The 144,179-nt window shown below is 42.4% G+C and overlaps 4 protein-coding genes across 10 annotated transcripts; 3 read left to right on the forward strand and 1 right to left on the reverse strand.

Annotated features, from left to right (window-relative positions):
* The first annotated feature begins 14,726 nt into the window (after positions 1-14,726).
* LOC109898089 (FERM domain-containing protein 4B) lies at positions 14,727-101,102 on the forward strand. Of its 5 annotated transcripts, none has more exons than XM_031793783.1 (24): positions 14,727-15,136; positions 61,053-61,118; positions 61,238-61,332; positions 61,804-61,896; positions 62,552-62,636; positions 69,976-70,032; positions 70,431-70,453; positions 82,525-82,608; positions 83,334-83,399; positions 83,904-83,961; positions 84,463-84,549; positions 88,907-88,983; positions 89,601-89,739; positions 93,349-93,490; positions 93,621-93,754; positions 93,837-93,953; positions 94,235-94,463; positions 94,694-94,750; positions 94,876-95,023; positions 95,658-95,795; positions 97,102-97,847; positions 98,084-98,225; positions 98,615-98,866; positions 99,896-100,009. In XM_031793783.1, the coding sequence occupies exons 2-23, from the start codon at positions 61,053-61,055 to the stop codon at positions 98,862-98,864; spliced, it is 3,033 nt and encodes a 1,010-aa protein (XP_031649643.1). In that variant the 5' UTR covers positions 14,727-15,136; the 3' UTR covers positions 98,865-98,866; positions 99,896-100,009. The 5 variants fall into 5 exon arrangements, with proteins under 5 accessions (XP_031649643.1, XP_031649528.1, XP_031649621.1 ...); XM_031793668.1 differs by lacking the exon at positions 14,727-15,136 and adding an exon at positions 56,030-56,387; XM_031793761.1 differs by lacking the exons at positions 14,727-15,136; positions 95,658-95,795 and adding an exon at positions 56,030-56,387.
* Positions 101,103-119,630: 18,528 nt separating this feature from the next.
* LOC109898082 (PRA1 family protein 3-like) lies at positions 119,631-123,505 on the reverse strand. Its single transcript, XM_020492866.2, has 3 exons — positions 123,009-123,505; positions 120,909-121,126; positions 119,631-120,718 (listed from the first exon to the last, which is right to left on the reverse strand). The coding sequence occupies exons 1-3, from the start codon at positions 123,329-123,331 to the stop codon at positions 120,540-120,542; spliced, it is 720 nt and encodes a 239-aa protein (XP_020348455.1). The 5' UTR covers positions 123,332-123,505; the 3' UTR covers positions 119,631-120,539.
* Positions 123,506-123,663: 158 nt separating this feature from the next.
* On the forward strand, positions 123,664-129,132 carry trnt1 (tRNA nucleotidyl transferase, CCA-adding, 1). Of its 3 annotated transcripts, none has more exons than XM_031793942.1 (8): positions 123,664-123,738; positions 124,174-124,316; positions 126,136-126,329; positions 126,565-126,703; positions 126,803-126,929; positions 127,074-127,267; positions 127,483-127,736; positions 127,889-128,758. In XM_031793942.1, the coding sequence occupies exons 2-8, from the start codon at positions 124,181-124,183 to the stop codon at positions 128,135-128,137; spliced, it is 1,293 nt and encodes a 430-aa protein (XP_031649802.1). In that variant the 5' UTR covers positions 123,664-123,738; positions 124,174-124,180; the 3' UTR covers positions 128,138-128,758. The 3 variants fall into 3 exon arrangements, with proteins under 3 accessions (XP_031649802.1, XP_020348433.1, XP_020348441.1); XM_020492844.2 differs by having other exon boundaries at positions 123,730-123,836; positions 127,889-129,132; XM_020492852.2 differs by lacking the exon at positions 123,664-123,738 and adding an exon at positions 123,756-123,836 and having other exon boundaries at positions 124,174-124,326.
* A 326-nt stretch (positions 129,133-129,458) lies between these two features.
* On the forward strand, positions 129,459-130,818 carry LOC109898062 (vasopressin V2 receptor-like). The gene is made up of 2 exons (XM_020492834.2): positions 129,459-130,323; positions 130,536-130,818. The coding sequence occupies exons 1-2, from the start codon at positions 129,459-129,461 to the stop codon at positions 130,739-130,741; spliced, it is 1,071 nt and encodes a 356-aa protein (XP_020348423.1). The 3' UTR covers positions 130,742-130,818.
* Positions 130,819-144,179: the final 13,361 nt, after the last annotated feature.

The raw sequence follows: 144,179 nt of genomic DNA on the forward strand, positions 1-144,179 counted from the left end.
ATGCATGCTCTTCAACCGATTGCTGCCCGCACCCGCCCGCCCGACCAACATCACTATTCTGGACGGTTCTGACTTGTGGACAACTACAAATACCTAGATGTCTGGTTAGACTGTAAGCTCTCCTTCCAAACTAACATTAAGCATCTTCAATCCAAAATTAAATCTAGAATCGGCTTCCTATTTCGGAACAAAGCCTCCTTCACGCATGCTAACAAACATACCCTCGTAAAACTGACTATTTCTACCGATCCTTGACTTTGGCAATATCATTTACAAAATAGCCTCCAACACTCTACTCAGCAAATTGGATGCAGTCTATCACAGTTCCATCCGTTTTGTCACCAAAGCCCCATATACTACCCACCACTGTGACCTGTACGCTCTCGTTGGCTGGTCCTTGCTACATATTTGTCTCCAAACCCACTGGCTTCAGTTCATCTATACGTCTTTGCTAGGTAAAGCTCTGCCTTATCTCAGCTCACTGGTCACCATAGCAACACCCACCTGTAGCACACGCTCCCGCAGGTATATTTCAATGGACATCCCCAAAGCCAACACCTTCTTTGGCTGCCTTTCCTTCCAGTTGTCTGCTGCCAATGACTGGAACAAATTGCAAAAATCATTGAAGCTGGAGAGTTATATCCCCCTCTCTATCTTTAAGCATCAGCTGTCAGAGCAATTTACCGATCACTGTGCATGTACACAGCCAATCAGTAAATAGCACACCCAACTACCTCATCCCCATATTGTTATTTATCTTCTTGCTCTTTTGCACCTGAGTATCTCTACTTGCACATCATCATCTGCACATCTATCACTCCAGTGTTAATAGCTAAATTGTAATTATTTTGCCTCTTTGGCCTATTTATTGCCTTAGCTCCCTAATATTCTCCATTTGCACACATTTCTCTATTGTGTTATTGACTAGACATTTGTTTATGTGTAATTCTGTGTTGTTGTTTTTGTCGCACGGCTTTGCTTTATCATGGCCAGGTCGCAGTTGTAAATGAGAACTTGTTCTCAACTGGCCTACCTGGTTAAATAAAGGTGAAATAAATATTTAAAAAAAAAAGTTAATGCGGGTTCTCAGTGAATTTATGTAAATCATGAAGCTCATCTGCATTTCTGCTCATCTTGCAGGACAATTCTTATCAACCAAAGAGTGATCAAATTAAGATCCTATACATGTAGTTCCTAGATGTAACTGCACCTGTTTGCTACCTTCATAATATGTACCTCTTTCACATATCCTCCTTCTCATGCTTCCAACACATACTCATATAATCTCAGAGACCTGGCAAGTGGCAACAGCAGACTGGCTTGGAACAAGACTCCACATCTAGTTTAATAAAACAATGCACTGTTACTCACGGGCATAAATACAAATGTTTTAACCAATCAGCATTTGAAGATTAGACTCACCCATTGCATAAATGAGCAATAAGTCATTCCTCTCCATCCATCACTATAATCTCCATCCATTCTCATCTCCCTTATGAAATACATGTACAATATGTTTCTCAAGACGGACTCTGCCCAGACCAAACCTAAATGGATGTGGCAGTGCATGCGCTGTCAGGACGAGGCATTCCCTAGGTAAGTGATCCTTTTGATAAAACCACTGCAAAGCCTCTCAGCCCGTGCATCTGTGTGATAATCGCACTAATTAGCAAGTCATGTCAAATCTAGCCACGGTCTGCAACTATCACTTAGCATTACCATGCACATACTACAGCACAGTGGAGGCTTCATCATCTTATAGCCCCAACATAAATGTCTAGACAACAGTTATAGATCACAATACTACTTTTGCATTATTATATAGATAATTTGATTTCAAGTATCGATTAAAAAAAAATATATATATATATATGCTAGGCAGTGTTAGCTAGTGCTAGTCAGCTGTTCCTGTGCCAAAACGCAGGTATTTTCCATCCTATAGCTTGTTCTCCATCTTCTTTTTAAATCGTGAGCCAACATGTTTTCAGCACTTTTATTTCCATGACTGATCAAAACAAATGTTCTCATGTGCTCTCTTGTCTCGCTGCAGCAGACATATAGTGAGTAATATGTTTGAAACATCAAATCGCAATAAAATCGTAGGATCGAAACGCAAGAATCGCGAGAATTGTAATACATATTGTGTCGGCACCTAAGTAATCGTGATAATATCGCATTGTGAGGTCCCTGGCAATTAATACATATCGTATCGGCACCTAAGTATCGCGATAATATCGCATCGTGAGGTCCCGGGCAATTCCCGCCCTACTATTCCCGCAGAATTCAAGAGTCCTCTGGCTCTCGTCTATGGACATACAGTTAAAGTAACTATACATACGTTGATAAAGGCCTTTCTAAAGACATGAAGTTTGTGTAGTTTGTGGCCACTTAAGGTACAGAGAGACATCAGGGAGAGGGTACAGAAATGTACCAAACCAAATATCAAATCATCATTGTGCCTTATGGGGACAACAGTATTCTGTATGGCCTGGTCCATTCCTTCCGAACAAAACATTTATCATACCAGCATATATAGGGTAATCTTCAGGCTGTGATTGACTGACCTCATCATTGACCATAGCCACAAACCATTAACCCCTAAGAGTCTAAGCCTCTAGATGGTGTTATCTACTAAGCTAAGATATGGAATTGTTATAAGATAGACCATTTAGCTATTTGATTTTGAGTTTTAGGAACTCTGTATGTATCCATTAATAAATAAAATACATGTTTTTGATGAAACATTGAATTTGGCTTTACTGCTATTATCCCATAGAAACGCACTGAATAACATTCATACATTGCAATTTTTTTTAAATCTCAAAACGTATCAAAAGGAAGTATGGTTTGAGGTGTCTGAGAAATATAGGAAAGCTAAAAAAAAAAAAAAGGTTACATATGTAACCCTGGTCCGCAAAAATCATATTCAGTCATTTCTTACCTCACAGTTACAGTGACTTTCTCACGAGTCCTGTGAAGCGCGTGGGCATCGTAGAGAGTGTTCTTAAAAGTCTCAGCTTTCCATAGAGCAAAAACCCAGTAGTCTTCTGAAACTGCTTAATAGTTTTTGTTGTTGTTGCTAAATTAGCAAGGCCACCATGTAGTATTAGCTTGTACTGATCAGTCAATTAATGACAGAATGATCCAGACTGCTGAGATAAATTAAGCACAATGCAAGGATGTCTCAATGTTTAATCTACTTCCTAATCTTAATACATTTAAATAGCACAACATGCTATTGAGATATTTGAAATGTATTGAGACACTGTGAAATGTATAGATATGCAACAATGCAGTTATTGTTCCATATATCACTAGAGTGGCTTTTGCCAATTCACTAACATATATTTTCTGGTCTGGTTAGCAGTTACAAAGTATCAAATTGCAGCCAGGGACAATCCTTCAAAAGGCTGGTTGAAGAGAACCAAATATGCTCGGGCAATATCATAGATTTACACCTGGAATATATATATCTATATATATATATAGATATATATATTTTTTTCAAAGAATCATAATATTGGTAAATATGCACCTAACATGCACCTAACTCACTGGGGATACCAATTCAGTATTCAAATATAAAATTGACGAAGTTGTTTCTTCCCATAAAATATCAAAGAAAAACAAGCATGCATGACAACTAGGGGAGGACTGACCTCAATGTCCCATGCCGCTAGATAAAACACAATGTTCTCCAGCCATTTTCTCCATAGTAAACAATAGTAAACCAGAGTAAACAATTACCCTGTGTGCGCGTGGCTTGGCCACAAATCATCAAGTGTTGCCAATTGGGTAGATATGGCAAGGGTGAAAGGTTTAGCACCAAGCATGCATGCATCAATAAGTGGTTCCAACCAATAAAACTAGATAACCCCAGAAGTTATGTTGAATCGAAACTGGAAGAAGTAAACTCTCAAAGCAATTACAAAGCAAGGTATAATAATGTGTCAGATATTCTAAATATAGTTAAGTATGAGCAGATTACACTCTGTAGATTAGGTATCATAATGTATTTCATGAAAGACAGTTGATAATGTCCTACCTTTTTATTATCATGATTGCAGGTGGCTCTTTTGAGACTAACATCAATATGTATGTGGTTTAAAACCTAGGGTCCTTTTAAAGGACAAGAGGATGGCAGTCCTTCCGGTTATGACACAATAATGTCTCACTTTCAGATCCCCACTCTGCTTTCTGAAGTATCGTTGAATGTCTAGAGGTAATACGCCTTACATGCAATTAGCTGTGATACTTTCATTGATAATGTTGATTATTTACACTAAACATGATAAATAAATCCAGATACACTCCCTCCAACCATATTTCACTTTGGGAAAAATTTGGGGAACACTATATTTATTGCAATAACATATATGTCTGTAAAAACATGTAAACGCAAACGGTTTGTATCCTGCAGCGCAAATGTGTTGACTTGCTTCTTTTGAAATATGACTGTTCACCATTCTGACCTAGTCAATGATCAGTTTGTCTCAGATACACACCACATGCACACAATAAAACACACAGCCGTACACAAAACACTCGTAAGAAAAATACATGTTGAGACACTAAACTCATAAAAATACATGTTGAGACACTAAACTCATAAAAATACATGTTGAGACACTAAACTCATAAAAATACATGTTGAGACACTAAACTCATAAAAATACATGTTGAGACACTAAACTCATAAAAATACATGTTGAGACACTAAACTCATAAAAATACATGTTGAGACACTAAACTCATAAAAATACATGTTGAGACACTAAACTCATAAAAATACATGTTGAGACACTAAACTCATAAAAATACATGTTGAGACACCCAAACTCATAAAAATACATGTTGAGACACCCAAACTCATAAAAATACATGTTGAGACACTAAACTCATAAAAATACATGTTGAGACACTAAACTCATAAAAATACATGTTGAGACACTAAACTCATAAAAATACATGTTGAGACACTAAACTCATAAAAATACATGTTGAGACACCCAAACTCATAAAAATACATGTTGAGACACTAAACTCATAAAAATACATGTTGAGACACTAAACTCATAAAAATACATGTTGAGACACTAAACTCATAAAAATACATGTTGAGACACTAAACTCATAAAAATACATGTTGAGACACCCAAACTCATAAAAATACATGTTGAGACACTAAACTCATAAAAATACATGTTGAGACACCCAAACTCATAAAAATACATGTTGAGACACTAAACTCATAAAAATACATGTTGAGACACTAAACTCATAAAAATACATGTTGAGACACTAAACTCATAAAAATACATGTTGAGACACTAAACTCATAAAAATACATGTTGAGACACCCAAACTCATAAAAATACATGTTGAGACACCCAAACTCATAAAAATACATGTTGAGACACCCAAACTCATAAAAATACATGTTGAGACACCCAAACTCATAAAAATACATGTTGAGACACTAAACTCATAAAAATACATGTTGAGACACCCAAACTCATAAAAATACATGTTGAGACACTAAACTCATAAAAATACATGTTGAGACACCCAAACTCATAAAAATACATGTTGAGACACCCAAACTCATAAAAATACATGTTGAGACACTAAACTCATAAAAATACATGTTGAGACACCCAAACTCATAAAAATACATGTTGAGACACCCAAACTCATAAAAATACATGTTGAGACACTAAACTCATAAAAATACATGTTGAGACACCCAAACTCATAAAAATACATGTTGAGACACTAAACTCATAAAAATACATGTTGAGACACCCAAACTCATAAAAATACATGTTGAGACACCCAAACTCATAAAAATACATGTTGAGACACTAAACTCATAAAAATACATGTTGAGACACCCAAACTCATAAAAATACATGTTGAGACACTAAACTCATAAAAATACATGTTGAGACACCCAAACTCATAAAAATACATGTTGAGACACCCAAACTCATAAAAATACATGTTGAGACACCCAAACTCATAAAAATACATGTTGAGACACTAAACTCATAAAAATACATGTTGAGACACTAAACTCATAAAAATACATGTTGAGACACCCAAACTCATAAAAATACATGTTGAGACACTAAACTCATAAAAATACATGTTGAGACACCCAAACTCATAAAAATACATGTTGAGACACCCAAACTCATAAAAATACATGTTGAGACACCCAAACTCATAAAAATACATGTTGAGACACTAAACTCATAAAAATACATGTTGAGACACCCAAACTCATAAAAATACATGTTGAGACACCCAAACTCATAAAAATACATGTTGAGACACCCAAACTCATAAAAATACATGTTGAGACACTAAACTCATAAAAATACATGTTGAGACACTAAACTCATAAAAATACATGTTGAGACACCCAAACTCATAAAAATACATGTTGAGACACTAAACTCATAAAAATACATGTTGAGACACCCAAACTCATAAAAATACATGTTGAGACACTAAACTCATAAAAATACATGTTGAGACACTAAACTCATAAAAATACATGTTGAGACACTAAACTCATAAATATACATGTTGAGACACTAAACTCATAAAAATACATGTTGAGACACCCAAACTCATAAAAATACATGTTGAGACACCCAAACTCATAAAAATACATGTTGAGACACTAAACTCATAAAAATACATGTTGAGACACTAAACTCATAAAAATACATGGTGTTTCTAAATAATTGCTGCAAAACAATCCTAAAGATATCTTTGGAAGACCTTGTGATTTTTACTAAAATATCTGAGTCTCCATCTCGAAGTACACATTTTCCAAGACATTTATTTCAGTATATTTAGTACAGCCTGTGGTCACAGAATAACAGGAAGGATGGGCTGTGATTCAACTGTTTCCATGTAGTAACGGTATAAAAATAAATTGTTCTCTGTTCCAGACTCTAGTAAAATGTTTCACCTTCCTAATGTTGCATGAGTGGAAATCCTCTACTATAGTAAAGTCCTCTACTATAGTTCAATAACTTTGAGATAAAAATGAATCACTCTGTAGGATCCTGTTCCACAATTTATTATTATCAGTGCATTGCCATCCATTCCATAATTCACATGCCATTTCACAATATCACAGATGACAACATGTTAACCTGCCAAATAAGTAAGCTTATGGCATGTAGGGTCTGACGTTATGGAGAGGTACACCGAAGTGCTATTGCATGTATCCAAATGCAGTGGGTGAATACTGAATAGGCCCGAGCCTATATAGTATCTCTCTTTCAATAACATTTGTTTCAAGGATATTATTCTAAAGGAAATCCCAGCAAAACAAGGTAATCATTAGCAGTTAAATAAAGTAAGGAGTGGAAGGTAATGCCATAACACAAAGCAAACCAAGATTGTTGCGCAACACACACACACGACGCTTCATAAGTAACACCAGTCTTCGCATTGGCATATCGACTTGGTTCATAGCAAATGCACAGTATCTCTGAAGGAAGTAACTAATTAGATATTTGACTGTACTAGAATATCTGTCCACTACTTTATGAGGCATGAAAATCCATGTCTGATTTCACATGTGGGAAATCACATGATTTCAGATGCAACATCATATGTGAAAACGTGTTTTTGGAACACTTCACATGTGATCACGTGTTATCACATGTATAGTTTCATGTTATCACATGTTATCAAATTAACGCCAGACAAGATCACGTGATTACATGAAAATGTGTTTTTGGAACACTTTAGTAATGGGAGTTAAAGCACCATCTTGTGTTCACTTCACAAGTACACAGATAATATACTGTAATACATCTACTTTAACGTATAAAATGCTGTTAATATTACAAAAACCCAGGAGAGTATCAGATAGCATACTGGTTCAGTACAGTTTACCTTAGAGGGGAATATGATTGAGTAGAAATTATAATCAACCAAATTGAATCCATACAAAATCATCAAGACATTCTGTGCTGTATACAGTACATGTACAGAAGATCTCACTCACATTTCTGCATTCATGCATAGCCTTAAATAGCAAACATGTACATTTTGAAAGTAGTTACGACTGATCTCATTGAACATGTTCAGTTTCATTGACTGCCTCAGGTGAGTATACAGACACTTCCCGTTCAGTGAATCCATGTCACATGTTTGTACAGCTCACAGACATGTCATCTCAATCCCTTGGGGCAAATTCCTGCTCTCTCAATCTGCATCTTTCCTATAAGGGACCACACCTTCATACACCACCCAGACAGGGAGGCCTGTCAGAGCAAGCTTGACAACACAAAGCATTATGTTAGCATCACTGTGGGATCAGTTGAATAACGATTACAATAAGGTGCCGGACGGGACAACCCATTCACAACAGGGATAATAACTGTCTCTGCAAAAAGGACATTCTATGCCAGGATAGTCTGAAAATATTTATGCATGTCAAACATCCTTCCTCCCAGAACAATCTGAGATACCACATGACAATACCAGTCTTTTCACATCTGTGGCCATGTGAGGTTTGGTTATGGGTGCCAATTTTACTTTCTGCACACTTCTGGTCAATCTTATTAAGACAAAGGTACAAACCTGATAAGCACACAACGGCCATATTCATTATTTTATCATGATAAAGATTCATGTATATTAATAAGGTTTCAGCAATTCTGCTGGACAGAATTATACACTTGCTACACTTCAGTGATGTACATTTACCACAGAGAAGGGAGAGGGAGAAAGAAATGTGAAACATGCTCAGCTCCAGTGCTTGAAGCATTGAATTGGATGAACACTGGAGAGCAGTGTTCAGACAAGGTCTTCATTCCAGGGGTAATTCAGTAAATGAGTCACATGTTGTCTCCACATTGGTGCTACCTACAGTCCAAACAGAGAATGGTCCATGATGTACATGTTACACCCACTGGGCAAAAACTGGTTCAATCAACTTTGTTTCCACGTCATTTCAACACAAAAATCTGATGACATTGAATAAACATGGAAAACTCATTGGTTTTTCCACAGACAACAATTATTAACCTAAATCCAATGACATAGTGACATTTTTTGTTGATTTCATGTTGAATTCACGTTAGTTGACAACTCAACCAAATGTACGTGAACTGGGCACAGACATGAACTGACGTCTGTGCCCAGTGGGACATAATAGACTTACTCTGATGATCCATCATAATTTTAGCTAATTAGACACATTTATATATTTGAAAATATCAACAAACCATGTGCACTTTAATGAGCTTATCTGTCAGATGTACTGCACTACACGGTGTTGACAAATTTAGCTTAATCTGCACTGAAAATCCAGAGTGGGAAATATGCATACAGGGATACATATCTGGTTTGCTTTAGTCTTAAACCTGGTGTCCCCAAAAGCAATGGATTATTGGGTTATGATGTTTTATTTAAGTAGCATGGTATCTGCACAAGATGTTGCTCAAATGTCAGGAAAGTTGCTTGTAAGGTTTAGAAATAAAATCTCACATTTCTGGTGAAACATTTTGGCTGAATGTGCAAATCTGTCTATCAGCAATTATAAAGAACATTCATAAATGAATCATCATCATACTCATCCAGCTCCAGGGCAGGCAGTAGGTTGTAAACATCTGGACTGACCTGTTTTTCAAGGGCTTGCTTTTCAACTCGTCTTAACGTTTTGGATTCCCCCCGAAAATCTTCGTCGACCTCAATATCTGGAACAATTCCTGAGTCTGACGGCATTCTTTCCCCGTGAAACTTTCGCACGTATCGACAATGGCTAAAATACAAATATCCTAAACAAATTTGATAAACTGTCATTTGAAAACACATGTTATTTTCCGCAGTCATTTACTCTGAACACTCTAGATGGCGCCAAATAAAATAAACAACTGATTGTTTCTGTGACGTTCCTCAGTGGTGATGATTAGGCATATACAGAGAAAACAAAAGCCAGCTAAAATAATGCAATTTATACATGTTACAAACTAAAAATATTCTACAATATTGTTATTTTTAATACCTAGAATACTATACCAAAATGTTTCTGGCATAAATTAAGATATTAGGCTACTGTGCCAATTAGTGTACATACAGACTGTGCATTAAATCCACTAGATGGTAGTGTAAATCAAGAGGAAGTCCAGGATTATCCACTCAAATCTGTTATCGCTGTACAAATATTGAACAAACGGATGTCATCAAAACCAGGATAAAAAACGTAGCTTGAAAATATTTATTTTTCAAGCTTTTTTAAAATTCTTCTATTAATGTTTTTGAATAGTCGTTAATGTCGTTAGTGTTTTCTAGAGTAAGAATGTTTGCACTTTTTTCAAATTAACACAAAAACGAACTCTTCCTATGTCACATGGTCTGGTCTAATATATACATTTTTTCTAATATTGCATTTTGTTACACTTTCGTTAAGATCAACATTATGAAATATATGCAGGAAATGAACAGTGCTGTTATTTTAGTATTTCATTTTTTTTAACCTTTATTTAACTAGGCAAGTCAGTTAATTAAGAATACATTTTACAATGATATCCTACTAATATGCTTTAGCTAAGAAAATGTGGAACAAGAGTTCCAAACAAAAATCCCTCAAGCTTCCTCCACAGTATCCCCCAGTCAGGGATAGGGGATGGGCGAACAAAACTGAAGGAGAGACTAATGGTGGATTATTTCACTGTGACCTGGAAAATACTAAAATTGTCCTTTCATTCCAAAGAAATTAACAAGCAGAATGAGGGCTGGTGGCTGTATTAATACAATACCATTATACAGTCGACCTGTTTCGGCTGCTCTGCTGTATGAGATGGGATGTCTATAGCCCATATAGACACTAGCCCATACGGTTCCACACCCGCAATTCTTCTTGTGTCCTTTGTTTTATATTAAGGATGTAAACAAGTTCAAAGCACAGAAAACAATGTGATTTGCAAAGTTAATGAGAGGTGATGTCTGAGCATCAAATATCATATTACCAGTTAACCAAGGTCAAGTCTAATGGCAGTGGCTGTCAGAGTTAATCTGGCCTGAGGCCTGTAATAGGAGACAGATACTTGGAGATGCATGGTGATGGGATGCACACTGACACACTGACAATGGCCCTACGAAGGAGATTGGCATAGTGTGAATCAGCTCCGGGTCTCTCCTGCCCCCATCACGTCCCAGGAGGTTATCCCTCCTCTCCATGTTAACATCTGCTCCATGAGGGTCACTGATGGAACATAATCCCCTCTATTTAATATTCATGGTGTTAATCTCCCCTAAAACAATAATCCTTCCACTTTAGTGGTCGATATCTCTGCTAGTTATTTTGAGAAGAATAACTATCAAAATATGACTTACTGTACAAGTTATTCATCTATATTCAGTTTTCTATTTGTTTTGTTTTTCATCTCAAGGGACCTGTACATTTTTAGCTTATAAATAAATACTTGTATGGTGAGGCTTATGGTTGTTCATACCTGCACAAATAGGTCTTATTCTTATTTATGTACAATATGAATTTAATAGAGAGTTTTACTCTGTAGCCAATACCTTCTTTCTCATCAATGACCAGACTGATTTTCTTTTTCTTTTGGAAAATTGGCTCCATCCTTATAAAAAGACAATTGTTTTGCAATCTATATTTATTTTTTGTGTATCATGAATAGGACAGATATAGGAAGTGTCAAAGTGACGAGGCCTTCTGTGGTAATCGCCATGGGACCTGAGGCCAGGCTGAGATTTGGGGGTAGAGATGCTTAGTGCACACATGGCACTGGGTTAAGCCTAATCACTCGCAAGCAGAAATCCCCCAAAATGGGGGATGGGGGTGAGGCAGTCCCCCGGGTGACTAATTTAGGTTTTGAACTAAGCATTTTGTCTCCGTACACACCAGTAGGTTGCCTAGACACAAATGATAATCTTTTGTTTTAAATGGGTATGCAAGGGTGAGATTGAGAACAGGGCACCACCCACCTTTAGTTTGTCTGTTAACGCTTTGACCTGGTTGAGCTACCTTACAATAAACCTAGTAATTTTTTCAATTCCTCCCATTTCCTAGTCCTGCAGTTTCTGGGGATTTCAGAGTTTTTCCATTGTTCAGTTTCCAGTGACTCCACAATGATCTGGCACTCCCTTCCTTTCCCGTACAACTTGTTCCACAATTCTGTCAGTTGAAAGATATGCATTTTGCACATTCACATAAATTCTACTGACCAAGTACTACTCAATCAATTTCTATTTTTAGTAATGGGCCTGTTCATCATTTTAACAATGTTATAATTTTCATGATAACTCTAGTAGCTTCGTTTTTTGACTAATAGATTAATCATCATAAAAATTGAACTTTCTGCAGACTTAGTCTAAAAAATGTTTTACCCCATTGGTTAGACTATCACTGTGCTCGAGAGAGAACAGCAGCATTGTCACGCCCTGACTTTAGTTATCTTTGTTTTCTTTATTATGTTGGTTAGGTCAGGGTGTGACAAGGGTGGTATGTGTGTTTTTGTCTTGTCTAGGGTTTTTTGTATTCTATGGGGTTTTGGTATGTCTAGGTATATGTAGGTCTATGGTGGCCTAAATTGGTTACCAATCAGAGACAGCTTTTTTTTCTTCTTTTTTTTCTACTGTGTTATTGACTTGTTAATTGTTTATTCCATGTGTAACTCTGTGTTGTCTGTTCACACTGCTATGCTTTATCTTGGCCAGGTCGCAGTTGTAAATGAGAACTTGCTCTCAACTAGCCTACCTGGTTAAATAAAGGTGAAATGAAAAAATTAATTGTTGTCTCTGATTGGGGATCCTATTTAGGTTGCCATTTTCCATTTTGATTTTGTCGGTTATTGTCTATGTGTAGTTGCATGGCAGCACTAGTTGTTTATAGCGTCACGTTTGTTTAAGTGTTCTTTGTTAAATAAAAGAAGAATGTATTCCAATCACGCTGCGCCTTGGTCTCCTCGTTACGACGAATGTGACAAGCATCCACAGAGCCATCCATGTTTGAAATCAGAGGTCTGGACAGGATTGATAGTAGTTATTACATTTCCCTGAAAGCAAAATACACATTTCTGTGATCAATGTAATTGAATGAAGTGCACCTGCAAATATATTGGCATACAAATATTAGTGTTGGATAGGTTTTGTCCTTCACAAGAAAATACACATTCAGCTCTTTAGCATCAATACCTTGAGAGGTTGGCTCCCCAAGGTTGTTTTCATCAAGTGGTCTTGCTATTTCTCCGACAACTGAAGGATGAATGCAATGTTTGTTCCAACGTTAACTAATTTGAATGTCCAGCATGAATACATTTTACAGTTTCGTAAATATTTAAACCCCTCTAGCTATCCTACATTCAATTAAAACATTATTCAATCTGGAAATGAATAATGTGGTAATTGAGCAAGTTGAGGGCGCCTAAACTACTTGGAGGGGGGCTCCCGAGTGACGTAGTGGTCTAAGGCACTGTGGCTCAGTGCTAGATGCATCACTACAGACCCTGGTTCAATTCCAGGCTGTATCACAACTGGCTGTGTTTGGGAGTCCCATAGGGCAGCGCACCAATTGGCCCAGTGTCATCCAGATTAGGGTTTGGCCTGGGTAGGCTGTCATCATAAATAAGAATTTGTTCTTAACTTTTTTTTTTTACCTTTATTTAACCAGGCAAGTCAGTTAAGAACACATTCTTATTTTCAATGACGGCCTGGGAACAGTGGGTTAACTGCCTGTTCAGGGGCAGAACGACAGATTTGTACCTTGTCAGCTCGGGGGTTTGAACTCACAACCTTCCGGTTACTAGTCCAATGCTCTAACCACTAGGCTACGCTGCCACCCCAACTGACACGCCTAGTTAAAGGTTAAATAAATACAATAAAAAAATATAAAACTTTTGTAAACTATTATGGTCAAAACAGATTAATACAACAGTAGCTAGGATGTGCAGAAGTCTGTCCATAATAAAGCGCTGCTCTTCGTTCTTAACAGCACTATCAAAAAGACAGGTCCTACACGCCCTAGTTTTGTCACACCTGGACTACTGTTCAGTCATGTGGTCAGGTGCCACAAAGAGGAACAGGAAAATTGCAATTGGCTCAGAACAGGGCAGCACGGCTGGCCCTTAGATTTACACAGAGAGCTAACATTAATCTCTCCTGGCTCAAAGCGGAGGAGAGATTGACTTCATCACTACTTCTATTTGTGAGAGGTCTTGACATGTTGAATGCACGAGCTGTCTGTTTGAACTGCTGGGACATAGCTTGGACACCCATGCATACCCCACAAGACATGCCACCAGAGGTCTCTTCACAGTCCCCAGAACAGACTATGGGTGGCGCACAGTACTACATAGAGCCATGACTATGGAACTCTATTCCACATCAAGTACCTCATGCCAGCAGTACAATTAGATATAAAAACATATATAAAAATAGACCTTATGGACCAGCGGGGACTGTGAAGCAACACAAACATAGGCACAGACACATGCATACAAACCCACAATAACATACTCACTATGCACACGTAGACATGTATTTTGTGTTGTAGATATGCGGTAGGATAGTAGTGGCATGAGGGTACACACTTAATATGTTGTGAAATCTGTTGTAAATGTATTGTAATGTTTAAAAAAACGTGATAACTGCCTTAATTTTGCTGGACCATAGGAAGAGTAGCTGCTGCCAATAATAAATATAAAATACAAATGTAGAACTACGTTTGCAGAGCAGAGACTGACAGAGCTTTGTTTATATGGACTATAGTTCAGCAGGTCCCGCATCGCTTGTACGTGGACCGTGCATTTGTTCAGGTCATGCCAGCACTGGCACAGAATAAATAGTGAGAAATTCGTCTTCTCTGAATTGGCTGAAGGATACAAGGGAGGCGGCAGAGAGTGAATGGATGGGACTGTGGACGATAAGGATATGTGGACCTAGTAGACAGCTTCGCTTTCTGGCCCCAATGGACCACTAGCGAAAGAGCAGCGGTTAATTTTACGTTCTTTATTCGGTTTGGTGGGCTACAACCGGAGAGAACGCCGGTGGAATAATTTGTTTTTATCGCTGCCGGTAAAAAAACCTTCTGTTCATACAAAAAGTTAAATTCGACCATAACGGCGACAATAAAAAAAAGGTAAGGAACTATCCAGTTTCTTTTCAAACGAATCAATCATGCTTTTGATGGTAACTGAAGCTATGTTTATCAAAAGCAATATTGATTGGGCTGGCAACCATCTGTAATTGTGCCATGCCCATATCATATGATGTATGGTATAAATTATATTTTCATCTGCATTGTAATCTACACTATTGTTTTCTTCAACAATAAGTAAACCTATGTAAAACAAGCTCGTAGTTGTTCTGATATCTCACTCTGTTCTCATCCTTTATCTTGTTGCATTGTGCATTATTTGGCACATGTTATGCACTTAAAACTATTTTAAACACTCTAGTAGCCAACAGCATGAATATGCCTACCTATTGTACCTAGACACTTATACAGTCATCAGTATTCCCTAGTTTATAAGTTGTATTTAGTTTTTGCCATTTCATCATTGGAAGTAATGTTAATTTATTTGTTTATCTCAAGAAAGAGATAAGATGCAATTCTTTCCATCACCTTCATTTACATACTCCCACAGCTGCTCTCAGGTGATGACCGACTGAGGTATCAAACCAAAACAAGTGTACGCTTGTTTTCTAATAGACATGCTGCTGCTAACATGCACACAGGGTGTTGATTATGTCAATACCTCGTCCAGAGGGACAATAAAGACATAACAAACACACACACACACACACACACACACACACACACACACACACACACACACACACACACACACACACACACACACACACACAAACAAACAGGTTTTAAAGTCACAGACTCACAACTTCTGCCTGAGTTTCCTGTTTCCTGGGAAAGACAAACAATGGGAGAAAGAATGTGATATCCTGTATGGGGTTTGTGTCACTCTGGACTCAAGTACCAAAATAGGCCCATAAGAGGAATTAGACTGTAATGAATTGTAGGCTAAAGACAGGCTACTCAAAGTATTAACTTTATAGGACAGAAAAGCCACAACTAACTGTGAACAAGATGGATTGGTAGCCTACACAGTTTGATTAATAGACCTCAGTTTACCTCAGCAGCTCAGTTCACTCAGTTACCTCAGGTAGTTTAAATAGCTGTACATGCTGAGGACAGGCAGTGCTAATGTGCCTGTCCTGTCCCTGTCACTACACTGCATGGGTCTGGTTTGTAAAGGGGACATTATTAAATTAGAGGCTCATAAAATAAGTGTCACACACAGATACACACAGACACACACACACGCACGCGCACACACACTACATTAGAGTACAAAAGCAGGACAGCATTTTGTTTACTTCAGTCTGGGATGTTCAGTTGGTTTTAATGGGGTCAGTGCTTCCAATTCAATAAAGCTATTAACTGTCACCTAAGATTCCATTGCTGGTGCTCCAACCTGGTCTCAGAGCATTTTGTATTATTCTGTACTTAAAATCTAAAACACTCCCTTTATTATTTTATGTTACATTTCGTATGTTATGTATTAATTTGTAGATGTCCATCGCCCAATTCGTATTATATGTTACACATTTGCAAAACGTACTATATGTTATGGATTTGCACAATGTACTATATGTTACGAATTTGCAAAACGTATGATATTTTACAAATTATAGCTAGGTGGCTAACGTTAGCTAGGCTAGGGGTTAGAGTTAGGGGTTAGGATTAAGGTTAAGTATAGGAGTTAGGTTAAAGGGTTAAAGTTAGGGGAAGGGTTAGCTAAAAGGGTTAAGGTTGGGGTTAGGTTAAAGGTTAGCTAACATGCTAAGTAGTTTGAAAGTAGCTTAAAAGTAGTAAGTAGTTGAACAGTTGCTAATTAGCAAAAATTGCAGTGATGAGGTTCGAACTCGCAACCTTTGGGTTGATAGAAATTTGCGTTATACACCCACCTATCCACCCCGTCCAACCACCTACTTTAGTTTTTCTTTAAGTAACCATCTGTCTTCTGTAACCATACCAAACATAACATATCGTACTAGTGGTTAGAGCGTTGGCCCAGTAACCCAAAGCTTGCTGGATCGAATCCCCGAGCTGACAAGGTAAAAATCTGTCATCTGCCATCAGCAAGGCAGTTAACCCACTGTTCTCCGGGCGCTGAAGATGTGGTTGTTGATTAAGGCAGGCCCTGCACCTCTCGGATTCAGAGGGGTTGGGTTAAATGCAGAAGACACATTTCAGTTGAATGCATTCAGTTGTACAACTGACAAGGTATCCCCCTTTCCCTAATTTGAGTGTCTGAATGTACGTTTACTATGTTACGTCTAGTCTATGAGACCAGGCTGGGTGCTTAGCCAGCACAGATAAGTTATTTGCTAATCAGAATACATTAATTCACGGAGCCATTCAAACAAACCAGCCTTTCAGAGAGTAAACAGTAGAAACCTTTTCTGTCTATACGTAACTTAGCCTACAAAGGCGACACATGCAGAAACCTGGGTCTGAGAATAGGGTTATTATAATTTCCCACCTTTAGACCCAGCCTTTCTTTTGTCTTGAGATTTGGTTATCAGCATTTTCTGTTTTTCACACACATATCATTTGAACGTATTTCATGCACATAAAGGAGGAGGATTGGTAGTTATTAGATTCTGTAGTCATGCAGGTGTCATCTGACAGAGTGAGCAGGTCCTGTTGAACAGGTTTTCCACCCAGGTCATTCCTCTAGTCTACAGGATATACTCTAAACCCCTTACCGCGTACAGATTTCCACAAAAAGACAAAATAGGAAAGAAAAGGAATGATGCAATAAATTGATGGCATCTCTCTCTTTGCAAAAATCTGTACTTTGGTAGAGTTTGAAATAGTTTGTCTGTGCTTCAGTATGCTTACTTTTATGAATAGGCCTAATAGTGTGGCTACTCAACTTGATTATGGTTGGTTCTAATGTAAGTTTATGCCCCAAAGCAGTGCTAATCAATTCCACGGTAACAAAGTAATGCGGAGACTCCGACTTTTCACTTTAAAATACATGCCAAACAGAAACCAATGATTGCAAAGTTTAAAAAACCATGCAACTCTATGCACAAGGATGCCTTTTAACAATTTCCACACGGTACTCTACCCTGAACCTTAGTCACTGTTGCCCTATGTACAGTACATAGTCATTGAACATTGGCCACTTTAATCATGTTTATATACTGTTTTACCCACTTCATATGTACAGTGTCTTCAGAAAGTACTCATACCTCTTGACTTATTCCACATTTTGTTGTGTTACTGCCTGAATTCAAAATGGATTGAATAAAAACATTATCACCCATCTACACACAATACTCCCTAATGACAATGTAAAAATTGTTTTTCGAAATTCTTGCAGATTTATTGAAAATGAAATACATAAATATCTAATTTACATACGTATTCACACCCCTGAGTCAATACTTTGTAGAAGCACCTTTGGCAGTGATTACAGCTATGAATGTTTCTGGGTAAGTCTATAAGAGCAAATGTTGCACCTGGGTTGTGCAACATTTGCCCATTATTCTTTTCAAAATTCTTCAACTGTCAAATGGAATGTTGTTCATTGCTAGACAACAATTTTCAGGTCGTGCCATATATTTTCAAGTTGATTTAAGTCAAAACTGTAACGCTCAGGAACGTTCACTGTCTTCTTGGTAAGCAGTGTAGATTTGTGCTTGTGTTTTATATTTTTGTCCTGTTGAAAGGTGAGTTCATCTCCCAGTGTCTGTTGGAAAACAGAATGAACCAAGTTTTTTGCTTGTACTTGGCTACATTCTGTTTCTTTTTTATCGTGAAAAATACCCCAGTCCTTAAAAATTACAAGCATACCCATAACATGCTTGAACATATGGTGAGTGGTACTCAGTAATGTGTTGTATTGGATTGGCCCCAAATGTACACTGTATTCAGGACAAAAAGTTAATTGTTTTGCCAAATGTTTTGCTGTGTTACTTGTATTATTTGTGTTGTTGCAAACAAGATGCATGTTTTGTAATATTTGTATTCTGGGCAGGTTTCCTTCTTTTCACTCTGGCAATTAGGTTAGTATTGTGGAGTAACTACAATGTTATTGATCCATCCTCAGTTCTCTCCTGTCACAGCCATTGAACTCTGTAACTTTTTTATAGTCACCATTGGCCTCATGGTGAAATCCCTGAGTGGTTTCCTTCTTCTCCAACAACTGAGTTAGGAGGGACGCCTGTATCTTTGTTGTGATTGGGTGTATTGATACAACATCCAAAGTGTAATTAATGACTTCACCATGCTTAAAGGGATATTCAATGTCTGACTTTTTCTAGCAGTAGGTGCCCTTCTTGGCGAGGCATACTAAAACCTACCAGATATACATCTGTTGGTCACAGATACCTTAAAATAAAAGTTATGGATGTGGATCAGAAAACCAGTCAGTATCTAGTGTGACCATCACTTACCTCATGCAGTGCGTCATCTCTCATTCACATAGAGTTGATCAGGCTGTTGATTGTGGCCTGTGGAATGTTGTCCCACTCCTTTTGGCAGGAACTGGAACACGCTGTCGTACACGCCAATCCAGAGCATCCCAAACATGCTCAATGGGTGACATGTCTGGTGTGTATGCAGGCCATGGAAGAACTGGGACATTTTCAGATTCCAGGAATTCTGTACAGATCCTTGCGACATGGGGCCGTGCATTATCATGCTGAAACATGAGGTGATGGCGGCGGATGAATGGCATGATAATGGGCCTTAGGATTTTGTCATGGTATCTCTGTGCATTCAAATGGCCATTGATAAAATGCAATTGTGTTCGTTTTCCGTAGTTAATCCTGCCGATGCCATAACCCCACCACCACCATGGGGCACTCTGTTCACAATGTTGACATCAGCAAATCCGCTTGCCCCCATTAAGCCATACACATTGTCTGCCATCTACCTGGTACAGATGAAACCGGGATTCATCTGTGAAGAGTATACTTCTCGAGCATGCCACTGGCCATCGAAGGTGAGCATTTGTCTACTGAAGTTGTTTATGATGCCGAACTGCAGGTCAAGACCCTGATGAGGACAACGAGCACTCAGATGAGCTTCCCTGAGATGGTTTGTGACAGCAGAAATTATTTGGTTGTGAAAATCATCAGCTGTCCGGGTGGCTGGTCTCAGACGATCCCGCAGGTGAAGAAACGGGCTAACATGGTTACACATAGTCTGCGGTTGTGAGGCCGGTTGGACGTACTGTCAAATTCTCTAAAATGACATTGGAGGCAGCTTATGGTAGAGACATGAACATTAAATTCTCTGGAAACAGCTCATGTGGACATTCCTGCACTCAGCATGCCAATTGCACGCTCCCTCAAAACTTGAGACATCTGTAGCATTATGTTGTGTGATAAAACGGCACATTTTAGATTGGCCTTTTAGTGTCCCCAGCACAAGGTGCACCTGTGTAATGATCATGCTATTTAATCAGCTTCTTGATATGCCATAATGATGGATTATCTTCGCAAAGGAGAAATGCTCACTAACAGTGAAAGAATTGAGAGAAATAAGCTTTTTGTGCGTATGGAACATTTCTGGGAGCTTTTATTTCAGCTCATGAAACATGGGACCAACACTTTACATGTTGCAGGGGGGTGCAACTCAATATTAGGAAGATGGTCTCTATTTTTTATACACTCAGTGTACATATAGTGGCAAGAAAAAGTATGTGAACCCTTTGGAATTACCTGGATTTCTGCATAAATTGGTCATCAAATTTGATCAGATTTTCATCTCAGTCACAACAATAGACAAACATAGTGTGCTTAAACTAATAACAAACATATTATAGTATTTTTCTTGTCTACATTGAATACATCATTGAAACATTCACAGTGTAGGTTGGACAAAGTATGTGAACCCCTAGGCTAATGACTTCTCCAAACGCTAATTGGAGTCAGGAGTCAGCTAACCTGGAGTCCAATCAATGAGACGAGATTGGAGATATTGGTTAGAGCTGCCTTGCCCTATAAAAAACACTAACAAAATTTGAGTTTGCTATTCACAAGAAGCATTGCCTGATGTGAACCATCCCTCGAACAAAAGAGATCTCAGAAGACCTATGTTGACTTGCAAAAAGCTGGAAAGGGTTACAAAAGTATCTCTAAAAGCCTTGATGTTCATCAAATTGTAAGACAAATTGTCTATAAATCGAGAAAGTTCAGCACTGTTGCAACTCTCCCTAGGAGTGGCCGTCCTGCAAAGATGACTGCAAGAGTACAGCACAGAATGCTCAATGAGGTATTGAAGAATCATAGAGTGTCAGCTAAAATCTTACAGAAATCATCTGGAACATGCTAACATCTCTGTTGACGAGTCTACGATACATAAGACACTAAACAAGAATGGTGTTCATTGGAGGACACCACGGGAGAAGCCACTGCTGTCCAAAAAAACCATTGCTGCTGGTCTGAAGTTTGCAAAAGTGCACCTGGATGTTCCACAGCGCTACAGGCAAAATATTCTGTGGACAAATGAAACTACAATTGAGTTGTTTGGAAGGAACACACAACACTGTGTGGAGAACAAAAGGCACAGCATACCAACATCAAAACATCATCCCAACTATAAAGTATGGTGGAGGGCGCATCATGGTTTGGGGCTGCTTTGCTGCCCCAGGGCCTAGACAGCTTGCAATCATCAATGGAAAAATTAATTCCCAAGTTTATCAAGACATTTTGTAGGAGAGTGTTAGGCTATCTGTCCACCAATTGAAGCTCATCAGAAGCTTGGTGACGCAACAGGGCAACAACTCAAAACACAGAAGGAAATCAACAGAATGGCTTCAACAGAAGAAAATACGCCTTCTGGAGTGGCCCAGTCAGAGTCCAGACCTCAACCCGATTGAGATGCTGTGGCATGACCTCAATAGAGCAGTTCACACCAGACATCCCAAGAATATTGCTGAACTGAAACAGTTTTGTAAAGAGGTATGGTCCAAAATTCCTCCTGACCATTGTGCAGGTCTGATCCACAACTAAAGAAAATGTTTGGTTGAGGTTATTGCTTCCAAAGGAGGGTCAACCAGTTATTAAATCCAAGGGTTCACATACTTTTTCCACCCTGCACTGAATGTTTATGTGGTGTGTTCAATAAAGACATGAAAATGTATAATTGTTTGTGTGTTATTAATTTAAGCTGACTGTGTTTGTCTATTGTTGTGACCAAGATGCAGATCAGATCAAATTATATGACCAATTTATGCAGAAATACAGGTATTTCCAAAGGGTTCGCATACTTTTTCTTGCCACTGTACAATGCAAACAGAAAACTCTCAAATTATTTGTACATATTGCCCTCTGTACTCCCAGTCTCACAGAGAAGGCTACTGTTGTGAACATGGTTCACAATGTCAGTTGTGTAAACATGAATATTTTCCTTGTTGGCGGTTTACAAGCAGTCCCCAGGCAGAGCATCTCTGGACCTTTACCTCGTTGGCGGTTTACAAGCAGTCCCCAGGCAGAGCATCTCTGGACCTTTTCCTTGTTGGCGGTTTACAAGCAGTCCCCAGGCAGAGCATCTCTGGACCTTTTCCTTGTTGGCGGTTTACAAGCAGTCCCCAGGCAGAGCATCTCTGGACCTTTTCCTTGTTGGCGGTTTACAAGCAGTCCCCAGGCAGTGCATCTCTGAACATTTTCCTTGTTGGCGGTTTACAAGCAGTCCCCAGGCAGTGCATCTCTGAACATTTTCCTTGTTGGCGGTTTACAAGCAGTCCCCAGGCAGAGCATCTCTGGACCTTTACCTTGTTGGCGGTTTACAAGCAGTCCCCAGGCAGAGCATCTCTGGACCTTTTCCTTGTTGGCTGTTTACAAGCAGTCCCCAGGCAGAGCATCTCTGGACCTTTACCATGTTGGCGGTTTACAAGCAGTCCCCAGGCAGAGCATCTCTGGACCTTTTCCTTGTTGGCGGTTTACAAGCAGTCCCCAGGCAGTGCATCTCTGGACCTTTATCTTGTTGGCGGTTTACAAGCAGTCCCCAGGCAGAGCATCTCTGGACCTTTTCCTTGTTGGCGGTTTACAAGCAGTCCCCAGGCAGTGCATCTCTGGACCTTTTCCTTGTTGGCTGTTTACAAGCAGTCCCCAGGCAGAGCATCTCTGGACCTTTACCTTGTTGGCGGTTTACAAGCAGTCCCCAGGCAGAGCATCTCTGGACCTTTACCTTGTTTTACGTCTGACATTTGTCCTTCCACAGGACATCCTGTGTAAATCAAATAGTCTGTAACTTATTTTCACTTACAAAACCATGGACAAACTGAACTGTCCCATTGTCCATTTAGGCACAGTCTTTTGAAATACATGAATAAACAGAATGTTTTTGTTTGATTTAGCAGACATTTAGGAATTAAATGTTTCTTTTTCCTGGTAGATTTTTTTTGTTGGTGTTATGGTTGAGTGACCATACTCATCCTGTTCAGTACGATGCAGAGAGCAGAAAGCAATGGGATTAGGCTGTGTCAGGACCCGGTAACGAACCCGGGTCTCCGGAGTGAGAAACAGTCACTTAACCAACTGAACCACGAGTAGTCGGCAGAACCCAGAAGATGAGGCAGACACAGCAGTACTTGATTGGAGTATTTAATAAAGTAAAAAAGGAAAGTCCTTCAGGCAAACATATAACTCCACAACGTCAAAAGTAATTCCACGAGAACAAAGGTAATCCTCCAAGACAAAAAGGTAAATCCACAGGGTGGTAGGTATAGAATGAAAAAACCTCAAAGGATACTCAAAAATGTATGAACAAGAACAAAAACAGAATTCCACAAGAGAGTCCAACGGGAGCCACAAAAGTTCACAGCATACTAGGGCTGGGTGCTAACATACAAACACAGAGCAAAGAACTGAGGAAAACTAAGGGTTAAATACAATCAGGGGAAACGAGGCACAGGTGCAAATAATAACAGGGAACAAGGGAGAACAAAAGGGTCAAAAAGCACAATGGGGGCATCTAGTGACCAAAGACTGGAACAACCCTGGCCAAATCCTGACAGAATCCCCCCCCTAGGAACGGCTCATGACGTTCCTACCAGCTTTCTCAGGGTGGAGGGCCCTGAACTGACGAATGAGGTCAGGGTCCAGTATGTCTTTAGCAGGAACCCAGGAGCGCTCCTCGGGACCGTAGCCTTCCCAGTCCACCAGATACTGGCAGGACCGCTGCACCTGGCGGGAATCCAGTATCCGATGGACGGTATAAGCCGGTTGGCCTCCGATGACACGGGGCGGAGGGGGAGGTCTGTCTGCCGGGACAAGGGGAGAAAAAACAACAGGTTTTAATAAGGAAATGTGAAACGTGGGATTAATCTTAAGAGATCTGGGTAAGTGTAGGCGATATGAAACTGGGTTAACTCTGCTGGCAACCTTAAAGGGACCGATGTATCTTTGGGACAGCTTGCGAGACTCCACCCGTAGTGGTAAGTCTCTTGTGGAGAGCCAGACTCTCTGGCCGGGGCGCAGGGTAGGCCCGGGCGGCGACGTCTGTTGGCTTGTTGTTGGTACCTCTGTGAGGAACGCAGAAGATTAAGACGGGTCTTCCTCCACATAAGCCGACAGCGTCTGACGAACTTCAAGGCTGAAAGCACACTGACTTCTGCCTCCTGGTCTGGGAACAATGGAGGAGCATAGCCAAACTGACACTCGTGCGGGGACATACCAGTGGAGGAGGAGCGCAAGGTGTTGTGCGCGTATTCGGCCCAAACAATGAAGGACGATCATGTGGATGGGTTGTTAAGAGCCATACATCGGAGGGTGGTTTCCAGCTCTTGATTCATCCTCTCTGTTTGGCCGTTGGACTCCGGGTGGTACCCTGAAGATAGACTGGCAGAGGCCCCCATGAGTTGGCAGAAGGCCTTCCAAAACCTTGAGGCGAACTGGGGACCTCTGTCGGAAACCATATCTTGAGGAATGCCGAAGACTCGGAACACATGGTTAATTACCAACTCAGCCGTTTCCTTGGCAGAAGGTAACTTAGTCAGGGGGACGAACCTGGCCGCCTTTGAAAACCTGTCGATGATGACTAGGATAGTAGTATTGCCATGGGACGGAGGAAGACCAGTAATAAAGTCCAACGAGATATGGGACCAGGGTCTGTGGGGAACAGGTAAAGGGTGAAGGAGTCCTTGAGGGTGGAGGTGAGAAGATTTGCCCTGGCAGCATACGGGGCAGGCCTTGACGAAAGTGGCAACGTCTTCTCTTATGGCGGGCCACCAGAACTTACGCTGGATGAACTCCAAGGTGCGACCTACGCCCGGGTGACAGGTGAGACGAGAGGAGTGCCCCCACAGAAGGACCTGAGTCCTCACTGCCTTGGGGACAAACAACCGATTGGCAGGACCTCCTTTCGGACCCGGTTCGATAGCTTGAGCTCGTCTCACGGTATCCTCAACTTGCCACGAGATCGGGGCCACGATCTTAGCAGCAGGAAGGACAGGCATGTCCGTGTCGTCTCGAATGGCAGGAGCGTAGACTGGGGACAGGGCATCCGGTTTGAGATTCTTCGACCCGGGCCGATATGTGAGGATAAACTGGAATCGATTGAAGAAAAGAGACCATCTAGCTTGTCTGGAGTTCAACCGCTTCGCCTGCTGGATATACTCCAGATTTGTGTGGTCCGTAAGCACCTGAAACGGGTGAGAAGCACCCTCGAGCCAGTGTCTCCATTCCTTCAATGCCATCTTAACCGCTAGGAGTTCACGGTCCCCCACATCGTAGTTCCTCTCAGCCGGGGTCAGCCGGTGTGAGAAGAAAGCGCACGGGTGAAGCTTCTTGTCTTCACCCCTCTGAGACAGGACAGCTCCAACACCAACCTCTGATGCATCTACCTCCACCACAAATGGTTCATCTGTAGTCGGTAGTATCAGGATGGGAGCAGAGAGGATGCGCTGCTTGAGTCCTTGGAAGGCCGTCTCAGCTTCTCTTCCCCACAAAAACCTTGCATTGCCACCCTTGGTTAAAGCTGAGAGAGGGGCTGCCACCAAGCTGAAGTTCTTGATGAACTTGCTGTAAAAGTTTGTGAAGCCCAGGAAACGCTGAACCTCCTTAACGGATTTGGGGGTGGGCCAATCCGCTACCGCCCCTACCTTCCTGGAGTCCATTTGGATTCGACCGGGTTCCACTACAAATCCCAGGAATTGTACTCGGGATGAATGGAATTCACATTTTTCCGGCTTAACGTACAGATGGCTGTCTAGGAGGCGTTTGAGTACTTGTCTGACATGCTTTGTGTGTTCTTGAAGGGAGCTCGAAAAGATGAGGATGTCATCCAAGTAAACAAACACAAATATGTTAAGCATATCCCTAAGCACATCGTTTATGAGCGCTTGGAACACAGCTGGGGCGTTGGTCAGGCCGAAGGGCATCACCAAGTATTCGTAGTGACCAGTAGGCGTGTTGAAAGCGGTCTTCCACTCGTCACCAGGTCTGATCCGCACAAGATGGTATGCGTTCCGCAGGTCAAGCTTAGTGAAAACAACTGCTTCCTGGAGCAGCTCGAAGGCTGTGGCCATAAGGGGTAGCGGGTAACGGTTACGGACGGTTATGGCATTGAGTCCCCGGTAGTCGATGCAAGGACGTAATCCACCGTCTTTTTTAGCCACAAAGAAAAACCCTGCTCCCGCCGGGGAGGTGGATGGACGCATGAGGCCTGCTTCCAGAGCTTCCTTGATGTAGGTATCCATAGCAGCTCGTTCGGGAGGAGATAGGGAAAAGATCCGACCCCTGGGGGGGCAAGTGCCCGGAAACAGGTCGATGGGGCAATCGTAAGGTCTATTCGGTGGTAGCATGGTGGCCCTCTGTTTGCTAAATACCAGTTTGAGGTCATGGTAACACTTGGGAACTCGGGACAGGTCGATGGATTCTAAAGACTCGGAAGTAGAATTCGGGGAACTCGGGAAAATACAAGTAGCTTGGCACGTAGGACCCCACTGCTTGATAGTGCCCACAGACCAGTCGATGTGAGGGTTATGGCTGTGAAGCCAGGGGTATCCAAGGACGAGAGGGAACTCGGAACAGGAGATCAGATGAAAGTTCATCAATTCCTGGTGTTGGGAAACTGAAAGTCGCAACGAGGTAGTGACATGAGTGACAAGTCCAGATCCCAAAGGGCTTCCATCCAATGTAGTAACCCTCATGGGGTCACTTAGAGGTTCAGAGGGAACGCCATTCTCCTTCGCCCAGACACCATCCATGAAGTTACCTGCGGCTCCAGAGTCTACCAAGGCTTGAAGGTGAAGCTTGTGGTTGTCCCAGGAAAGGGTGACTGGAATGAGCAGACGGGAGTTGGACGGATGGGAGGAGGTTATGTTTCCCGTTACAGTTCCCCCCGGTCTGCACGGGACAGAGCGTTTCCCTGGAGCCCGGGACACGTGGAACGGAAATGGCCCGGTTTGCCACAATATAGACAGCGTCACTCCCTCATCCGGCGGTCTCTCTCAGCCTGGGAGATGCGTCCAATCTGCATGGGTTCCGGTGGAGCCAGCGAGGATAAAGGTGGGGACTCGGAGCTGGGACTGATAGGAGGTAGAGGTCTACGGTTGAGTTCTCTCTCTCTCCGACGCTGGTCAATGCGTGAGGCCAACTTGATCAGGGACTCGAGATTGTCCGGTGGTTCCCGAGTGGCCAGTTCATCTTGGATAGTGTCGGAAAGGCCCTTCAGAAAGCACACCGTGAGCGCCTCGTTGTTCCAGCCACTCGCTGCTGCCACCGTGCGGAACTGGATGGCATAATCCGTCACGCTGCGCTGACCTTGGTGGAGAGTCAGGAGCTGTTTGGCTGAGTCAGGACCACTGCTAGGGCCTTGAAACACTTGTTTGAATTCCTCAGCAAAGGCAGAGTAGCTGGCACAGCAGGGACTATGGGCATCCCACACAGCAGTAGCCCAGGCCAGGGCTTTATCCGACAGCAGGGTGATGATGTATGCGATCTTGGACCGGTCGGTGGGAAACGACGAGGGTTGCAGCTCAAAGGAGAGAGAACATTGGGTGAAAAACCCTTTACAAGCACTCGGATCACCTGAGAACCGTTGGGGAGGTGGAAGACGAGGTTCAGCCAGGGGGTTAACTGCCACGGGTATGTGAATCTGAGGCACTGGGGCGGGAGCAGTTGCCGGGGTAAGTCGATCAGATATCTGCTATGGAAGTCAGCATCTCCGACAGAAGATCAGAATGTCTAGCCATTAAGGCCTCTTGCTGAACCAGAGCGGCTTCGTGGCGTTGGACAGTCTCCTCGTGGTGGGACAGCATGGCAACAAGGTCCTGGGAACTGGCTGCCTCTGGGTTCATTTCTGGCTCTGTGTTTCTGTCAGGACCCGGTAACGAACCCGGGTCTCCGGAGTGAGAAACAGTCACTTAACCAACTGGACCACGAGTAGTCGGCAGAACCCAGAAGATGAGGCAGACACAGCAGTACTTGATTGGAGTATTTAATAAAGTAAAAAAGGAAAGTCCTTCAGGCAAACATATAACTCCACAACGTCAAAAGTAATTCCACGAGAACAAAGGTAATCCTCCAAGACAAAAAGGTAAATCCACAGGGTGGTAGGTATAGAATGAAAAAACCTCAAAGGATACTCAAAAATGTATGAACAAGAACAAAAACAGAATTCCACAAGAGAGTCCAACGGGAGCCACAAAAGTTCACAGCATACTAGGGCTGGGTGCTAACATACAAACACAGAGCAAAGAACTGAGGAAAACTAAGGGTTAAATACAATCAGGGGAAACGAGGCACAGGTGCAAATAATAACAGGGAACAAGGGAGAACAAAATGTTCAAAAAGCACAATGGGGGCATCTAGTGACCAAAGACTGGAACAACCCTGGCCAAATCCTGACAGGCTGGACACAGGCTCCTCAGCTGGTAGGGAATTTCTCTGGGAGGCAGGGCCCATATAATTTAGATCAGTGTTTCCCAACCTTTGTCGGTTACTGTACTACCAACTGAATTCTGCTCTGCCCGGAATACCCCTGAAGTACCAGTAAGGTAAGTAGGTCTCATGAGTTTTCTTAAGTCCCCCCTGTGGATAGGCCAAGTACCCCTGGTTGTGAACCACTGATTTAGATGAAAGAGACTGTATTAGGACAACAAGCAATCTATTTAAGGAGGAGAGAGGATTTCCAGTTTGTTGACAAATTCCACCTAAAATTGCCAGAGCACATGCACCTCCTTATAAGTAATTTCAAAGATGGACATGCTGTAAGGATGGATTTATAGATTACCCATTTGTGTCAGTGGACATTGACAGAAGCACAATACATTAAGTGCTCCTGTCTAATCGGAATAACGAGTAATGTCACAATTCCAAGCATCCAGATTCCAGACACTCATTCTTTGGGCATTAGCCCCAATTATGAACAAAATGGAAACAAAAATAGCTTGCTTTGGATATATTTTTAATTGGTCTATTTCAAATCAAATCAAAGTTTATTTGTCACGTGCGCCGAATACAACAGTGAAATGCTTACTTACCGGCTCTAACCAATGGTGCGGGGAAAAAAAGGTGTGTGTGTGTGTGTAGGTAGGTAAGTAAAGAAATAAAACAACAGTAAAAAGACATTTGAAAAAGAGTAGCAAGACTATATACAGATACCTGTTAGTCAGGTTTATTGCGGTAGTATGTACATGTAGGTATCGTAAAAGTGACTATGCATATATGATGAACAGAGAGTAGCAGAAGAGTAAAAATAGGGGTTGGCGGGTGGTGGGACACAATGATGATAGCCCAGTTAGCCAATGTGTGGGAGCACTGGTTGGTCGGGCCAATTTAGGTAGTATGTACATGAATGTATTGTTAAAGTGACTATGCATATAAGATAAACAGAGAGTAGCAGCAGAGGGGTTGGGGGGGCACACAATGCAAATAGTACGTGTAACCATTTGGTTACCTGTTCAGGAGTCTTATGGCATGGGGGTAAAAACTGTTGAGAAGTCTTTTTGTCCTAGACTTGGCACTCTGGTACCGCTTGCCATGCGGTAGTAGAGAGAACAGTCTATGACTGGGGTGGCTGGGGTCTTTGACAATTTTTAGGGCCTTCCTCTGACACCGCCCGGTGTAGAGGTCCTGGATGGCAGGCAACTTTGCCCCAGTGATGTACTGGGCCGTACGCACTACCCTCTGAAGTGCCTTGCGGTCGGAGGCCGAGCAATTGCCGTACCAGGCAGTGATGCAACTGGTCAGGATGTTCACGATGTTGCAGCTGTTGAACCTTTTGAGGATCTCAGGACCCGTGCCAAATCCTTTTAGTTTTCGGAGGGGGAATAGGCTTTGTCGTGCCCTCTTCACGACTGTCTTGGTGTGTTTGGACTAGAGGTCGACCGATTAATCGGAATGGCCGATTAATTAGGGCCGATTTCAAGTTTTCATAACAATCGGAAATCGGTATTTTTGTGTGCCGATAATTTTTTTTTTTTTAACTATTAAATTGTTTTTTTTACAACTTAATTTAATCTTTATTTAACTAGGCAAGTCAGTTAAGAACACATTCTTATTTTCAATGACGGCCTAGGAACGGTGGGTTAACTGCCTCGTTCAGGGGCAGAAAGACAGATTTTCACCTTGTCAGCTCAGGGGATCCAATCTTGCAACCTTACAGTTAACTATTCCAACGCAATAACGACCTGCCTCTCTCTCGTTGCACTACACAAGGAGACTGCCTGTTACGCAAATGCAGTATGCCAAGGTAAGTTGCTAGCTAGCATTAAACTTATCTTATAAAAAACAATCATAATCACTAGTTAACTACACATGGTTGATGATATTACTAGATATTATCTAGCGTGTCCTGTGTTGCATATAATCTGACTGAGCATACAAGCATACAAGTATCTAAGTATCTGACTGAGCGGTGGTAGGCAGAAGCAGGCGCGTAAACATTCATTCAAACAGCACTTTCGTGCGTTTTGCCAGCAGCTCTACGTTGTGCGTCAAGCATTACGCTGTTTATGACTTCAAACCTATCAACTCCGGAGATGAGGCTGGTGTGACCGAAGTGAAATGGCTGGCTAGTTAGCACGTGCTAATAACGTTTCAAACTTCACCCTCTCTGAGCCTTGGGGTGGTTGTTTCCCTTGCTCTGCATGGGTAACGCTGTTTCAATGTGGTGGCTGTTGTCGTTGTGTTGCTGGTTCGAGCCCAGGGAGGAGCGAGGAGAGGGACGGAGGCTATACTGTTACTCTGGCAATACTAAAGTGCCTATAAGAACATCCAATAGTTAAAGGTTAATGAAATACAAATGGTATAGAGGGAAATAGCCCTATAATAACTACAACCTAAAACTTCTTACCTGGGAATATTGAAGACTCATGTTAAAAGGTACCACCAGCTTTCATATGTTCTCATGTTCTGAGCAAGGAACTGAAATGTTAGCTTTCTTACATAGCACTATTGCACTTTTACGTTCTTCTCCAACACTTTGTTTTTGCATTATTTAAACCAAATTGAACATGTTTTATTATCTACTTGAGGCTAAATTGATTTTATTGATGTATTATATTAAGTTAAAATAAGTGTTAATTCAGTATTGTTATAATAGTTTTTTTTTTTTACGGACGTGAGTGCTACGAGTCTGTAGTCATTTAGGCAGGTTGCCTTTGTGTTCTTGGGCACAGGGACTATGGTGGTCTGCTTGAAGCATGTTGGTATTAAAGACTAAATCAGGGACATGCTGAAAATGTCAGTGTAGACACCTGCCAGTTGGTCAGCACATGCCCGGAGCACACATCCTGGTAATCCGTCTGGCCCCGCAGCCTTGTGTATGTTGACCTGTTCTTACTCACGTCAGCTACGGAGAGCGTGATCACACAGTCGTCCAGAACAACTGATGCTCTCATGCATGTCTCAGTGTTGCTTGCCTCGAAGCGAGCATAGAAAGTGATTTAGCTCGTCTGGTAGGCTCGTGTAACTGGGCAGCTCACGGCTGTGCTTCCCTTTGTAGTCTGTAATAGTTTGCAAGCCCTGCCACATCCGACGGGTGTCGGAGCCGGTGTAGTATGATTCAATCTTAGTCCTGTATTGATGCTTTGCCTGTTTGAACGTTCGTCGCAGGGCATAGCGGGATTTCTTGTAAGCTTCCGGGCTAGAGTCCCGCACCTTGAAAGCGGCAGCTCTACCCTTTAGCCCAGTGCGAATGTTACCTGTAATCCATGGCTTCTGGTTGGGGTATGTGCGTACAGTCACTGTGGGGATGACGTCCTCAATGCACTTATTGATAAAGCCAGTGACTGATGTGGTGTATTCCTCAATGTCATCGGAAGAATCCCGGAACATGTTCCAGTCTGTTATAGCAAAGCAGTCCTGTAGTTTAGCATCTGCTTCATCTGACCATTTTTTTATAGACCGAGTCACTGGTGCTTCCTGCTTTAATTTGAGCTTGTAAGCAGGAATAAGGAGGATAGAGTTGTGGTCGGATTTACCAAATGGAGGGCGAGGGAGAGCTTTGTACGCGTCTCTGTGTGGAGTACAGGTGATCTAGAATTTTTTTCCCCTGGTTGCACATTTAACATGTTGATAGAGATTTGATTTAGAACTGATTTAAGTTTCCCTGCATTAAAGTCTATTTATGCTGATGTCACGTTCTGACCTTTGTTTCCTTTGTTTTGTCTTTATTTAGTATGGTCAGGGCGTGAGTTGGGGTGGGCAGTCTATGTTTTTGTTTCTATGTTTTTTCTATTTCTGTTTTTGGCCTGATATGGTTCTCAATCAGAGGCAGCTGTTTATCGTTGTCCCTGATTGAGAACCATATTTAGCTAGCCTGGGTTTCACTGTTGGTTTGTGGGTGTTTGTTTCCTGTGTCAGTGTTTGTGCCACACGGGACTGTGTCGTTTATATCCACTTTGTTATTATGTATTCTGTCATATTCAGTTTATACTATTAAAACATGGACACTTACCACGCTGCATTTTGGTCCGATCCTTGTTACACCTCTTCAGACGAAGAAAAGGAAATCTGTCATTGCAGGGGAACTCTGAGAATGATCAATGTAGCTAGCTTTGTTGACAAAACATTGTTTGTGTAAATTCTGGTCACTTTTCACCTCTCAGAGGATATTGTGTTGTATAGGAAGACTGTTTCTAGCAGATCTAAGATGGAGCCTGAGCTATTGAGCAACCTGTGTCCCAGTGGACAATGGTTGTGCAGTGAGGAATGCCCTGAGGCTGTATCTGCTGTAGTTCCCTTAAGAGCCACACCACAGTGTAGAAAGCACATTACCATCCTTTGGTTATGTTTGGTCTCTTCCTCTGCGTTGCAGACCAGCACTCAATTGCTCTGAGGCTTAGAAAATGAGAATAACAGCAAAGCAGACCCCATGTTTAGCTCTTGCTCTGTGTTCGGTCTGCTGGCTGTGGATGCTATCCTGCTTCTTTGCCTGCAAGCTGTGGGAGCTGTCGATGATCCTTCCTGTAATTACCCTGTCTGTTTCTCTCTCCTTTTTATTACTATCCTACTCTCTTTCTCACTATATCTCTCCATCTTTCTCTCTCACAAACATATACACATACACACACACACACACACACACACACACACACACACACACACACACACACACACACACACACACACACACACACACACACACACAGTCGCTTCACCTTACTACATGTACAGTGGGGCAAAAAAGTATTTAGTCAGCCACCAATTGTGCAAGTTCTCCCACTTAAAAGATGAGAGAGGCCTGTAATTTTCATCATAGGTACACTTCAACTATGACAGACAAAATTAGAAAAAAATCCAGAAAATCACATTGTACGATTTTTTATGAATTTATTTGCAAATTATGGTGGAAAATAAGTATTTGGTCACCTACAAACAAGCAAGATTTCTGGCTCTCACAGACCTCACAGACCTGTAACGAGTGGAGGACAGGCTCCTCTGTCCTCCACTCATTACCTGTATTAATGGCACCTGTTTGAACTTGTTATCAGTATAAAAGACACCTGTCCACAACCACAAACAGTCACACTCCAAACTCCACTATGGCCAAGACCAAAGAGCTGTCAAAGGACACCAGAAACAAAATTGTAGACCTGCACCAGGCTGGGAAGACTGAATCTGCAATAGGTAAGCAGCTTGGTTTGAAGAAATCAACTGTAGGAGTAATTATTAGGAAATGGAAGACATACAAGACCACTGATAATCTCCCTCGATCTGGGGCTCCACGCAAGATCTCACCCCGTGGGGTCAAAATGATCACAAGAACGGTGAGCAAAAATCCCAGAACCACACGGGGGGACTTAGTGAATGACCTGCAGAGAGCTGGGACCAAAGTAACAAAGCCTACCATCAGTAACACACTACGCCGCCATGAACTCAAATCCTGCAGTGCTAAACGTGTCCCCCTGCTTAAGCCAGTACATGTCCAGGCCCGTCTGAAGTTTGCTAGAGAGCATTTGGATGATCCAGAAGAAGATTGGGAGAATGTCATATGGTCAGATGAAAAACTCAACTTGTCGTGTTTGGAAGACAAAAAATGCTAAGTTGAAGAACACCATACCTACTGTGAAGCATGGGGATGGAAACATCATGCTTTGGGGCTGTTTTTCTGCAAAGGGACCAGGACGACTGATCCGTGTAAAGGAAAGAATGAATGGGGCCATGTATCGTGAGATTTTGAGTGAAAACCTCCTTCCATCAGCAAGGGCATTGAAGATGAAACGTGGCTGGGTCTTTCAGCATGACAATGATCCCAAACACACCGCCCGGGCAACGAAGGAGTGGCTTCGTAAGAAGCATTTCAAGGTCCTGGAGTGGCCTAGCCAGTCTTCAGATCTCAACCCCGTAGATAATCTTTGGAGGGAGTTGAAAGTCTGTGTTGCCCAGCAACAGCCCCAAAATATCACTGCTCTAGTGGAGATCTGCATGGAGGAATGGGTCAAAATACCAGCAGCAGTGTGTGAAAACCTTGTGAAGACTTACAGAAAACTTTTGACCTCTGTCATTGCCAACAAAGGGTATATAACAAAGTATTGAGATAAACTTTTGTTATTGACCAAATACTTATTTTCCACCATAATTTGCAAATAAATTCATTAAAAATCCTACAATGTGATTTTCTGGAGAAAAAAAATCTCATTTTGTCTGTCATAGTTGAAGTACCTTTACCTATGATGAAAATTACAGGCCTCTCATCTTTTTAAGTGGGAGAACTTGCACAATATTGGTGGCTGACTAAATACTTTTTTGCCCCACTGTATATGTATCTGTTATGATTAAACATTGTTTATTTACTCCTTGTCCTATTCTTTTTTTCTATATCTTTCTCTCTGCGTTGTTGGGAAGGGTCTGGAAGTATGCATTTCACTGTTTGTATACACCTGTTGTTTACTAAGCATGTGACAAAAACTATTTAATTTGACACACACATACACACACCAGAGGAGCTGGAGTGCTCATTTAGGAGCTGTGTTTGAAGGCCTGAATTATAATGACCACTGAGAGGACTGTGCTAAATGGGGGGATGGTAATGGACGGATAGACCTGAGATGAGCAGCTATTATTCTCTGACTGAAGCAGCAATAGTGATGTGTATGTAGAGCATGGAAGCAGCCGTGTTCAGGCAGCAGACATATCCCACAGCCATGAGACCAGAGTAATCAATACTGCTCAGTGATTCAACCCCCAAGTGTGTGTTTCACAGAGCTACAGCTGGAGGGGATGGCTTGGTAAAGAGATGGTTCGCTCGCTAAAGAGCCTTCTGAACCTGTAATATATATACATTTATAACCTTGTTTTTTTTTAGCTCTGAATGCTGATTGGCTGACAGCCGTGGTATATCAGACCGTATACCACAGGTATGAGAACATTTATTTTTACTGCTATAATTACTTTGGGTAACCAGTTTATAATAGCAATAAGGCACCTCGGGGGTTTGTTATATATTGCCAATATACCATAGCTAAGGGATGTGTCCAGGCACTCCGAGTTGCGTCGTGCAAAGAACAATCGTTAGCCTTGCTATATTGGCCATATACAGTACCACTTGAAAATAAAAGAGAGCCGCACACTCTAGGAGCTCAGATGCAAACATTTAATTACCAACGTTTCGACGTTGGTAATTACATCTCTTTTATTTTCAAGTTTTCTACTCCGCTAGCCAGCACATCGCCTAAATAGGTGTGCGTTTCTTTTTCTTCTACATATGCAGTGCCACACCTCCTAGGGCCTTATTGCTTGAATATATATATTAGTTTTCTCCTCAATAGCTTGTCTATAAAGCCTAAAGTGTAGTCTTTATTCTTATTTTCTATATTCTGTGTTTGCTCATATTGGCTCTTTTCATTAAAGGTGTAGGCCATATGTTGAGGATTTAGAAGTCATTTCAGTGCTGTCTGGCAGATCGAAGACAATGTGTCATCCATGAGTGGATGAGCCCTGCATCATTAATGTTGTGTTATATGAGCCCTCCTCCCTCCCTCATTAGAGGCCACCTGTCCTATTCCCCTCCACACAGCAAGCCACTGAGCAGGTAGCCAGCAGCAGTCAGTCACCTTCATAGCACCATGGCCTGTTATCACACCTCTTCCATCAGTGTGCAGGCGCCGACAGAGATGGCCGCCTCGCTTCGCGTTCCTAGGAAACTATGCAGTTTTTTGTTTTTTTACGTGTTATTTCTTACACTAGTACCCCAGGTCATCTTAGGTTTCATCACATACAGCCGAGAAGAACTACTGAATATAAGATCAGCGTCAACTCACCACCAGTACGACCAAGAATATGTTTTTCGCGATGCGGATCCTGTGTTCTGCCTTACAACCAGCGCCACGGGATGGTTCCCATGCAGCGACCCAAAAAAACGACTCAGAAAAAGAGGGAAACGAAGCGGTCTTCTGGTCAGACTCCGGAGACGGGCACATCGTGCACCACTCCCTAGCATTCTTCTTGCCAATGTCCAGTCTCTTGACAACAAGGTTGATGAAATCCGAGCAAGGGTAGCATTCCAGAGGGACATCAGAGACTGTAACGTTCTCTGTTTCACGGAAACGTGGCTCACTGGAGAGACGCAATCCGAAGCGGTGCAGCCAGCGGGTTTCTCCACGCATCGCGCGGACAGAAACGAACATCTTTCTGGTAAGAAGAGGGGCGGGGGCGTATGCCTTATGGCCAACGTGACATGGTGTGATGAAAGAAACATACAGGAACTCAAATCCTTCTGTTCACCTGATTTAGAATTCCTCACAATCAAATGTAGACCGCATTATCTACCAAGAGAATTCTCTTCGATTATAATCACAGCCGTATATATCCCCCCCCAAGCAGACACATCGATGGCTCTGAACGAACTTTATTTAACTCTCTGCAAACTGGAAACGATTTATCCGGAGGCTGCATTCATTGTAGCTGGGGATTTTAACAAGGCTAATCTGAAAACAAGACTCCCTAAATTTTATCAGCATATCGATTGCGCAACCAGGGGTGGAAAGACCCTGGATCATTGTTACTCTAACTTCCGCGACGCATATAAGGCCCTGCCCCGCCCCCCTTTCGGAAAGGCTGACCACGACTCCATTTTGTTGATCCCTGCCTACAGACAGAAACTAAAACAAGAAGCTCCCACGCTGAGGTCTGTCCAACGCTGGTCCGACCAAGCTGACTCCACACTCCAAGACTGCTTCCATCACGTGGACTGGGAGATGTTTCGTATTGCGTCAGCCAACAACATTGACGAATACGCTGATTCGGTGTGCGAGTTCATTAGAACGTGCGTTGAAGATGTCGTTCCCATAGCAACGATTAAAACATTCCCCAACCAGAAACCGTGGATTGATGGCAGCATTCGTGTGGAACTGAAGGCGCGAACCACTGCTTTTAATCAGGGCAAGGTGTCTGGTAACATGACTGAATACAAACAGCGCAGCTATTCCCTCCGCAAGGCTATCAAACAAGCTAAGCGCCAGTACAGAGACAAAGTAGAATCTCAATTCAACGGCTCAGACACAAGAGGCATGTGGCAGGGTCTACAGTCAATCACGGACTACAGGAAGAAACCCAGCCCAGTCACGGACCAGGATGTCTTGCTCCCAGGCAGACTAAACAACTTTTTTGCCCGCTTTGAGGACAATACAGTGCCACTGACACGGCCTGCAACGAAAACATGCGGTCTCTCCTTCACTGCAGCCGAAGTGAGTAAGACATTTAAACGTGTTAACCCTCGCAAGGCTGCAGGCCCAGACGGCATCCCCAGCCGCGCCCTCAGAGCATGCGCAGACCAGCTGGCCGGTGTGTTTACGGACATATTCAACCAATCCCTATACCAGTCTGCTGTTCCCACATGCTTCAAGAGGGCCACCATTGTTCCTGTTCCCAAGAAAGCTAAGGTAACTGAGCTAAACGACTACCGCCCCGTAGCACTCACATCCGTCATCATGAAGTGCTTTGAGAGACTAGTCAAGGACCATATCACCTCCACCCTACCTGACACCCTTGACCCACTCCAATTTGCTTACCGCCCAAATAGGTCCACAGACGATGCAATCTCAACCACACTGCACACTGCCCTAACCCATCTGGACAAGAGGAATACCTATGTGAGAATGCTGTTCATCGACTACAGCTCGGCATTCAACACCATAGTACCCTCCAAGCTCGTCATCAAGCTCGAGACCCTGGGTCTCGACCCCGCCCTGTGCAACTGGGTACTGGACTTCCTGACGGGCCGCCCCCAGGTGGTGAGGGTAGGCAACAACATCTCCTCCCCGCTGATCCTCAACACTGGGGCCCCACAAGGGTGCGTTCTGAGCCCTCTCCTGTACTCCCTGTTCACCCACGACTGCGTGGCCACGCACGCCTCCAACTCAATCATCAAGTTTGCGGACGACACAACAGTGGTAGGCTTGATTACCAACAACGACGAGACGGCCTACAGGGAGGAGGTGAGGGCCCTCGGAGTGTGGTGTCAGGAAAATAACCTCACACTCAACGTCAACAAAACTAAGGAGATGATTGTGGACTTCAGGAAACAGCAGAGGGAACACCCCCCCATCCACATCGATGGAACAGTAGTGGAGAGGGTAGCAAGTTTTAAGTTCCTCGGCATACACATCACAGACAAACTGAATTGGTCCACTCACACAGACAGCATCGTGAGGAAGGCGCAGCAGCGCCTCTTCAACCTCAGGAGGCTGAAGAAATTCGGCTTGTCACCAAAAGCACTCACAAACTTCTACAGATGCACAATCGAGAGCATCCTGGCGGGCTGTATCACCGCCTGGTATGGCAACTGCACCGCCCTCAACCGTAAGGCTCTCCAGAGGGTAGTGAGGTCTGCACAACGCATCACCGGGGGCAAACTACCTGCCCTCCAGGACACCTACACCACCCGATGCTACAGGAAGGCCATAAAGATCATCAAGGACATCAACCACCCGAGCCACTGCCTGTTCACCCCGCTGTAATCCAGAAGGCGAGGTCAGTACAGGTGCATCAAAGCTGGGACCGAGAGACTGAAAAACAGCTTCTATCTCAAGGCCATCAGACTGTTAAACAGCCACCACTAACATTGAGTGGCTACTGCCAACACACTGTCAATGCCACTGACTCTACTCCAGCCACTTTAATCATGGGAATTGATGGGAAATGATGTAAATATATCACTAGCCACTTTAAACAATGCTACCTTATATAATGTTACTTACCCTACATTATTCATCTCATATGCATACGTAGATACTGTACTCTATATCATCGACTGCATCCTTATGTAATACATGTATCACTAGCCACTTTAACTATGCCACTTGGTTTACATACTCATCTCATATGTATATACTGTACTCGATATCATCTACCGTATCTTGCCTATGCTGCTCTGTACCATCACTCATTCATATATCCTTATGTACATATTCTTTATCCCCTTACACTGTGTATAAGACAGTAGTTTTTTGGGGAATTGTTAGTTAGATCACTTGTTCGTTATTACTGCATTGTCGGAACTAGAAGCACAAGCATTTCGCTACACTCGCATTAACATCTGCTAACCATGTGTATGTGACAAATAAATTTGATTTGATTTGATTTGATTTGATTTGATTTGATTTGGTCTCTATATGGCAATACACTTTAGTCACGTACAATAATTGGCTTACAGTGTAAATGAATGTTTTCAGTCAATGTTGTTGAGTACAGCCCCTGATAATGTGACCTGGACATTGAAACAAACCTGATACAGTGGCAGTGTGCTCGGCTGTAAAGCTGGATCGTGCCTAAGAGGTGAGGAAGACTGTTTCAGGCCTACCAGAGTTTCTCCTATAATCTGACAAGATAATGCTTATCTATATGCAAAATATTCTGATAGAAAATGTACAATTTACCCTCTTTCTGTACGTCTATCTGCAAAGCAGACCCAAAAGCCATCTGACATAAAGAAATGCATGTCGATGTCTCAGCATGTCATCGGCATATACAGTATCTAAGTAAAAGTAAAAGTATAAATCATTTCAAATTCCTTATATTAATGAAGTAAACCAGACTGCACAATTTTCTTTTTTTTGTTTTAATTACGGATAGCCAGGGGCACACTCCAACACTCAGACATCATTTACAAACAAAGCATTTGTGTTTAGTGAGTCCACCAGATCAGAGGCAGTTGGGATAACCAGGGATGTTCCTCGATAAGTGTTTGAATAGGACAATTTTCCAGGCTCGCTAAACATTTGAAGTGTAACAAGTACTTTTGGATGTCAGGGATGTAAGGAGTAAAAAGTACATTATTTTCTTCAGGAATGTAGTGAAGTAAAAGTAAAAGTAAAAAAATATATACTTTAAAATATGTACTTTCAAGTACTGTATTTTTAATGAAGTACTTTACACCACTGTAAAGAAACCTATTTTGTGATATTTGCGTTGTTTGCTTTATAACCCATTTGTTCATACGCCACTGTGATATACAGTAAGTCTGTGACAACAAAAAGACAACAGTGACCCAGTGGCGGAAAAATTCAGCTGCACAAAACATGAAGACCAACATCTGTCCAGTGACGGTCACAAAGCGAATATTACATGTAACAGTTTACTAACTACTGATTTAGAACCATGGCGTTACCACAAGTCAGCACAAAGACAACGGGAGTACTGCCTCTCCTATTCCAGCACCATTTCAACTTAAACATCATCAAATCAACAAGGCAATATGTGTTTACTTTAATACACTGAAAACAAACTTAAAGATACCAAAATATCATGTGGCTGTTCATGGTATTTCTGTCTGTCTATGTGTGTGTGCTCGCGAAAGAAAATATATTTTGGGGCACTCACCCTACTTGTAGACTTGTTGAACACCAATGCTGTCCTAATTTCTTTCATGTTGGCAAATGGTCTATGGCTCTGTAAGACATTCGTTTTTTTTCCATAGGCAATCTAGCTAAATTGCTTGCTAGCCTAACTTCCTCCCATGGGCAACAATGAACCAGCTAGTTTAGCTAGCTAGCTAATGTCAGCCAACTAGGCTACATCTACAGTAGGCTACATATTGAACTTCAATCATCTCAGACCAGTGGCACAATATTTTAATATATGGTTCAATCAGAATCACCATCATAATCATTGGCCTCTACATAGAATTAAGTCAAAACCACAAGTCCAAATCCCCATCACCGTCCATGGCTTAGGAAAGGGCCGATTTAGCAAGCTAGCTACTGCAGGACATCAACACAAGCTAGCTACTGCAGGACATCAACACAAGCTAGCTACTGCAGGACATCAACACAAGCTAGCTACTGCAGGACATCAACACAAGCAGACAAGAAACAGACACGTTATTCTGACAATGATGGAAGTTTTGCTCAGGAGGTGATTTTATTGGTGGAAAGCCAAATCCAAACTGGCCACCCTTGGTGGGTGTTTTGCTGCCCCAGAACAACCTACAGTTGAGCTCAGCTCAACTCTGATTGGCTAATTACTTTATTTTTAAAAATGATCAAGGGAGTCCAAATACTTGCTGGCATCAATTATTGAAATACTACGGCGCCAACATGTCATACTCTTTTGTTCCAGACAGCATCAGATACATGGACTACACATACTAAGAAAGAGGGGTGCTATTTCCCTCGCTCTGATGATTTCTCAGGTGAGATTCAACCACTTGCAAATTTACAGAAAAATTATGACAATCCAGAGAGACAAAAGATAAATTATTTTAGAATTTAAATGTTTTTATTGGTCAAATATTTGTGGTAGCCTGGCTTCCTTTTGTATCCATGAATACACACCATTGCATATGCAACCCCCACCAAAGCACAACTCAATGCCAAATCCTGACTTTCCATGAGCTCAGTTTGCCTCCTAAGTGGAATAGACAGACCCTGGCATAAGTGTTCACACTATGACAGATTGAGAGGTCCTCTGTCACATCCACAGTGACTGCTGGGTATCCACTAGCCTTTTTCCCATAATGCCTCAGGGTCTGTTCTGTCTATAAAATCCACACATAGTGAAAAGTCCTTACTCCTTATCAAATTTGGAGTGGTAAAGTTCTGAGGTTTTCATTGCCCCTCTAAGTCAGGGAGGTCTTCCCTACACATGTTTTGCTGGCCTGATAAAGCTGTGCAATTGTTCTGATTATGTAGTGTTAGAGGATTGTTTGACAGTGATCAGCTTAAGTCACCAGAGGGTCTCATTACATTATCCAGTAGTTATGGTAGTTATCAACTGACAAACACTCTCTAAAGGATGTACAAGAAAGTGCATCAAATAAGTCAGTGAGTGATAAGACTGGGTTGGGTTGTAGGATTTAACTGGAGCGAGATATTTGGTTATATAGGTCTTCGAAGTATAGATATTTTGCATTGATAATGTGACACAATGTCCACTGTGTGTGTCTACAACACTGCGTTCTCAACAGTTGGTTTAGCATTCAGAATAACCTTTTCACTAAAGTCCCTAAAGACCTTCCCCTGGGCACCATTCACATTACTCTGGAAATTGGATGCATGGTGGTGGTAATTCATCTATATTTACTGAACAAGGACAATGTTATTGCTGAATATATAGCTTTAAATAAAACCAGGCAGCACAAACGTGTTTAACAAGGGCTGGCTCAAAGGAAAATTAAGTTTCTCCACAGATTTTTTGTTGTTGTTGTGTTCACTAAAAAGAAAAATAGATTTTAAACATGACTGAACAGTGATGTGTTGTTGAACAGGCATAGCGTGACACTCATGTCATTTATAGAATAAAGTAAATTCCTCAATCATGAATACGTAGACAAGCTAAACAGAAACAGTACGTTAGAGGAGCTAGACAATCAAGCATGAGATATCAGCATACATGTTATATGAATCTCTCTCGCTCTCTATCTCTCTCTCTCTTCCCCCCTCTCTTTGTCTGTCTCTTAGGACCCCCGCAGAGAAGTTAAGAGCAGCCTTTCATGTCCTCCATCTCTTGCAAATCATATTAAAACCCTGCAGCTCCAGGTCATTTTTTTCTCTCTAACAGCTCTGCCTTTCAGTGGTGTAAAGTACTTTAAAGTACGACTTAAGTGAAGTACTACTTAAGTTATAGATTTTTTAAAACTTTTACTTTTACTCCGCTACATTCCTAAAGAAAATAATGTACTTTTTACTCCATACATTTTCCCTGAAACTCAAAAGTATGCTTTACATTTTGAATGCTCAGCAGACAGAATTTTTTCCATTCACACACTGATCTGGCGGACTCACTAAACACAAATACTTCATTTGTCAATTATGTCATCATCATCATCATCATGTGTGAATGGTACAGTAGGGCCAAGGCAAGGAAAGGGCCGCATGGTGGACTGCCTGCGACTGGAACGAATTGCAAAAATCTCTGAAGTTGGAGACTTTTATATTCCTCACCAACTTTAAACATCTGCTATCTGAGCAGCTAACCGATCACTGCAGCTGTACATAGTCCATCGGTATTTAGCACACTCAATTTACCTACCTCATCCCCATACTGTTTTTATTTTATTTACTTTTCTGCTCTTTTGCACACCAGTATCTCTACCTGCACATGTGATCATTTATGACTCCAGTGTTAATCTACTAAATTGTAATTATTCACTCCTATGGCCTATTTATTGCCTAACTCCTCATGCCTTTTGCACACAATGTATATAGATCATTTTTTCTACTATGTTATTGACTTGTTTATTGCTTATTGTTTACTCCATGTGTAACTCTGTGTTGTTGTCTGTTCACACTGCTATGCTTTATCTTGGCCAGGTCGCAGTTGCAAATGAGAACTTGTTCTCAACTAGCCTACCTGGTTAAATAAAGGTGAAATAAATAAATAAAATAAAGTGTGCCCATGACTATCCGTAAAATAATAAATCAAGAAAATGGTGTTGGCTGTTTTGCTTATTTAAGGAATGTGAAATTATTTACTTTTACTTTTGATACTTAAGAATATTTTAGCAATTACATTTACTTTTGATACTTAACTATATTTAAACCAAATACTTTTAGACTTTTACTCAATTTGTAACGGCGTTCTTCGTTTGTTGAAAGAGAGGACCGAAATGCAGCGTGGTGGTTACTCATGTTCTTTAATGAATGAATGGTGACGATACATGAAATAACTAATAAATACAAAAACAACAAACGGAACGTGAAACCTAATTACAGCCTATCTGGTGAAACTACACAGAGACAGGAACAATCACCCACACAAGACAAAGCGAAACTCAGGCTACCTAAATACGGTTCCCAATCAGAGGCAACGAGAATCACCTGACAGCTGATTGAGAACCGCCTCAGGCAGCCAAGCCTATACCCCTAATCAGCCGCGATCCCAAATACTACAAACCCCAATACGAAATACAACACGTAAACCCATGTCACACCCTGGCCTGACCAAAATATATAACGAAAACACAAAAACCTAAGACCAAGGCGTGACACAATTCATATTTTAGTGGGTGACTTTCACTTTTACTTGAGTCATTTTCTATTAGGGTATCTTTACTTTTACTCAAGTATGACAATTGGATACTTTTTACACCACTGCTGCCTTTGAAAATCTCAGCAGCACCCACAATCCCTTGGGGCCATGGGCTTATTTGATAGGTTCAGACAGTGTGCGACTGACACCATGGGCACTGTCTCACCCCCTCAGCCCCTTCAGCTCAGTGGCATCTGGGTTATGCACGCACAGTGTTTGTCACAGGCCAGGGCCTTCAGCAGGCCCCAGAGCAGTGTCCTAGGGTGCAGAGAACCAGGCCCCACATCCCCAGCCATAACAGACATCTCAATGGGACGGTGGTGGCAGTCCAGACCCCCAGGCCCCTCTCCTCCAACCCCTGCCATGCTGCACAAAGCCGGGCTTGACTCTACCGCCCGGCAGCACACAAAAATATTTTCTCTCTCTCCACATTCACCAACTAGAGCTTAATCACATGGCTTTAATTGGGTATAATCTGGTATGTCCTGTGTGTGTATTACAAAGATGTTCTGACAACTTTCCTCAAGGAGTATAATGTGGACCTCTCATTCACAGACATGGTGGTGTGACTTTAAGAGCTCACAGAGGGGAGAAGATACAGCCCTCTCAGAATCTATAGGTTCATCCCTGTTGATTAAATGCAGAACGTGTGCTTATGAAGCCACCCGTCTGAATAGGGAGAGCATATTAGTGCAGTGAGGAAGAGTAAAAGTGATCAAAATCCATTTAATTTGGTAAACACAAACACTACAACGTATGAGACGTAGCATAATAATCAAGCAATCACTTATGCATAACTAGACTTGATTCTTTTACATTTTTCTATTTATTTATTTTAATCCACTCATATTTGAATTATGACTACAAAATGCCACTACTGGAATGTGATATCCTGGAACAGAGGCAGCAGTCAGGAGGCTTTCCGTGTAAAGCCATGGGACTCTCCCTGTCACTGAAGGCATGTCATGGGCGTCATCTCTGAGAATAAATGGAATGCTAACACTGTCCACCATGCGGCCCTTGCCTTGCCTTGGCCCTACTGTACTATATGTGTTCGTGTCCTAGCCTGCCTGCCTGACGGCTGTATCTCTGTATGTGGCATGGGGCTGTGCCCTGTCAGTCCTACTGTACTATATGTGTTCGTGTCCTAGCCTGCCTGCCTGACGGCTGTATCTCTGTATGTGGCATGGGGCTGTGCCCTGTCAGTCCTACTGTACTATATGTGTTCGTGTCCTAGCCTGCCTGCCTGACGGCTGTATCTCTGTATGTGGCATGGGGCTGTGCCCTGTCAGTCCTACTGTACTATATGTGTTCGTGTCCTAGCCTGCCTGACAGCTGTATCTCTGTATGTGGCATGGGGCTGTGCCCTGTCAGTCCTACTGTACTATATGTGTTCGTGTCCCAGCCTGCCTGCCTGACAGCTGTATCTCTGTATGTGGCATGGGGCTGTGCCCTGTCAGTCCTACTGTACTATATGTGTTCGTGTCCCAGCCTTCCTGCCTGACGGCTGTATCTCTGTATGTGGCATGGGGCTGTGCCCTGTCAGTCCTACTGTACTATATGTGTTCGTGTCCTAGCCTGCCTGACAGCTGTATCTCTGTATGTGGCATGGGGCTGTGCCCTGTCAGTCCTACTGTACTATATGTGTTCGTGTCCTAGCCTGCCTGACAGCTGTATCTCTGTATGTGGCATGGGGCTGTGCCCTGTCAGTCCTACTGTACTATATGTGTTCGTGTCCTAGCCTGCCTGACAGCTGTATCTCTGTATGTGGCATGGGGCTGTGCCCTGTCAGTCCTACTGTACTATATGTGTTCGTGTCCTAGCCTGCCTGACAGCTGTATCTCTGTATGTGGCATGGGGCTGTGCCCTGTCAGTCCTACTGTACTATATGTGTTCGTGTCCTAGCCTGCCTGACAGCTGTATCTCTGTATGTGGCATGGGGCTGTGTCCTATCAGTCCTACTGTACTATATGTGTTCGTGTCCTAGCCTGCCTGACAGCTGTATCTCTGTATGTGGCATGGGGCTGTGCCCTGTCAGTCCTACTGTACTCTGTGTGTTCTTGTCCCAGCCTGCCTACCTGTCAGCTGTAGCTGTGTGTTAACAGATGTTACCCTGCCCTGTGCTGGAGCTGTGTGTCTGCTACTGTGGGAGGCCATCCTCTTTTAGACAATTAACTGAGCGTTTAGTGCACATGGTAATTTACATTCTAATGAAATTAGCTCAGGGACACAGACGTGTGATGATCTCGGTAGCATGGGCTGTACTGTCATGCCCTCATTGTATTCTCTACAGACCCAAGCCTATTAAAACTGATGAGTTATGTAATTGGACTGAGAGGTATCTATATTGAAACAGACATCCGCTGCCTCAGTACCAGAACCAGAGCATGCCTGTGGTGTGTAATCATCTCCTCAAAGGACTCACTAATCAGATGAGAACGCTTTAGGAACATGAGAGGAGGATGGGCATGATTGTCATAAAGGTAACACCCAGGACATGATTGTCACAAAGGTAACACCCAGGACATGATTGTCATAAACGTAACACCCAGGACATGATTGTCATAAACGTAACACCCAGGACATGATTGTCATAAAGGTAACACCCAGGACATGATTATCATAAACGTAACACCCAGGACATAATTGTCATAAAGGTAACACCCAGGACATGATTGTCATAAAGGTAACACCCAGGACATGATTGTCATAAAGGTAACACCCAGGATATGATTGTCCTAAAGGTAACACCCAGGACATGATTGGCTGAACATTCTCAGCACTAAATGTACTCCTTACAAATCAGGGGTCTCAAACACCTGTTCTAAAGAACGACAGGATGTGCAGGGGTTTGTTCCAGCTCAGGACTAACACACCTGATTCAGTGGGCTAGAACAATTTATTTTTTATTTTTATTTTTATTTTATTTGATTTATTTTACCTTTATTTAACCAGGTAGGCTAGTTGAGAACAAGTTCTCATTTGCAACTGCGACCTGGCCAAGATAAAGCATAGCAGTGTGAACAGACAACACAGAGTTACACATGGAGTAAACAATTAACAGGTCAATAACACAGTAGAAAAAAAAGGGGAGTCTATATACATTGTGTGCAAAAGGCATGAGGAGGTAGGTGAATAATTACAATTTAGTAGATTAACACTGGAGTGATAAATGATCAGATGGTCATGTACAGGTAGAGATATTGGTGTGCAAAAGAGCAGAAAAATAAATAAATAAAAACAGTATGGGGATGAGGTAGGTAAAAATGGGTGGGCTATTTACCGATAGACTATGTACAGCTGCAGCGATCGGTTAGCTGCTCAGATAGCAGATGTTTGAAGTTGTTTGAAGATGTTTGAAGTTGGTGAGGGAGATAAAAGTCTCCAACTTCAGCGATTTTTTTGACGAAAGGACGAAGGTTGTAGACTGACCACTGCCTTATACATATTCAGTAGTGGAGTCTGGTCTAGGAGTGTGATGTAGTAGTCTGGTCTAGTAGTGTGGTGTTGTCTGGCAACTGCAGTATGAATTACAAGTCAGTAGTGACTTCATTCTCCGCAATTGATTGTATTCTACTCATTAGGAGAAAAAAAACGCAATTGATGGTAAAGCACACTCTTGAAGTCATGACGACAATAATCATCATTCAAATAAATGGATTCCTCTGTGGAGCAGATGACTTGGAGGGGGCTTGTCAGTGAAGTGTTTACGAGAGTGACCTCAGAGAGGAGAGTGGAGCTGCAGAGCTGCAGTCAGTGTTACCAGCCTCTCTAGCGGGTCGCTCATTATGGAAACAGATGGGTGAATCAGAGTGAGAGAGACAGCTGGAGCACCTGTGTCCCCTCACAATGCATCAACAACCAGAGGAGTGAGAGGAGAGGATAGATATATTCTTTCTTTCTCATCAGGGAATATAAGGAAATATTTAAGGTTTCACAGATCTGTGGCAGAAAATATCCTACACACCTCTGCATTGTATCACCTCCATTCTTCAAAAGGCCCAGATTAACTGACGGTTTGGATTTTGTGTGAGGGTAGTCTCATTCCCCTCCACTGCACTGTAAGATCGGCCAAGCAAGACTAGTGTGAGGGGAAATGTCAAACTGGCCTGGGGCATCCATTTACAGAGCTGAATAGAATATCCTCTTGAGACATGGATTCTTGCAGACAGATGATTTTAGGAATAGATAAAGAGTGGTTCTCCCTATGAGAGGTGAGAGTGGTCGACGGTTCTCATTCCCCTGGGATCACCTCTGTCTGCAAATTCACAAACGGTTTCTTGTTTTGGTCTCACCCCTACCTCTACCCCACCGCCGCCCAATGAAACACATCACACATGGATATCAGTTGTGAATAGCAGGCACCTGCGGGTGGTGTGTGGGTGTGTGTATGTGTGTGTTTCTGTGTTCTCGGGTTGCTGTGTGCACATGTGTGTGTTTTGGCTGTTCCTTTGTCTCTCTATGGAAGGCAGCCCCTGCATGTCCGTGTGTGTTATACAAGCAAACAGACCTTTACTCCTCTCACTGTGGAGGGAATCATCTGGCTACTGCCTGGTCCAAGTCTCTGGATAGAATGGGACAGGAGATATGGCCAGAGGGAATGTGATTTCACACTTTCATGTAATATCACAGGAACCCTCCACTCTATTGACAGTTAAGGATGCCATCTATAGCTTCTGCACTGGTTTTATGTTGTAAGTGCTTGCTTTGTCTAGTGGACACAGGCAAAAACTCTGTACTCTTTATTTTTTGTTGCAAAATATGGTGACAGTATATTGGTGATAACGATGGTATTGTGTCCACCACAGCTGTGGTCTTCATAGTTGTTACCACTCTGTGTGTGTGTGTCATAAGCAACATGATTAATTGAATACACCCCCCTCCCCCACTGCACTCTTGTATAGCTTCAATGTGGGCCTCTAATGAATTATATCTATCATGGCTCAGGCTAAGACCGAGATGCAGACACAGGAGGCAGATAGTACAAGTCTTAGAGTTTATTACAGGGGCAGGCAAAGAGTCGTAATCCAAATCAGAGTCAGGCAGGTACAGGATGTTAGGCAGGTACAGGATGTTAGGCAGGTACAGGATGTTAGGCAGGTACAGGATGTTAGGCAGGTACAGGATGTCAGGCAGGTACAGGATGTTAGGCAGGTACAGGATGTTAGGCAGGTACAGGATATTAGGCAGGTACAGGATGTTAGGCAGGTACAGGGTCAGGACAGGTAGGAAGGTCAGAACTGGGAAGACTAGGAAAATCACAAACTGGGGCACAGGGAACATGCTGGTAGGACTTGACAAGACAAACTGGCAACAGACAAATAGAAAACGCAGGTATAAATACACAGGGATTAATGAGGGAAGATGGGAGATACCTGGTAGAAGGTGGAGACAAGCACAAAGACAGGTGAAACAGATCAGGGTGTGACAATATCACCCTGAAATGGATCTATCCAAATCCAGTCATCCCCTAATACACACATTAAATACCTAGGTTTTGTCATTAGATGTTTTTATCAAACAACTTTTTGATTAAACTATTTGAAATCTTAAATACAAAATACTTTATGGTTGTCACCTCGAAATAGAATAATTGAATTCCTCCTGAAGGTTTTGTCATAATGGAGCTACTGTATATGTTAAAGCTAGACTACAGTGCCATACTTTGTGTTTTATCTGCAATAGATATGTTATTGCAAAAATACCAGTTGGACTTTGTTCAATAAGTGTTTGTCTTTACTGCGCTAGGAAACTACCATAAATTATCAGACTATACACATGAAGTCCAAAAGATTCAACAATCATGCATGTCCTTCGAGTCAGGACAATTGGCAGTGGGCAGAGATGATAAGATATACATTTTCCATAGATGAGATAATAGATGCCTGCTCTTTAACTATTTGTTATTTAAATGTTTTATTTTTACTTATATTTTTAATTAACACTTATTTTTCTTAAAAACTGCATTGTTGGTTAATTAAGGGCTTGTAAGTAAGCATTTCACTGTAAGTATTACCTGTTGTATTCAGCGCATGTGACAAATAAAATGTGGATTTTATTTGATTTTACTCTCACAGTAATCAGGCCTGTTACGAGTATTCCATGATTCAGCTTTGTTCAGATGATCCCTCGGATGTTGTTCAGAGGGCTTTGCGACATGTTCTGTACGTGCTGACTGCGAACGTGTTAAGGTTTTATGAGACTCAGAACGCACAAACAAACAGCAAGCTATTGTTGCCAGATGAGACGCCGCTAGTTTGACTCAACTAAAAACGTATAGGTCCACACATTTTCTCTCTTTTCACTTGTTTTCTTCAGTTTCTGTCAGAATGGTGTACGGCTCTTTGGGGAAATATGCACCTCCTTCTTTGCTAAAAGGAATGTACAAATATTCAAAATAAATGAAAGAATATGAGTATGTTTTCCCCACAGTATTTCAAATTTCAATGTTTGATATCAAAAGTAACTACACTATGGAAATCTTTCCCCACTTTTCCTAATGTAACGATTCTCGTCCTCGTCTGATGAGGAATATGAAAGATCGTACCAAAATGCAGCATGGTATTAATCTGAACACAAAATAACAAAGGTGAAACAACGAAAAAACTTAACAGTCCTATCAGTGTAATGGTTCTCTTCATCTGAAGGAGAGGCGGACCAAAGCGCAGCGTGGTGGTTATTCATATTCTTTAATTGATAAAGAAACTACACATGAGATAACTAACAAAACAACAAATGTGAGAAAACCTAAAACAGTCCCATCTGGTGCAAACACAAAGACAGGAACAATCACCCACAAACACACAGTGACACCCAGGCTACCTAAGTATGATTCTCAATCAGAGACAACTAATGACACCTGCCTCTGATTGAGAACCATACTAGGCCGAAACATAGAAAACCCCAAATCATAGAAAATCAAACATAGACTGCCCACCCAACTCACGCCCTGACCATACTAACTAAATACAAAACACAGGAAATAAAGGTCAGAACGTGACAGTACCCATCCCCCAAAGGTGCGGACTCCGGCCGCAAAACCTTGACCTATAGGGGAGGGTCTGGGTGGGCGCCTGTCCGCGGTGGCGGCTCTGGCGCAGGACGCGGACCCCACTTCACCATTGTCTTAGTCCGCCTTATTGTCCGCCTCCGTGGCTTTCTCACCATGGCCACCCCTCTCAATGACCCCACTGGACAGAGGGGCAGCTCGGGACAGAGGGGCAGCTCGGGACAGAGGGGCGGAAGCTCTGGACAGAGGGGCAGAAGCTCTGGCGCCTCTGGGCTGAGGGGCTCTGGCGCCTCAGACTCCGGCGCCGGACAGGCGGGAGACTCCGGCAGCAGCGCCGGACAGGCGGGAGACTCCGGCAGCAGCGCCGGACAGGCGGGAGGCTCCGGACAGGCGGGAGGCTCCGGCAGCGGCGCCGGACAGGCGGGAGGCTCCGGCAGCGGCGCCGGACAGGCGGGAGGCTCCGGCGCCGGACAGGCGGGAGGCTCCGGCAGCGCTGGAGAGGAGGGAGCCCCTGTAAGGATGGGCCGGAGAGACAGCCTGGTGCGGGGGGCTGCCACCGGAGGGCTGGTGCTTGGAGGTGGTGACGGATAGACCGGGCCGTGCAGGCGCACTGGAGCTCTTGAGCACCGAGCCTGCCCAACCTTACCCGGTTGAATGGTCCCGGTCGCCCTGCCAGTGCGGCGAGGTGGAATAGCCATGTAAGCCGGCCCAAGGAGACGCACTGGAGACCAGATGCGTAGAGCCGGCTTCATGGCACTTGGCTCGATGCCCACTCTAGCCCGGCCGATACGCGGAGCTGGAATGTACCGCACCGGGCTGTGCACCCGCACTGGGGACACCGTACGCTCCACCGCATAACACGGTGCCTGCCCGGTCTCTCTTGCCCCCCGGTAACCACAGGGAGTTTGCACAGGTCTCCTACCTGGCATAGCCATACTCCCTGTGAGCCCCCCCCCCAATAAATTTTTGGGGCTGACTCTCGGGCTTCCATCCGCTCTGCCGTGCTAGTTCCTCATAATGCCGCCTCTCTGCTTTTGCTGCCTCCAGCTCGGCCTTGGGGCGGCAATATTCTCCTGGCTCTGCCCAGGGTCCTTTACCGTCTAGAATCTCCTCCCAAGTCCATCTCTCCAAATAGTGCAGCCTCTCCCACTGCTGCTGCTGCTCCTGCTCCTGCTGCCTCTGTTGCTTCTCCTGCTGCTGCTTTTGCCGTTGCCCGTTACCACGCCGCTTGGTCCTTGGTTGGTGGGTGATTCTGTAATGGTTCTCTTCATCTGAAGGAGAGGCGGACCAAAGCGCAGCGTGGTGGTTATTCATATTCTTTAATTGATAAAGAAACTACACATGAGATAACTAACAAAACAACAAATGTGAGAAAACCTAAAACAGTCCCATCTGGTGCAAACACAAAGACAGGAACAATCACCCACAAACACACAGTGACACCCAGGCTACCTAAGTATGATTCTCAATCAGAGACAACTAATGACACCTGCCTCTGATTGAGAACCATACTAGGCCGAAACATAGAAAACCCCAAATCATAGAAAATCAAACATAGACTGCCCACCCAACTCACGCCCTGACCATACTAACTAAATACAAAACACAGGAAATAAAGGTCAGAACGTGACAATCAGGTGACAAAACACAAAACAGGAAACAACTACCCACAAACACAGGTGGGAACAGGCTACCTACAGTGCCTTGCGAAAGTATTCGGCCCCCTTGAACTTTGCGTCCTTTTGCCACATTTCAGGCTTCAAACATAAAGATATAAAACTGTATTTTTTTGTGAAGAATCAACAACAAGTGGGACACAATCATGAAGTGGAACGACATTTCTTGGATATTTCAAACTTTTTTAACAAATCAAAAACTGAAAAATTGGGTGTGCAAAATTATTCAGCCCCCTTAAGTTAATACTTTGTAGCGCCACCTTTTGCTGCGATTACAGCTGTAAGTCGCTTGGGGTATGTCTCTATCAGTTTTGCACATCGAGAGACTGAATTTTTTTCCCATTCCTCCTTGCAAAACAGCTCGAGCTCAGTGAGGTTGGATGGAGAGCATTTGTGAACAGCAGTTTTCAGTTCTTTCCACAGATTCTCGATTGGATCCAGGTCTGGACTTTGACTTGGCCATTCTAACACCTGGATATGTTTATTTTTGAACCATTCCATTGTAGATTTTGCTTTATCTTTTGGATCATTGTCTTGTTGGAAGACAAATCTCCGTCCCAGTCTCAGGTCTTTTGCAGACTCCATCAGGTTTTCTTCCAGAATGGTCCTGTATTTGGCTCCATCCATCTTCCCATCAATTTTAACCATCTTCCCTGTCCCTGCTGAAGAAAAGCAGGCCCAAACCATGATGCTGCCACCACCATGTTTGACAGTGGGGATGGTGTGTTCAGGGTGATGGGCTGTGTTGCTTTTACGCCAAACATAACGTTTTGCATTGTTGCCAAAAAGCTCAATTTTGGTTTCATCTGACCAGAGCACCTTCTTCCACATGTTTGGTGTGTCTCCCAGGTGGCTTGTGGCAAACTTTAAACAACACTTTTTATGGATATCTTTAAGAAATGGCTTTCTTCTTGCCACTCTTCCATAAAGGCCAGATTTGTGCAATATACGACTGATTGTTGTCCTATGGACAGAGTCTCCCACCTCAGCTGTAGATCTCTGCAGTTCATCCAGAGTGATCATGGGCCTCTTGGCTGCATCTCTGATCAGTCTTCTCCTTGTATGAGCTGAAAGTTTAGAGGGACGGCCAGGTCTTGGTAGATTTGCAGTGGTCTGATACTCCTTCCATTTCAATATTATCGCTTGCACAGTGCTCCTTGGGATGTTTAAAGCTTGGGAAATATTTTTGTATCCAAATCCGGCTTTAAACTTCTTCACAACAGTATCTCGGACCTGCCTGGTGTGTTCCTTGTTCTTCATGATGCTCTCTGCGCTTTTAACGGACCTCTGAGACTATCACAGTGCAGGTGCATTTATACGGAGACTTGATTACACACAGGTGGATTGTATTTATCATCATTAGTCATTTAGGTCAACATTGGATCATTCAGAGATCCTCACTGAACTTCTGGAGAGAGTTTGCTGCACTGAAAGTAAAGGGGCTGAATAATTTTGCGCGCCCAATTTTTCAGTTTTTGATTTGTTAAAAAAGTTTGAAATATCCAATAAATGTCGTTCCACTTCATGATTGTGTCCCACTTGTTGTTGATTCTTCACAAAAAAATACAGTTTTATATCTTTATGTTTGAAGCCTGAAATGTGGCAAAAGGTCGCAAAGTTCAAGGGGGCCGAATACTTTCGCAAGGCACTGTATATTTGAATACCATTATTAGATAAAGGATAGGAATTGGAAGTTAGTGATTGATTAGTAATGCCTGGCGAGTGCCTATAAATTGGTGTGTGTCAAGCAAGATCATTGAGATGGTGGTTGCCTGTCAAGAAAAAAATCACAGCTTCTGGAACTCCTGTATGCTGCCTCTATTTGGTCTTAACTGTCATATAGTTGACGTTCCACTCTCTGAACCTTCCAAATGGCGTATAACACTAGCATTACAGTTGATCCATTTCCCTAATGAAGGAACAACTACAGTCTAAAATGAAGCTACCAACAGAGTGGAAAACCTCAAGAAAAAGACTACGCTGTAAGTCAGAAAGAATATAGAGTGTTTATGAGGCGGGGATGGAGTGACTGAGCTGTCTGTCAGTCTGCCTGTGAGTGTAGGTACAGCATGTATGTGTAAAGTGTGTTTATGTGGTGTGCACTGCAGACCAAGCTTCTTTAGGCTGATTCTCTGTGGCTCTGTCCAGCCCTTTGCCATGTGAGTGTCAGGCTGTCTTGGACCAGGGCCCAGGGCAGAAGGCTGGGAGCTCACCCTATGGCGTGTCACTCCACTCCAGCTCTACAACTCTAGTCTCTCTAGACCAGAGCTGTGACTCTCACAGATTACATCAGCAGGGAGACATAGTAAAGCGTGTGTGTAGTAGTAGACTACTACTGATGTTCCTCCAGGGCATTGACATTTTGAGTCACAACATCCTCTAGACGCAGAGTGAAGTTGGTGTTTTACTCAGCAGCGTACATTCTCTTGGGCCAAGAAGACAGAGTAGTGTGCTTACCTTTCAAGCATCTCTCAAGCATCACAGACTTTCTACAACTTCATCAGTAGAGAGAGACTGTGACGGGCACAGGGTATCTCCGTCTGGTCTCTGGGAGTGAGTGAGTGAGCGGTGAAGTGACAGCCATGGCTCTGGGCTTCATGTCTGGAGTGGAGGAGTTGCTGGCATCAAGCTGCAAGGTTGTGTGGAGCTTGGCAGAGCAGACCCTCAGAAGGTGGTCCTCTCAGGGGATCATGCCAGCCCGCCGCTTCCTACAGACATGGTGGCAGCTCGGGGAGTTCTATCAGGTATGCTGGGACTGTGTTACCAATCAGTCCCTTTACTCCAGGGGAAAAGTTGTTCTGTACATGCAGCTCTAATAAATGTGGTTTTTATTGACTACTATGTTGACAGCTACTGTGCCAGCTGCCAACTGGGATGTACTGGTGGCTGGAGCAAGATCATGTCTAATATATATTCTAATTTGACCTGTCTTGTTGATACTGTTTTACACCTTGCTTTCTGTATATGTATATATCTGTCAGGAGTTGTCTGGAGTCTGTAGAATAACCGTCACATTGTGGCTATAACTATGAAGCATATCCAAAGGGTACCACGTTTTAATTGGACTTTTAGAATTGCATATTGTATTTGATAGATTGTCTGTTGGGTGAAAGTTTACTGTTTGTGCCTGTGAGGACTCAGGACAGGGTGTTTCTTTATGAGTCACAGAGACAGGTTTAACATGGGTCTCATTGCACATATGGAAGTCATCAGGAAGCAGCACGGCCAGTCTTTTGATCTTTGAAGGTTGTCTTTGAAGTGCTGTCTTTTGTTGGAGCACCTGAATGGGATCTTGTTCATGAACAAATGAGACATCCTCTGACTATATACATTTCCGCTTCAAACGTTTAAAAAAAATCAAGAATTCAAATGAGGAAAGGTTGTTTATGAACTACCATTAAAGGCTAAATGACATTGTCAGTGAAGATAGCTGGTGTAAGGAGATGGTAATCAGTGAGAATATGTCAATAAGCCTGATAAGCAGTCAATTACAGGCATGGCCTAATGCTGCAGGGTTGGAGCTAAGCCTATGTAGGTCAGTGGCTGGAGGTCGTGTGAAGAGGCCACGGCTGGAACGCCCCGCCCCAATGACAGGCCTTTAGGGGGATGACCTCTCTGGCATGGCTATTACACATCACATTATCTTCCTTTAAACCTGCGGGTCAACCTCTCTCTAAAGCCATGGCCTCTAGCCTTTCTGCCTTATGTGAGGGGCGGTCCATCTTGACACTTGTTAAAAAATTGTTAGGAAAAATTGTCAGAGTGAGGTGTTCTCTCATTTATGTCTGGAAGTAGCTAGCATGCTAGCTAACTTTAGCCAGTTAGAACGCTCTGAATTAACGAACTGACAATCTGACTACACTCTGAATTCGTTCTCTGGCACTCCAGAGGGAATTTATGAACACACCCATAGTCTAGTGAAAAGCATGAACTGGTGCACACCCAAAATGTTTGGAGTTGCATGTTATATATAAGCTTCCAGTAATTTATTGGATCTTGTTCATGAACAAATGAGACATGTTCTAACTATGTATATTTCTGTCAAATTTGGAAAATGTTCCATAACACTGCTTTCTTCAGCGGTCCATCCTGACACTTGTTTAAAAAATGGTTAGGATTAGAGGTCGACTGATTATGATTTTTCAACGTCGATACCGATACCGATTATTGGAGGACCAAAAAAAGCCAATACCGATTAATCGACCGATTTTTATATATGTATTTGTAATAATGACAATTACAACACTGAATGAACACTGAACACTTTTATTTTAACTTAATATAATACATATATAAAACCTATTTAGTCTCAAATAAATAATGAAACATGTTCAATTTGGTTTAAGTAGTAACACAGTGTTGGAGAAGAAAGTAAAAGTGAAATATGTGTCATATATCAAAGCTAACGTTTAAGTTCCTTGCTCAGAACAAAGAACATATGAAAGCTGGTGGTTCAATATTCCCAGTTCTTCAATATTCCCAGTTAAGAAGTTTTAGGTGGTAGTTATTATAGGAATTATGATGTGTCGACTATTTCTCTCTATACCATTTGTATTTCATATACCTTTGACTATTGGATGTTCTTATAGGCACTTTAGTATTGTCAGCCTAATCTCGGGCATTGATAGGCTTGAAGTCATAAACAGCGCTGTGGGTCAAGCATTGCTAAGAGCTGCTGGCAAATGCAGAAAAGTGCTGTTTGAATGAATGCCTACGAGCCTGCTGCTGCCTTCCACTCAGTCAGACTGCTCTATCAAATATCAAATCATAGACTTAATTATAATATAACACACAGAAATATGAGCCTTTGGTCATTATATGGTCAAATCTAGAAACTATCATTTCGAAAACAAAACGTTTATTCTTTCAGTGAAATACGGAACCGTTCCGTATTTTCTCGAACGGGTGGCAACCCTAAGTCTAAATATTGCTGTTACATTGCACAACCTTCAATATTATGTCGTCATTATGTAAAATTCTGGAAAATTAATTCACAATTCGCAACGAGCCAGGCGGCCCAAACTGTTGCATATACCCTGACTCTGCTTGCACTGAACGCAAGAGAAGTGACACAATTTCCCTAGTTAATATTGCCTGCTAACATGATTAAAAAAAAACTAAATATGCAGGTTTAAAAATATATACTTCTGTGTATTGATTTTAAGACATTTAAGGCATTGGTGTTTATAGTTTGGGTACATTTTTCGCGAATGTGCTTTTGTTAAATCATCAGTCGTTTGGCGAAGTTGAAGTAGGTTGTGATTTGATGATAAATTAACAGGTTCTGCATTGATTATATACAAGGCAGGACAAGCTAGTTAAACTAATAATTTCATCAACCATGTGAAGTTAATTAGTGATTATGTGAAGATTGATTGTTTTTTATAAGATAAGTTTAATGCTAGCTAGCAACTTACCGTGGCTCTCTGCAGCCACAAGGATGTTTTGACGCTGCACTCGCGTAACAGGTGGTCAGCCTGCCATGCAGTTTCCTCGTGGATTGCAATGTAATTGGCCATAATCAGCATCCAAAAAGGCGATTACCGATTGTTACGAAAACTTGAAATCGGCCCTAATTAATCGGCCATGCCAATAGTCACCAACAAAACTTCCCACTGGGCACAGACTGGTTGAATTAACATTGTTTCCAAGTCTTTACAATGAAAATTACATTGAACCAATGTGGGGATAGGTATGTCTGTGCCCAGTGGGTCTTCTTTAACTTCCACGCTACTAAAGTAAGGAACATGAATTGTTGTGCAGTGAACTGTGGTGTAATGATTTTGGGATAGGGTTCAGACTGAGCAGTAGCTCATTAGATATCTTGCTAAGGTGAATTTGAAATGGAGTTACTGTAGGTAAAGGGGGCTTTTGGGGTAGACAAAGACAGGCACAGAAAAGGAGCAGAAAAGCAGGGAGCATGTTGGAGATACTTGATTTTTTAAAATACTTTAACTCAAAATTTGTACTAATATTGTCCCACTTCATCCCATGACACAATGTTGGAAGACTAACACATTTTAGACCATGGAGCTACTGGCCTCTTTGTTTGAATGCTTGGATGTCATTTGTCCGTAACAATGCAGCATTGATAAATGCACCGTAGTGTGGATCATGCACTATAGTGACTAATCCCTGTTTAGACAATGGAGATTGTGTAATGAACAGCTATAAAAATTCTCTATTAATACGGATGACACACAATCCTATGTTGTTCTATGAAGACAAGTCTTCTAGTTTTTTTTCTCTGTGTTATAAAAACTTGTCATCTAGTAATACATGCTTGTGTTTCTGATTAAGGTTCTTGGTCTTTGCTATATAAGTGGGCTATTGAACCATTCCGAAAGGGCTTGAATTCTCAAGAGAATCATCTCTAGAGATTCAACTTTGCTTTTGAAATGCCTAGAAACTACAGTTTGACTTCAGAAAAAGAGAGTTTACATAATAGAATAGAATTAAACGTTGTCCATCCAGGATGGACATTTTTCTTTGGCATCACCTTCCATTAAAAGGATCACATATGCAAACATTCTCACATCATACAGATTTAAACCAGTCAGTCCATTATGTTGCATACACTAAAAACATGAAGGATACTGAAACATTCACTCACAACCGACCCCTGTCCCAACTGCAATGATACAATTTACTTGGCATTTAGTAGTCCAACAGCACAAGGAACGAATGAATGTTTGAACACATTCTTCTTGGCCAAGGGTATTCTGAAGTGCCGGCCAGAGGCAAGCCTCTCGAACTGAGGTGGGAGAGGGTGGGTGGGGTCACCAGTGCCTTCTTTTTGGTTGTGGAACAGACTGCTCAAATGTGCCTGTGGTCGATTACCAATTACTTTGGTCGACCACAGGCACTTGACCAGCACCATTTTTGAAGGTTGTTGGTCTGTTTAAAATAGCTGTCCCCATCTGACGTAGCATCTTTAAAAAAAGAGTCTTACCAGAACCATGTCATCCGCTTAAGTGAGTGACAGTAAATAAAATACTTTGTCCAGACATGCCCATAAGTCAGTCATTTCAATTAGATTTCATGTGTTCAAAAACAAAGCAAAAAAGTAGCCTGTATAACAGCTTAAAAGCAGCTCTGTTGTGGTGGTGGAGGGAACAATATCCTGGTAGACTGCAGTTAACACCAGCCCAGAACTTCTATTTCCACCCTGTGATCACTTTCCACCACAGAGGCCAGGCCAGCCTAACAAGTTGGGAGCCGCATGTTTTTCCCTCAACACAACCCTTCGCCATAATCAAGCAGCCTTGAGAGTCAACACTGACATGAATCCTGTGCAGCGTCTTTCCCTGGTGGGGGGGATTGATGCGCGGGCCTTCAACAGGGGGGCATACCACAAGTTGCCAATCTCTATTCCAGGGGATCTCATCATGTCTGTTCCCTTCCCACAGATGACAGAGGGCCGGCTGTGTCAGGTGCACCTCCTGGACGACAGGAAGCTGGACCTAATGGTCCAGGTACTCACCCTTCACACATCCTCATCCTCCGTACTTCTAATGTGGTTCACTGTGATGTTACACTCTAGTGTGGACACTTCATAAATTTGTGTTCATTTATACTGGTTTCATTTTCCTAGCCGAAGCTCTTGTCCCGGGATCTGTTAGACTTGGTGTCCTCACACTTTAACCTGAAGGAGAAGGAGTATTTTGGAATATCCTTCATTGATGACACGTACGTACAACTCCTACAGATGTTCTATCTTAATTTGATCACTCTGTTGTTGCAGGAAATGCTAATTGTAGTGTATTCAAAGTTTTAAAAATGCTTCTAAAGTTTGTAATTTCTACTTTAACATGTCAGACTTTATTCATTCTAACAAAATATGTATCAACCCCTACATAAATGTCCATTCATTATAATACACATAATAATTCACAATTCCTGTTGCTGCAGGATTATGTTCCTGCTGTGAGAAACTGATCAAATTAAGATAGTACATCTGTAACTACATTCTAGTTCATTGATGTATTTTCAATCTTGTGGTGTCAGGTACAAAATACTGTGAATGGGTGCAAACCGGTTTAGCTCCTTTTCCTGCTGCTGATTGCATGCATCTCCATGACACAAGTGAGACAACTCTGTATCAGTCTATCAGTTGACATCATAGTTAACGGTGTAGCATCTGCTCGTATTCTTCCCCAGCGGTCAGAGTAAATGGCTCCAGCTGGATCGCAGGGTCCTGGATCATGACTTCACTAAAAAGACTGGTCCACTGGAGCTCAAGTTCCTGGTCAGGTGAGTGATCTCTCTCTCACTGCCTCTCAGCTGGTAGCCTACAGTATGGACTACCATACTGTAGTAGCCGGCTACCCAAAGTGTACTCTATCACAAACATAGCATCAGTCTTAGACGTTGACAGTGTATCTTACACACTTTAATCCATAGACTCCCCTTCCTCTTTGTATTTGAAAATCCATCTGAAAATGTGAGGTATCTATCAATGTTGCCCAAGAGAAGGCTCAAAGAGCTACTAAAGTGACAACCCCCAGTGTTAGTCAGCGTTAATCGGAGGTACAGTTATTGTAGGGGTGGCAGGTAGCCTAGTGGTTAGAGCGTTGGACTGGTAACTGAAATGGTTGCAAGATCGAGTCCCCCAAGCTAACAAGGTTATAAAAAATTATAAAACATAATAATAATATGTCATTCTGCCCCTGAACAAGGCAGTTAATCCACTGTTCCTAGGCTCTTATTGAAAATAAGAATTTGTTCTTAACTGACTTGCCTAGTTAAATAAAATGAAACTTGTAACCTGGATCATATGTAGAGACTCATGTCCAGTAGATGGCACTAATGTGACAATCTGCAATAAGAAGATGTTCTGAAATTGGAAGGGGGGCACTATATACCCTTATTCAAGTACTCCATATGATTTACATTATGTGTTTTACAGGTTTTATATTGAGAAGATAACATTTTTGAAAGAGAATACAACAGTGGAGCTGTTTTTCCTAAATGCCAAATCGTCAGTCTTCAATGTAAGTGGATGTAACTCATTTTCTTACATTTGTTACTCAATATGATTGTATTGAGCATGCCACGAATCAGCCCCCCATAGCCTGTCCTTCAATTTCCATGCCATTGCACAAATAATGTGCTTACTCTGTTTGGGCTCATCCACTGCATGCACAGACATAAACCAATTGTGTGACCTGTGATCATTTGGGTGAAAATATAATCCCATAAATGGAATTACAAGACAAAAGTTCCTGCTGTGGAAGTTCCCTAATCCTCCAAAATATAATTTGACTCAGGGCTTTCTTTTGGAAACGCTGCACTATAACAACATGAACAAGAACAATATCTTGATTCACTGCCTCCCCTCAGACACCTGTGTATATTTCCCATGCCACACACAGCCAGAGTAGAAGAAATTAACTGTATTATTGTAAAATATTAGATAGCATTTGTGATAATTAACAGGAGGAAATCATCTACCATACATGTTGGATGATGGAGCTGGAGAAACAGGTCTTACATATCAAACACATACAGACACACATACTGTCACGTCCTGACCTTAGTTCCTTTTTTATGTCTCTATTTTGGTTTGGTCAGGGCGTGAGTTGGGGTGGGCATTCTATGTTTTTCATTTCTATGTTTGTTCTGTGTGTTGTATTTCTATGTGTTTGGCCTGGTATGGTTCCCAATCGGAGCAGCTGTCAATCGTTGTCTCTGATTGAGAACCTTACTTAGGTAGCCTGTTCCCACCTGTGTTTGTGGGTAGTTGTTTTCTATTTTTGTGTCTGCACCAGACAGAACTGTTTCGTTCATGCTCTTTGTTGTTTTATTATTCAGTGTTCAGTTCAAAATAAAAAGATGAACATGTACCACGCTGCACCTTGGTCCTCACCTTCAACCCACGACAGCCGTTACACATACATCACATATTAGCCTATACTTACACATACGCACACACACACACACACACACACAAACACACACACACAGCAGTGATTGTAATGGGTTGAGTGGTGCACCCACCCTTCACTTTCCTTATTAGTCTGACTTTTGAAAGCTGACTGTTGACCATCAACAACGTTTTATTGCAAGTTGATTTTGGCAGACTGATTGATCAATGATCAATAGCACTCATACTGTTTGTCATTACATGAACATACATTTATATTTGTGTAATTACACAATTATACCCCAGGTGGTGAGGGTAGGCAACAACACATCCTCCACGGTGACCCTCAACACGGGGGCCCCTCAGGGGTGTGTGCTTAGTCCCCTCCTGTACTCCCTGTTCACCCACAACTGCATGGCCACGTACGACTCCAACACCATCATTGAGTTTGCTGACGATACTACGTGGTAGGCTGATCCCCGACGACAATGAGACAGCCTAAAGGGAGGAGGTCAGAGACCTGGCAGTGTGGTGCCAGGACAACAATCTCTCCCTCAACGTCAGCAAGACAAAGGAGCTGATTGTGGACTACATGAATCAGAGAACCGAGCACGGCCACTGTAGTTGAGCGAGTCGAGACTTTCAAGTTCCTCGGTGTCCACATCACTAAGGATCTATCATGGTCCACACACACCAACACAGTCGTGAAGAGGGCACGACAGCGCCTCTACACCCTCAGGAGGCTGAAAATACTTGGCATGGGCCCTCTACAGCTGTACCATTGCGAGCATCTTGAATGGCTGCACCATCGTTTGATATGGCATCTGCTTGGCATTCGACTGCAAGGTGCTACAGAGGGCAGTGTGTATGGCCCAGTACATCATGGGGACCCAAGCTCCCTGCCATCCAGGACCTCTATACCAGGCATTGTCAGAGGAAGGCCCTTAAAATTGTCAAAGACTCAAGCTACCCAAGTCATAGACTGTTCTCTCTGCTACCCCACGTCAAGTGGTAACGATGCACCAAGTCTGGAACCAACAGGAACCTGAATAGCTTCTACCCGCAAGCCAAAATACTGCTATATAGCTTGTTAAATAGTTAAACTAGCTACCCGGGCTATCTGCATTGCACTAACTTATTTGACTCGCTGCTGCAATTTAGGGGGTAGATCAGTTTTAATATAATTAAGAATATTAATTAAGAATATTTTTTATATATACTGTATTTAAAACACATATATTTTCCTTCTTTATTTTTTTCCCCTAACCCTACCTCCCCTCCCCTAATTGGAGTAAAATTAATGGACAACAATACTTAGGCTTCTACTTACAGCTTACTATATACATTTTACTGACACATTATATTTTACATTAGTTATCTTTTTTTAATTTGTTTTTCGTCCCAGCTGTTAGCTCCCCTCAATGCCTCCCATCTACAGTACCAGTCAAAAGTTTGGACACCTACTCATTCAAAGGTTTTTCTTTATTTGTAATATTTTCTACGTTGTATAATAATAGTGAAGACATCAAACATATTAAATAACACATATGGAATAATGTAGTAAACAAAAAGTTGTTAAATATATTATAGATTCTTCAAAGTAGCCACCCTTTGCTTTGAGGATTGCTTTGCACACTCTTGACATTCTCTCAACCACCTTCATGAGGTAGTCAACTGGAATGCATGCATTTCAATAACAGGTGTGCCTTGTTGAAAGTTAATTTGTGGAATTTCTTTCCTTCTTAATGCGTTTGAGCCAAGGTATGGTTGGTATACAGAAAATAGCCCTATTTGGTAAAAGCCCAAGTCCATATTATGGCAAGAACATCTCAAATAAGCAAAGAGAAACGAAAGTCCATCATTACTTTAAGACATGAAGGTCAGTCAATCTGGAAAATGTCCAGAATTTAGGAAGTTTCTTAAAGTGCAGTTGCAAAAACCATCAAGCGCTAAGCTGTTCCGGATGACTGTGTGATCACGCTCTCCGTAACCGATGTGAGTAAGACTTTTAAACAGGTCAACATTCACAAGACCGCAGGGCGGATTACCAGGACATGTACTCTGAGCATGCACTGACCAACTGGCAATCGTGTTCACTGACATTTTCAACCTGTCCCTGACCGAGTCTGTAATACCAACATGTTTCAAGCAGACCACCATTGTTCCTGTGCCTACGAACACCAAGGTAACCTGCTTAAATGACTACCGACCCGTAGCACTTACGTCTGTAGCCATGAAGTGCTTTGAAAGTCTGGTCATGGCTCACATTAACACCATTATCCCAGAAACCGTAGACCCACTCCAATTTGCATACCACCCCAACAGATCCACAGATGATGCAATTTCTATTGCACTCAACACTGCCCTTTCCCACTTGGATAAAAGGAACACCTATGTGAATGCTGTTAATTGACCACAGCTCAGCGTTCAACACCATAGTGCCCTCAAAGCTCATCACCAAGCTAAGGACCCTGGGACTAAACACCTCCCTCTGCAATTGGATCACGGACTTCCTGATGGGCCGCCTCTAGGTATTAAGGGCAGGTAACAACATATCTGCCACGCTGATTCTCAACACTGGGGTGCATGATCAGTCCCTTCCTGTACTCCCTGTTCACCCATGACTGGCCAAGCACGACTCCAACGCCATCATTAAGTTTGTCGACGACACAACAGTGGTAGGCCTCATCACCGAAAACGATGAGCCAGCCTATAGGGAGGAGGTCAGAGACCTGGCAGTGTGGTGCCAGGATAACAACCTCACCCTCAAGACAAAGGAGATGATTGTGGACTACAGTAAAAGGAGGACCGAACACGCCCCCATTCTCATCAACGGGGCTGTAGTAGAGCAGGATGAGAGCTTCAAGTTCCTTGGTTTCCACATCACCAACAAACTATTGTTGTCCAAACACACCAAGACAGTTGTGAAGAGGGCACGACAACATCTATTCCCGCTCAAGAAACTGAAAATATTTGGCATGGGTCCTCAGGTCCTCAAAAATATCTACAGCTACACCATTGAGAGCATCCTAACTGCATCACCCCCTGGTATGGCAACTGCTCGGCTTCCGACTACAAGGCACGATAGAAGATTGTGCGTACAGCCCAGTACATCACTCCTGCCGTCCAGGACCTTGATTTGATTTGAAACTGGTTCTCATGAGGACAGCCACAGGAAAGGAGGACCCAGAGTTACCTCTGCTGCAGAGGATAAGTTCATTAGAGTTACCAGCCTCGGAAATTGCAGCCCAAATTAATGCTTCACAGAGTTCATATCTCAACATCAACTGTTCAGAGGAAACTGTGTGAATCAGGCCTTCATGGTTGAATTGCTACAAAGAAACCATGACTAAAGGACACCAATAATAAGAAGAGACTTGCTTTGGCCAAGGAACACGAGCAATGGACATTAAACCGGTGGAAACCTGTCCTTCGGTCTGATGAGTCCAAATGTGAGATTTTTGGTTCCAACCGCCATGTCTTTGTGAGACACAGAGTAAGGTGAACGGATGATCTCTGCGTGTGTGATTCCCAACGTGAAGTATGGAGGAGGATGTGTGATGGAGTGGGGGTGCTTTGCTGGTGACACTGTCAGTGATTTATTTAGAATTTAAGGCACACTTCACCAGCAAGTCTGGTTCATCCTTGGGAGCAATTTCCAAACGCCTTAAGGTACCACGTTCATCTGTACAAACAATAGTACGCAAGTATAAACACCATGGGACCACGCAGCCGTCATACCGCTCAGGAAGGAGACACGTTCCGTCTCCTAGAGATGAGTGTACTTAGGTGTGAAAAGTGTGAATCAATCCCAGAACAACAGGAAAGGACCTTGTGAAGATGCTGGAGGAAACAGGCACAAAAGTATCTACATCCACACTAAAATGAGTCCTATATCGACATAACATGAAATGCCGCTCAGCAAGGAAGAAGCCACTGCTCCAAAACCGCCATAAAAAAGCCAGACTACGGTTTGCAACTGCACATGTGGTCAAATATCGTACTTTTTGGAGAACTGTCCTCTAGCATGATGAAACAAAAATTGAACTGTTTGGCCATAATGTTTGGAGGAAAAAGGGGGAGGATTGCAAGCTGAAAAACACCATCCCAACCTTGAAGCAGCATCATGTTGTGGGGGTGCTTTCCTGCAGGAGGGACTGGTGCACTTCAGAAAATAGATGGCATCATGATGGAGGAAGCAACATCTCAAGACATCATTCAGGAAGTTAAAGCTTGGTCGCAAATGGGTCTTCCAAATGTACAATGACCCCAAGAATACTTCCAAATTTGTGGCAAAATGGCTTAAAGGACAACAAAGTCATGGTATTGGAGTGGCCATCACAAAGCCATGACCTCAATCCTATAGAAAATGAAAATGTGTGGGCAGAACTGAAAAAGCGTGTGCGAGTAAGGAGGCCTACAATCCTGACTCAGATACACCAGCTCTGTCGGGAGGAATGGGAAGCTTGTGGAAGGCTACCCGAAACTTTTGACTCAAGTAAAATAATTTAAAAGGCAATTCTACCAAATAGTAATTGAGTGTATGTAAACTTCTGACCCACTGGGAGTGTGATGAAAGAAATAAAAGCTGAAATAAATCATTCTCTCTACTATTATTCTGACATTTCACATTCTTAAATAAAGTGGTGATCCTAACTGACCTAAGACAGGGAATTTTTTGCTCTGATTAAATGTCAGGAATTGTGAAAAACTGAGTTTAAATATATTTGGCTACTTCAACTGTACTTAATGTTGTTTGGTTTGGTTCTGCCAACTAGAGTGCAGTCCGGTTAGAACATGATGTTGAGGCCCATCACTGTACTCTTGATTTGATAGTCACCACCACCCACACACACACACACACACACACACACACACACACACACACACACACACACACACACACACACACAGCTGTTTCCATTCGAATATGTTTATATGATTGGGGTAATCTGAATGACTTGAAGTCTTATTGTCGTGTTTATTTCGATGCATGCACACCATTATGACATTCATGTTACTGTCGATAATAAAAAGTCCTCATATGTGCATCTTCTCTCTTCGGGTTGATGATAACACTCTGAACTGAGTGGGCGGATGCAGTGTCCAGATGTGCATTTCCAAGCTCTCTGATTGGTTAGGAATAGCAGGGCTATGATGGGTGAGGTATAACTAAGGTAGGCTGAGCAGCCAAACAAATGGGAAACTGAAGGGACTGTGAGGGCAAGTTAGGGAGAGAGGAGAAAAGCAGGACATACTTTCTTTTACAATGACACCTCCACTATGGGGCTCAATCGCCACTTTCAAAACAACTGAGAACTAGTAAATCTCAGACTTCCAACTTCAGTGCATTCAAAACAACTGGGAACTCTGAAGAAAAACAAGCTCTGACTGGGAAAAATCTATTTGAACGGTCATTGCAACTCGGGAACTCAGGCGTCTTTCTATTTTTCCAACTCTCTGACCTGATTTTTACAAATGTAATTGATTCACCTTTATTTAGCCAGGTAGGCCAGTTGAGAACAAGTTCTCACTTACAACTGCGACCTGGCCAAGATAAAGCAAAGCAGTTCGACAAAAACAACAACACAAAGTGACTTTGTTAGGACGTTATGATTTGACCTCGTATTTTTCCATGTTCCCAGTTGTTTTGAACGCAGCGTAAGAACTAAGAAGACCACACCCAGCTGCTATTGCGTTGGTGTCTATGGGAGACACACCCAGTTAGGTAGACAGGAACTAACTATTTTTTTTAATGGTAAATGACTTGAGTGAATTATCTTAATTTTATCCACCATCTTAGATATAATGCTGACAACTTGCCAGGGGTGCATTCATTGTGCTAATTCTGTTGAAAAACGGGGATGTACCTGCATTTATCCAATATATACTCTTGTTTTGCTCTGTTTGTTTCCGTTTTGGACCCCAGGGATGTTTCTTAAACGGAAGCAAACAGAGAAAAACAAGAGATTCTGTTGGACAAATTCAGGTAGGTATCTCCTCGTTTCGTCCCGTTTGCTTCCGTTTAGGAAATGGTTTGAGACAGATTGGCGTAATGAATACGCTCCAAGACCATACAGCTCAGTGCCCACGACGATTTTTTTTCAACACTGGAGGAGCGTGAACTTGCTCGTAGAATGTACCATTTTGATGATTAGGTGGTTAAATTTATAAATAACTGTGGTTATAGAGGCTTTGTGTAGCTCTTGTATGTACTTGATTATGTCATCTACGCAACAATATTTATTCCTGAACGTCGATGAAGAATATGAATAACTTTTAAGATTCCGAATCAACCTTAAATACGTACAACCGTTTTTCATTGACATTGGTTCAGACGGTAACTGTGGCGTTGAGGTACATACTGGTGGGAATTATATTTATATTAAATCAAGTGCTACTGTTCGAACGTGGTACCTTTGTTGTTTTTTTACACTATAACACATTTTCTCATTTTTTAACGACAGGAGATCATCGAAGTTGAGAGTGAAAATGTTTTCAAATTAGCTGCATATGCTTTGCAGGTAAGTGCATTTTTGTAGCTTGTGTGACTTGTAATTCATCAGCGATTTGAATATAAACTGAATCAACACTGTCATGCACGCTGTTAAAATAAGTTCATTTCAGGAATCGTCTTATGCGTGATGTACAGCTACGTACAGCTTCAATATTGAAATCATTGTACTTCTTATAGTGTGCAATACGATGTTTTGTTGTAAATACTATTCAAAGCTGAGTAAGCTTGAAAAGTGTTACCGTAGAAGACTTATTAATGATTTATTAACGAGCATTTCGCTACACTCGCATTAACATCTGCTAACCATGCGTATGTGACCAATACAATTTGATTTGATGACGTATTGATCATGTTCTAATAAGTCCTCCAGGCTAGTACTTGTAACTGTACTATTTTGTTTCCCAGGAGGCCAAAGGAGACTACACAAGGTAAGTCACTCAGGTTAAACACTAATAGATTATTATTATTATTAGATCAAAATGATCACTTATCTGCATACATATTTAGTTAAATATCATAAATTGCTTCAGCTTGCACCATTAAGTTACTCACTCTGTCACATTTGTCAGCCACAGTAGGCTACTTGCAAAAGGACATTCTAAAACATGTAGGCCTATGGAAGAGTAAAACTGGTATGCTACTGGGGCTAACTCATTAAAGATGTTTTTGTGAACGTTTCAGGGTCATTCCGTGTCAATTCAGCAAGCCATGTCACCCACCATCTCAAATTATTCTGAAATGGTTTCTGTAGTTAGAAACCCATAAGATTAGCATTCCTGAAATATTATTTTGTTGAAATATCATTTGCTCTATGAGAAATTAAGCAAATTGATTTCACCCAAATTGGCCATTTTAATTCATAGGATTCTTATCATCTTCAATAAATATAGTACCTAATGTATAAAGTATCAGCTCTCTGTCTGATAAGTAGTATGGAGCTGCTGCTTGGTGTATTGCTTCTTCAACCTTTGTAATGTATTCCCTGTAAATCTGGTGATGGTTTTCTTCCCCTGTTCAAAGAAATTAGCCATTGAAGTCGCTTGCATTCTTTACCATAAATTAGTTTGAAAGTACCAAGTTCTGCACACTAGATGCCACTGTTCCTGCTACTGCCACCACATCCTTTGATAAATGTTGCTGGTATCTTGTGTTTAGTAAATAGGACTCAACGTTTTCTTTGCAACCTTTGGTTGAAACCGATAGCTTTTGCTCATGATGAAATTAAATAGTGTGGTCAAGCCAGTTCTCCATGAAAGCAATACAGTTTGTTCTTCTCTTAGCAACCTAATGCTTCAAACCAATTTTCCTTGAATAGTCCAATATTTCAACAAAATAATGTTTCAGGAATGCTAATCTTATATGTTTCTAACTAGAGAAACGTTTTCAGAACAATCTGAAATGGGGGGTGTCGAAATCCTCTTTCTTCTGCTTTCTGAGGTGGAATGACCTTAAAAGCTTCTTCAGGGTCGGGGGGTCCCCAGCGGGACGTTGAGCTAATTTAGGCTAATGCGATTAGCATGAGATTCCCAGAACATAGACATATCTGATATGGGCAGAAAGCTTAAATTCTTGTTAATCTAACTGCACTGTCCAATTTACAGTAGCTATTACAGTGAAATAATACCATGCTATTGTTTGAGGAGAGTGCACAGTTTTGTACATGTACATATTATTAATATTATTAATAAACCAATTAGGCACATTTGGGCAGTCTTGACACAACATTTTGAACAGAAATGCAATGGTTCATTGGATCAGTCTACAACTTTGCACATACACTGCTGCCATCTAGTGGCCAAAATCTAAATAGCAGCTGGGATGGAATAATACATGATGGCCTTTCTCTTGCATTTCAAAAATGACGGTACAAAAAAAGATTTTTTTTTCTTCCTCTTTTTATTATCTTTTACCAGATCTATTGTGTTATATTCTCCTACATTCATTTCACATTTCCACAAACTTCAAAGTGTTTTCTTTAGAGGTCGACCAATTATGATTTTTCAATGCCGATACCGACTATTGGAGACCAAAAATAGCTGATACCGATTAATCTGACTATTTTTATATATATAATGACAATTACAACAATACTGAATGAACAATGAACACTTTTATTTTAACTTAATATAATACATTAATAAAATCTATTTAGTCTCAAATAAATAATGAAACATGTTCAATTTGGTTTAAGTAATGCAAAAACACAGTGTTGGAGAATAAAGTAAATGTGAAATATGTGTCATATATCAAAGCTAACGTTTAAGTTCCTTGCTCAGAACAAAGAACATATGAAAGCTGGTGGTTCAATATTCCCAGTTCTTCAATATTCCCAGTTAAGAAGTTTTAGGTGGTAGTTATTATAGGAATTATGATGTGTCGACTATTTCTCTCTATACCATTTGTATTTCATATACCTTTGACTATTGGATGTTCTTATAGGCACTTTAGTATTGTGTTGGAGAATAAAGTAAAAGTGCAATATGTGCCATGTAAAAAAGCTAACGTTTAAGTTCCGTGCTCAGAACATGAGAACATATGAAAGCTGGTTGTTCCTTTTAACATGAGTCTTCAATATTCCCAGTTAAGAAGTTTTAGGTTGAAGTTATTATAGGAATTATAGGACTAGTTCTCTCTATACTATTTGTATTTCATATACCTTTGACTATTGGATGTTCTTATAGGCACTATAGTATTGCCAGCCTAATCTCGGGAGTTGATAGGCTTGAAGTCATAAACAGCGCTGTGCTTCAAGCATTGCGAAAAACTGCCTGGCAAACGCAGGAAAGTGCTGTTTGAATTAATGCTTATGAGCCTGCTGCTGCCTACCACTCAGTCAGACTGCTCTATCAAATATCAAATCATAGACTTAATTATAATATAACACACAGAAATATGAGCCTTTGGTCATTAATATGGTCAAATCGGGAAACTGTCATTTCGAAAACAAAACGTTTATTCTTTCAGTAAAATACTGTACCGTTCTGTATTTTTTCGAATGAATGGCATCCATAAGTCTAAATATTGCTGTTACATTGCACAACCTTCAATGTTATGTCATAATTATGTAATATTCTGGCAAATTAATTACGGTCTTTGTTAGGAAGAAATGGTCTTCACACAGTTCACAACGAGCAAGGCGGCCCAAACTGCTATATATACCCTGACTCTGCTTGCACTGAACGCAAGAGAAGTGACACAATTTCCCTAGTTAATATTGCCAGCTAACATGAATTTATTTGAACTAAATATGCAGGTTTAAAAATATATACTTGTGTATTGATTTTAAGAAAGGCATTGGTGTTTATGGTTAGGTACGTTGGTGCAACGACAGTGCTTTTTTCGCAAATGCGCTTGTTAAATCATCACACGTTTGGCGGGTAGGCTGTGATTCGATGATGAATTAACAGGCACTGCATTGATTATATACAATGCAGGACAAGCTAGTTAAATAGTAATATCATCAAACCATGTGTAGTTAACTAGTGATCATGTTAAGATTGATTGTTTTTTCTAAGATAAGTTTAATGCTAGCTAGCAACTTACCTTGGCTCCTTGCTGCACTCGCGTAACAGGTGGTCAGTCCCCTCGTGGAGTGCAATGTATTTGGCATACAAAAATGCAGATTACCGATTGTTATGAAAACTTGAAATCAATCAATCAATCAAATGTATTTATATAGCCCTTCGTACATCAGCTGATATCTCAAAGTGCTGTACAGAAACCCAGCCTAAAACCCCAAACAGCAAGCAATGCAGATGTAGAAGCACGGTGGCTAGGAAAAACTCCCTAGAAAGGCCAAAACCTAGGAAGAAACCTAGAGAGGAACCAGGCTATGTGGGGTGGCCAGTCCTCTTCTGGCTGTGCCGGGTGGAGATTATAACAGAACATGGCCAAGATGTTCAAATGTTCATAAATGACCAGCATGGTCGAATAATAATAAGGAAGAACAGTTGAAACTGGAGCAGCAGCACGGCCAGGTGGACTGGGGACAGCAAGGAGTCATCATGTTAGGTAGTCCTCGGCCATGCCGATTAATCGGTCGAACTCTAGTTTCCTTTCAAATGATACCAAGAATATGCATATCCTTGCTTCAAGTTAGATTTGGGTATGTCAATTTAGGGAAAATTGGAAAAAAGGGTCCGATCCTAAAGAGGTTGTTTTACCACGTTGGCTCGTTTTTTATTTTTTAATCTTAGTTTATCTTCTATTTTATCTTAGTGGGCTCCCGAGTGGCGCAGTGGTCTAAGGCACTGCATCTTAGTGCAAGTCCTTGCCATCCCTGGTTCGATCACAGGCTGTATCACACTCATCTGTGATTGTGAGTCCCATAGGGCGGCACATAATTGTCCCAGTGTCGTCCAGGGTAGGTTGTCATTGTAAATAAGAATTCGTTCTTAACTGACTTGCCTAGTTAAATGAAGGTAAAAAATTAAAATAATGAGGGCCTTGATGTTTTTCTTTTGACATTGAACTGAGCTGGAATCTGATATTCAAAATCTCTACAGTGGTTGCTCCCCTAAAAGTTATGCTGCAGTATTGGAGGTAATTTGTGGTTTAGTACGGTACCCTGCGTCACCACTTCATTGCTCCAGACCAGCGCAAGGGGGAGTTAGAGCACTGGTTATGCTTTTGGGTCCTACTGTGTCTCTAACGGATAATGAATGGGCGACATAAAACTAAATAGAAACTGATAATTGTGCACGACTTCAGTATTACTTACTAAAACTGTTGTTACACTAAGGTTTTTATTTGATTTTGTTAGGATTATTTTCCTCTTACTGTAGTACTGTAGGCCACTCCTGACCAGTCACATTGTACAGCACCTGAGTGGCGCAATGGTCTGTGCTGGCCTCAACTGAGATGACTCTAGGTTTTTGGTTTCTCTCCCTCTAAAAACAGAAATTCATAATTCTAAATAACATATTTATTTACAAATGAGTAACAATGCGTCACCCCATGTTCAAGAATGTCCTTTTTCTCGCTAATTTTACGTTATCATCTCCAAAATATTGTTATTTTTTTAAACAAAGCAATTATTATTCATTTAGAATGATATAAAAGCCCCTTGGATATTCTCACAGATATGATATTAACCCTGTTATTAGCAGGACAATATATATTGGTCATATTGGTCATGGCTCCCGAGTGAAGCACAATTGCCTTGCAGTTCTCAGCTGTATCCACTGAAAGCGCACAAGGTTCAAGGCACGGGATGTGCCGCAGAACCGCACACAGAAAACAGACCTAGCCCTGACCTAGGAAAGGGTGGTGGACCCCCACCCCACCACACTGGGCAGCACAGAGCAACAATTTTAGGGGAATTGCACTAATAATGGCACTGACTTGGGAAACGTTCTAGCAGGTAGCTGGATAATAACTTACCTAGATGGAGGATAGGGGGAGAATTCTATCGTCAAATGTATTTCTAAGTTAGGTCCTAAGTTAAGTATTATTATTATTATGTCTCACATCCAACCATGATTGGGAGTCCCATAGGGCGGCGCACAATTGGCCCAGCGTTTTTCTCCCTCTAAAAACAGAAATAAATGTTTTGGCCTTTACAAATATTATTTTGGCATTTATTCAGATTATAATCGCTGACTTTCATTTTTTTTATTTTATGAAATAACCTCCAAAATATTGGTATATGTTATCAAGTTCATGGCACAGTCATATAGCCAGAAGCATACCACTCTGCATACCACTGTTGGCTTGCTTCTGGAGCTAAGTAGGGTTGGTCCTGGTCAGTCCCTGGATGGGAGACCAGATGCCGCTGGAAGTGGTGTTGGAGGGCCAGTAGGAGGCTCTCTTTCCTCTGGTCTAAAAAATATCCCAATTCCTGAGGGCAGTGATTGGGGACACTGCCCTGTGTAGGGTGCTGTCTTTCGGATGGGATGTTAAACGGGTGTCCTGACTCTCTGTGGTCATTAAAGATCCCATGGCATTTATTGTAAGAGTAGGGGTGTTAACCCTGGTGTCCTGGCTAAATTCCCAATCTGGCCATCAAACCATCACAGTCACCTAATAATCCCCAGTTTACATTTGGCTCATTCATCGCCCTCCTCTCCCCTGTAACTATTCCCCAGGTTGTTGCTGCAAATGAGAATGTGTTCTCAGTCAACTTACCTGGTAAAATAATGGATAAATAAATAGCCGGCACCTACATAAAGCTGAGTGACTCACTCATTCATGGCTTTGGATCAAAATAAATATGTACCAACATTCTTTCTGATGGTCTTTAATAAATACATGTTTTGGTTATCGTGACCTGGACACCATGTACAGTATTATAAAGCCCATTTATGAGCTATTATCAGGACAATATACCTTTACCAACACCTCTCTGTATTTTGATACCCATGAGGCGGCTTATGGTTTAATTTAGAATCCTATATGTAATTATCGACGGAGAGTCACGTCATATTTTTCGATGTACTGTAGGCCCACCATAGGCGACATGAGTCTCACTAGTGTTGAGTAATGTGCTGGTAAATGTGGTGTAGGTCTTATTTAAAGAGCATATTGAATTTGGAAGCAATAGGATTTGAAGCAATAGCCTTCAACTATTTTAGCACCGTTTCGTGTCAAGCATGGGGACTGGTCTTGATAAATCAATGAGATTCTTTTGGGGACTGAATCTCCGTTTGGGTATTGGTTAGACTAAAATTATTGTGTAGAAATGTTATGTGCTCAGTGTAACCTTAATTATACTAGGCAAGCCAGTTAACAACTAATTCTTATTTACAAGGACAGCCTACTCCTTCCTCCCCATCAGGGAATTGAACCCCGGTCTCCCGCGTGCCCTTACGACATGGGGATTCTTTAGCTAAATAGCCCAGCACTGTAGCCTACTCCCGACTGTCACGTTGTACATCGCCATATTTTCCGTTCCATCCTAATGGAAACCCAGAGGGTTTTTAGTTTTTTGGGGAATAGAAACACCATAATATTAATCAAATTAATTAAGCCAAATTTCTCAATCAGTCCCATATATTATATTCTTACAAAAAAGGCTTTAAATTCTCTATTACAGCCACTATTGAAGGATATCAAATGCTTTTGAAAGATGCCCTCTGGTGGTCAAACTAGCACTAACTAGCATTAATGGTACCAGTGGTTGGCACTTAAATAACGTGCAATAGAATTCTGCTGTGCTGCTGGACGCTGCAACTTTTTAAAGGACGAACCACTGTACATATCTGCTTTACCTGTGACTGTTTATATATTATAATGATGTATTACTCAACGATAACGGCATCTTTAGAACATACAACGTGATGTATCTAGATCCGGTTTTCCTGGTCAGTGTTTTATTGTTTTCAAGTCCATTCCTCAGTAGCCAAAAGCTATAGGCTCTATACTCTGGCAAACCTGACCTCAATTGCTTTCTGTTTGTCCTGGCTATTGAATTTCCTTTCCCCTCCCATCTTGTTCAGTCTAAATATGTCTTGAATTAGATTGTTGTTGCCTGCACAAGATACCGATAACAATCATTAATCTCCCCCAGAAATATATATATATATATATATATATATATATATATATATACATACATTTGAAGTCAGAAGTCTACATACACCTAGGTTGGAGTCATTAACTTGCTTTTCAACCACTCCACAAATTTCATGTTAACAAACTATAGATTTGGCAAGTCGGTTAGGACATCTACTTTGTGCATGACACAAATCATTTTTCCAACAATTGTTTACAGACAGATTATTTTACTTATCATTCACTGTTTCACAATTCCAGTGGGTCAGAAGTTTACATACACTAAGTTGACTGTGCCTTTAAGCAGCTTGGAAATTTTCAGAAAATGATGTCATGGCTTTAGAAGCTTCTGATAGGCTAGTTGACATAATTTGAGTCAATTGGAGGTGTACGTGTGGATGTATTTCGAGGCCTACCTTCAAACTCAGTGCCTCTTTACTTGACATCGTGGAAAAATCAAAAGAAATCAGCCAAGACCTCTGAAAGAAATTGTAGACCTTCACAAGTCTGGTTCATCCTTGGGAGCAATTTCCAAACGCATGAAGTTACCACGTTCATCTGTACAAACAATAGTACGCAAGTATAAACACTATGGGACCACGCAGCCGTCATACCTCTCAGGAAGGAGACGGGTTCTGTCTCCTAGAGATGAACATGCTTTGGTGAGAAAAGTGCAAATCAATCCCAGAACAACGGCAAAGGACCTTGTGAAGATGCTGGAGGAAACGAGTACAAAAGTATCTGTATCCACAGTAAAACAAGTCCTATATCAACAAAACCTGAAAGGCCACTCAGCAAGGAAGAAGCCACTGCTCCAAAACCGCCATGAAAAAAGCCAGGCTGGTCTGATGAAACAAAAATAAAACGTTTTGGCCACAAGGACCATCGTTATGTTTGGAGGAAAAAGGGGGAGATTTGCAAGCCGAAGAATACCATCCCAACCGTGAAGCACGGGGGTGGCAGCATCATGTTGTGGGGGTGCTTTGCTGCAGGAGGGACTGGTGCACATCACAAAAAAATGGCATCATGAGGGAGGACAATTATGTGGACACATTGAAGCTACATCTCAAGACATCAGTCAGGAAGTTAAAGCTTGGTCGCAAATGTGTCTTCCAAATGGACAATGACCCCAAGAATACTTCCAAATTTGTGCCAAAATGGCTTAAGGACAACAAAGTTATGGTATTGGAGAGGCCATCACAAAGCCCTGACCTAAGTCCTATAGACAATTTGTTGGCAGAACAGAGAAAGCTTGTGCGAGCAAGGAGGCCTACAAACCTGTCTCAGTTACACCAGCTCTGTCAGGAGGACTGGGCCAAAATTCACCCAACTTATTGTGGGAAGCTTGTGGAAGGCTACCTGAAACGTTTGACCCAAGTTAAACAATTTAAAGGCAATGCTACCAAATATTAATTGAGTGTATGTAAACTTCTGACCCACTGGGAATGTGATGAAATAAATAAAAGCTGAAATAAATAATTCTCTCTGCTATTATTCTGACATTTCACATACTTAAATAAAGTGGTGATCCTAACTGACCTAAGACAGGGCATTTTTGCTAGGATTAAATGTCAGGAATTGTGAAAAACTGAGTTTAAATGTATTTGGCTAAGGTATATGTAATCTTCCGACTTCAACTGTATCTATATATATATATACATTTACAAAGCCTAATGTGTTTTGGTGGAGAGATAAAGCACTGAAAGGCTTGACCTGGTGATAAGGTTTGTTATTTTAGTCATCAGGTGGAGTTGAGAGGGCTGAGGTAATCAGGAAATATTGTCCTGTCCGTCAGAGTGGACGAGCACTGAGCAGGTTGAACCTGTGGGGTGTTATCCCCAGCTTGGGTCTCCTAGAGACCGCTGGGCATCAGGCCTATCTGAACACAGAAGCATTGATCTGCTCTGTAAGGAAATGTATTGTGTAAATGCACACTGTGATATTTGATGCTTAAAATGCAGTTTGTTTCTACATCAAGGTCTTATCTTTGTACTCGCAAAACTCTTAATTTCAGCAGCACCTGTTTTTTATATCCCACTTCTCGGGCAAGCTTCAGTTCATTGTATAGTATTCTACCTTTTTGGATAAGGAAGGTTGGCAAATCCTCTCATAAAACATGTGCAGCTCTAGACACACATTGCAAAGGGCCCTGCAGCTTTGAGATGTGTAGGAGTTAGGGAGAACCCCCTCCTCAAATGTACTGCCTGTTCTAAAAGGGATGAGCTTCAGGAGTGCAGTCCTCACTAGGCCACGGTAGACTGCCGGGCGTCAAATACTAACCATTGTGATGTCATTTCTCTGTAGTCAAAGCCGCCCCCCTGCTGAGCTATCACTTTATAGTTTCCTGTTGTGCCTCTAGTCTTGGATTGATTTTGCATGTTCATTGGGATTATGTGCATATAGGGGAATAAAAACATGTATTCTAGGGGTTGTCATTTTACCTTTGATGTTATGCAGTGTTAATGTAGTAGCCTAGATGACATGCAGTGTAATATCACCATGTAATACTTTTCAGCTGATAACTGTCACATCCCAGTTAAATGTCGTTAGTATAAACCATTATGCCTATAGGCTACAGCACCCCTGACACTGTCAATTTACTCACTCAAATGTAGACCCAACCTGCTTTTACTGAGAATTTCACAGCAATGGAGATATCCTGGTCTCTTTCTTTGCATTTCCTTAACAGGGACTTACTATCAGCCCACTGAAATAGCTGACCTACTGTATGAGTGTTTAGCCAACCCCCTTGCTGGCTGGCAGGGTGGAGGAGCTGCCCCCAGCCCACGTCACAGGACATATAATTAATTCCAGATTGCTGACAGTGCAATGTGGCTACATAGTAGATCACCCTAACAACACCAGCCCCAGCGCCCTATAAAATGTATGCCATCCAACTCCACAGCAGTGAACTAACTGCCATAGCAGCAGAGACTAGTGAACCTCCGGGAGGCAGCTAGCTAGGGAACAATGATTCAAGTGGCTTTCTCTCTGTAGTGTTTTACCTTTCTACTGAGTGAGCAGGTTCATATTACTAGATCATTATGGCCTCTGCATTCTAATGATTGTTTAGTTATTTTCATTTCACTTTGGAGATCATTGAGAAACTGCAATTGACATATTTTAAAAAGTTCAGCTCCTGCTTTGTAGTTTATTTTGTTGATTTTCTTCAGTAGTTATTACATTAAATAGTTTCAAAGAAAAAATACCAAAACATAAGTATACTATGTTGTCCCAGTAGTTTAGAACATGATACAGATATGAAGGATCTACTGGTCTGAGGCCTGTCTGAGAGGCCAAGTCCTATTTTTGAAAAGCTCTCCTCTGTGAGTTGTACACTACCTTTCAACACTCCATGGGCTGCCAAAACTGGTGAATGGCTTTTGTTCCGGGCTCCAGTGCTCTGGCCTGCCAAGTCATAGCCCTCTTTGTCGATCAGTAATTGTAGAGCAAATGCTCCCCCATCTTGTGTTGGAGTGACTCATAGTTCACTATCTCAGACCTTGACAGTGACATACAACACAGTTAATACAGAGAGGTCATTTTCTATTGATGTGTATTAGATCACCTCCAGACTTGAGGTACCTGTGGCATTTATGATTACATGAGGTCTTAATTGTGTGTTTATGAAATTGTATGGTAAATGACGTATGGTAGGACTATCTTGCACTCTTTACACTGGCATGCAAAGATTGAGGTCAACGCCTGTACTGTACACACACACCTCAAAGAATGCACATGTAATAACATTGAAAAACATTTACTCGTGAGTCATAATTACCATCCCATTCTGGAACTGCGCCTTGACATGATAGAACTATATTTCAATTTCCTCTGTTAATTAAAAGGGCTTTTATTTGTTTCTATTGAGACACTTTGACAAGACCTAAGTGGATATTAAGCCTAGTCTGTTGGAATGCATCAGATAAAAATATGAAAAATGTCCAGTCATGACCACTTTTTTATTTTGATTTGGTTATCACTTTCTTGCTATATGATGTGGGACTTTACCTGTTCTGTACAATGCATCAATGACAATTTGTAAAACATTTTAATGTTGATATTTCACATGATCTCTGTCCCCTGTGTTCTGCTCTGTAGAACTCATTTGGGCTTATTATTGGATATAGGGGTTTATTGAACTCAGAGATGGTCATCATGGAGATCTAGAGTAGTAATTACACTGTGTAATGCCAGTATAATAGTGTAATGCCAGTATAATAGTGTAATGCCAGTCTAATAGTGTAATGTCAGTCTAATAGTGTAATGTCAGTCTACTAGTGTAATGACAGTCTAATAGTGTAATGACAGTATAATAGTGTAATCCCAGTCTAATACTGTAATGACAGTATAATAGTGTAATGACAGTCTAATAGTGTAATGTCAGTCTAATAGTGTAATGTCAGTCTACTAGTGTAATGACAGTCTAATAGTGTAATGACAGTATAATAGTGTAATGACAGTATAATAGTGTAATGACAGTATAATAGTGTAATGTCAGTCTACTAGTGTAATGTCAGTCTACTAGTGTAATTTCAGTCTAATAGTATAATGACAGTCTACTAGTGTATTGTCAGTCTAATCGTGTAATGACAGTCTAATAGTGTAATGTCAGTCTACTAGTGTAACGTCCGTCTAATAGTGTAATGACAGTATAATAGTGTAATAACAGTCTAATTGTGTAATGTCAGTCTACTAGTGTAATGACAGTCTAATTGTGTAATGACAGTCTACTCGTGTAATGACAGTCTAATTGTGTCATTTCAGTCTACTAGTGTAATGACAGTCTACTCGTGTAATGACAGTCTACTCGTGTAATGACAGTCTAATAACGGCGTAATGACAGTAATAAGAACTTTTGATCAATCAGCAGTGTTATTATTATGGAGCATTAAAATGCCCCCTGGTCCTATTGGAGATGTAAATGATCCTTTTTAAGATACAACTGTTACTGTTCTTGTGAATTAATTCAGTTGATCATTATGTCTCAATCCTTCTGTATTTACAGTGTTGAAAGCTCCAGGTCGGACCTGAACAAGCTCCCGGTTTTACCCACTAGAGTCCTGAGGGAGCACCCCTCACTGGTATACTGGTAAGCAGTGCCACATTAACAACACGTTAACCACAAATGCACAAGGGGTATTAATCCAATTGGATTACACACAGTTCCATAGATATCAGACCGCAGTCCTGTCAATACCAATCCTCCCCTCACCCCGTCCCTATCCTCATCAAATGGCTTTTTAATTGTAGCTAACACCTGGATGCACAAAGCAATTATTTTCCCATGCAGATGAGCTGGTGTGAGCAGCGAGGTGGAGGTACACCCAGAGTCCTGCCAGGCTGTTTATCTCAGATGGGCTGTATTAATTAGTGCTCTGTGTTAATTACGTCTGGCTGCATCATGAACAGCCAGGGTGGTGCCGACTTCATCATGTCTTCATGGGAGCTGGGCTAGACAGGAGGGTGAGAGAACGAGACGGCCAGGCCAGCCGCTTGTTAACAGTTCCTGTGTCTGTCTGAGTGTATGCTGCTGCATCTTGTTCTTCTGCCTCAGCATTCATCTGAGGCTGCAGCCCAGCCCACTGATGAACAGCAGCTGTATGGATTAATGGGCAGATTGGAATTACAGGGCTGTGTGTGTGAGTTGAGAGGAGATGAGAACCATAGTCAGGCCAGTAGGCCAGACAGAATTCTCTCCATGAACAGGAACGATGTGTGTCAGGGAAGGACTGTCTCACCACTTGTCTCTGTTTGGGGATATGTTACAATCAGTAATGGCTTATTCATTTCGGCTTTTATTTTTCTCTATTACAGTGAAGACCGAGTGATCGAGCACTATGAGAACCTGAAGGGCCTCAGCAGAGGGCAAGCAATTGTGCGGTAAGTCGTGTAATAAATGGGCATTTTTATGTTAATCTGGGTCAAGTGCATGGAGGAAATGAGCTGCTGTGGACCTCTAGTTTAGCACGTTCATCAGTCCAACACACTCTGCAGTCCTCTGTAGCGTCTACTCCTGTGTTTTTGTTTTAAAGGGGTTGCTGTCACACTGCCAGAATGTGTCATTAATTAGGGGACAGCAAACTTTTACTATGCTTTGGGCAGCCAGCAGTGTGTGACAGAGGTCCACTCTGTTTTCCCTAGGAGGGCTTAGCCTAGCGAGGTCATTTACACACGGCTGTATGATTTGTGCCCTTGACTTGATCAATTTATTCTCCAAAGGCCCTGTAAAGAAATCGATGGCTCCGCCACTGTAAATGACTGTGTCTGGTGAATGACTGACTGGGGCTTAAAGCCCATTCAAACTTCTGTAGAGCAGCCACTCACAGACGTTGATGAAGTGTAACTGCCTGAAATACTGCTAACGCGTCCCTCTCCGTTTTGAAGGTATTTGGCCTTAGTGGAGTCCCTCCCTACATATGGAGTTCATTATTATCCAGTAAAGGTAAGAGAGAAATCAACCCTGTATCTTACAGTAGGAAGCATTAAACATCTGTACATTTGTAATCATGTTTGCTTTCCCATCTAGCTAGCATTTTTAAAATATAAAAAAGTTGTGTGTTCAGATAGAAATACAGCCGTTTTCCCTCTGGAGGCTGGACAGGGATCTTAGCTGGCTGTTTTCTCAGGCTCCATGCTTAGTTAAATAATGATTGAGTGTTCCTTCTCTCAGAAACTCTCTCACTCCCAGAGCCTCAGCCCCACCAGCCCCGCTCTCCTACCTCACTCATTAAAGCAGGGTGTCTGAGCACATCAAACGCTGCTGTTAAAATGACTCGGTCTGTAGCTTTTTAGGGCTGCTTCAATGCATTTGATCTCTCCTTGTGTTGCTAGTGCTGCTAGCCTAATGGGGTAATTGTCACAGTAATGGCCCGTTCTTCTTTTAAAAATGTACCACTTAAGCTGCTCCTAATGACTGGTGTGCCTTGCCTTGCCTTCCCAACAGGACAAGCAGGGCCTGCCGTGGTGGCTGGGAGTCAGCTATAAAGGCATTGGACAGTACGATTTACAGGACAAGTTGAAACCTCGGAAGGTAGGTTGGCCTTCTGTGACTTGTTTCTCATAATGGTCTAACTGAACAACCAGCTCCACTCTGGTTAATAATCCACCAAACTGTAAATAATGGCAACAAAAAGCTTGTGTTCTTGGCCAGGGTAAAGGGAGGGAAAGTTGTTATCAATGTGGGTGTGATAGTATCTGGATTATGGTGATAAGATTGTGGCATTCCTCATTTAGGGTGTGATTGAAATAATCACGACTGTGATTCCCAATATGAAACCTAAAGTTACAGTTTTGGCCTTAAATGTAAAAAAGTTACAATTTATTCTTGTGTGTTTTCCTCCGCCCACTTCATCACTATGTCTCTTACCTGTTCACATGTTGGATCCCTGTTGACACAGCTGGGAATGCTGTTCCAGTGAATGCCAAGGCATTACTGGGCGTGTCCCATATATTAAACCCAGCGTATCCCTGCTCCTTTCTCAGCAGCCCTTCCAGTGGAAGGTGTAATTATGGTGCAGGATGGGGAGCAGGCAGGGCTCTGGGGCTGGATGAGCCGGCACCAAGCCAGCCTGGGCGGTCTCTGTGAGGGGCTCAGCTCTGAGAGAGAGCTATGCTCTACCCAGGCCCACCAACCACACATGGAGGGAGCACTCATGCCAAAACTCCTCCATAGCAGACCCCTGGTGAAACGGTGGACATTTGTAATATGCTTTTTTTTAAAGTGCACAACTCAACTTGCTGTTCTAGAGGGGCCTGTCATCTGGTAGAATATTGATAGTGCTTCCTATCAAGGCTGGCGACCTTTGTATTCATCGCAGCCCCCCTCTGCCCTTCTCCAAGCATGCTGTGCTCATTATGCAAAGCTGCCTGTCATTGTGTGTGTGTGTTTCTCTCAGAGAGCAAACAATTGATCAAGCAATAAAACACAATCACCTTGTCAGGGGGGCTGTGAGAAGCTTGGAAGGGTGTGAGGGTGGGGGGGTTGAGGAGGTCTTGAAGTGTGGGGGTCTGAAGGGGGGGCTGCAGAAAAGGAATCCCACTGCAGCACTCCAATCGTCCTGTGAGGAATCTTGGGATTCTTGACGTTTTCCCAGACTTCAGTGACATACGCTGAAAGAAGCTACTGTAGTTTAACCTCTTGTCAGCTTTATCACAACTTAATGGAGGAGATGAACCACAACTTCCTATCCCTGTCTGTTTGGTAAAAGAGAACTGGGGCTTTTTCCAAAATCTCAATAGTAACCAACAGGAGAATAAAATGTATGCTAGAGCACCACATTTTATACAAAGGCCGTAGTTTAAATTAAAAGTTATTTCTAAGATGGTCTGAGGAGCAAATGGCTGTGATATAGAGAGCGCTCTCTCTCTCGCTCTGGCTCTCTGTGTGTGTCTCTGTCTGTTTGTTTCAGTCTCTCGCTCTCTCAATTTCAATTCAAAGGGCTTTATCACTCTATCGCTCTTTTTCTCTCCGTGTCTCTGTCTGTTTCAGTCCATCTCTCTCTTCCTCTTATCAGCAAGTAATTTAACACTTACTTGTATTATAATCACTTGCAGGTCCAGTTATATGGTCAACCAATAAAACCAATGTAAGCACAGCTCAGTAAGGGTAAAATCATTTCTGTAATGGTAATAATCATATATGATTAGACCCTTAATTTTTTATCTTGGAACAATAAAAGGCTGCTCAAATATTTATACGGGTGCTAAAATCCAAGGCTAGCTGTGTCAGTGGACCATGCAGCTCCATTCCCTAAAAGCCCTCTTCACACTTCTTTCAGGTTAAAACCAGAGCCTTAATTAATGTGTGTGTTTGTAGTGGACTGTAGCATTCTCTCTCGTCATGCCTCTGCTGGAAATGTTCAGTGAACCAGCGTGCCATGTGACTGTATGAGAAGGGTGTGGTGGTTCTCTTCCTGCGTGTAAGACCCGACCTTTGACACACTTTATTTATCTTCCTCAGAGGATTCCTCCATCACGTCACAGGGCCTGGGGGAGTCTGGGGAGGTTGTTGTGGGTTCAGGGTTGGGTCTGCATCAGAATGTTCTGGGAATATCTCAAACCACAGGTATTTTGGCATGGGCTCTAATGAGAAGTGAAACCACTAACATCTGAAATAAATGAGCTTGAAATGGGGAACTACTGTTCTGTTCTCCAGATGACTGGACTGTCTCTCTACCATTCACCTCATGTTTAGTTTTGGTGGTGGTTTCTCTGCAATGCAGTTTGGCAGCACTGGCTTGGACTGTTTCCTCTGTCCAAATAGTAAGTGGGTTCTTGTGATCAGAGTTAAGGGTGTGTCACACATCCTTGATATATTTTGGCACTTACTACCTTCGGCCATACATGAGCACTCATTAAAATGGTTATGTGTGTATGTGTGGTGTTTTGAAACTGTCTAATGATCTAGTTATGTAAATGTGTGTTATCTGTTTATTTTCTGAATGTGCTGTAGTAAGTATCCAGGGGGTTTGTGAATTAGAGAGGGGTGTCCCACACAATGGGGTGAGTCTGTGGGAAGTGTGGAGCCTGCTGGTTCCCATTGTTCAGTAATTACCATGCTCCCAATCCACAGTTATACTGGGGATCTAATTGATTAGGCTAGGCCTACAGTATTGGCTGGAGCAGCAATGGAGAAATGGTCTGGATCACTTTACTTAAAGCATGAAATAACATCTTATGAAATATTGACATCTAATACACTGTTATTGGCTACAGCGTTTGCTTTGTGAGTTGCAGAAATTTAGTTTAACATTTTCCTTTGGTTTTAATAACGGACTTTATAGGTGTAGTGAGAGATTCTTCCTTGTCAGCTTGGGCCCAGTTCTGAGAGGTGACCGAGAGCTGTCCTGTATTCACATGGAGGTGAAGAGGGGCCCGCTATTAATGATTAGACCAAAGTAGTAGATTCCTGAAATATTTGTCTTGGGGAGCGGTGGGAGGCTGGAATTGATAGCACACTGAACAACAGGGGTTGGCATGGTATTTAGAACCCAGATAACACATCACAAAGGGTTATGACTGTGGAGGGCTAATCTAAGATCTGTGGATGAAGGGAAACACACTGAAAGAAAGGGGGTCATAATGGTCTTTTCCCTGAAGACGAGAGGAGGTTGAATACCTCTCTGTGCACAACTTGTTCATCTGGTTTGACTGAGGAGGAAGATTGTGATAGAGGGAGAGAAGGAGTGAGTTACACAGAGAGAATTAATGAGGAAAGGAGAGAGAGCAGAGCAGTGCAAGGTGGGCGAGGTCAGAGTGAGGTGTCTGTGATGTCAGAGGGGATGGGAGGAGAGAGGCGGAGCCTGCTCAGCTGACACTCTTGCAACACCTATCTGGCTGCCTGAGAACAGATGAATGTATTGTTCAAGGACGCTCTAGCCTTGTTGGAAACTTGGCCAGGGGATTCAATACCACCCTGATAATTCACCCGGGATTTAAAAAGCACTAAAACCTGCCCTGGTAAGCCCCCTTTTACCAGACTAGGTAGTTCAGGATATATTCAGTTGAGTTGCTGTTGTCATTCTGTTTTTGGGTTACCTGTAAGTAATTGTATGTTAATGTGCTGTACAATCCACAGTTGTAAAGCAGTGACTGCAGTGTATACTATACTGGAAACATGTAGAACCTGTTTAGAAGAATACGATTCCCGATTCCCGAATACTAAAATCAGTTCTCAGTCCATAGGGGATGAGGGGTAAAAAAAGAGAGCAGTACACAGTATCATGGGCTGGGTTGCTTGTGATATCGTTTAGATTTCTCGCTGAGGACTGTAGTCAAGGGTCATATGTTTTATTATTTAGAGCTATGGCTATCTGCCTGGCTTGCCAGTACCTGGTAGAGAATGTTTATTAAGTCCCTCTGCCATAAATCTACACCACCGACCCTGGTTCCAGTGGTGGATTCTCACACAGCCAGACCAGGGGAGAGTCCATCGCTCTCAGCGAAAAGAGCTCCAAATCTCTCTAAAGAAAGCCCGGTTCGGCTGTATGCAGATGTTTCACCCCACTCCTCCTCCTGTTTTCAGTGCTCTCCCTCCAGGACAGAATGAAATGAGAGGCTTCTTGCTAGGCATGTCTTGCTCTCTACACTGGCTTCATTAATGAGTAGTAAGTAAATTCCACCTGACTGAGTGGCTGTCCTCTGTGCACAGCTGCTACTGTTATTGTTAACGTTGAGAAAGGCTGGTGTATCTGGGACTAAACGAGTGTCTTTCCATGCTAGTGGCATTGTGTTTGAGTTTAGATGGTCCACACATTGGATGCCTCAAGCCGCTTGGAATAAATACGGATGTATCAAAGCACATCTCTCTCGGTCTGCCACTCACTCAAACAGGGCATGGTTCAGTGGACTATTTACTAAGTGGTGTGTCCTGTTTTCTCTCTCTGCAGTTGTTTCAGTGGAAGCAGCTGGAGAATTTGTATTTCCGTGAGAAGAAATTTGCTGTCGAGGTGAACGACCCTGACAGGTGAGATGGAACAGACACTGGATGCATATAGTGATCCTGGGTTGTGTTCTGTAGGGTCAGTTTCTTTAGCACCTCAAAATGTTTGGTGCCTACTGAACTCAACCCAGGAATCTGTTGTCTTCTATTCTGATCCTAGCCTTTCTGAATCATAACAGGCGTAATTTCAGAGCCTAGTGTCAATGAGCTGACTCCAATACAATATCTTGCTAGTGTCGAATGAAGGCCTTCCTTCTTGCTGTAAAGGACTGCTGCAGTCAGTGTTCTCAGGACATTACAGCACTTCCAGCCTCAGTGCTGTATCACATGTTTAATATGGTGCTGCTAGCCACCTTGGTTGGAATTAAACATCTCTGTTCCAACACTGCATCTCTCCCCCATCAATGTATTGAATTACAGAACCAGTCATGAGATTAGTTTATGCAAGGAATTGTTTTCTAATCTCTGATTGTGTATGATTCTGATATCAGTACCCATCATGTTATTAAAAGTGTATCTATAGTTAGATATCCAGGTATTCAGTTGTTGTGTTGTCAATTTGGATTAAAGAGATTAAATTACTCCTACCTAGCAGTAACATGAGGGATTAAAATTGTGTCTGTCTCTCTTTTTATCCACAGAAGGATAGTTTCCAGGCGTACTTTCGGGCAGACTGGATTGGTCATTCACACGTGGTATGCCAGCCACTCTCTGATTAAGACCATCTGGGTGATGGCCATCAGTCAGCATCAGTTCTATTTGGACAGGAAGCAGAGCAAAGTGAGTGTGTCAGCAGCACAGCACTACTGCTCTTCTCCTACCCTCGTCCCCTTACCTGCATCTGTGCCGCTGTGCTGTTCCCAGCCTTATCAGGGCCTTGTCACCCCCACCACGCTCCTTCTCACTCCACTCCACATCTGAGTGCTACTGTCCTTGTCTTAACCTTTACTCCTCTGTTTGCTAACATGTTTCTTATGGTTGACTCAATTTAGTCGACTGGTCGATTGTTTGGTCGATCGGCTGTTGGTCGACCAAGATTTCTTTAGTCGAGCAGTAGCAAAAAATGTTTTTGTTAAATCATGGTGTACAAGACACCTGTCTGAGTGGACTGATCCATTGTTGGGATGGCACAGTCCATCAGTGTAAGACATGCTACTGAAATTGTTTATGGTTATATTATGTAAGAATAATGGTGCAACACAAAAAAACAATTGTATTGTCACGGTCGTCCTCCTCTTCATCTGAAGAGGAGAGGCGAGAAGGATCGGACCAAAATGCGGCGTCGTAAGTGTCCATGGTAAATCTTTAATACCGAAAGTACTGACACTGTATACAAAACAATAAACAAATGACGACCGTGAAGCTACAACATAGACAATCACCCACAAACAAACAGTGCAACCCAGGCTACCTAAGTATGATTCTCAATCAGAGACAACTAATGACACCTGCCTCTGATTGAGAACCATACTAGGCCGAAACATAGAAATACCCAAATCATAGAAAAACAAACATAGACTGCCCACCCAACTCACGCCCTGACCATACTAAATAAATACAAAACAAAGGAAATAAAGGTCAGAACGTGACATGTATTTTATAACAAATGCTCTTTCTCCCACGTTGGATAGTGGTCGCTGTCCGTGGTTTTGAAAAATATCAGTGCGCTTCCTAGACCATGTTGCTATGTGCATAATTGCAAAGCTAACCAGCATATTGGTGTTGAGAACAATGCGGTGGAGGCAGCAGCGGTTAGGAGACAGAAATACAGCACTTGACTTAATTGTCTATGAAAAGTGAGGAGAAAGGAAACCCCAACTTAATTAGGTCTATAAATAATAGCCTAACTGTTAAATGTGCCTGGCTTTATAAATCATCCATATATATCTCCAGAAATAAGACTGATCCTTCTTCTGCTGGATGTTTGTGTTAATAGCCTACTGATTCTGTGTGCACCAAGCCTCACGGAACCACAACATGTTAGATAAACAATTTCACAAATTCTGCTTTTTTAAATCTTTACTATGCTGAGATAAACAATTTCACAATGTAATACTATGCTGTATTAAATGCTTTACAATATTTGTTTGTTAGACCAGCCTCTGGTATTATTTATAACTTATTTAGTGTTGTTTACACTCTTCCAAATTGTCCCAAAAACAAGTCAAATTTATTCCACACGTCTGAATTTCCCTTTCCTAATAAGCAACGGGTGAACATTCCCTGGTATCGAGTTTATTTGTCACTTCCTCTGCATCCATTTTGTGTTAGGAGATTGTTATAACCAATTTATTGATGTGATTATTTTGTATTTAACCTTTATTTAACTAGGCTTGTCAGTTAAGAACAAATTCTTATTTACAATGACGGCCTACTACAATGACGGCCTACATATTATGATATGCTATAAGTCAGACCCTATTGGTCACTTGCATGTGATGCCTACATGTGTCATGTAAGGAGAGCAAGTGTTGAGGGAATAGGGAATGTTTTTCCTAAACAAATTAGGCATTTTGAGAATAGAACTTTCAGTCAAAAACATCTGTAATTATGTTGTAACTTCAGCAACATGGACAGCGCAATACACACTGTTGATGTTCTGTGGTGGTGACTGCAGCAGGGAGGAGAGGGAGACAACACTATAAACACTGTTGATGTTCTGTGGTGGTGACTTCAGCAGGGAGGAGAGGGAGACAACACTATAAACACTGTTGATGTTCTGTGGTGGTGACTGCAGCAGGGAGGAGAGGGAGACAACACTATAAACACTGTTGAAGTTCTGTGGTGGTGACTGCAGCAGGGAGGAGAGGGAGACAACACTATAAACACTGTTGATGTTCTGTGGTGGTGACTGCAGCAGGGAGGAGAGGGAGACAACACTATAAACACTGATGTTCTGTGGTGGTGACTGCAGCAGGGAGGAGAGGGAGACAACACTATAAACACTGTTGATGTTCTGTGGTGGTGACTGCAGCAGGGAGGAGAGGGAGACAACACTATAAACACTGTTGAAGTTCTGTGGTGGTGACTGCAGCAGGGAGGAGGGAGACAACACTATAAACACTGTTGAAGTTCTGTGGTGGTGACTGCAGCAGGGAGGAGAGGGAGACAACACTATAAACACTGTTGAAGTTCTGTGGTGGTGACTGCAGCTGGGAGGAGAGGGAGACAACACTATACACACTGTTGATGTTCTGTGGTGGTGACTGCAGTAGGGAGGAGAGGGAGACAACACTATAAACACTGTTGAAGTTCTGTGGTGGTGACTGCAGCAGGGAGGAGAGGGAGACAACACTATACACACTGTTGATGTTCTGTGGTGGTGACTGCAGCAGAGAGGAGAGGGAGACAACACTATAAACACTGATGTTCTGTGGTGGTGACTGCAGCAGGGAGGAGAGGGAGACAACACTATAAACACTGATGTTCTGTGGTGGTGACTGCAGCAGGGAGGAGAGAGAGACACTATAAACACTGTTGAAGTTCTGTGGTGGTGACTGCAGCAGGGAGGAGAGGGAGACAACACTATAAACACTGTTGAAGTTATGTGGTGGTGACTGCAGCAGGGAGGAGAGGGAGACAACACTATAAACACTGTTGAAGTTCTGTGGTGGTGACTGCAGCAGGGAGGAGAGGGAGACAACACTATAAACACTGTTGATGTTCTGTGGTGGTGACTGCAGCAGGGAGGAGAGGGAGACAACACTATAAACACTGTTGATGTTCTGTGGTGGTGACTGCAGCAGGGAGGAGAGGGAGACAACAGGTGCTAGTCAGTCACTCGCTGTTTATTTTTTATTTTTTACACAGTGCAGCAAGTCTGAGCCAGGCCCAGCACAATCGATTGGTCAAAAGAATAGCCTACTGAATAGCCAATCGATTGGTCGAAAGAACAGACGACTCTTGATCGACCAAGATTTTTTTGTCTGGGACAGGCCTAATGTATCTGCCCCATTTTAATTGATGTATATTATAGTGTTCTTAGAATAGCCTAAGCATAGCTGTGGGGATTCTTGATTTAATGTCGACTTTCCTTGCTGCTCTATTTGATTAATCAACACAGAAGGACATTTTTTTACGTGTTTGTTTAGATGGTGCATATTTTGGTGGGTTATTTTACCTTACTGTCGTTACTAAAGGTGAGTGTGAGTTATAATAGATGCTCCGAGGGGTGGATGAGTGTGTGGCTGCAGTCAGGTGGGTTTCAACCTTTCAGAAGCAGATGGTGCTCATCCAGGAATCGTGCTGAGAGAGGGCTCCTTTCCCAGCCTGGGCTGAAGCATCAAATGGGGCTCTTATCTCGCTGCGCAGTCATTTAAGAATAAATACTGGTGTGTGACTGTTACCATCTCCCTATTTTTCCTTCTTCCCCTCCCCCTCTCTCTCCAGTCCAAAGTTACCACGGCCAGAAGTTTGGGTGACATCGCCATGGACCTGACGGAGATTGGAGCGCCCAGGATCAGTAAGCTGTCCAGCATGGAGAGTAAAGACCAGCTCATCATGGCCAGCAACAGATCCCTCATCTCAGCAGGTAGACAATGAGCTAACAATGGACAATGCTTGACGGACATATCGGTCCTATTGACTTCATAAAGACAAATGCTGATTAGATGAGATTGAAGTGATCATAATGGTTTTAATAGAATGTCTGCCTGATTCAGGGTCAGGAGACTCTGATGTGAGCGAGGAGTTAAAGAAGGAGAAGATTGCTGACCTGAAGAATAAAGAGAAGGACTTGCAGGACTCTCTGACTCAGAAACTAGAGGAGCTCAAGAAGATCTGCCTGCGAGAAGCTGTAAGCATCTTCATCAGTACTTGAATGAAATCATTTCAATTAGATTATATCACTGCTGATTGTTCTCTTTTTGTTTTTCCAGGAGCTGACAGGCAGGCTGCCTAAAGAGTACCCTCTGGACTCGGGTGAAAAGCCCCCCGTGGTGCGTCGGCGCATGGGGACAGCCTTCAAACTGGACGACCTCTTCCCCTATGATGCGGTTAGTATAGGAGTCACAGGATGGGAGCACTGGCTGTCATAAATATTATGTTCTTTTGGCTAATAAATCTTAAACTTGACTGACATTGTAATGCAACATTTTAATCGTGTGTGTGTGTTTGTGTGTGTGTGGAGGACATTCTCTATATACGACCAGGATAAGGAATTTCTAGTGATGAATATGCTTCTTTTATTCTGTGAAAATCCCCTTTGCACTGATCTGCGTGCCTGTGTGCAAGTTACTAATCTCATCTGTTTCTACTGTGTCTTCTTGTCCTGCAGGATCCCCATCTCAGAAACCTGGAGAGCAGGTTTGCCCTGCAGCAGAAGATCGTGGAAGCGGCCAAGAAATTAGCCAACGAGGCTGAGCTCTGTAAGACGGTGAAGAAGAAGAGGAGGAGGAACTGCCTGGACGCCATAAGGAAGCTGCAGGAGATTGAGGAGGAGATCAACAAATACAGGATCAAGACGGGCAAAAAGCCCACCATGAGAGCATCAATAATCATAGCAGGTAGCCTACACCACGCCATACCAACAGCCAGACATTGCATACAGTCACAGTGATAACACAGTTTAGATTGACTGTAGCATACTGAGGAATCACAATTCCTGTCAGAAGCACCTTGTCTGTACTAGTCTGAAAGAACGAAGACTTCAGGACATGGGTTTTTCTCAGATGTGGCCTCTAATGAAAAGCCCAACACAAGCATGTGTTAACCTCCATTTCTCCCCTTTTCTCAGATGATGTGAACCTTGCAGAACTCAGCTCACTGTCCGACAGTCTTACTCTGGACGATGGTGAGTGCTGCGGAGGTTATATCATACATACATTAACTAAATTCTCTGTTCACATCTGTAGCATCCCCATAGCTTTTAGCAGGCTGTGACAATGACAGTTCCTTCTGTTCACCTGTGTGTTTTAGACGAGGATCTGGGAGGCCAAAGGCAACAGTCCCATTCTGTGCAGTACTCTCCCCGGCCCCACCACTCAGAAACCATGAGCCTCCACTACCAGTCTGACCGACTGGCCTCAGCCCACGAGCAGTCCCAGGACCTCAACCCCAACAACAGGTAAGAGCTCTTGCACGGGCCTGGCCACTGGCTACAGCTCTCCTGGCTCTGGGTTGTTTTGTTACCCAGTCTGTTTCAGACTGTTATTCTTGGGGCCCAGGGAGCAGCAGCGAGTATAGACCTGTAGAGGAGAACCAGGGAGAGCTGCCTGCATTCCTACCAGCCTCTTCTCCTGCTGCCCCCACAACCTTCTCTTATCAGCCTCAACACGCTCCATGTAAAAAAAGAAATAGACGGCAGTAAGCATGTCTCTGCCTGCTAAGGAAGAAACCACAATCCCAAGGAGGGGAAAATAGTCTGGGACCGGAAACCTGCTCTGGAAACTCTGAATTTGAACGTATTCGCTCACTGCGTGAACATTTACCAAATGACTTGGATGATATGCTGCTGGGAGAGAGGAGAGCAGGAGTTCTACTGCTACTGTTTGGTAATGTTATTTGTTTACCGTTCCATGAAGAGAAAGATCAATGACCTATGAAATGACAGTCATCCAGGTGAAAATGATGACTGAAATCCCTGCACACGAGGATACAGCTTTAATATTATGTTTTGAGTGGCGAGGAGAGGGAGAGGCCGTGTAATCAAGGTAGAAGCTCCAAGTCTGTGAAAAGCATGGTTCTTATCTGTGTTTCAGATTAAATTATGGCAAAGTCCAGGAACCTTTCTACTACAATCACCAAGATGCCTTATCGAGCCACAAGCCTGCCTCTGCACACAGCATGCCTCCCACCCCCCTCCTCACCCGTAATGCCTACAGCAGCATCCAGTTCAGGTAGGTCAGGCCCGTATCCACAAAGCATCTCAGAAAGGTCCTAGGAATCCTATTCAAACCTGTTTTAAGACAAAGAATCTCCCAGCTCAGAGCAGATTTTAGGACAATGTTAAAAGACTTCTCAGACAAACTCTGAGCCAGGAATAAAATCAACTTGTAAAAATGTTTCAACTGTTAATCACGACAGTTCGAGATACCGCAAAGTAAAGATAGTGATGACGCTCATTGACATGCTGCAAATGATGGGGAATAGCCAATCGCGATGAGACATAGTACTCTGTGAACTATATAGCACCATTCAGACAACCACTGTGAATGTGACGGTACATCAAATTTTGCAATGGTCAAAATGCTTGTAATTTTAGCCTGACATGATCACTTTGCCTACTCTTTATTATTGCCTAATATGTTGGCATGCATAAGGCTTTTTTAACAAATTCCGATTGTTGTTAACAGCTGAATGTTTACAATAAAACTGTTTTATCAATACACTTGTCACTCCTGTCTAACAACTCTAAATCTTTTTGGCACAGTAGGCATCAAGTCACTTGCCGATAATGTTGCATACCGCGTTTAAAAGATCTAACTTTCATCGAACACAATCAAGTTAACATAACCCTAGGATCAAGACGAATTCAACTGCCAAACGTTAAGGCATGCCCAATTCAGACTGTTTTAACAACCTGATGTTGAGCTCCAAAGGGATAACTTGAAATGACAATGTAGGTAATTCAATAAGTGAAAGAAAAACATTGTTTATTTAGGTGTATCATGTGAAATAGGCCTCATAAGAAATCATTATCAAAAGTGGAAGAGGTACTGTTGCATGTAGGTTTAGATTATTTACGGGTTGATCATGTAGAAATATCAAAACAGGAACCACTGACTTGCTGCATTTTTCTATTATCAAGACACCTGCTGGTAACTCTTAACTGGTTAGGACAGCTCATGAAGTGTCCTAAATATGTCGACTAGGTGGGACTCTTATTACTAAAGAGGCTTCATGTATAGCTTTTATTTTTACCCATAAGAGTAGGAGTAAAATGTTTGTTCTCAGCACCAATTTTCTACTCTGAGATGTTTTGTGAATACAGGCCCTGGCCTCCATGACCTCCGTACACCCCTCACATACAAAGATGCCTCTGATCCGACCAGGAGCCCCAATTAGACTAGCGTCCTGTCTAGACCTTTGTCCTCTGTATAACTTCTGGATGGGATTTCTAACCCTATGTCAGGTAGTGATCAATCTAACTCTGTATATAAGAAGGAGGATCATGTTGTTCATCATGATGTTGTTCGTTTCCAGGTCAGATGACGACCCCCAGCATTTCCGCCAGCGGAGTGGCAGTCTGGAGTCCCAGTCTCAAGAGACCACACCCCCGGCGCCAGCGTTCGTCCCGTTCCGCCGCAGCAACAGCACAGAGGTCCTGGACGATGGCTCATCCTACACCAGCCAATCCAGCACAGAGTATACAGTGCCTGGGAACCATACCCACCGCCCCAGGGACCGCTGGCGTGGCAGGAAGGGCAACATCTACGCCAACACGGGCAGCATGCCCAACTTGGCACAAGCTGATGCCTGCTACAACACATACCAGCCCCCCCGGGCACCACGACCCACCACCACGGCCTACTATGTGACGGGCTACCCCAGCTACACAGAGCCAGAGCCCTACTCTAATGGAGTCTACATGTACAACAACGAGTTAGAGGGTCACTACAACGTTAACCCTTCATACCACGCCACCCCGGCCAACCACGGACATGATGTGTACAGCAGTCGCTATGGTGACGACGAGATGGACAGTATGGCTCAGAACCCCTACGCCACCCTGAGGCCGCCCAGGAACCGTCAAGCTCTGCCCAGGACGGAACATTTGACCAAGAACATCCAGAAGGCGCTGGTGGCAGAGCACCTGAAAGGCTGGTACCAGCGCAATGCAAGCCACAAGCAACCACAGACTTACGACTACAACCAGAGGGGTTCCCAGCAGAGCCTGGGTTACCAGACCATGCCAGCTCCCTACAGCAGGAACACATCCTACTCCTCAGGTACAGACAGCCTGCAAACTCCCTCATCTCACATGCAAACAGAATGATATTCCAGTCTGTTAGTCAAAGGCAATTATTTGGTTTCACTTAAATGGGCAATGCAAAACGACACGCATCAGCCTTCTCTGCATTCAAGCATGTCAATGAATGCTAACATTCAGTCACTCATTTGCGTTCTATATCTCAGAGATAAATTATCCTATTGTAACTTTTCTTTGTTGTGGTTTCTGTTCCAGTCTCGTCACAGCAGTCCTCCACAGCAGGAGGCTGGCGCGGTCACCTAGGAGGGGGTATGTCAGAGTTCCACATGCCCCTACCGGTGCAGCAGCCTTACCCCTCCTACGGCACCGCTCACTACAGCCAGCACGCCCACAACAGGTGAGAGAAGTCATTCTTAGTCCCAATTCAGCTCCGTATCTGATTGGCTGTCCCTGATCCTACTTAATTAACAATGGAGCTAAACACCACTACTGTGTCATTGTGGAGAATGGATGCTCGCTGGAAAAAATGAAGCTTCTCTTTGGTTTTATCGGCCACACACCATTGTGACCTGTGTGTCTGACATTCCCTTGCTGACCATGATATGTCCCAGAAGTGTTGGAAACAGTTTGATAGTTGGTGCTCACTCAGCCAATTAGCATGGCTGCTTGAAATGGATTGTAGCGTCTGTCTGTGCAGCCAGTGGTTAGCTCTTCATCTTACTGGCCTTAGGAATGGTTCTTCTTCTTCTCCTGCTTTAACTGTCCACTGGGCTACTCTCTTCATAGATATGGCTCCTCTTGCTCCTCCTACCAGCACTCTAAGGGCTCTTGGTACATCCCTGATGGCCAGAGGTGCTGTGCCTTTGTCCCTGCTAGCTCTTTATCCTCCACCATCTCTCCTCCTTTCCTTCCTCCTCCCCTGGCTGTGGGCTCCGGCTGGGCCCAGGGCCAGGGCTCCAGTCCCCTGCAGCAGCCCCACAGCTACAGAAGCCAGAGGCTTAGTAAAGTCTCCTTTGCTAAGTGTAGCCCACGATAGTAGTAAGTAACCAGCTACCAGTCTGTCCTCAGCGTGACTTCATTGCTTGCTTGTTTTTTTTTTTTTAAGTGGGCTTAAACAATGTCCTGGTCTGTGCTTTGGGCTTCTCTTTTTCAATTAGTATCAAAGCTGTTTGTTTGGGCTGTCTCTCTCTCCCTCTCTATGATAAGGGAACTGCATGGCTTTTATGATTGTTGTTCATTTCTGCCATCTCTTTCAGCTTCCATACCAAATTGTCATCGAGCGGTCACATTTCTCTTAAGGGGTGTGCATAGACATACACCACTTAAACTGTCAGTTACCCCCGCTGTCTCCTCTCCCACCCCATTATCACTATCACTGACCTTTGACCCTCTCGTGCACAGATGTCCCACAGCAGGGTATGGGTGGAGGAGCTGTGATAGACTGGTGCCGGGGCCAGCAGTGGCTACAGGGTCATTAGAGAGGTTTGATTCTGGTGCCTGTCATGGTACTGAGTTCTGACCACCGAAATTAAACACCCGCGCTAAATAAAGGGTGAGAGAAGAAACAAACTACCGCCACAGATTATATGGTGTTGGTGGTGACTCATTTTGTGCGTGGCAGTAAAAAAAACAAAAAACACAAGACTGCTTTGGTTGTCCTAGTAATCTTTACTCTATGGTGGTGTACACTGGTGGTGGTGAGGCAGCAGCTTTGGAAGTGGTGGTATCTGTGGAAGAAGGCAAGTGACCCTGCATTTTGGATATTTGAATGCTGCGTGTGTTTGATGCTTGTTGTTCATCTGTCCATCTGCTTTGTTTTAGGGTGTGTGAATAGTTTAATCCTGGTGGAACACACTAACTAACACCTGCCATTTTGAAACTGGGATATAACTCTCTTAAAGGTGGAGTGTTCCATTTCATTTCTCCAGTGCTGTGTTCCAATGAAGTAACAACCCAGGGTTAAATTACTCAAATAACTTTTCACCAGTGGAGATGTCTCTTTTCTTGGATTGTATTATCAGTTTTTTGTTGCTAGCCTAACCTGTTTACATCCTGTATGTGTTGCAGACCCAATGTAGATGTGAACCAAACAGAAACCTACATCAACAGCCAAACGAACTGCAGCTTGGATCCAGATGACCAGAGACTTTACTGGCATGAGGGCTCCTCCAAACCTGGAACTATAGTGTAGCAGTCAGGGCCATCAACTCTCTCAACTTCCACTTTGTGACACTAACATGTGCCTTGGACTGCACTTACCTGCTTTTCTGGATGGAAATAGGATCCAAAGAATCAAATATCAACCACTGTGGAATTCACACAGGGGAGGACCTTAAGTCTAAGTACAGCTGATTTGAGTTCTCATACACGGAATTGCCAAACAAAGTAGGTCCACCTGCGTACGCTCTCTGAAAGCAGAATTACAACACGGTCACCTGATCTGAATGTTCTGGATTGCTAGGGGGGGGTGTTTGTCTGTGCACTGAGTTGCACTTGGTGCTGTGGCTGGTTGGGTTAGCCTGAGAGGCTGGCATGAGGATGGAGGATAATGAACATGACTTGTCCTACAAGATCGATAATTGGGCAAGATTTATGCTCACCATTACAATGACAGATCTCTCCAATATTGACACTTTTAAATGTTGAAATGAAGGATTGAAATTGGATTTTGAGTGTGAAGATGACTAGCAATGGCGACCTGCTGAAACGTTCTCCAGTCACTACTGATTTCTAGAGCCCATTCTATGATAGTGTTTGTAGATACTGTACAGCACTTTGTGCTATTCTTAGGTTGTCAGTCTTTTTGCACCAGCCATTTAACACAGTATTTGGACCTCTCTCTTGTTCTCAGTAATTTGATCATCTTTACTGCCAAATGCTTCAGTCTAACCATTAAAGTCTAGACTCAACCATGTCAGCTTTTATACTTTCAAAGACCATGTTAACACTATCAATGCCGGTTATGTAATGTGTCCACTCTATGACATGGCTTCATTTTATTGCTCAGTGCAGTGAGACAAAATGTCAGTTTTAAATGCTCATTGCATCCCATGCTGGAATCCATGGACTGGTGCTTTCGATTCCTCTCAATAAGGAATTTGTATGTACATGTTGATAATGTAAATAGATTGTACAGAACTGTTTTTGGAGCATTTTTTATATATTTTAAGAAGCATGTTATGAATAGTAAACCATCACATTTGTCAAGCTGGTTCTTAGTCGTTTGTATAATTTGAAATGCGTTTGAATTAAAACAAATATTTTGAGCTACGTCCTCAGTTTATTCATGTTTTAGTCTATAAAATGGTAGTGATGACTGTCTGAGGATCTGAGAAGAACTGAAAAACAAATCTCCTGTAACTGATTCAGTAAAACACAGGATTTAAATCGAGAGCCGTAAAGAAAGTTCAATGCTTTTTTTTACTTAAGATAATGAACTTTAAAGAGCTCAGGACGATAATGACTCTTTTACGTTGCCATAATCCCTCCCTAAATAAATCAGTTTCAGTAAAGTGTCAGATGAATGGCTTTGGATTGGGATGTTTTTCAATGTGACTGTGACAAACATTTTCAACCTCTTTCCCACCAGACTATGTAATTACTACTTCTGTTCTAACCATCACCACAGTAACATATCTATCTCCCTGCACTTGCTATGGACAAGTTAGAGGGATGAAATATGCCTGTCACAGAAGATGTTAACCCCTCGAGCTTGTGCGGTGGAGGAGATCTTCGTGGGCTATGCGCCGAATACAACAGGTGTAGACCTTACAGTGAAATGCTTACTTACGAGCCCCTAAACAACACTGCAGTTTCAAAAAATACGGATAAGAATAAGAGATTAAATTAACAAGTAATTAAAGAGCAGCAGTAAAAAAGAACAATATATACAGGGGGGTGCCGGTACAGATTCCATGTGCGGGGGCACCGGTCAGTTGAGGTAGTATGTGTTAATTAAAGTGACTATGCATAGATAACAACAGAGTGGCAGTGGTGTGGAGAGGGGTGGGGTGGGGGTTCAAAGCAAATAGTCTGGGTAGCCATTTGACTAGGTGTTCAGGAGTCTTGTGGCTTGGGGTAAAAGCTGTTTGGAAGCCTCTTGGACCTAGGTGGCGCTCTGGTACCACTCGCCATGTGGTAGCAGAGAGAACAGTCTATGACTAGGGTGGCTGGAGTACATTTTTAGGGCCTTCCTCTGACACAGCCTGGTATAGAGGTACTGGATGGCAGAAAGCTTGGCCCCAGGGATATACTGGGCCGTTCGCACTACCCTCTAGTGCCTTGCGGTCGGAGGCCAAGCAGTTGCCATACCAAGCAGTGATGCAACCAGTCAGGATGCTCTCGTGGTGCAGCTGTAAACCTTTTGAGGATCTGAGGACCCATGCCAATTCTCCTGAGGGGGAATAGGTTTTGTTGTTCCCTCTTCACGACTGTCTTGGTGTGTATGGACCATGTTAGTTTGTTGGTGATGTGGACACCAAGGAACTTGAAGCTCTCAACCTGCTCCACTGCAGCACCGTTGATGAGAATGGGGGCGTGCTCGGTCCTCTTTTTCCTGTAGTCCACAATCATCTCCTTTGTCTTGATCACGTTGAGGGAGAGATTGTTGTCCTGGCACCACACGGCCAGGTCTCTGACCTCCTCCCTATAGGCTGTCTCGTTGTTGTCGGTTATCAGGCCTACCACTGTTGTGTCTTCGGCAAATGTAACTATGGTGTTGGAGTCGTGCCTGGCCGTGCAGTCATGAGTGAACAGGGAGTACAGGAGGGGGCTGAGCACGCACCCCTGAGGGGCCCCTGTGTTGGCCCCCTCTAATTCTCTCTCCCTCCCCTCTCTCGACCTGAACCCTAGGACCATGCCTCAGGACATCCTGGCCTGATGACTCCTTGCTGTCCCCAATTCACCTGGTCGTGCTGCTGCTTCACTCTTCTGTCTACGGCTATGGAACCCTGACCTGTTCACCGGACATGCTACCTCTCTACCACACCTGCAATTTCAACCTCTGAATGCCCGGCTATGAAAAGCCAATGAAAAGCCAAGAGACTTACTCCTGATGTTCTGACAAGGTGCACCCTCTACAACCACTGTGATTATTATTTGACCCTGCTCGTCATCTATGAACGTTTGAACATCTTGGAGAACAATCTGGCCTTAATGGCCACGCACTGTTATAATCTCCACCCGGCACAGTCAGAAGGGGACTTGCCACCCCTCAGAGCCTGGTTCCTCGCTAGGTTTCTTCCTAGGTTCCTGCCTTTCTAGGGTTTTTTTTCCTAGCCACCGTGCTTCTACATCTGCATTGCTTGCTGTTTATGGCTTTAGGCTGGGTTTCTGTATGGAACTTTGTGACATCTGCTGATGTAAAAAGGGCTTTAGAAATACATTTGATTGACCTATATCAGAGTAGCAGAGTATAAAGTGTCATAGCTGTAAACAACTGTTGCTAGCCTCAGGTTTTGGCTCCATTTTCTCACCGCTGTGTAGTCAAACTGGTTTTGTCTCTGCATAAGCTGTAAACCAGACAAAACCAGTTTGTTTAAAGACAGACGCCCACTCTGTCCTTCCCACGTATGACAAGCTAAAGTCAACCGCACTGAACCTGGGCCCGTTTAGGAGGGTGCAACATTGAAGAACATTCAGATAGAAATGTACATATATGATTTTCATGCTCATTGGGAAATGAGGCAGGTTGACATTTATTAGGGTGAATCTGTACACAGCTAGAAACATAAGAGTTTTGCTGCACCTGTGATAAAATGTGCAAAACTGTACACAACCTGTAAACTTTAATTTGATTTGATCTTGTCCTGGGGGCTGAACTGAGCAATTTCCACTAGATGGGCCAGCTGCAATGTCAAAATTGGCTATATATTGTATATATGTACTTCCGGCGCCGACAGAGATGGCCGCCTCGCTTCGCGTTCCTAGGAAACTATGCAGTTTTTTGTTTTTTTACGTGTTATTTCTTACATTAGTACCCCAGGTCATCTTAGGTTTCATTACATACAGTCGAGAAGAACTACTGAATATAAGAGCAGCGTCAACTCACCATCAGTACGACCAAGAATATGACTTTCGAAGCGGATCCTGTGTTCTGCCTTTCACCCAGGACAACGGAATGGATCCCAGCCGGCGACCCAAAAAAATGACTTCGTAAAAGAGGGAAACGTAGCGGTCTTCTGGTCAAACTCTGGAGACGGGCACATCGTGCACCACTCCCCAGTATACTTCTCGCCAATTTCCAGTCTCTTGACAACAAGGTTGATGAAATCCGAGCAAGGGTAGCATTCCAGAGGGACATCAGGGACTGTAATGTTCTTTGCTTCACGGAAACATGGCTCACTGGAGAGACGCTATCGGAGTCGGTGCAGCCAGCTGGTTTCTCCACGCATCGCGCCGACAGAAACAAACATCTTTCTGGTAAGAGGAGGGGCGGGGGCGTATGCCTTATGGCTAACGAGACGTGGTGTGGTCACAAAAGCATACAGGAACTCAAGTTCTTCTGTTCACCTGATTTAGAATTCCTCACAATCAAATGTCGACCGCATTATCTACCAAGGGAATTCTCTTCGATTATAATCACAGCCGTATATATTCCCCCCCAAGCAGACACATCGATGGCTCTGAACGAACTTTATTTGACTCTTTGCAAACTGGAATCCACACATCCTGAGGCTGCATTCATTGTAGCTGGGGATTTTAACAAGGCTAATCTGAAAACAAGACTCCCTAAATTGTATCAGCATATCGATTGCGCAACCAGGGCTGGCAAAACCTTGGATCACTGCTATTCTAACTTCCGCGACGCATACAAGGCCCTGCCCCGCCCTCCTTTCGGAAAAGCTGACCACGACTCCATTTTGTTGATCCCTGCCTACAGACAGAAACTAAAACAAGAAGCTCCCACGCTGAGGTCTGTTCAACGCTGGTCCGACCAATCTGATTCCACACTCCAAGACTGCTTCCATCACGTGGACTGGGATATGTTTCGTATTGCGTCAGACAACAACATTGACGAATACGCTGATTCTGTGTGCGAGTTCATTAGAACATGCGTTGAAGATGTCGTTCCCATAGCAACGATTAAAACATTCCCAAACCAGAAACCGTGGATTGATGGCAGCATTCGCATGAAACTGAAAGCGCGAACCACTGCTTTTAATCAGGGCAAGGTGACCGGAAACATGACAGAATACAAACAGTGTAGCTATTCCCTCCGCAAGGCAATCAAACAAGCTAAGCGTCAGTATAGAGACAAAGTAGAATCTCAATTCAACGGCTCAGACACAAGAGGTATGTGGCAGGGTCTACAGGCAATCACGGATTACAAAAAGAAAACCAGCCCCGTCACGGACCAGAATGTCTTGCTCCCAGGCAGACTAAATAACTTTTTGCCCGCTTTGAGGACAATACAGTGCCACTGACACGGCCTGCAACCAAAACATGCGGCCTCTCCTTCACTGCAGCCGAGGTGAGTAAAACATTTAAACGTGTTAACCCTCGCAAGGCTGCAGGCCCAGACGGCATCCCCAGCCGCGCCCTCAGAGCATGCGCAGACCAGCTGGCTGGTGTGTTTACGGACATATTCAATCAATCCCTATCCCAGTCTGCTGTTCCCACATGCTTCAAGAAGGCCACCATTGTTCCTGTTCCCAAGAAAGCTAAGGTAACTGAGCTAAACGCCTACCGCCCCGTAGCACTCACTTCCGTCATCATGAAGTGCTTTGAGAGACTAGTCAAGGACCATATCACCTCCACCCTACCTGACACCCTGCAATTTGCTTACCGCCCAAATAGGTCCACAGACGATGCAATCTCAACCACACTGCACACTGCCCTAACCCATCTGGACAAGAGGAATACCTATGTGAGAATGCTGTTCATCGACTACAGCTCGGCATTTAACACCATAGTACCCTCCAAGCTCGTCATCAAGCTCGAGACCCCGGGTCTCGACCCCGCCCTGTGCAACTGGGTACTGGACTTCCTGACGGGCCGCCCCCAGGTGGTGAGGGTAGGCAACAACATCTCCACCCCGCTGATCCTCAACACTGGGGCCCCACAAGTGTGCATTCTGAGCCCTCTCCTGTACTCCCTGTTCACCCACAACTGCGTGGCTGCACACGCCTCCAACTCAATCATCAAGTTTGTGGACGACACAACAGTGGTAGGCTTGATTACCAACAACGACGAGACGGCCTACAGGGAGGAGGTGAGGGCCCTCGGAGTGTGGTGTCAGGAAAATAACCTCACACTCAACGTCAACAAAACTAACGAGATGATTGTGGACTTCAGGAAACAGCAGAGGGAACACCCCCCTATCCACATCGATGGAACAGTAGTGGAGAGGGTAGCAAGTTTTAAGTTCCTCGGCATACACATCACAGACAAACTGAATTGGTCCACCCACACAGACAGCATCGTGAAGAAGGCGCAGCAGCGCCTCTTCAACCTCAGGAGGCTGAAGAAATTTGGCTCGTCACCAAAAGCACTCACAAACTTCTACAGATGCACAATCGAGAGCATCCTGGCGGGCTGTATCACCGCCTGGTACGGCAACTGCTCCGCCCACAACCGTAAGGCTCTCCAGAGGGTAGTGAGGTCTGCACAACGCATCACCGGGGGCAAACTACCTGCCCTCCAGGACACCTACACCACCCGATGTTACAGGAAGGCCATAAAGATCATCAAGGACAACAACCACCCGAGCCACTGCCTGTTCACCCCGCTATCACCCAGAAGGCGAGGTCAGTACAGGTGCATCAAAGCTGGGACCGAGAGACTGAAAAACAGCTTCTATCTCAAGGCCATCAGACTGTTAAACAGCCACCACTAACATTGAGTGGCTGCTGCCAACACACTGACTCAACTCCAGCCACTTTAATAATGGGAATTGATGGGAAATTATGTCAAATATATCACTAGCCACTTTAAACAATGCTACCTAATATAATGTTTACATACCCTACATTATTCATCTCATATGTATACGTATATACTGTACTCTATATCATCTACTGCATCTTTATGTAATACATGTATCACTAGCCACTTTAACTATGCCACTTTGTTTACATACTCATCTCATATGTATATACTGTACTATACTGTACTGTATATACCATCTACTGTATCTTGCCTATGCCGCTCTGTACCATCACTCATTCATATACAGTGCCTTGCGAAAGTATTCTGCCCCCTTGAACTTTGCGACCTTTTGCCACATTTCAGGCTTCAAACATAAAGATATAAAACTGTATTTTTTTGTGAAGAATCAACAACAAGTGGGACACCATCATGAAGTGGAACGACATTTATTGGATATTTCAAATCAAAAACTGAAAAATTAGGCGTGCAAAATTATTCAGCCCCCTTAAGTTAATTCTTTGTAGCTCCACCTTTTGCTGCGATTACAGCTGTAAGTCGCTTGGGGTATGTCTCTATCAGTTTTGCACATCGAGAGACTGACATTTTTTCCCATTCCTCCTTGCAAAACAGCTCGAGCTCAGTAAGGTTGGATGGAGAGCATTTGTGAACAGCAGTTTTCAGTTCTTTCCACAGATTCTCGATTGGATTCAGGTCTGGACTTTGACATTCTAACACCTGGATATGTTTATTTTTGAACCATTCCATTGTAGATTTTGCTTTATGTTTTGGATCATTGTCTTGTTGGAAGACAAATCTCCGTCCCAGTCTCAGGTCTTTTGCAGACTCCATCAGGTTTTCTTCCAGAATGGTCCTGTATTTGGCTCCATCCATCTTCCCATCAATTTTAACCATCTTCCCTGTCCCTGCTGAAGAAAAGCAGGCCCAAACCATGATGCTGCCACCATCATGTTTGACAGTGGAGATGGTGTTCAGGGTGATGAGCTGTGTTGCTTTTACGCCAAACATAACATTTTGCATTGTTGCCAAAAAGTTCAATTTTGGTTTCATCTGACCAGAGCACCTTCTTCCACATGTTTGGTGTGTCTCCCAGGTGGCTTGTGGCAAACTTTAAACAACACTTTTTATGGATATCTTTAAGAAATGGCTTTCTTCTTGCCACTCTTCCATAAAGGCCAGATTTGTGCAATATACGACTGATTGTTGTCCTATGGACAGAGTCTCCCACCTCAGCTGTAGATCTCTGCAGTTCATCCAGAGTGATCATGGGCCTCTTGGCTGCATCTCTGATCAGTCGTCTCCTTGTATGAGCTGAAAGTTTAGAGGGACGGTCAGGTCTTGGTAGATTTGCAGTGGTCTGATTCTCCTTCCATTTCAATATTATCGCTTGCACAGTGCTCCTTGGGATGTTTAAAGCTTGGGAAATATTTTTGTATCCAAATCCGGCTTTAAACTTCTTCACAACAGTATCTCGGACCTGCCTGGTGTGTTCCTTGTTCTTCATGATGCTCTCTGCGCTTTTAACGGACCTCTGAGACTATCACAGTGCAGGTGCATTTATACGGAGACTTGATTACACACAGGTGGATTGTGTTTATCATCATTAGTCATTTAGGTCAACATTGGATCATTCAGAGATCCTCACTGAACTTCTGGAGAGAGTTTGCTGCACTGAAAGTAAAGGGGCTGAATAATTTTGCACGCCCAATTTTTCAGTTTTTGATTTGTTAAAAAAGTTTGAAATATCCAATAAATGTCGTTCCACTTCATGATTGTGTCCCACTTGTTGTTGATTCTTCACAAAAAAATACAGTTTTTATATCTTTATGTTTGAAGTCTGAAATGTGGCAAAAGGTCGCAAAGTTCAAGGGGGCCGAATACTTTCGCAAGGCACTGTATCTTTATGTACATATTCTTTATCCCCTTACACTTGTGTGTATAAGACCGTAGTTTTGGAATTGTTAGTTAGATTACTTGTTGGTTATTACTGCATTGTCGGAACTAGAAGCACAAGCATTTCGCTACACTCGCATTAACATCTGCTAACCATGTGTATGTGACAAATACATTTGATTTGATTTGATTTTGATTTGATTTAAAGATGAATGAAAAGAAAAATGTGCTTTTTGGTCTTAATTTAAGATAAGGGTTAGGCATAAGGTTAGCAGTGTGGTTAGGGTTTAAATAATATTTTATGACTGTGGCAGCTAGTGACTACCCTGCAGAGCTTCCTCCAGTACATGAGTCATTCCAATAATGCCAACCTGCGGAAATGTGTCGGCTCTATTTATCACATTTCTTTCTACATTCTGAAGGTTTCACCTCACTGGATAGTCAATACTCCATGTAGTGAGAGTGTGATTCCTGAACATGGAGCCTCCACTCTTCCGCGTAGACCAGTATGTGACCCCAAGGCAGCAGCTACTCTTACTGGAGTCCAGCAAAAATGAAGGCAGTAATATACTGTTAGAAGCATTGGTTTTTCCATTTAAGTTTCAAGGTTGGACTTTACCACGTATAGCCCGTTAGCGTTAGCACATATAGCTTGTTAGCACGTAGGGCGCACCGTTTGATGTCAGCTTGTTAGTCACTATGTGTTACACCTGTGCTATTTGCCATCTCGTTAGTGGAAAGGTGTTTCACCTGTGCTGGCCCAGGTGCTATTTAAGTTGTCTTGATAGATGCGGAGGGTTAACACCTTTAGGTGACTCGCCCTATTTTTCAAACAATATTTTATCTGATTTTGTTTTGCTCCACCTTTTTGGTTTGCTTCTTATCTTTAAGTTGTGGGTTTTTCTTTTGTTTGCCTCTTGGGCAAATTCAGTGGGCACTCATGGTGGGTGTCTTTCAGGTTCCAGTTGTTGTTGCTAGTCATCTGTCAGTGGAGACCCCCATGAGTGTCTTTTAGAACCCCTCCTAAAACTCCATTTGTTTTGTTTGTTGTCAATGACTCTTTGTTAGTTCCCCCTTCTGTTTGAGTGACATTATTTGGTTTCTTGCTGGGGAACGTAACATATACATTATTTAAAAATAATAATGTAAACATACATTTTTACAACAGATATCACAATACATTATGTGTGTGCCTACTGGCCATTACTGTTGTCGTGTCTTTACTATCATTAAATTGAAGGCTTATAGTTTTTTTTATCAAAGATTCTCTGTAATTAGTATTACGCGATCAACTGATTAATCACGTAACTGTAATTAACTAGGAAGTCGGGGCACCAAGGAAAAATATTCAGATTAAAGTTATAATTTCCTAAAATAACTTTTCAGATATTTTATCTGATCAATTAGTCTTCGAATTAATGAATTATTTACTTTACCTCACGTTAGTCTCATTCCAAACGTAGTAAATTGTTGGTTATCTGCACAAACCCAGTCTTCACTATGAGTCATCCATACATCAATTGTCTTAAATCATTTATTTATTACTAACTAAGTAATTCACCGAAATGCACAAACAAACAGTAAATATAGTTACAAGAAATGATAAGAGAATGTGCCCTAGTGGGCTAAACCGGTATGGCGGCTTGTTAGACAAAAGGGGAAGTGGGGGTCGACTAAGAAGTCACTACAGAGTGATAATTATAACAATTGAAATACTAATCCTTTGCACATGAACGCTCACTCATTTGGGAACAATTGCAATCAATATATATATATTCACGCTCAGTGTGTCGTCTTGATCGCTATGGAAAAGTTTGTTTCTGTTGGAGAGTTTCGTCCTCTCTCTCTGTGTGTTATGGTTAGAGGGGATAGTTCAGAATGACATGCATACATTTTTTATAGAATGGATGTTTCAGCGGTTGTCGTTCTTCGCGTTCAATGATACCGAATTCCTAGCTGCAGACTAGTAATTCATATCCAAGACTTGTTCTTATTCTGTCGGTATCGATTGTCTAAGAATTTAACCACGTGGTATGGCTAAAAGATTCAATACATTTGGAGAAATACATGGTCTGGTGATAATTTCTCAAAGTTGGGTTTTATTCGGAATTGCAGAAAAGGGGCTGTCCCAGGACGCCTGTCCCTAACTGGGCTCAGGAGCGGTCCTCTGATTTAGTTCAATCCAATTCTCTTTTTGAGTTTTCATTCATTAAACAGTCCAAAATCACATTGTAAAATTGTGTAAACAGTATCATACTCACTCATTCATCTTATACAACAATTAGATGTAAACCTCATATCTGAGGCTATTATATAAACAGCGTTATGGTAATGTGGCCACCCCGTCTCCCATGAGCTTCCCCAAGTTGTAACAAACGGACCAGTTCGTAGCTGGATTATTCACCGATCTTTTATACTTTCTCCGAAACATGAAATTTGTTCGTACCTCAAGTTCTGTGAGGTGGAAGGAATTCCTTTGTTCTCCATGAAAATGTTCTCTCTCTATACTGTGTGTCCATGAGGAGATCCTCAGGAATTTACGACATCTTTCTGGCAACAGCAGCCTAGTTGAAGGAGGAAAGGGGGAGGCAGTGAGAGGGGGATGGGGCTCGCCACACCCAAAGAGGCAACGTCATGACACTGTACTACAACACACAATCTATGTGTACAGTACGTGTGTGTGTGACTCTTCATAGTCCTCGCTGTTCCATTAGGTGTATTTTTATCATTTTTATTTTACTGCTTGAGTGAGTTACTTGATGTGGAATAGAGTTCCATGTGTCCAGATGCCACTCCTGAGTTGTCTTGGCTGTGTGCTTAGGGTCATTGTTCTGTTGGAAGGAGAACTTTCACCCCAGTCTGAAAACCTGCTACAGAGCGCTCAGGACTTCATGTACTTTGCTCTGTTTATCTTTGCCTCAATCCTTACTAGTCTCCTAGTCCCTACTGCTGAAAAGCATCTCCACAGCATGATGCTGCCACCACCATGCATCACCATAGGGATTGTTCCAGGTTTCTGTCAGAGTGACCATCGGGTTCTTGGTCACCTCCTTGACCAAGACCCTTCTCCCCCGATTGCTTAGTTTGGCCGGGCGGCCAGCCATAGGAAGAGTCTTGGTGGTACCAAACTTCTTCCAATTAAGAAATATGGAGGCCACTGTGTTCTTGGGGACCTTCAATGCTGCAGAAATGTTTTGGCACACTTCCCCAGATCTGTGCCTTGACACAATCCTGTTCGGAGCATTACAGACAATTCCTTTCACCTCATGGCTTGGTTTTTGCTCTGACATACACTGTCAACTGTGGGACCTTATACAGACAGGTGTGTGCCTTTCCAAATCCTGTTCAATCAATTGAATTTACCACAAGTGGACTCCAATCAAGTTGAAGAAACATCTCAAGGATGATCAGTAGAAACAGGATGCACTTGAGCTCAATTTCGAGTCTCATAGCAAAGGGTCTGAATACTTATATGAAGAAGGTATTTCTTAAAACCAGCTTTTGCTTTGTCACTATTGGGTATTGTGTGTAGATTGCTAAGGATTTTTTTCTTAATTTAATCAATTTTAGAATAAGGCTGTAACGTTATAAAATGTGGAAAAAGTCAAGGGGTCTGAATACTTTCCGTTGGCACTGTATAGTAGGGGGTGTAAAGCCATAACATATACATTTTTCCAGCAACATACTATGACCGATAATGTCAAAAGCCGCACTGAAGTCTAACAAAACAGCTCCCACAATCGTTTTGTTATCATTTTCTCTAAGCCAATCATCAGTCATTTGTGTAAGTGCCGTGAATGTTGAATGAGCTTCCCTATACGTGTGCTGAAAGTGTGTTGTTAATTTATTTACTGTAAAATTGCATTGTATCTGGTCAAGCACACATCTTACAAAGGTTTACCAAAAGTTGATAACAGGCTGATTGGTCAACTATTTGAGCCAGTAAAAGGGGGCTTTACTATTCTTAGGTAGCATAATTACTTTTGCTTTCCTCTAGGCCTGAGGGCACACACCTTTTGTAAGCTTAGATTGAAGAGATGTTAGAAAGGAGTGGAAATATCGTCTGCTATCATCCTCAACAATTTTCCATCCAAGTTGTCAGACCCAGGTGGGTCTTGTCATTATTGATAGACAACAATAATGTTTTTACCTCTTCCACACTCACTTTACAGTATTCAAAATCACAATGTGTTTCTGTCTTTCATAATTTGGTCGGTTTTACTTGGATGTGTTGGTTCCGTATTTGTTGTTGGCATGTCATGCCTGAGTTTGCTCATCTTGCCAATGAAAAAATCAATATCAGTTGGTTTTGTGATGAATGAGCCATCTGATTCAATAAATGATGGTGCTGAGTTTGCCTTTCTGCCCAAAATTTAATTTAAGCTGCTCCAAAGCTTTTTACTATGCTACTAACCTCAGCAAAAAAATAAATGTCCCTTTTTCAGGACCCTGTCTTTCAAAGATAATTCGTAAAAATCCAAATAACTTTGCAGATCTTTATTGTAAATGGTTTAAACACTGTGTCCCATACTTGCTCAATGAACCATAAACAATTAATGAACATGCACCTGTGGAACGGTCGTTAAGACACTAACAGCTTACAGACGGTAGGCAATTTAGGTCACAGCTATGAAAACTTAGAACACGAAAGAGGCCTTTCTACTGACTCTGAAAAACACCAAAAGATAGATGCCCAGTGTCCCTGCTCATCTGTGTGAACGTATGTTAGGCATGCTGCAAGGAAGCATGAGGACTGCAGATGTGGCTAGGGCAATAAATTGCAATGTCCGTACTGTGAGACAGCGCTACAGGGATACAGGACGGACAGCTGATCATCCTCGCAGTGGCAGACCACGTATAACAACACCTGCGCAGGATCGTAACATCCGAACATCACACCTGCGGGACAGGTACAGGATGGCAACAACAACTGCCTGAGTTACACCAGGAACGCACAATCCCTCCATCAGTGCTCAGACTGTCCACAATAGGCTGAGAGAGGCTGGACTGAGGGCTTTTAGGCCTGTTTTAAGGCAGGTCCTCCTCAGACATCACCAGCAACAACGTCGCCTATGGGCACAAACCCACCGTCGCTGGACCAGACAGGACTGGCGAAAAGTGCTCTTCACTGATGAGTCGCGGTTTTGTCTCACCGGGGGTGATGGTCAGATTCGCGTTTATCATCTAAGGAATGAGCGTTACACCCAGGCCTGTACTCTGGAGCGGGATCGATTTGGAGGTGGAGGGTCCGCCATGGTCTGGGGTGGTGTGTCACAGCATCATCGGACTGAGCTTGTTGTCATTTCAGGCAATCTCAATGCTGTGCGTTACAGGGAAGACATCCACCTCCCTCATGTGGTACCTTTCCTGCAGGCTCATCCTGACATGACCCTCCAGCATGACAATGTCACCAGCCATACTGCTCGTTCAGTGTGTGATTTCCTGCAAGACAGGAATGTCAGTGTTCTGCCATGGCCAGCGAAGAGCCCGGATCTCAATCTCATTGAGCACGACTGGGACCTTTTGGATCTGAGGGTGAGGGATAGGGCCATTCCCCCCAGAAATGTCCAGGAACTTGCCGGTGCCTTGGTGGAAGAGTGGGGTAACATCTCACAGCAAGAACTGGCAGATCTGGTGCAGTCCATGAGGAGGAGATGCACTGCAGTACTTAATGCAGCTGGTGGCCACACCAGATACTGTTACTTTTGACCACCCTTTGACCCCCCTTTGTTCAGGGACACATTCTTCCATTTCTGTTAGTCACGTGTCTGTGGAACCTGTTCAGTTTATGTCTCAGTTGTTGAATCCTATGTTCATACAAATATTTACACATGTTAAGTTTGCTGAAAATTAACACAGTTGACAGTGAGAGGACGTTTATTTTTTGCTGTGTTTATAACTGTATGATTTGTCTTTGTTTCATAGTATAGTTTCTTCTTCTTTTTGTTCTGTTTAGTCACATGATTTCTCAATTTCCAGTAGGTTTGCCAATCGCTTATGCAGCCAGACTTATTTGCCATTCCTTTTGCCTTATCCCTCTCAACCACAACATTTTTCAATTCCTGAGCAATCCACAGGGATTTAACAGTTTTTACAGTCATATTCTTAATGGGTGAATGTTTATTAGTAACTGGAGTAAGCAATTTCAGAAATGTGTCAAGTGCAGCGTCTGATTGCTCGTCAATACACACCACAGACCAGCAAATATTTATTTACATCATCAACATAGGAATCACTACAAATCCTCTTGCAGAACCTCTTATACACAATATTAGGTCCAGCCTTTTGAACTTTTGTTTTTTTCTAGATATGGCCACCAAATTGTAATCACTACATCCAATGTATTTCGATACTGCTTTAAAGCAAAAGATGTGATCAATACATGTGGAGGATTTAATTCCTGTGCTGTTTGTAAATACCCTGGTTCAACAGCTTGGGTTGTATGTACAGTTGAAGTCTGAAGTTTACATACACCTTAGCCAAATACATTTAAACTCAGTTTTTCACCATTCCTGACATTTAATCCTTGTAAAAAAGGTCAGTTAGGATCACCACTTTATTTTAAGAATGTGAAATGTCAGAATAATAGTAGAGAGAATGATTTATTTCAGCTATTATTTCTTTCATCACATTCACAAGTTGGGTGAATTTTGGCCCATTCCTTCTGACAGAGCTGATGTAACTGAGTCAGGTTTGTAGGCCGTCTTGCTCGCTCAAGCTTTTTCAGTTCTGGCAACATATCGTCTATAGGATTGAGGTCAGGGCTTTGTGATGGCCACTCCAATACCTTAACTTTGTTGTCCTTATGCCATTTTGCCACAACTTTGGAAGTATGCTTGTGGTCATTGTCCATTTGGAAGACCCATTTGCAACCAAGCTTTAACTTCCTGACTGATGCCTTGAGATGTTGCTTCAATATATACACAGAATTTTCCAACCTCATGATGCCATCTATTTTGTGAAGTGCACCAGTCCCTCATGCAGCAAAGCACCCCCACAACATGATGCTGCCACCCCCGTGCTTCACGGTTGGGATGCTGTTCTTCGGCTTGCAAACCTCCCCCTTTTTCCTCCAAACATAACGATGGTCATTATGGCCAAACAGTTCTATTTTTGTTTCATCAGACTAGAGGACATTTCTCCAAAAAGTACAATATTTGTCCACATGTGCAGTTGCAAACCGTAGTCTGGTTTTTTTTATGGCTGTTTTGGAGCAGTGGCTTATTCCTTGCCGAGCGTACTTTCAGGTTATGTCGATATAGGACTTGTTTTACTGTGGATATAGATACTTTTGTACCTGTTTCCTCAAGTATCTTCACAAGGTCCTTTGCTGTTGTTCTGGGATTGATTTGCACTTTTTGCACCAAAGTACGTTCATCTCTAGGAGACAGAACGCGTCTCCTTCCTGAGCGGTATGGCGGCTGTGTGGTCCCATGGTGTTTATACTTGCGTACTATTGTTTGTACAGATGAACGTGGTACCTTCAGGTGTTTGGAAATGGCTCCCAAGGATGAACCAGAGTTTGTGGATGTCTACAATTTTCTTTCTGAGGTCTTGGCTTATTTCTTTTGATTTGCCCAGGATGTCAAGCAAAGAGGCACTGAGTTTGAAGGTAGGCCTTGAAATACATCCACAGGTACACCTCCAATTGCCTCAAATGATGTCAATTAGCCTTTCAGAAGCTTCTAAAGCCATGACATTATTTTCGGGAATTTTCCAAGCTGTTTAAAGGCACAGCCAACTTAGTGTATGTAACCTTTGGAACCTTTGGAATTGTGGTACAGTGAATTATAAGTGAAATAATCTGTATGTAAACAATTGTTGGAAAAATTACGTGTCATGTCTTAACCAACTTACCAAAACTATAGTTTGTTAACAAGAAGTTTGTCGAGTGGTTGAAAAATGAGTTTTAATGACTCCAACCTAAGTGTATGTAAACTTCCGACTTCAACTCTATCTCCTCACAGTGTTATGCTTCTAAACTCCAGTGTACTCTGGGTAGGTCTCGGAGGTTTCCAAGTCCTTGAGTTTACCCTGGACAGAGAGGGAGAAAGAGAAAGGGAGGGAGAGACAGACATTCTTCTGCAGCTGTCTTCCCCAGTCTCTCTCTGCTTCCTCCCTAGACACCAGCTGCACTAGAATATCACTACTGCTGTTCCAGCTGACACACAACTACACAAACAATGGGCTCCCTATGTTCTGTATGTCTATACACCACAAACACACTCCCCCGATGTCAAATGCAGGTATGTGTCCCACGTTTGGCTAGACCGTGCCTGCTGCTAACCCTGCTCAGCTTAAAGCAACTATAAGTCAGGATGGTAAGTCATCACGCCTCAGGGCAGCAGATCCTATCTCTGCTCAGGGAACAATCCCGCTGGGCACAGACCTTGATTTGCATTTGGTTGAGTTATCAACGAATGTGAATTCAATGTGAAATCATCAAAACATTCACCATGTCATTGGATTTAGGTTAAACATTTGGTGAAAAAAAACGAAATTCCCTCACTTTGATGAATTTCTTTCAAATCCAATCTGTTTTTCATGTTGTTTCATCATCACATTTCATTTTTTTGTTGAAATGACATGGAAACAATATTGATTCAACCAGTTTTTGCCCAGTGGGATACTCCTTATAGTTGAGGAGTGGATAGCTGGAGTGGATAGCTGGAGCTTGGAGTTCATTGTTCATGAGATCATGTATAACCATCCCATGAGTAATATAGGATAGAGATATCTCCTCTGCAGGTTAAAGTGGTCTCATCAGGATATAACAGACTGACAGGATTGTTATGGTCATCATCTCTGTGTTGTACAGTGAACATCACGCTTTACGATGAGAGACCCCATAGCACAAAGCTGGTGAATGACAGATTGTTTGTTGGACTGATGATGAGGCTAACCAGCTTAACCATCCCAAAGCCTCTCAGGCAAGCCAAGCATGCCGGGGGGCATGATGGGTCAACGGATGCACAGCCAGCTCACAGGGTTGAAGTGTGCCTGGATTAGCTGACACTTAATGAATGTTGCGTTATGCTGAATTACTACCTTTCATGCCAAAGACTGAGTTGTTGCAACAAAGAGAACAAGAGACAGATGTAATCTTCAAACCAGTAACAGCACATGAGGAAAACACAGTGTGTCAAAATGCTAAATACAAACTCCATGCCAGCCAACTGTGGTCAAATGTATTCATACAGGAAAGTAAAAGACACCTGTTGGTGTGGTCATGGTCTGACGGTGGTGACCAATTAGATATCACTGTTGAATCCCAGTTCAAATTATTCATCCAGGTCTCAGAGTAGACATAACATAGTAAACCTAAATCCGGGACATTCAAATTAGTATGATATGTAACATTTGGTATGGTTACATAAGACAGACGGTTACTTAAGGCAAAAACGAAAGTAGGGTGGTTGGTCGTGGTGGATGGATTGGTGGGCGTATAACGTGAACGTCAAGCAACCCAAAGGTTGCGTCCTTGAATTTCATCATGGGCAAGTTTTGCATTTTAGCTATTTAACAACTTTGCTATTTAACAACTTTACTTACTACTTTTTACCTACTTTGCAACTACTTATCATGTTAGCTAACCCTTACCCTAACACTAACCCTGTAACCCAACTCCTAACCTAACCCCAACCCTAACCTCTAACCCCTAGTCTAGCTAACATTATCCACTGTGCTAGCGTTAGCCATCTAGCTAATATTAGCCACAAGAAATTCTTAACAGATTGTAAGAATTGCAATTCGTAATATATCATACAAAATGGATAATGGAAATCCTCAAATTAATACATACCATATGAAACATAACATATCATTCTAATTGTAGTGTCCCAGATTTACATTTACTATGTTACGTCTACCCCTAAGTCCAGGTTGAAATATTCCAAACACTACAACAAAGATTCATGTGTTTTTGAGAGTCTCTGCAGCACAAAGGATGTTTCCTCACTAGGCTCCTTGCCAGAGTAATGTGTCTGTTCTTAAAGCCTCACACTTCACGTCTGTTCAGATCAGGAGGCAATAGACCAAAGACACATGCCTGTTGGGTGAGCTGCTGCACACAACAGACACTTATGTTTGTGTGGATAAGTACAACAGCTGCAGGGGAGAGAGATAGAGAACAAGGGCCTCCACTGTGTTTTCTGCTCTGAGACTAGACTTTACTTGGGTTAACTGCCGCTGGGCCGTGTGCGTTCGTGTGCTCCCACGTTGATCAATGTAGTCTTCATGAAGGAAGATTACTGCAGGAGGGGACATGAATCAGTTCTCTGAGAGCTCAAATAAGGCTTTGCAGCTGAACATGAACTTAAAGCACTGCACCTGAGGTCATCAGCTCCTGCCCTCTACTTTGTCTTTATCTCTCTCTCCCCCATATGCACACACACCCCCAAAGACTATTGTTATGTAAATCATAAACCTTTCTTAAAAACTTTATGTGCAAGATGTCTAAGTGGAGAGTGCAATAGAGAGAGCCCACTTTGGGATTTGTAATACATTTCCAATGTGAGCCTGGTTGAAGTAGCTGACACCGCAATCCAGAGAAGGTTTAGGGGTTGGGAAGCGAGTGACTGCAGATGAATCCACTCTGTCACTGACTGTGCAGTACTCTGCTCTTCACTATAATCTACTGCAGCCTATTGATTAGCATTGGGACAAGTGCGGAGGAGGGAGAAGTTAGATCATCCATAACCTTGGAGGTACTATGGAGATTAGATTAGTGTGAGGTGCTGAGTGAATGCTGATGGACATAGGTTAGTACCCCTTATTACTTTGAAGTTCTAAATCATATACTTGTTTAAAGACCATTTGATGCGATTATGAAATACACCACATTAAAGTTCTACATCTCTCTCATATGCACCAGGACACAAAGCATTGGCTTGGTTCTTTAGTCTGGTTCTTATTTTATTAGAGTAAAATGTAGGGCTACTTTCCATCCAATGTTGTAGTTAAATACACCTTTGAATTTAGTGAGGAAAAACACCCTGTACAAAATAAAACACTTGATACTCTCTTGCCTTCAGAATAGTTTGGCAGTGATATATTTATTTTACACAATCATTTATCATCCACAGTGATTTCACAGCCTCTCATAGGCAAGCCTGTCAGATTCTCTTAATTGAAAATAATTAAGCATAAATTAAATAATTCAGATCCTTTGAAGACGGTAACCAAAAATGTAGTAAAGCTTAGAAATAAAGGTAGTAAAGTTCTACTCTCCACAAATCAGAATTTTCACATTACAATGTTTGTATACACTTCAGAGAGAGAATCCACAGCGTTTAAAAAACCTAATTCACTACCGCTTCATTTGCGAGAACTGAATTCATTCATGGAACAATAAAACATAGTTCTGTTTGTTTATTTTTTCAAACCAAGTGACCTCAATCTGTCAGGTCACAGATGTGCTTTTAACACCACAATGTTTTCACTCTTGTTATATTTACAAAAGTCACAAAGCATGAACAGGTTGTGTAAATATTGCATGTGGGATTTGGAAACATTTGCCCACCTACACACACAAATACATTCAACAAGGAATAGTAATTTGCAACTTGTTTGCAACATTGCATAGCAAGGATGTGAGCCAGTATCGAGATGCTGTCATCACTACTTGAAAGAAGGGTTCTGACAAGTTCTGGGTGGAGTAACAAATATTCTGAAGTAAAATTAAAGCTTCGGTTTTCAACACATGTTCTCTAGACTAAACCAACAAACACACATATACCTGCATGCGAGATAGGCTATACGGGCTATACGGTTTGTAGCTGAAGTGTTCAAACATGTATTACAATGATTTCTATCCAACATTGATTGAATGCATTGAGACTGCACATTAAAGGGGGTGTGCAAAGGAACGCATTCCCATTAATCAGGGACATAGGGACTGTGGCGTGTGTGTTGTTGGTTTTCTGTGTAGAGTTCATCCTTCTTTGGGTTTCCCCTCAAGGAACTCCTGGATCTTCTGCAGGCTCTCTTCCTGCTGGCCCAGCGCCTCCAGTAGAATACCCATTGGTGACTTCTTCAGACCCGCCCCCTCTATCTTATTCTCCAGTTTATTCTTCATGTTGCGAAGTCGAAGTGAGGCATGTACAAAGATCACTGAAGTCAAAATATATAGAAGCAGATTAATACCCTTACTTTGCACTAATGCAAAAACACCAATGTAAGTAATACCTCCAGGATATTTTCAAATTGGAATAACTTCAATTCAAGTTTGCCTATTTATTTACCAATGGCATAATTGTGGTGTAACTTAAAGAAACATTTAATACCAAACCGTTAAACTTACAGAGAATAGGAAATGTGATCCCAAACATGAAGACCATGACACCATCGAAGAGAGACATAAGAAAGTAGCTGGCTACCATCACTGCCATGACAAATAATGTGGGGTTCTGCCTCTTAAAGTCTTTGATCATGACCTTATTCTCTCCAGCCCACACTGAGCCCAGGAAGACCAGCGACACCACTGCCATGCCCATGAACATGCCCATAGGGTTGAGAAACCTGCAGGGAAACACATACCACAACATAATGAGAGGACTGGGTGGGTGGAACACTTGATATTTCATGTAGTCATGGATACCATCTAGTGGTGATAGGTTGTCAACACATCAACGTGACTTTTTTTAGCCCAAATGCAAATATTTATACAAAAGATGTTTCATTAACAACCACAATGAGAGCAATTTAAAAGATTATGATATGTTACAGAAGTGAATCTACAAAAGAATAACCCACTGAAGGATGAGTGGGACATTTACACAGCAAGTAGTTTTGACATAGCCCTATGGTGCAATGTTAGGAATATTATCATTTCCAATGGTTTGTCTCAAACTTCATTCAAGAGTGTTGTTTAAGATAATATGACTCCTGGACGTTATGTCTTCCGACTCCAATAGTGAACTTTGCCCAACCTCCAGTGAATAACGACAGCTGTTTCTCATATCCCTGTGATCTAGAACAGCAGCTGATAAGTGAGCAGGGATTAGGGGCCTAGTAGTTGACCACCATAGCAGCGGTGTGTCATCATAACCAAGTAGGCCTAGCCAAAAGATGACAATTTTTTTGAAAAACTGAATCCACATTTTTAAAGTAAAAACCCTTCCTCTATAGTGATTTTGGTGATCAATTGTTAGTTATGCAGTCATGACAGGATACCACCATTTGTGAAATTACACATTGTAAATCTAAGCAATTCTAGAAAAAAAATAACGAATTAGACACTAGCAAGGGTTTATATTAATTTTCTAAAATCATTGTGAAATTAAATGTTAATGTGATAACATACAAAGAAAAGCATTGCATTTGCAATAGCTAGCTAAATGGCTGTTTGAATTTAAATAATGCAGTCCCGGCTTTCATCTGTTGGGAATAACCACAACAAGGACTGCATGCTGCATCCAGAGATTAACCACTGCCAAGATGTGGTGGCTTGTTGTGTGCTTTTCAGCAGCCATTGCATCACCCAGGTGGGTGCTTCGTCTTTGGCAATAGAGGACCAGTACCTACAGAGTGACGTTTGGAGGAACATCAACATCATGCATAGTAGCCACATAGTGCCATAACAGCTGCTATGGGCAGCTCCTATGTTTAGACTTTAAAGTGAGTCCCTGCATCCATAATTAGCTAATGAGACCCAACTTTAATTTCAGGCATTAGTTAAAGGTGCAATCTGGGATCTGAGAATCTGTTTAATGGCCATTGATCAAATTATTCTTTAAGAACTTATAAATGGCTCAGCTCAATAGCACAACTGTTTAACCCTATCATATCCCAAATTATACTCCATTGTTCATACACACACACACAAACAAGAATAACCTAACAATGTATCCCAAAACAAGGAGCGGCTGTCATTTAGCTGATAAACGAATCCAAGATTGTAGTTTTAATTGATGTTAACTGTTATAACTAGTGATGGTGAACAACAGTAAATCAGATTTCCCAACACTTAAAGCTGCAATATGTAACTTTTTGGGCGACTGACCAGATTCACATAAAAATGAAAGTTATAGAGCAAGTCTAAGACGCAGTATATCTATTAAATGTTCACTATTTATATGCTTCCCGTCCTTAGGTTTAGTTAGTCTTTTTACTTTCGATTTTGTAAACTAGCTCCAAACAGCTGAAGATACTATTTCCTGGTATTGAAAATATATTGTACTGCAGTTTTGAAGGTACAATGATTCTCGACACTATACATTGCTTGTTTAATCACATAAACTGAAATTAGGCAAACTATTAACATTTTAGCAAACAGGAAATGGCTGAGTGATTTCTGCACATTTAATATATCACCCAGCCCATTTTAACCTGAGTGTAGTATGACACACCAGATATGTTATGTTCTGGATACAAATTGTGGACAGTGTCTCATGCTACTTACCCCACAATAAGGAAAACAATGATAGCCATTGCAAAATAGTTTGTCTGATAATAAAGCAAGTTGTTGACAACCCTGTTGTTCCATCTAGGTAAATCTCTCGCGTCTGGTTTAGCAAATCGGTCGGAACCTGGGAAGAAATCGTCCCAGGGTTTCAGCGGTGTGAGTTCTACCCTAGCCATGTGGCTACTGTGTGAAGAGTGTATAATATAATGACTCGGCTTGTTGTAGGCTACAGCAAACAGAAGATCAGATTCAACAGTCACTAAATAAAAAATGTTCAGTTTCTCGCGATAGCTTTCGAAGTACCACCCTGTAGAACCCATAGATCAATGAATGGTCTGATCAGAGGCTACGGAGTCATTTATCTAGCGTGCTGAAAATGCGTTTTATAATCTCTCTGATAACAGTTAATTGATTTTAGAGTAATCTATTGAATCAATTTCAAATAGTTATCAACCATACATATATTTACAGTATTTTCACCTCTCTCTCGCTCAGTCAAAATGAGCTGACAAGTGGAATTAGTACTTAGTTTAGGGAAATGTTCTACGCTGCTAGACATTGCGCAACTGTAGTAACAAAGTGACTGAGGCCAAAAGTGTCAAATAAATTGCAACAAAGTAACAGTAATTCAAAAAATTATTCGAATGAAATTGTTTCTTCTGTACCCGCCCTTTATATGACGAATCACACTCTTATTGGTCACAGTCAGCGACTTCCTGTGGTGAAAGTAAGTACACTTCCTGCTGTAGCAGAACAAGTATGGAACGGGAATAATGTTTCTACCAACATCCCCAAAGAAGGGAAATTATTCATATTTTATTGCAGGTCTGTCCATATGAGATTAATAGCCAGCTGCATGATGATACAATTGTACTTTACCAGATGTACTTTTTAAATATATGTCGCTTACAAGAGCAAATATACTCGCTTCAGTTTGCTAAATTATCTAGCAATAGCTAGTGGAACATGGAATCCAATTTCTGTGCTAACCAGCTACTAGCTGTAATGATAATATTACGATAGTTGTTTGGTCTCTAAACTAGCTGAATGTGTGTGGCAACCCCCACAAGTTAATTCACTGCAATTGCACATCAATAGTTAACGTTAGCTAGCTAACCACAGCTAGCTATAGCTAACATTGACTTGCTCTGCTCAACGACAGTATCTAGATGTGGGGGAGAATCCTGAATCCTGTGGTGATTAGCAGAGTTAGTCTCACTTGGAGTGCCAGAAGTCTCTTCACCATGCAGCTGAAGACTACAGAGTTCAAGTCCTTATTCAGCGATGGACTGAATGGCATAGCAGGTGAGAGCAGGTACATTTTTGCCACCAACCAATTTGGCTACATCAAAGTCTAGGTCAGTGGCACTTAACCTCACAAGCAGAAAGTGGAAGATGAGAACTGCTCAGAATAAGTTTATCCTCGGGAGTTTAAAAATAACCCATTTCTCTACTTAGTGATTTGTAAAATGATGAACCTTTATTTAAACTGGGACATTGAGAGAACGCTTTCACAAGGGAGCCCTGTACAGTGGGGCAAAAAAGTATCAGCCACCAATTGTGCATGTTCTCCCACTTAAAAAGAAGAGAGGCCTGTAATTTTCATCATAGGTACACTTCAACTATGACAGACAAAATGAGGAGAAAAAAATCCAGAAAATCACATTGTAGGATTTTTAATGAATTTATTTGCAAATTATGGTGGAAAATAAATATTTGGTCAATAACAAAAGTTTATCAATTATATACCCTTTGTTGGCAATGACAGAGGTCAAAAGTTTTCTGTAAGTCTTCACAAGGTTTTCACACACTGTTGCTGGTATTTTGGCCCATTCCCCCATGCAGATCTCCTCTAGAGCAGTGATGTTTTGGGGCTGTTGCTGGGCAACACGGACTTTCAACTCCCTCCAAAGATTTTCTTTGGGGTTGAGATCTGGAGACTGGCTAGGCCACTCCAGGACCTTGAAATGCTTCTTACGAAGCCATTCCTTCGTTGCCCGGGCGGTGTGTTTGGGATCATTGTCATGCTGAAAGACCCAGCCACGTTTCATCTTCAATGCCCTTGCTGATGGAAGGAGGTTTTCACTCAATCTCACGATACATGGCCCCATTTATTCTTTCCTTTACACGGATCAGTTGTCCTGGTCCCTTTGCAGAAAAACAGCCCCAAAGCATGATGTTTCCATCCCCATGCTTCACAGTAGGTATGGTGTTCTTTGGATGCAACTCAGCATTCTTTGTCCTCCAAACACGATGAGTTGAGTTTACCAAAAAGTTATATTTTGGTTTCATCTGACCATATGACACTCTCCCAATCTTTTTCTGGATCATCCAAATGCTGTCTAAACTTCAGACGGGCCTGGACATGTACTGGCTTAAGCAGGGGGACACGTTTGACACTGCAGGATTTGAGTCCCTGGCGGCGTAGTGTGTTACTGATGGCAGGCTTTGTTACTTTGGTCCCAGCTCTCTGCAGGTCATTCCCTAGGACCCCCGTGTGGTTCTGGGATTTTTGCTCGCCGTTCTTGTGATCATTTTGACCCCACAGGGTGAGATCTTCCGTGGAGCCCCAGATCTAGGGAGATTATCAGTGGTCTTGTATGTCTTCCATTTCCTAATAATTGCTCCCACAGTTGATTTCTTTAAACCAAACTGCTTACCTATTGCAGATTCAGTCTTCCCAGCCTGGTGCAGGTCTACAATTTTGTTTCTGGTGTCCTTTGACAGCTCTTTGGTCTTGGCCATAGTGGAGTTTGGAGTGTGACTGTTTGAGGTTGTGGACAGGTGTCTTTTATACTGATAACAAGTTCAAACAGGTGCCATTAATACAGGTAACGAGTGGAGGACAGAGGAGCCTGTCCTCCACTCGTTACAGGTCTGTGAGAGCCAGAAATCTTGCTTGTTTGTAGGTGACCAAATACTTATTTTCCACCATAATTTGCAAAGAAATTAATTAAAAATCCTACAATGTGATTTTCTGGATTTTTTTCATCATTTTTTTTCTGTCATAGTTGAAGTGTACCTATGATGAAAATTACAGGCCTCTCTCATCTTTTTAAGTGGGAGAACTTGCACAATTGGTGTCTGACTAAATACTTTTTTGCCCTACTGTATTTCTCCATAGAGATCTTTGAGAAGCACAAGTTTGAGCTGAGGATAGCAGGGGGTGCTGTGAGGGACCTCTTGTCTGGGGAGCGGCCAGAGGATGTGGACTTTGCGACCACAGCAACACCAGAGGAGATGAAGAGCATGTTCCAGAATGCAGGGATCAGGATGATCAACAATAAAGGGGAGAAGCATGGGACCATCACTGCTCGAGTAAGAGTACCCAAGATTGATGTGCAGTTTGACCAGCTATACACAAATATTCCAGATCACATCAGTCTCACATTTTGGATGCTGAAATTTTCTCTTACACTACATTTCTTTCTACAGTCTGATTTTGTTATGATGGGGTGAAGTGTTAAAAGTCAATGTAGCGTGAATTCTGCTGTACAGTAGGCCTGTGTGTTTGTTGCTTTAAAACACATGACATTTGTCTTTTCATCTCTAGCTTCACAATGAAAACTTTGAAGTGACCACACTGCGTGTAGATGTTGAGACGGATGGACGTCATGCAGAGGTAGAGTTCACAACAGACTGGCAAAAAGACGCAGAGCGTAGAGACCTCACCATCAACTCCATGTTTTTAGGTGTGTTTATAGTATATTTTCACCCCTTCTGAAATTAATGCCAAACTTGACATTAGAAGGGGGGATAAAACATGTCTTATTTGATTTCTGACCAAACAGGGTTAGATGGGACCCTATATGATTACTTCCAAGGATATGAGGACCTCAAGAACCGAAAGGTTCAGTTTGTTGGCTGTGCTGAGCAAAGGATTCAGGAGGACTACTTGAGAATACTACGATACTTCAGGTAATCTAGACTTGTCTGGGGTATAAATGGGGCAGGTATTTGTTGGACTTGGCTATGGCTATTAACAAATTAAACTTTATTATGTGAGGGTTTCTGCGTGTTATTTCTGTCCTTACTTGTGTATATCCCCCGGTCTGCCCCCAGGTTTTATGGCCGGGTGTCAGTAAAGGCAGCGGAACATGACCCTGCCACCTTGGAGGCCATCAGGGAAAATGCCCGTGGCCTGGCAGCCATATCAGGGGAGCGCATCTGGGTTGAGCTGAAGAAGATGGTGGTGGGTAACCATGCTGCCCACCTACTAAAGGTCATGTATGAGCTGGGCCTGGCTCAGTACATAGGTGAGGGAGAAAGCCCTGTTTGCTAAGAATAATGTTATGGGGAGTCATGCAACCAATTATAGTAACCATGCAACCAACTACATAAAGCATACCTCAAAGCACTATATTTAGGGCATCCCGGTGACAGAGCACTATAAATGTTCTCAGCTAGAGCATAGGTATTTTTAGATGTTATTGTAATTGTAGTTGTGTAAGAGTTATACTTTTATTCCAAGGTTTACCTGTAGAGGGCGACGTGGAGGAGATGAAGCGGATCTGGCAGCATGTGAAGGACCATTCTCCCAAGCCCGTGACTGTTCTGTCGGCCCTGTTCCGCTGCTCCCAGGATGTGGAGAAGATGGACCTGAGGCTGAAGGTCTCCAGGGAGGAGAAGAACCTGGGTCTGTTCCTGGTCAAACACAGACAGGACCTCCATAAGTCCCAGGATGATCCAGACAGCCTGAAGCCCTACGCTGACTTTATCATCGATGTAAGCACAGTCAAAATGAGTTGATGTAATACCACTTACTGTATTTAAATTAAGACTGTCAAGATGGTGTCCTTTTTGGAACTGAGTGTATGAAGCCCAATCTGACAGAACCACATGGTCTGATAGATACTTTCTATGTATCTTGTTTGCAGAGTCGGGAGGTAGATGCTCAGAGTAAAGTATGTGAACTGCTCAAGTACCAGGGAGAGGACAAGTTACTGGCAGAGATGAACAGATGGTCCATTCCTCGCTTCCCCGTGAGTGGGCATGACTTGAGGAAGATGGGCATCACCTCTGGCAAGGAGATCGGTACTACCCTACAGAACCTACGAGACGTGTGGAAAAGGAGCCGTTACCAGATGGACAAAGACGAGCTGCTTTGTCATGTTAACAAGACATAATTCCAGTGTGTATCAGGTGTTACCCCCTCATACAGTGTTGAATATGAGAATGAGAAAGAAACCCCACAAGGACTGAATCATATTTACTGTGTTTAACTAATTTAGCCCAGTGCAGCACTTAGAGTTTGGGTATTATGCTCTCAGCTGCACCACTGTCCTATGAAGAAAGTTTGTAATCAACCTAAGCCACTGCAGTATCTCAACATCTGTGGCATTATTGATATCAGAACTATTATTTTGTACATTTCCTGCCCTGCAATTCCTTTGAGATTGGCCAGTCTGCTGTTGGGATTTTAGTTGGGATTCAGTCAATACGATTAAGTGGAAAACTGGATATTTTGCCAATTCTCAATGGTGATTGGAGAGATTGAGCAATGAAAGGCTAATGAGCCACGTGGAATTGTTTTAAATGCCCTATAATCATATCTCAGAAAGACGGTCTTCTTCGACCAATATAGTGAACTGAATAAATCTGTATTTCATGGGCTGAGAAAAAACATGACTCCAGGAATTTAGATTTTTTTTTTGGACAACTCATCAAATGGCTTGAGGGTGAAAGCAGCTTGTGTATAGTGTGGTTTCTTTGTGTGTTTTCTCTTATTAAATATTTAGTCTATTTAATTAATGTTTCATAGATAAAGCCGATGGTGTGTAAAAGGTTAAACTATAGCCTAACTTTGAAAGGATATTTAAGTGACACATATAATAACGCACAAGCTTGACTTGAACTAAAATACAAATGGTATTCTACTTAATTTTGATATTCATATATATATATATATATATATATATGCTGCTTACTGTGTGATGTCTATTAGTCCTATCATGTTGTACTATTGCATGCCACTTTCTGCCTTTTGCAGTGAATCCTGAGTACCGGTATAACCTATTCAGATGTATAATTTATTTCTAAAATGTATAGAAGGCGTTATTGTAAAGACGCAGAAGCATAGCCCCTCCCTCCTGCTGCGCTTCCAATATATGTATCTAAATAATTTGCTGCTGCCGACTCTCCTCTATTCACATCGTTGCACGCACTTGGTGACATCCACCTCCAAAGTTTTCGCGCGTCAAGACGCTTTCTAGGTCTATCCTTTAAACAATTGCTGTAGATCAGTTAACGTCTTTAGTCTGTTAATTATGTGTACATTTTCATAAGGAAATGTGTATTTCAGTTGCATACCTTTTCCAAGGCAGATTTAGATTATTGTGATATGCTGTGCAGTTAAGTTATATTTGAACTATTCGTGAACATTAGCTTAATTAAGGACCGAATTATTTGAGTTTTTATCTTTAAATTGTGTCATTTTGTAGCGAAATTATGACTTTCTTTACTTCAAATAATAGTAATATAAGTTTGGAAACGGAATTGGCAGAAGATGTGCCTCGTGATGAGCGCTTGGCTCGAATTGAAATAGCCCTTTTGAGCATCATATTTTTCAGTGCCGCAATCTTAAACTTTGTACTGCTATTGGTGCTGTGGAAGCGGAGGAAGCAGCTGTCGAGGATGCGCGTCTTTGTTTTTCACCTTTGCCTGGCAGACCTGGTGGTCACCTTTTTCCAAGTTTGTCCGCAGCTGATGTGGGATGTAACGGACAGATTCATTGGTCCTGACATAATTTGCCGCCTGGTGAAATACATGCAGGTCGTTGGCATGTTTGCCTCCACTTACATGATTGTAGTGATGACCATTGATCGCTACCAAGCCATCTGTAACCCCATGGTGACTTTCCAAAGGCGCAGAGCGAGCTGGAACGTACCTGTGTGCGTTGCATGGTCCGTGTCCCTCTTCGGCAGTCTCCCTCAACTGTTCATCTTCTCCCGAGTTCAAATTGCGCCTGGTGTCTATGACTGCTGGGCTGACTTCATCAAACCTTGGGGACTAAAAGCTTACGTGACCTGGACCACTCTGGTGATATTTGTGTTGCCAATCTTAACTGTTATCGTTTGCCAGGTGCGTATTTGCCGAGCTGTTCAAATCAACTTTCACATGAAAACACATCAAGCATCGGAAATTGTCACCAAACCTCTGCACTCCAGGACCAGTAGTGTTGCTGGAGTGTCCAAAGCCAGGATTAAGACCGTGAAGATGACTGTGGTTATTGTTCTTGTCTACATTATCTGTTGGACTCCTTTCTTCACTGTCCAGCTGTGGTCTGTCTGGGATGTCCAAGCACCCACTGAGAGTAAGTGCTCTTCAATATTCAGAAAAACTTAAAATTCTACTAGAATTCAATCATATTGTCAAATGTTTTAATGCCTGAATTAAAACTTTACAATGTAGGTTTAATTGATTTATCTTCAATTGGGGTAGGCCTATGCTAAAATGTATAGAATTACATTGAATCAGGATGCTGCTACTTGATAAGAATATTCTGTGTTTTAATATTGATTTCAGCTGCAACTTTCTCTATCCTGATGCTTCTGGCAAGTCTGAACAGCTGTGCAAACCCCTGCATCTACCTGCTCTTCAGCGGGAAGCTCCCCAAGAGACTCATGGCGGTGTGTGTTAGCCAGTCGGACATTAAGGACTCCATACAAGAAGAAGCCACTGTGGTCAGCTCCTTGTACATCAGTTTTAAGAGCCTTTCCGAATCCAGATGAAACAAGCGGCACAGCGCCCTCTCGGGCTGATAGAGCTTGATGTATACAGTTGAAGTCGGAAGTTTACATACACTTAGGTTGGAGCCATTAAAACTCATTTTTCTAGTTCTAAAACTAGTTTTGGCAAGTTGATTAGGACATCTACTTTCTGCATGACACAAGTAATTTTTCTCAACAATTGTTTACAGACAGGATTATTTCACTTATAATTCACTGTATCACAATTCCAGTGGGACAGAAGTTTACACACACTAACTTGACTGTGCCTTTAAACAGCTTGGAAAATTACATTAAATTATGTCATGGCTTTAGAAGCTTCTGATAGGCTAATTGACATCATTGAGTCAATTGGAGGTGTACCTGTGGATGTATTTCAAGGCCTACCTTCAAACTCAAAGCCTCTTTGCTTGACATTATGGGAAAATCAAAAGAAATCAGCCAGACCTCAGAAAGAGAATTGTAGACCTCCACAAGGTCTACAGAGGTAGCAAAACTGTACTTCAAATCTATGATACTCCCCCACTTAACATACTGCTTGACTAGTTGGGCCCAAGCTTGCTGTACAACATTAAAACCTATTCAGTCTGTCTACAAACAGGCTCTCAAAGTGCTTGATAGGAAGCCCAATAGCCATCATCATTGTCACATCCTTAGAAAGCATGAGCTCTTGAGTTGGGAAAATCTTGTGCAATACACCGACGCATGTCTTGTAATCAAGATCCTCAATGGCCTGGCTCCCCCTCCACTCAATATTTTTGTTAAACAGAAAACCCAGACATATGGCAGCAGATCCACAAGGTCTGCCATGAGAGGTGACTGTATAGTTCCCCTAAGGAAAAGCACCTGTAGTAAATCTGCATTCTCTGTGAGAGCTTCCCATGTCTGGAATACACTGCCATCAGACACACATAACTGCACCACATATCACACTTTCACAAAATGCTTGAAGACATGGCTAAAGGTCAATCAGATTTGTGAACATGGTCCCTAGCTGTGTGTTGCCACTCTCCATGTTGTCTATTGTCTGTAGCTTGTGAGGTGTGGAAACACTTTGTTGCTTTTATGAATTTTGTCTTGCTGCTTTTTGTTTTATGCTGCTCTGTCTGTATGCTACGTCTTGCTTGTCCTATGTTGCTCTGTCTGTATGCTATGTCTTGCTTGTCCTATGTTGCTATGTCTTGCTTGTTCTATGTTGTTATTGTTTATATTGTAATTGTTTTTAATAACCTGCCCAGGGACTGCGGTTGAAAATTAGCCGGTTGGCTAAAACCGGCACTTTTACTGAAATGTTGATTAATGTGCACTGTCCCTGTAAAAATAAAAATAAACTCAACAAGTCTGGTTCATCCTTGGGAGCAATTTCCAAATTTTTATTTTACTAGGCAAGTCAGTTAAGAACAAATTGTTATTTTCAATGACAGCTTAGGAACAGTGGGTTAACTGCCTGTTCAGGGGCAGAATGACAGATTTGTACCTTGTCAGCTCGGGGATTCAAACTTGCAACCTTTCGGTTACTAGTCCAACGCTCTAACCACTAGGCTACCCTGCCGCCCTGCCTGAATGTACCACGTAAATCTGTACAAACAATAGTACGCAAGTATAAACACCATAGGACCACGCAGCCATCATACCGCTCAGAAAGGAGATGTGTTCTGTCTCTTAGAGATGAATGCACTTTTGTGCGAAAAGTGCAAATCAATCCCAGAACAACAGCAAAGGACCTTGTGAAGATGCTGGAAGAAATAGGTACAAAAGTATCTGTATACACAGTTAAACGAGTCCTACATCGACATAACCTAAAAGGCCGCTCAGCAAGGAAGAAGCCACTGCTCCAAAACCGCCATGAAAAAGCCAGACTACGGTTTGCAACTGCACATGGGGCCAAAGATCATACTTTTTGGAGAAATGTCCTCTGGTCTGATGAAACAAAAATATAACTGTTTGGTCAGAATGACCATCGTTATGTTTGGAGGAACAATGGGGAGGCCTGCAAGCCGAAGACTACCATCCCAACCGTGAACCCCCGGGGTGGCAGCATCATGTTGTGGGGTTCCTTTGCTGCAGGAGGGACTGGTCTACTTCACAAAATAGATGGCATCACGAGGGAGGAAAATTACGTTGATACATTGAAGCAACATCTCAAGACATTAGTCAGGAAGTTAAAGCTTGGTCACACATGGGTCTTCCAAATGGACAATGACCCCAAGCATACAGTGCCTTGCGAAAGTATTCGGCCCCCTTGAACTTTGCGACCTTTTGCCACATTTCAGGCTTCAAACATAAAGATATAAAACTGTATTTTTTTGTGAAGAATCAACAACAAGTGGGACACAATCATGAAGTGGAACGACATTATTGGATATTTCAAACTTTTTTAACACATCAAAAACTGAAAAATTGGGCGTGCAAAATTATTCAGCCCCTTTACTTTCAGTGCAGCAAACTCTCTCCAGAAGTTCAGTGAGGATCTCTGAATGATCCAATGTTGACCTAAATGACTAATGATGATAAATACAATCCAGCTATGTGTAAAATCAAGTCTCCGTATAAATGCACCTGCACTGTGATAGTCTCAGAGGTCCGTTAAAAGCGCAGAGAGCATCATGAAGAACAAGGAACACACCAGGCAGGTCCGAGATACTGTTGTGAAGAAGTTTAAAGCCGGATTTGGATACAAAAAGATTTCCCAAGCTTTAAACATCCCAAGGAGCACTGTGCAAGCGATAATATTGAAATGGAATGAGTATCAGACCACTGCAAATCTACCAAGACCTGGCCGTCCCTCTAAACTTTCAGCTCATACAAGGAGAAGACTGATCAGAGATGCAGCCAAGAGGCCTATGATCACTCTGGATGAACTGCAGAGATCTACAGCTGAGGTGGGAGACTCTGTCCATAGGACAACAATCAATCGTATATTGCACAAATCTGGCCTTTATGGAAGAGTGGCAAGAAGAAAGACATTTCTTAAAGATATCCATAAAAAGTGTTGTTTAAAGTTTGACACAAGCCACCTGGGAGACACACCAAACATGTGGAAGAAGGTGCTCTGGTCAGATGTAACCAAAATTGAACTTTTTGGCAACAATTCAAAATGTTATGTTTGGCGTAAAAGCAACACAGCTCATGACCCTGAACACACCATCCCCACTGTCAAACATGGTGGTGGCAGCATCATGGTTTGGGCCTGCTTTTCTTCAGCAGGGACAGGGAAGATGGTTAAAATTGATGGGAAGATGGATGGAGCCAAATACAGGACCATTCTGGAAGAAAACCTGATGGAGTCTGCAAAAGACCTGAGACTGGGACGGAGATTTGTCTTCCAACAAGACAATGATCCAAAACATAAAGCAAAATCTACAATGGAAGGGTTCAAAAATAAACATATCCAGGTGTTAGAATGGCCAATTCAAAGTCCAGACCTGAATCCAATCGAGAATCTGTGGAAAGAACTGAAAACTGCTGTTCACAAATGCTCTCCATCCAACCTCACTGAGCTCGAGCTGTTTTGCAAGGAGGAATGGGAAAAAAATTCAGTCTCTCGATGTGCTAAACTGATAGAGACATACCCCAAGCGACTTACAGCTGTAATCGCAGCAAAAGGTGGCGCTACAAAGTATTAACTTAAGGGGGCTGAATAATTTTGCACGCCCAATATTTCAGTTTTTGATTTGTTAAAAAAGTTTGAAATATCCAATAAATGTCGTTCCACTTCATGATTCTGTCCCACTTGTTGTTGATTCTTCACAAAAAAATACAGTTTTATATCTTTATGTTTGAAGCCTGAAATGTGGCAAAAGGTCGCAAAGTTCAAGGGGGCCGAATACTTTCGCAAGGCACTGTACTTCCAAAATTGTGGCAAAATGGCTTAAAGACAACAAAGTCAAGGTATTGGAGTGGCCATCACAAAGCCCTGACCTCAATCCTATAGAAAATTTGTTGGCAGAACTGAAAAAGCATGTGTGAGCAAGGAGGCCTACAAACCTGACTCAGTTACATCAGCTCTGTCAGTAGGAATGGGCCAAAATTCACCCAACTCATTATGGGAAGCTTGTGGAAGGCTACCCGAAACATTTGACCCAAGTTAAACAATTTAATGGCAATGCTACCGAATACTAATTGAGTGTATGCATACTTTTGACCCACTGGGAATGTGATGAAAGAAATAAAAGCTGAAATAAATCATTCTCTCTACTATTATTCAGACATTTCACATTCTTAAAATAAAGTGGTGATCTTAACTGACCTAAGACAGGGAATTGTTACTAGGAATAAATGTCAGGAATTGTGATGAACTGAGTTTAAATGAATTTTGTTAAGGCGTTTAAGGCGTATGTAAACTTCCGACTTCAACTGTAAATATAAAGAGCATATTCCGTATACAGGTCATTCTAAGATCATCTATATCTTAGGGGGAAAATGATAATTATTTTTGTACATGTCATACACAACAAAATGTTATAGCACATCTGTTTGTTTTTTTAACTCTGAAAATGAATATAGACTGGGAGCTGTGTACAAATATGTAAATAGGCCTGCTGACAATGTTAAGAAACCTTGTTGCACGTGTACATTTGAACATAGAGATAAGGTTAATGATGATTCAGAGATGTTCTAAATCTCATGGCATGAATTTTAACATCCAACCATTGAGCTGGCTACATGATATATACACAGTAAAATCAACATACACTACTGTTCAAAAGTATGGTGTTACTTAGAAATGTCCTTGTTTTTGAAAGAAAAGCACTGTTTTTGTCCATTAAAATAACATCAAATTGATCAGAAATACAGTGTAGACATTGTTTATGTTGTAAATGACTATTTGTAGCTGGAAACGGCTGATTGATAATGGAATATCTACATAGGCGTACAGAGGCACATTATCAGCAACCATCACTCCTGTGTTCCAATGTGACGTTGTGTTAGCTAATCCAATTTTATAATTTTAAAAGGCTAGTTGATCATTAGAAAACTCGTTTTGCAATTATGTTAGCAGAGCTGAAAACTGTTGTGCTGATTAAAGAAGCAATTAAACTGGCCTTCTTTCGACTAGTTGATTATCTGGAGCATCAGCATTTGTGGGTTCGATTACAGGCTCAAAAGGCCCAGAAACAAAGTACTTTCCTCTGAAACACGTCAGTCTACTCTTGTTCTGAGAAATAGAAGGCTATTCCATGCGAGAAATTGCCAAGAAATGAAGATCTTGTACAACGCTGTGAACTACCCCCTTCACAGAACAGCGTAAACTGTCTCTAACCAGAATAGAAAGAGGAGTGGGAGGCCCCGGTGCACAACTGAACAAGAGGACAAGTATATTAGAGTGTCTAGTTTGAGAAACAGATGCCTCACAACTTCTCAAATGGCAGCTTCATTAAATAGTACCCGCAAAACACCAGTCTCAATGTCAACAGTGAAGAGGCAACTCCGGGATGCTGGCAGAGTTGCAAAGAAAAAGCCATATCTCAGACTGGCCAATAAAAATAAAAGATTACGATGGGCAAAAGAACACAGACACTGGTCGGAGGAACTCTGCCTAGAGGGCCAGTTTGCGCTAACCCTAACCATAAGAGCCAGTTTGCACTAACCCTAACCCTAGCACTGAGATGCAGTGCATTAGACTGCTGCGCCACTCGGGATCCCCTTTGATGATGCTAAAACATTTAGAGTGGAGACCATTGTGAAGTGGATATACAAAAGATTTAAATGGACACATAATATCAGATTTACTGATGTATGAATAACTCAGCCATCTCCTAACCAATGCCTTAGCTCTTCTCAAACGAAGTTAAGCGATGTACCATGAGCATAAATACTGAATTTGGAGATAAGTTTGAATGAAAATACATTTGTCAAAGGTTATCCAAAATGACCAAGATTGAGGAAAATCTATACTAATGGAACTTTTGGGTCCTTGAGGCAAATTGGTTCAGTATGAAGAAAGACATACAGTTGAAGGCTGACGTTTACATACACCTTAGCCAAATACATTTAAACTCAGTTTATCACAATTCCTGACATTTAATCCAAGTAAACATTACCTGTTTTAGGTCAGTTAGGATCACCACTTTATTTTAAGAATGTGAAATGTCAGAATAATACTAGAGAGAATGATTTATGTCAGCTTTGATTTTTTTCATCACACATTCCCATTGGGTCAGAAGTTTACATACACTCAATTAGTATTTGGTAGCATTGCCTTTAAATTGTTTAACTTGGGTCAAATGTTTCGGGTAGCCTTCCACAAGCTTCCCACAATAAGTTGGGTGAATTTTTGCCCATTTCTACTGACAGAGCTGGTGTAACTTAGTCAGGTTTGTAGGTCTCCTTGCTCACACACGTTTTTTTCAGTTCTGCCAACACATTTTCTATAGGATTGAGGTCAGGGCTTTGTGATGGCCACTCCAATAACTTGACTTTGTTGTCCCAATTTGCCACAACTTTGGAAGTATGCTTGGGGTTATTGTCCATTTGGAAGACCCATTTGTAACCAAGTTTTAACTTCCTGACTGATGTTTTGAATTGTTGCTTCAATATATCCACATAATTTTCCAACCTCATGATGCCATCTATTTTGTGAAGTGCACCAGTCCCTCCTGCAGCAAAGCACCCCCACAACATGATGCTGCCACCCCCGTGCTTCACAGTTGGGATGGGATTCTTTGGCTTGCAAGCCTCCCCATTTTTCCTCCAAACATAACGATGGTCATTATGACCAAACAGTTATATTTTAGTTTCATCAGACCAGAGGACATTTCTCCAAAAAGTACGATCTTTGGCCCCATGTGCAGTTGCAAACCGTAGTCTGGCTTTTTCATGGCGGTTTTGGAGCAGTGGCTTCTTCCTTGCTGAGCGGCCTTTCAGGTTATGTCGATGTAGGACTCGTTTAACTGTGTATATAGATACTTTTGTACCTATTTCTTCCAGCATCTTCACAAGGTCCTTTGCTGTTGTTCTGGGATTGATTTGCACTTTTCTCACCAAAGTACGTTCATCTCTAGGAGACAGAACACGTCTCCTTCCTGAGCGGTATGACGGCTGTGTGGTCCCATGGTGTTTATACTTGCGTACTATTGTTTGTAAAGATGAACGTGATACCTTCAGGTGTTTGGAAATTGCTCCCAATGATGAAAAAGACTTGTGGAGGTCTACAATCGTTTTTCTGAGGTCTTGGCTGATTTCTTTTGATTTTCCCATGATGTCAAGCAAAGAAGCTTTGAGTTTGAAGGTAGGCCTTGAAATACATCCACAGATACACCTCCAATTGACTCAAATGATGTCAATTAGCCTGTTAGAAGCTTCTAAAGCCATGACATCATAACTGACTTGCCAAAACTCTAGTTTGCTAACAAGAAATGTGTGGAGGGAAACGAGGCGGTCTTCTGGTCAGACTCCGGAGACGGGCACACCGTGCACCACTCCCTAGCATTCTTCTTGCCAATGTCCAGTCTCTTGACAACAAGGTTGATGAAATCCGAGCAAGGGTAGCATTCCAGAGGGACATCAGAGACTGTAACGTTCTCTGCTTCACGGAAACATGGCTCACCGGAGAGACGCTATCCGAAGTGGTGCAGCCAACGGGTTTCTCCACACATCGCGCCGACAGAAACAAACATCTTTCTGGTAAGAAGAGGGGCGGGGGCGTATGCCTTATGGCCAACGTGACATGGTGTGATGAAAGAAACATACAGGAACTCAAATCCTTCTGTTCACCTGATTTAGAATTCCTCACAATCAAATGTAGACCGCATTATCTACCAAGAGAATTCTCTTCGATTATAATCACAGCCGTATATATCCCCCCCCAAGCAGACACATCGATGGCTCTGAACGAACTTTATTTAACTCTCTGCAAACTGGAAACGATTTATCCGGAGGCTGCATTCATTGTAGCTGGGAATTTTAACAAGGCTAATCTGAAAACAAGACTCAATTTTATCAGCATATCGATTGCGCAACCAGGGGTGGAAAGACCTTGGATCATTGTTACTCTAACTTCCGCGACGCATATAAGGCCCTGCCCCGCCCCCCTTTCGGAAAAGCTGACCACGACTCCATTTTGTTGATCCCTGTCTACAGACAGAAACTAAAACAAGAGGCTCCCACGCTGAGGTCTGTCCAACGCTGGTCCGACCAAGCTGACTCCACACTCCAAGACTGCTTCCATCACGTGGACTGGGAGATGTTTCGTATTGCGTCAGATAACAACATTGACGAATACGCTGATTCGGTGTGCGAGTTCATTAGAACGTGCGTTGAAGATGTTGTTCCCATAGCAACGATTAAAACATTCCCTAACCAGAAACCGTGGATTGATGGCAGCATTCGTGTGAAACTGTAAGCGCGAACCACTGCTTTTAATCAGGGCAAGGTGTCTGGTAACATGACCGAATACAAACAGTGCAGCTATTCCCTCCGCAAGGCTATCAAACAAGCTAAGCGCCAGTACAGAGACAAAGTAGAATCTAAATTCAACGGCTCAGACACAAGAGGCATGTGGCAGGGTCTACAGTCAATCACGGACTACAGGAAGAAATCCAGCCCAGTCACGGACCAGGATGTCTTGCTCCCCAGGCAGACTAAATAACTTTTTTGCCCGCTTTGAGGACAATACAGTGCCACTGACACGGCCTGCAACGAAAACATGCGGTCTCTCCTTCACTGCAGCCGAAGTGAGTAAGACATTTAAACGTGTTAACCCTCGCAAGGCTGCAGGCCCAGACGGCATCCCCAGCCGCGCCCTCAGAGCATGCGCAGACCAGCTGGCCGGTGTGTTTACGGACATATTCAATCAATCCCTATACCAGTCTGCTGTTCCCACATGCTTCAAGAGGGCCACCATTGTTCCTGTTCCCAAGAAAGCTAAGGTAACTGAGCTAAACGACTACCGCCCCGTAGCACTCACATCCGTCATCATGAAGTGCTTTGAGAGACTAGTCAAGGGCCATATCACCTCCACCCTACCTGACACCCTAGACCCACTCCAATTTGCTTACCGCCCAAATAGGTCCACAGACGATGCAATCTCAACCACACTGCACACTGCCCTAACCCATCTGGACAAGAGGAATACCTATGTGAGAATGCTGTTCATCGACTACAGCTCGGCATTCAACACCATAGTACCCTCCAAGCTCATCATCAAGCTCGAGACCCTGGGTCTCGACCCCGCCCTGTGCAACTGGGTACTGGACTTCCTGACGGGCCACCCCCAGGTGGTGAGGGTAGGCAACAACATCTCCTCCCCGCTGATCCTCAACACTGGGGCCCCACAAGGGTGCGTTCTGAGCCCTCTCCTGTACTCCCTGTTCACCCACGACTGCGTGGCCACGCACGCCTCCAACTCAATCATCAAGTTTGCGGACGACACAACAGTGGTAGGCTTGATTACCAACAACGACGAGACGGCCTACAGGGAGGAGGTGAGGGCCCTCGGAGTGTGGTGTCAAGAAAATAACCTCACACTCAACGTCAACAAAACTAAGGAGATGATTGTGGACTTCAGGAAACAGCAGAGGGAACACCCCCCTATCCACATCGATGGAACAGTAGTGGAGAGGGTAGCAAGTTTTAAGTTCCTCGGCATACACATCACAGACAAACTGAATTGGTCCACTCACACAGACAGCATCGTGAAGAAGGCGCAGCAGCGCCTCTTCAACCTCAGGAGGCTGAAGAAATTCGGCTTGTCACCAAAAGCACTCACAAACTTCTACAGATGCACAATCGAGAGCATCCTGGCGGGCTGTATCACCGCCTGGTATGGCAACTGCACCGCCCTCAACCGTAAGGCTCTCCAGAGGGTAGTGAGGTCTGCACAACGCATCACCGGGGGCAAACTACCTGCCCTCCAGGACACCTACACCACCCGATGCTACAGAAAGGCCATAAAGATCATCAAGGACATCAACCACCCGAGCCACTGCCTGTTCACCCCGCTGTCATCCAGAAGGCGAGCTCAGTACAGGTGCATCAAAGCTGGGACCGAGAGACTGAAAAACAGCTTCTATCTCAAGGCCATCAGACTGTTAAACAGCCACCACTAACATTGAGTGGCTGCTGCCAACACACTGTCAATGACACTGACTCAACTCCAGCCACTTTAATAATGGGAATTGATGGGAAATGATGTAAATATATCACTAGCCACTTTAAACAATGCTAACTTATATAATGTTACTTACCCTACATTATTCATCTCATATGCATACGTATATACTGTACTCTATATCATCGACTGCATCCTTACGTAATACATGTATCACTAGCCACTTTAACTATGCCACTTTGTTTATATACTCATCTCATATGTTATACTGTACTCGATATCATCTACTGTATCTTGCCTATGCTGCTCTGTACCATCACTCATTCATATATCCTTATGTACATATTCTTTATCCCCTTACACTGTGTATAAGACAGTTTTTTGGAATTGTTAGTTAGATTACTTGTTCGTTATTACTGCATTGTCGGAACTAGAAGCACAAGCATTTCGCTACACTCGCATTAACATCTGCTAACCATGTGTATGTGACAAATAAAATTTGATTTGATTTGATTTGGAGTGGTTGAAAAAACAGTTTTAATGACTCCAACCTAAGTGTATGTAAACTTCCGACTTCAACTGTACATACAAAGTTTCAAGTCTCTAGGTAAAACGGGGTGGCGGATATAAGGGTCTAATGCTTATAACAGCGTCACCTATAGGCTATTATCTTTTACCAAGTTGCTCATGGCCTCTTGTTTTTGTGTGCCCCCCAATTTTTTTTTTTACCTCTCTATAGTTGAGTTATTTGACCATGTCAATCTAACAATAACAATAGGTTTCACAGCTTTACTGTGAACCATTAATAATTACTCAAAGGCATAGAAAATATACTAAACGTTTCTGTAATGAGCTACAGAGGATATGGTTGAGACATGAATGGCCTATTCTGCCAAATCACGGTCTAATTGGAATCCCTGCTGAGCATTCACATGGCATTTGAAAACCTAATATGGATTCAAACTAATCCTCAATGTAATGTCTGATCAGCTCTTTGGTTCCCACATTATTAAAATTGTGATGGACTTTGGCACTAAACTTTCTTTCTCACTACGGCCCATCCACAATTCTATCTAGTTGATGGCTCTCTAATGAAACGGCTCTCATCATCAGCTGTGATGGCTGTTCAAAACGCTGCTATTTAGCAGTAAGCAGCAGATTGTTTACCAACCTTTACTTGGTGATACTTTGTTCTCAATTCGGAAGTCAGCTGTGTTTTCTGAAATCCCATGGCTAGTGGCAGGGGAACTGCTTGAGTTGAGAAAATGCTCTGTTACTACATTTTAAAAAATTCCAAGAAGTAATCCAACAATGTATACGCCATCCTCTTGTCCATTTCTGATATTCTCGCGAAGTCCGAGACAGGTGGGTGTCCAGCCCAAAGGGCTGCACATCATGAGCGAAACTAAGAAATCCAGCGTTGCTTTGAATGTCACTCGCCTGGCTTTATTAACGAGAGAGGATCAAAAATAAACAAGATGATGTATACATTGTTGGATTACTTAATGGAGCAAAAATTGATTTAATTTAATAATGGATTGGGGCATTTTCTAATTTTAAATGTTCCCCCTGCAACTAGCCACGAGAGTTTAGAAGACAACGTTGACTTCTCAATTGAGAACGGATTGAGTATTGGCAAGCAAAGGTTTGGAAAAAATCTGCTGCTTACAGCAAAATAGCAGCCTGTTATCGACGTCTATCACATCTAATGATGAGAGCCGTTTGATTCCATCAGCTAAATCTGACTCTGACTCAGTAGGCCTAGCTTAATAAAAAAAAGGTTGTTGTTGTAGTCGTGCATTGAAGTTGTGTTGAAAATATAGTATGGTCCCTGGTCATGATTATAATATTCTGGAACTGTTATTTTACCATACCATGGTCCATTCTCTGAGACGTTTTGAAAATGATCATGCACAGCACATTATAATCTAAAAGAGAATGAGGTTCTTATCATGTTTCAATATCCTGAATTAAGGACGCTCAATGAATCTAGTCCAGTCCCACTTCATAACACTGGAAGACTGGTGCATTAAAAGCCTTTGAGCAGTAGGGTGTGTGTTGAGCCCAGTGTCCTGCGATCTGTTATTTCTCCAGTGTAGCAGCTGTCTCAGGTCTCAGCTTTGACCTTTTCTGATAAAGCATTCACACCGTCCATCATTATCCAGCTTCCTGACAAACAGACTACATTGTCAATCAGTCTGTTCCTTCAGGAAGACGTCCTGGGGAGTGGAATCAAAGCTGTATTAAAAATCAAACCACACATACTGCAGTACACACATGTACGTTCGTAATGTTCTCTCTCTCTTTCTGTCTGTGTCTGTCTGTCTGTTGGTCTCACTCACTCACTCACTCACTCACTCACTCACTCACTCACTCACTCACTCACTCCTTCCCTCACACCAGCCACGTTACAAAGGTAAGCGTGTAAAAGGGATGACTCACACATTATGGTTGAAAGCTATTCCATTAAAACCTGCTGCATAGAATATATTTGATTAGAAATACAAATTAAACCAATAATCACCGTTATTTGCTAAAATGCAATAGTAATTTCTAAATACCAATGATTGCACGTGCACAAAGGTTATTATAGATGGCTTAATTAACCCTAAACAAATCTAATCGTCAACATAGTAAAGTAAGACTAGCTAGCTCTAATAAGTGCCTTTAAACACAGTGTTTTAGATTTACTTTGTATTTAGGCTCCACTAATGTATCTCATTGCAATTCCAAAGAGGTGTATTTCCATGCTGTGATAACAATCACCAAAGTCGATCCATGAGTACCGCATGAAAACAAAACCAGTGGAGAAGTGAGAACATGGGGAGTGTAGCACTGACTGATAGATAGTGTTAGTGTTTAACGAGATGTATTCATTACATTCGGTTTCATTTGTATGGTTTTGTTAGAGTATGTGATATAATGAAAGACAAAAATAATATAAAACAAACATTTTCAGAATATTTGTAACATTACATTTCACACTGTCTAACACCCTTGTATCGAATCTTTATTGTCCTAAATATCTCCAACAAATTGTTATTTTCTCAATATCTTCTACCAATTCTATTATTTTTATGACAAACTTGCTTTATCAAATACATATGAACAGAGTATTGTGATAGGTAAATAACATCACTTTGGGCAATGTACAGGTGTCAATGTACAGTTAGGAGGTAATTGTTTAATCTGAAACTGAAAGTTGAAAGCTAAATCAATTATGTGGCCTAAACACAGTGGACTGAACACAGTGGACTGAGCACAGCTAAACACAATACAGTAGCTGACTGTACCATGACCCGTTGAGGTGATGGTTGTATAATGCAATGAGATAGGCTATAAATGTAAGATCCCCAGGCAAAATAGGACAGCTGAAAGTGATTTATTTTT

Source organism: Oncorhynchus kisutch, linkage group LG1 (assembly GCF_002021735.2).
Source record: "Oncorhynchus kisutch isolate 150728-3 linkage group LG1, Okis_V2, whole genome shotgun sequence".
Classification (NCBI taxonomy): domain Eukaryota; kingdom Metazoa; phylum Chordata; class Actinopteri; order Salmoniformes; family Salmonidae; genus Oncorhynchus; species Oncorhynchus kisutch.

Coding starts and splice junctions, on each gene's coding strand:
- LOC109898089 (XM_031793668.1), top strand. CDS start 56,226: ATGGCTCTGGGCTTCATGTCTGGAGTGGAGGAGTTGCTGGCATCAAGC. Junction 61,119..61,237: donor AGCTGGACCTAATGGTCCAG/GTACTCACCCTT, acceptor TCATTTTCCTAG/CCGAAGCTCTTGTCCCGGGA. Junction 95,024..95,657: donor GACCTCAACCCCAACAACAG/GTAAGAGCTCTT, acceptor TCTGTGTTTCAG/ATTAAATTATGGCAAAGTCC.
- LOC109898062 (XM_020492834.2), top strand. CDS start 129,459: ATGACTTTCTTTACTTCAAATAATAGTAATATAAGTTTGGAAACGGAA. Junction 130,324..130,535: donor TGTCCAAGCACCCACTGAGA/GTAAGTGCTCTT, acceptor TATTGATTTCAG/CTGCAACTTTCTCTATCCTG.
- LOC109898082 (XM_020492866.2), bottom strand. CDS start 123,331: ATGGGTTCTACAGGGTGGTACTTCGAAAGCTATCGCGAGAAACTGAAC. Junction 121,127..123,008: donor ATTGTTTTCCTTATTGTGGG/GTAAGTAGCATG, acceptor GTTTCCCTGCAG/GTTTCTCAACCCTATGGGCA. Junction 120,719..120,908: donor GATCACATTTCCTATTCTCT/GTAAGTTTAACG, acceptor TTTTGACTTCAG/TGATCTTTGTACATGCCTCA.
- trnt1 (XM_031793942.1), top strand. CDS start 124,181: ATGTGGGGGAGAATCCTGAATCCTGTGGTGATTAGCAGAGTTAGTCTC. Junction 124,317..126,135: donor TGGACTGAATGGCATAGCAG/GTGAGAGCAGGT, acceptor ATTTCTCCATAG/AGATCTTTGAGAAGCACAAG. Junction 126,704..126,802: donor CATCAACTCCATGTTTTTAG/GTGTGTTTATAG, acceptor CTGACCAAACAG/GGTTAGATGGGACCCTATAT.